The 144,179-nt window shown below is 39.2% G+C and overlaps 4 protein-coding genes across 5 annotated transcripts; 2 read left to right on the top strand and 2 right to left on the bottom strand.

Moving 5' to 3' along the window:
* Positions 1 to 15,460: 15,460 nt before the first annotated feature.
* On the bottom strand, positions 15,461 to 21,471 carry odc1 (ornithine decarboxylase 1). Its single transcript, XM_079852617.1, has 11 exons — positions 21,286 to 21,471; positions 20,298 to 20,431; positions 19,311 to 19,432; positions 18,472 to 18,645; positions 18,152 to 18,324; positions 17,590 to 17,806; positions 17,418 to 17,501; positions 17,164 to 17,326; positions 16,740 to 16,855; positions 16,435 to 16,649; positions 15,461 to 15,975 (listed from the first exon to the last, which is right to left on the bottom strand). The coding sequence occupies exons 3-11, from the start codon at positions 19,410 to 19,412 to the stop codon at positions 15,837 to 15,839; spliced, it is 1,383 nt and encodes a 460-aa protein (XP_079708743.1). The 5' UTR covers positions 19,413 to 19,432; positions 20,298 to 20,431; positions 21,286 to 21,471; the 3' UTR covers positions 15,461 to 15,836.
* A 37,418-nt stretch (positions 21,472 to 58,889) lies between these two features.
* On the top strand, positions 58,890 to 60,374 carry LOC307148208 (zinc finger BED domain-containing protein 5-like; the record flags this gene model as incomplete). The annotated part of the gene is made up of 1 exon (XM_079853563.1): positions 58,890 to 60,374. The coding sequence occupies one exon, from the start codon at positions 58,890 to 58,892 to the stop codon at positions 60,372 to 60,374; it is 1,485 nt and encodes a 494-aa protein (XP_079709689.1).
* An 8,993-nt stretch (positions 60,375 to 69,367) lies between these two features.
* On the bottom strand, positions 69,368 to 112,095 carry nol10 (nucleolar protein 10). The gene is made up of 21 exons (XM_079853697.1): positions 111,895 to 112,095; positions 110,453 to 110,498; positions 109,948 to 110,046; positions 109,564 to 109,641; positions 109,270 to 109,307; positions 108,447 to 108,583; positions 106,922 to 106,987; positions 105,992 to 106,052; positions 105,834 to 105,919; positions 103,320 to 103,398; positions 103,028 to 103,177; positions 102,844 to 102,910; positions 101,281 to 101,333; positions 98,361 to 98,487; positions 82,379 to 82,458; positions 82,160 to 82,258; positions 80,957 to 81,043; positions 80,682 to 80,849; positions 76,684 to 76,994; positions 72,290 to 72,392; positions 69,368 to 69,804 (listed from the first exon to the last, which is right to left on the bottom strand). Exons 1-21 carry the CDS (start codon positions 111,958 to 111,960, stop codon positions 69,622 to 69,624), a joined length of 2,184 nt encoding a protein of 727 aa, XP_079709823.1. The 5' UTR covers positions 111,961 to 112,095; the 3' UTR covers positions 69,368 to 69,621.
* Positions 112,096 to 120,621: 8,526 nt separating this feature from the next.
* On the top strand, positions 120,622 to 142,422 carry atp6v1c2 (ATPase H+ transporting V1 subunit C2; the record flags this gene model as incomplete). 2 transcript variants are annotated; one of them, XM_079852697.1, is made up of 13 exons in its annotated part: positions 120,622 to 120,651; positions 122,449 to 122,512; positions 130,025 to 130,110; positions 130,473 to 130,535; positions 131,057 to 131,169; positions 131,278 to 131,369; positions 134,658 to 134,756; positions 134,841 to 134,909; positions 135,134 to 135,226; positions 138,119 to 138,206; positions 138,756 to 138,853; positions 138,937 to 139,066; positions 142,327 to 142,422. In XM_079852697.1, exons 2-13 carry the CDS (start codon positions 122,460 to 122,462, stop codon positions 142,420 to 142,422), a joined length of 1,080 nt encoding a protein of 359 aa, XP_079708823.1. In that variant the 5' UTR covers positions 120,622 to 120,651; positions 122,449 to 122,459. The 2 variants fall into 2 exon arrangements, with proteins under 2 accessions (XP_079708823.1, XP_079708822.1); XM_079852696.1 differs by having other exon boundaries at positions 138,753 to 138,853.
* Positions 142,423 to 144,179: the final 1,757 nt, after the last annotated feature.

Here is a 144,179-nt window from a genome sequence, read left to right as displayed (position 1 = left end):
CTTTTCAAGACGTATCTGCACCAACGGTTTCCTCAAACTTCAACTTATACACAGCGGCTCCTGCCCAAAATTTTGGTAGGCGTTTTGTTTCACCAGCCGCTGTTACGGTGTCACCTCACCTAAGAAACAACATCATCCAAGGTAAGGATGTTAATTTGCCTACTTTACTGCTTCCTTCACCCGCGGCTGACAGGAAAATGGTTGACTGTGGTGACGTGGCAGTTCTTCTTAAAACCTCTGATCCTCGCCTTCAACGCAATCTTTCATTTGGTGAATTTGTAATCGCTTTCAGCATCTACAGAGACATTTTGTGCCAAAGTAATCCAGAGAGAAGGGAAGAGCTAGATCTATACTTGTCTATGATCGCGGATTTCAGCCAATGATATGGGGGCACGTTGTTTTACGAATATCACAAGTCCTTTTCTGCTAAATCTGCTTCCTTCATCGCACTTTTCAATTCAAGACTAGACTGGTCAGTTACAGACACTGAACTACTCGTCCGGCACTTCGGCGGCCAAAAAATCTTGGCTTGTGCTATTTGCAGCGTGCACGGTCATTCGGCTTCATTCTGCCCCAAAGCATTTGCAAATAATGATCCAGCTACTGTCCGTGGTGCTGAAAACGTAAGACTCCCTTCAAACAGCAGAGGTCGCCATATTTCACTATTCAATGGTGTTCCTGTATGTTCTCGATTTAATGAATCTGTTTGTACATATCCTAATTGTAAATTTGCTCACATTTGTAGTTCTTGCAAGGATCCGCACCCGAAATCTGTCTGTCCACGCCGGTACAGACCTGCATCCAAAGGGAAAGCCCCAATACAGAAAAAATTCTGAATAGTCACCCCTCTACTCCTATCAATATCAATATCCCGAACCTTATCCCGTAACCGAAAGTTACCTTTCTTCTCACCCTGATCCGGTTTTTGTGGATTATTTAATCACCGGCTTGTCCCAAGGGTTTCGGGTGGGAGTTCTTTCACACCTCTCTGCCTCTTTCGTTGCAAAAAATTTGCAATCAGCTAGAAATGAACCCGACGTGGTTTCAGCACTATTAGAGAAAGAAGTTAATAAAAGATATGTGATTGGCCCTTTCGCTTCTCCTCCTTTCTCTCCTTTTCGAATCAATTCTATCGGGATAGCAACGCGTAAATATTCCGGCAAAAAACGGCTCATTTTTGACATGTCTTCTCCTCATTCCTCTAACGTTGCAAGCGTTAATGAATGTATTCCTCTAACTCCTTTCTCTCTACATTATGCCTCAGTTGACAATGCAATTCAGTTAATCAAGTTAGCTGGCCAAGGTGCTTGGTTAGCTAAGGCTGACATTACTGACGCTTTCAAAACCATGCCAATCCACCCTTCAGACTGGCATATTTTTGGAGTTAAATGGGATTCAAAATTATATTTCGCCGTAAGGCTCACATTCGGGTGTAGAAGTAGCTCTCACATATTCAACAGTCTCTCCGAAGCTTTGTGCTGGATCCTGCTGAATGTCTGTAAACTTCCTTTCGTTTTGCATTTACTGGACGATTTTTTGTTGATCGATTTTCCAAACTCTCAATCTCCCATTCTCGACATACTTAAACAGGTATTTAGTGACGTTGGCGTTCCCCTCTCTGCAGAAAAAACACTGGGCCCCTCTACTTCGCTTGAATTTCTAGGCATTTCTCTCGATACGGTCAAAATGCAAGCTTCACTTCCTCATGAAAAACTCCTAAAGATCAGATCCTTTCTGGAACTTTTTTCCTCTTTACGTGTCGTTTCAAAACGTGACATACCGTACTTCCCCTGCTCGGCCACTTAAATTTCGCCATGAGTATAATTCCGCAAGGAAGGGCTTTTATTTCTCGCTTGCTAACCCTGGCTCATTCTACGGAAAACCTAAGTGATTCGATTCATTTAGATGAAGGATGTCTGTCTGATATAAAATTTTGGACTCGATTGATAAATGATTGGAACGGCATTTCTTTTTTCTATAATGATGCTTTCGAATCATCAGCAGATTTACATCTATTTACTGACGCTGCCCCATCCATCGGATTCAGGGGTTTCTTTCAAGGTCACTGGTTCGCAGAGAAATGGCCAATCGCATTTCCCGCATCTACTTCTGGCTCAGTATCTTCCGCGCTCTACGAGCTTTATCCACTTGTGATAGCCAGCTTAATTTGGGGTCCAGCGTGGTCAAGGAAACGTATTATGATGTTCTGCGATAACGAAGCCGTCGTTGCTATCATTAATAAAGGCAGATCATCTTGCCAGACGATAATGCCTTTCGTGAGACGCCTTATCTGTCAATCAGTTGTTTTCAATTTCATCATTAAGGCTGTTCATATACCCGGACACTCCAATGTTATTACTGACGCACTATCTCGTTTTCGTTTTCAGACTTTCAGACGGCTTTGCCCTTCAGCCAATACGGATCCCACTCCTTGCCCTCACCTATCGGCAGCAATGTTAAATCAGATGACTTGGTTACATCAGCTAGACATTATATGTCTAAAGGAGTAGCTCCTTCTACTTTTAAAGCTTATACTTCCGCTTGGTCTTCTTTTTTAATGTTTTGCTTTTCCTTTCAGATTCCTTTATTTCCCATTTTGCTTACGACTGTCTGCTCCTTTCTCGATTTTAATTTCGAAAAACGCAATCTTAAACCTTCTTCCATTCGCAGATTACTCGCAGGCATTCAATTCTATGCAAAATATTTTAATCCCGATTTTCCAAGTCTTTTCTCTGCTACTTCCATTCGGCTATTGCTCAAAGGTTTTAGTAAATCCTCTAGTAATTCTACAGATAAACGATTGCCAATTACTTTGCCCTTATTGCAAAGATTAATCACTTCAATCCGTAACGGCCTATTTTCTATACTAATATTTTATTAGAAGCCGTGTTTCTAACTGCTTTTTACGGATTCATGCGTCCGGGGGAATTTACTTCAGCAACCAATCATTTCAATCCTGCCCATGGTCTTTCTTTTTCTGATTTACGCTTCTCACCTAATTTCTTTACACTTTTTCTCAAACACTCTAAGAGTGATTCTGAAGGTTTTGGTGTTACACTAACAATTTCTAAAATTAACAACAATTTCTGTCCCTTCTCATCTATGCTTAAATTTCTTAAAATTCGCCAGAGATCTTCAGAACATTCCCCTCTATTTATCCTCCTTAACAGAGCACCCCTCTCTAAAGCCTGGTTTAGGAATCACCTAGTTTCCGTCCTTAAAAGCTGCAGCCTATCTCCCTCCCAGTATACCGGGCATTCCTTCAGAATCGGGGCAGCCACTACAGCAGCTGAACGTGGCATCTCTACAGCAGCCATCAAGATCCTGGGCAGATGGTCTTCCTCTGCATTTGAGTCATATATAAGACCTGATTCAAGAATCATCCTCGAAGCTCAGCAAGCTCTCCAGTAATGGTCCAGGTAAATTCCTACGCAATTACTGGTGGTGGTGTTAAAAAAAAAAAAAAAAAAAAAAAGTATGGTCTTGCAGACTGTGTGGCCCTGCGGCCTTGTCTCTGTGGTCTAGCAGACCGTGTGGCCCTGCGGCCTTGTCTCTGTGGTCTATAAGGCCGTGTGGCCCTGCGGCCTTGTCTCTGTGGTCTAGCAGACCGTGTGGCCCTGTGGCCTTGTCTCTGTGGTCTAGCAGACCGTGTGGCCCTGCGGCCTTGTCTCTGTGGTCTATAAGGCTGTGTGGCCCTGCGGCCTTGTCTCTGTGGTCTAGCAGACCGTGTGGCCCTGTGGCCTTGTCTCTGTGGTCTATAAGGCCGTGTGGCCCTGTGGCCTTGTCTCTGTGGTCTAGCAGACCGTGTGGCCCTGCGGCCTTGTCTCTGTGGTCTAGCAGACCGTGTGGCCCTGCGGCCTTGTCTCTGTGGTCTAGCAGACCGTGTGGCCCTGCGGCCTTGTCTCTGTGGTCTATAAGGCCGTGTGGCCCTGCGGCCTTGTCTCTGTGGTCTATAAGGCTGTGTGGCCCTGCGGCCTTGTCTCTGTGGTCTAGCAGACCGTGTGGCCCTGTGGCCTTGTCTCTGTGGTCTAGCAGACCGTGTGGCCCTGCGGCCTTGTCTCTGTGGTTTATAAGGCCGTGTGGCCCTGTGGCCTTGTCTCTGTGGTCTAGCAGACCGTGTGGCCCTGTGGCCTTGTCTCTGTGGTCTAGCAGACCGTGTGGCCCTGCGGCCTTGTCTCTGTGGTCTAAAAGACTGTGTGGCCCTGCGGCCTTGTCTCTGTGGTCTATAAGGCAGTGTGGCCCTGTGGCCTTGTCTCTGTGGTTTAAAAGACTGTGTGGGCCTGCGGCCTTGTCTCTGTGGTCTAGCAGACCGTGTGGCCCTGCGGCCTTGTCTCAGTGGTCTAGCAGACCGTGTGGCCCTGTGGCCTTGTCTCTGTGGTCTAGCAGACCGTGTGGCCCTGCGGCCTTGTCTCTGTGGTCTATAAGGCCGTGTGGCCCTGTGGCCTTGTCTCTGTGGTCTAGCAGACCGTGTGGCCCTGCGGCCTTGTCTCTGTGGTTTATAAGGCCGTGTGGCCCTGTGGCCTTGTCTCTGTGGTCTAGCAGACCGTGTGGCCCTGTGGCCTTGTCTCTGTGGTCTAGCAGACCGTGTGGCCCTGCGGCCTTGTCTCTGTGGTCTAAAAGACTGTGTGGCCCTGCGGCCTTGTCTCTGTGGTCTAGCAGACCGTGTGGCCCTGCGGCCTTGTCTCTGTGGTCTATAAGGCAGTGTGGCCCTGTGGCCTTGTCTCTGTGGTCTAGCAGACCGTGTGGCCCTGCGGCCTTGTCTCTGTGGTCTAAAAGACTGTGTGGGCCTGCGGCCTTGTCTCTGTGGTCTAGCAGACCGTGTGGCCCTGCGGCCTTGTCTCTGTGGTCTAGCAGACCGTGTGGCCCTGCGGTCTTGTCTCTGTGGTCTAAAAGGCCGTGAGGCCCTGCGGCCTTGTCTCTGTTCTAATTTATTACACTAATATAAATAAATTAATAGATAAATATATTATAATTTCGGAAGCGTCAACAATGGTTAAACGTTTGTTATACTGCAGCAGATATTAAATGGTAAACACATTAGATCTCCAGGTTCTGTTCTAATCATAAAGTGGCCATTTATTAATTAGCTATTAGCCATGTGGCTTTCTATGTTCACACTTACTATGTTAACTCTCTCGTTCTTCTACTTTCTAGGACTTCAGGACACAAGAATAGTGGGGGGTTAGGATTCCGTCCTGGCGGAAGCATTCTTCCACCTAATTTTTGGGGGTCGGCTGCGCCCCTGCCTTGGTCTTCAGGCAGGATATGCAGAGTCCGGACCCTCAGATTGCGAGCTACGGACGGGGCCTACGCCAAAGAACTTTATTGCTTGCTGGGTTGTTAATAAATGGATAACTGTCACAGTATTTATTCTCCCGAGTCTTTCTGGTAGAACTACTTTTAAATGGGCTAAAAGTTGGGCTAGACAACCATAGCACTACACTAGCACTACACTTGAACTTTATGCTTTGTCGATGCCATCAAAAAACAGCCCCAGGGCACTAAACCCTCTCAGCCACAGCCTGATGCTACTGACAAAATTACGATGGGTGACTAAACAGCAGGCCTCGGGCTTGAAGAAAAATATATGTTGCTGATGATGGAGAAGATTTTGGATAAGATTATCAGTGCCTTTGACAAGCGATTCGATAAACTAGGAGCGACTCTTCGAGCCATTCAAACGACGCAACGAGAGTTAAATGAGAGAGTCGAGGCGGTAGAGGGGCAGGCCAGTGATCATGAAACCCATATCCTTACTCTGGAAACTTCCCTGGATACTTTAAGTAAAGAGAACAAGATGCTGAAGTCCAAGTTTAGCAATCTCAAAGGCCGATCGCGCTGTAATAACATCAGAATTGACGCTATCCCAGAAGTAGCTGAAAAAGGTAGGCCAACCGAGTTTGTGGTGGAGCATCTTTTCAAAGACTTCTCAGATCACCCAGTCATCGATCGTGCGCACCGAATTCCACAGCCAAAGCCCCCTGAAGGAGCCAGATCTTGTGCAATTAATCCATTATCCACACGGATCCATTACTGCCTTCGGCGGGGACATCAGCTTGAGTCCCAGGGGCGTATGGTGCTGTTTTTCCCAGATTACACGACTGAGGTAATGGAACAACGTTGGGGCTTCGGCGAGGGGATGCAATCAATAAGAGAGCTTAACGTGCTCTTCCCTGCTGAGCTTATAATCACTTATAATGGAAGTTCCTCCCACAGACGCAAAGCTATATATAAACAAAAAACTAAGGCCAGTCGCTATGACAGATCAAGAATAAAATCTGGTTGTGTAGGACAATAGAGTCTGTATAGAGACTGAAAGTGCATAATGCATATTTTCTTTTTTTTTCTTTTTTTTGAAAAGACTTGGTTGTGGAGTTGTATTTTTTGTTTTTCCTATCTTGTTTTAATTAGTTTAATTGGGAGTGCTAGTGTAATTTGATACTCTGCTTCAAGTATCCAGTGCTCTAGTCACTAGGGGGAGCCATAATGCTTCGTTTGGGGAAGTCATTTGAGGCACTGAGGTGGGACGGGGGGCTAAAAGTTCGAGGTTTGGTTTGTTTGTTGGTGTTTTTTGTCGAGGGGGCATGTTATGGTGGGTTTACCTTGTGGTACAAGAGTGAAATGAAAGGGAATGGTCAAACCAATAGAAGAAATCTTAACTTTGGCATCTCGGAATGATAAAGGGCTTGGCCACCCCATTAAAAGAGGCAAAGTGTTTACCTATCTCAAGGCCTTGAAAACAGACATTTTATTTCTTCAGGAAACACATATAGCTGTGGGACAGGAACACAAACTTAGGGCGAATTGGATATCCCAGGTATATCAGGCTCCTTTCAGCTGTAAGGCCAGGGGGGTAGCAATTTTATTTCGAAGGGTATTTCATTTCAGCTTGATTCAGTGACTACTGATTCTCAGGAAGACTTAATTCTTAGCATAATACAATGTTAAATATATATGGTCCAAATACTGATGAACTTCAAGTGTTTTTATTTATTTAATACCATCTGGGTGTGTAAATGTCATTATCGGTGGTGATTTCAATTGTTATTTAGATCTGTTTTTGGACTGATTCTCTTTAAAGCCACCTCCTAATATAACCTCAGTACAGAATATGGTAAATATTTGGAGGTTGCAACACCCAACAGATAGGGAGTACTTATTTTACTCGCATGTTCATAAATCTCATACTAGGATCGACCATTTTTTGGTTACTTCTGAACTGATACACAGAATAACTGGTACACAGTACCATAACATCTTGATATCAGACCATAGTCCAATCTCGCTTCACCTTAATAAAATCCTGCCACGACAAAGTTATTATTGACGATTTAATCCTTACCTACTTAAAGACCCAGCTTTTGAAAAATACAAATTAACGCTAAACTGGATGGGGTTTTTTTTGTGAAAAATGACGATGGCCAAGTCTCAGATAAAATTTTCATGAGTGGCCACATTATTTCTTTTGAAGCTGCTAATAAGAAAAATAGTGATAGTAGGCTTTAAATAATTGGACATTTACTCACAACATTAGAAAAGACATGTAGAAACTCCGGATTACAACAAGATTATAATAAAATACTGAATTTTAAATATGAATATAATTAAAATTTGGGCAAAATAAACGAGATTCTCTTACTTAAACTGAAACAAAAACAATTTGAATTAGGTGATAAGCCAGAAACTTTATTAGCGAGACAATTAAGGGGTGAACAAGCAAAGCAAACAATTCATCAAATTAAGTCAAAAACAGCTGAAATAAATTAAGAATAGACGTAAGCTGGGGTTAGTAAGGTATACTAAAAAGGAGTGAAACACACTGATAATAATTAAGATTATAATGGCATCAACACCTGTAGAGATACCAAGATCAAAATATTAATTTTGCAGAGATACTATAGGACAACCCTCCAAAAATGGGGAAAGAAGCCTAAAAACAAAATGACCAGCTGAGGGAACATTAGATGTGACTATGTGCAGAGACAATGAAACATTCGTAAATAAATAAATAAATAAATAAAAAGATATGGAGGATTGCGCAAACTGGTGGCCATCAAAAACACTGGAGTTTTCTCCTTAGTATAAGTGGTTTGTGTATGAAAATCAAATAATTGATAGAAAGGTTTATAGAAATATCTGACATTTAGAGACAAAATATGTATATATAGAGAGACATGCTAGATGTGGGTATGACTGACCTATAAAGACGTAGCCTACGATGTTTGCATCTTGTTGTCCCTGAGACAGTTTTAAATTTGAGCCATTGCAGAAATTGAGATCTTTGGATTGCGTTACTTAAAATAACTTGTGCATTGTGTTGAATGAGCAGGATTGGGTGACCAAACGAAACAGACATTTTTAACAGCCATACTGTATTATACACATTTCACAGTAATGAGACTCATTGATTTAATCCTAAAATGTTTCAGAGAGTAGGGATCGATAGAATGAGTAATAAAAATACTATATATAATGTGACTGAAAATAAGGCAACTCGGATAGACTGAAAGGCTGCTATTTTCTGCATTCTGCAAAGAAGAACTTGCTTTATTAAAATTGCATGGGGAAACTGCTGTTATCAACCAGATGAAACAATTGAAAGAGATGGTTGAAGAATTTATAAAGGATGAATGTGATTCATGCGGATCTCTGAGTGTTCAATTTCCAGACGACACCAGACAACTTTTGGGACGGCTGCCTCAACATAAACAACAGCAACTGGACTGTGCAACAAGTGAGACCAAGAAACATAAGGACACGGCTGCAGAGAAAATAAGAGGCGTTTGGTTGGTGGGCCTTCATCCCCTCTGAAAGAGGAAGCTGAAAACTTCTGAGGGGCTGGTATGGACAAAGACTGTGTTGAGAAATGACCAAGAAAAAGACGAACATTGAAAAAGGAAAAACGACCTGGTATAAACCCAGTATGGTCTGAGTGTACTATTGTTGAGATATGTTTTCCGAGTCTGTTTGCTAACACCTTTGTTATTACCTTCTGATCAACGTTAAGAAGCGGTAGGTCTTACACAAATATTGGCCTCATATAATTAATTGGGGAGTCTGCCTTTGTTATACGAGTCGTTGATCATTCTCAATAAGTAAGGGGTTAGTTTTAAAGAGAAGGCTTTATAATATTCACATCCAAAGCCATCTGGACCTGGTGCTTTTGTTGTTGTGAGTAAATGTTGTGAGTAAATGTCCAATTATTAAAAGCCTACTATCACTATTTTTCTTATTAGCAGCTTCGAAAGAAATAATGTGGCCACTCATGAAAATTTAATCTGAGACTTGGCCATCGTCATTATTCACTCAAAAAAACCCATCCAGTTTAGCGTTAATGTATTTTTCAAAGGCTGGGTCTGTAAGTAAGGATTAAATCGCCAATAATAACTTTGTCGTGGCAGGATTTTATTAAGGTGAAGCGAGATTGGACTATGGTCTGATATCAAGATGTTATGGTATGTGTACCAGTTATTCTGTGTATCAGTTCAGAAGTATCGTACTTTTTACTCCACTACATTTGTGTCAAGGTCCTTGAGTAGAAAGTAGTAACGTCAGTCGGGGGATGATTTTGGTTGCAGAGGTTGCATTTACATGGAAATGAAAGTCGGGTTGACGTCTGCATCCGACGTTGGATTTTGTTTGGAACGTCTGTCCAACATTGGAGATCAACGTCAATCTGACGTTGGATTCTGACATCAACCTGATTTTCATTTTCAACGTTGGGTTTGGTCTCCTAAATGCGAATTTTGTCATTGTTTTGGAGCACACTAGCTTATAGATAACAGTAAGGCGAACATATTAATACTAAAAGTCAAAAAACTTTAAATAGGGCACTATTTGAGGGAACAGCCATTTGGGTGTCCGAAACCATTGTGGACGTTATCGAGTGCACTCATTGAATCTCATATTCAATCCCACTACTGGAACTGTGTTCTAGAAATAAATTTGATAATGATATGAGGGCAGGCATAGATTCAGAGGCATAAAACTGTAAGTATTACATACAACAATGCAACAATAATAAAACAATGCATTGACATTTACTTTTTACTTTAGATACTTAAGTACTTTTAAAAACAAGTACTTCTGTACTTTTACTTAAGTAAAAATCAGTCTTTATAACTTTTACTTGTAACGGAGTAATATTTGACCAGTAGTATCTGTACTTTCACTCAAGTAACGAAGTTGTGTACTTTGTCCACCTCTGTAAACAAAGACACTAAAATCCAGCCAAATCAGTTCTGCATTTACTTGATTATATTAATGCCTTTGGTAAAATCTCTGGGTATACTATTAACTGGTCCAAAAGCGAGTTTATGTCACTTGCTAGACACACAAATCCCAGTCAGGTTGGTCCCTAGCCTTTCAAAACAGTCGAAGACCCCTTTACATACCTTGGCATTGTGGTTCCAAAGATCCCTACAAGCAAATCTTTAAATAACATTTTTAAGCTAGGATTGACAAATTAAAAGATAACACAGAGCGGAGGCTCCTTCCACTATCTATGATTGGCAAAATTAATGCAATTCAAATGTTCACTTTACCAAAATGTTGCCTTTTTCAAAATGTAACTATTTGTATGCCTGTATCTTTTTTCAAGCTTGTTGATTGAATTATCATATTTTGATTTGACTTTTTTTTTTAATTTTTTTATTCAACTTTCATAAAAGCTTACAGACATTTATCATCAACATAAGACAAACAGATACTGGGGAAAACATATAACAGATCTTACATTGTACAGAGTAAAACATTAAATTCTACAAATAATTTTTTTTCCCAATATAAGAGATGTTTTTATGCACTTCTTATTTCTAGTGATTGAATTCATAGAATATTTTAAGATCTTTACAGAAAAAATTAAAGGAGGGTGTTATAGACATTACTTTAGCTTTATGTATATGAAACTTCCCAAGAAGAATTATTAACTTTAATGTGTTGACGTCTCTGTCCTTACACCCATAACAATCACGTATAACCCTCTCAGCAAGACCGAGGTTTTATTGAATGGAAAAGCAAAGGCCTGATGTCTTTTAGGTATCTTTACATAGATGGTATATTTGCATCTTTTAATTAATTGCAATCTGCATTTAATCTCCCAGGTTGCGACTTTTTTGGGTTTTTCTACAAGTGAGACATTGTTCAAATGGTTATTCCACAATTTATTGACAAACCAAAGTCTAATAAATTTGAGCAATGTTTTTTGGTAAATCCAAGCTCTAGACATTTGGTTTCACGCTGTTTTAATGCTTTCCAACTGCCTGTGAACACAAATGATATAAAAGAAGCCTGGGCTAAGGCCTTTGATGAAGAAGTGTCCAGTGAAACCTGGAATGAAAGTCTCAAGAAGATTCAAGATTGCTCAATAAATGTGAGGCACATGTTGATTGAGTTTAAAGTGGCACATAGACTGTATTGTTCCAAAACTAAATTGAGTAAAATATACAATTCTCCAGTCTGAGACAGATGCAAAACAGAAGGGCTCTTTGTCACGTATGTTTTGGTTGTGTCCCAAACTGTTTCATTTTTGGACTGCCATATTTGATTTGTTTCTCTCTCCAAAAGTAGGTTAAGCATACCATGGTCTTGCAGTTCTCTGATCTTCTGAGACATTAAACACTCTTCCAAAATCTCAGCAACGACCTCTATTGATGGTTATGACTCTTAATACTTTTAAACTGGAAATCTTCAGACTCTCCATGTTTTAAAGCTTGGTTGTGTGAATTGTTTCACGTCAAACAACTGGAGAGGATACGTGTCCAAATCTCATCGCCAATTCCAAACTGTACGGCAGCCCTTCGTGGATTTCCAGTCTGAATAGTGTATTATTATTGTTCTCACTGTAATAATCCATTGAATCTGTGATTAGTGTATTTACTAGTTGCTAAATCAACACTATATAGAGATAAAATAGCACCAAAATTACAAAAATCTTTGCAAGATATCACTGCACATTTATTTAACCATAGCAAAAGTCAATTTCTCACTTGCGTTAATTTTTCATCTCTGTTTTTTGTGTTTATTTAAAATTAGACAAATCTGATATTATTTTAATCTTGTAGGCTAGCTGTTATTTAACAGTTGAGATAGTTATTTAATGCTGATCTAACCAGCAGAAGACACTTTAAATCCCAGTTGTGCAGATGGGACATGTTGTATTGTAACTGTAACTATCCTATTTTATACTTTTATTAATTCTATTGAAAAGCATGAGAAAAAGGGTGAATAAAGACTGAGAGTCAATGTTGAGAAATGATTGATTATTAAGTTGTGAACTATGCTGTATAACTGTGTTTTGCGGAGTGTATAGGTTTATTTTTTGGCAGGGTATGTCAAGAAAAAAGTGTAACGTTACACAGTATTAATGAAACAACTATATATAGACGTGTGTGAAATTAATGTGGGAAGAAAATCAATTCACTGAACCCCAAGTGGATTTACACAAACTGAGAAAGCCCAAAAGTGTTCGGTTGTGCCCTGCTCTCTCCTACACCTTTTCTTTCTTAACCAAAGCTCATTGTAAAAATACTCAACCATAACGGATGGGATGGACGTCAATAATCAGTACACAAACCAGTATACAAGTCTTGTTCAGAACTATTGTTTAAATAATCCGAGCACATAAACCTTCATATGGAGGATTAAATAATGCATTTAAATTCAATTAAATAAGAAATGTATACATATATGTAAGATTTATTTTATTATTATTGTTGTTATTATTTTATATATTATGCAAGATAGCCTATCGTAACTTGCCTATTGAGTTCGCTTGAGTCACAGCCTCGTGATCGGATGTTTCCCCACATTATTTACTGTCACTCGCTGTTTGCGAAATACTGTCGTCACTGATGATGAGGATGTTCCCGGACCCGGAAGCGGTTTTTACAACTTGTGCAAATATTTTAAAGAATGCGTCACTTATTTGTTTATTATTATTTTTCTCTTTTTTTTCCCCTTCCTTTTTAAACTGAGATCAGTTTCCACTCTAAATCGCTAAAATTATCAAAATTGATGTCGACGTGTGCCAAACAAAAAGTAGCCTAATATAATTAAAAAAAAAAAAAACATTTCTAATGTTAACATGATTAGATAACTTTGTGTATGTGTGTTTTCCACGTCTTGTCAGTTAAATGACCAGGTTGGTCAATGTCAAACTAGTCAAATTTCTGAAAATTTTCATTACCTAAATGAGGACTGTAAGGCAACGGTATTATAAACATTAACATTAGCTGCATGTGTTTTGCAGAGTGAAGGAAAATACACAACTGATCAAAGCCAAAATATTAAATGCTATAGATCAATATTTATAATCAGTTATTTATTTTTGTAGAGGGATATCAAACGTAATAAGTTTAGTAAAATATTAGGTAACACTTTTTTTTTATTTTAAGGTGGCGTAGTTACATGTTACAACATGTAGGCCTACTATAGGCTACTTACTACAATGGTATATTATGCATAATTACAAGTAACTAAACCAAACCCTAACCATAACTTTAAGTAGCCTACAAGTAGTTAATTAATATTACTCAGTAGGCTATTTCATGTACAATGTAACTACGAGACCTTAAAATGAAAGTGTAACTAAATATTATGCTGTGTAGGGCTTCAGAAAAACTATGCAATGAATCCAAACCTAATGTGCTTCACTTCGTATTCATTCAAAGAGTAATGTATGAAGAACATGTGCATGCCTTCCTTGGTAAAAACAAATGCATATAACTTTTTTTTTTTTGCCAAAAGTCCACTGACATGATCATTTTGAGGCACATTAAAAGGCTGGTAAATGAATTACCATTTATATTTCAGAGATAACTGAGTAACCGTCTGTTTAATTGAAATGATCCGTTCAAAAGAATTTAGTAAAATGAAGTAAACCTAAACCTGTTGCCTTTAACTGTAAGAAATACTTAAACATCACCAGTAGACGGCGCTACAGTCATTGCAGTTCTGTAGAGTTGCTTACACACTAAAAGCGGAACTTGAGGCCAACCCAGAGAAACCTTTCACTCATTTATCTTATCATCTTCAGACCAAATCTGAAAAACTGCAAGCACATTATCTGTTGTACATCACATTACACAAAACATTTAGCTAAACAGTTCTCTACACTGGACACATTACTCAAAACTAACAGCTCTTGTGCTTCATTTGAAAACACTGGCATTTAAATGACACACATTTACTGATGACCTACAGACAACATTCATGTGTGAAAACACTTACACACAAATCGTTCACTTAGAACTCAAAACTCATTTTACCCCCTTGCATTTCTGTTAATAGTGTAAATATACCTAATTTGTTCACTTAGAAGCCAAAACTCTATGTTCTGAGAAACAAATACATGTTTCACCCTTGCATTTCTGTTTATTTTAATATATACTGAATATGGATGCAAGTCAAGTCACCTTTATTTCTATAGCACTTTTCAAAGCAGCTTCACAATTAATAACATATGCAAATTCTGCTGTAAAGCAGCTCTAGCAAGCCAATCCAGTGTCTTTATTCAGCTCAGTGTTGATTCGGTTCATTTCAATAAAATTCAATTGTGCATATGGACTGTATGCAGTGTATCTGTGCACATACATATATGTGTGAGTGCTATGACAAACTCCTGTACACTCCACAAGCAAGACACAAGAGTAGTGTTTTACATTTTTCACATGTGTAGTTTGACGCGTTTATGGCTAATCATTTGATGCATGCATGTAGTTACCATACAAACACACATTTATTTGAAGAGTTAAAGTAGTCTTAGATTAAGTGTTTGCTTTTGCAAAAGATGTAACACTTTGCAAGCTGTCTGCATGCTATGTGGTTGTGTGGTCTTCCAGGAAGTGGAGCCAGTTTCAGAAATTGTGTGCAAGCAATTTGAAAAAAAGTGTAGTTCCGCATTTCTTGCACACATGCACCATGAATAATAAGAAATCATGAACAGCCATGAAGCTTATTCACTTGACAAGCTTTTCCCATTGTGCTCGTATATAGTGACTCCTGGTTTGTTTCAGTGTTTGTAACCCAGAATCTTTGTGCACGTATTCAGATGTAAAATACTGAAAGGCTACTGGGCACGTAAATGAAAAGCAAGACAATTCATCATTTTACAGCTACCTTTATTTATATAAAAATACAAAAATTAAAAAAAAAAAAAAAAAGTTTCCATAGGAAAGCAATATAAATGCAATCCCATCTCTTTTAGATCCACTTCAAATGCATCAGTGGCATACAGTTCAATCAATAATACATATTTTCAGGTCAATAATCTTAACGTTTAGTTAATCAAGTAAAAAAAGAGAAATGGTCACCGAGGAGGAAATCTGTACGTGTCTTTATGGAGGGCGAGATCGAAAAGCAGCCATATCATGAAATGTTCTCCCAATAAACTCTTAACTCTCCATGGAAAGTAGCGCGTCTGACATTTGGATGTTTGTTAGGTTTGTTAAGAGGGGGAATCAGTTCAGGAATAGGCCTTCCTCCAACACACAGAATATCAGACACATTTACACCTCCCTCGTATCCTCCACCCAAGTATCTGGTCTCAAATTACAAGTATATATGTAAATATATATTTTAAAAAAATGAGTAGAAAAAAACTAAATTAAAAAACAGCCACAGGACTGTCAGACAAAATTGTGCGTCTTCAGGTCTGAGGGTTTGCAACTTTTACAAACAAGAGGCAAAAGAGCTGCATTTAGAATAGTTAATTAAACTTATGTTGTAATTTAAAAGCACACATTTGGAAATGGACCCCGAGACAGTGTTGTGGCGTGAAATGCATGGTCAACGCTGTCTGAATGAGAACTGGCTCTAGCTGTGGTGGTCAGAGAGCGTCACAGCACGTGAGTCGGGCTTGGCTTGGCCGGCACGTCCAGGGTGCTCTCGCGACCGCAGTGAGATGGCATGTTTCCAGTGCTTTGCTCCTCGGCGGGAAGAGGAATCCCCTGCTCACGGATCTGCTGCATGCACTGCCTACAATGAAACATCGGTCCGTCAGAAACAGCTTTTTCCATTAACCATTCTTTTAGTACAATAATCAGTATAAGCTTAATGTATTAACTAACATGAACAAACAATGAGCAATACACTTGTTACAGTATTTATTCGTCTTTGTTAATGTTAGTTAATAAAAATACAGCTGTTCCTTGTTAGTTCACAGTGCATTAACTAATGTTAACAGATACAATCTTTGATTTTAATAATGTATTAGTAAATGTTCAAATTAATATTAACTAAGATTAATAAGTGTTGTAGAAGTATTGTTCATTCTTAGCCCATGTTAACTTTCTTAGTTCATGTTAACTAAGGTATTTAACTGCAGTGTTATTTTAGATACTACTGAGCATTTTAGTAAGGTGTTTGGTCTACATCAAACGAAAGAACTTAAAGAACAGTTAACATCATGAAAATGGATTCCCAAACCCAACTTACCAGGCGGTTCGGGACATGATGTAATAAATGTCGGGTTTCTGGAAGCCATTGAAGGTGGAGGACGCGGCTACAGTGTAGGCACCCATGTTCTCGAACAGCAGCCAGTCGCCCACCTGCATGTCCGGCAGGCTGCACTGCTCCACAATGCGGTCGAGCCCATCACAGGTGGGTCCCCAAATACTGCATGGGTACATGCGCTCATCAGGCTTGGGTTTCTACAAGAGAGTACAGGTTACGGGTTAATTTTAGAGAATAAAAACCATAAAAAAAAAGATAATCTGATAGGCTAAAACTCTTTTCCACACCTTGTGCAGAGTGGGCAAGACATGCGCATGGTCGTACAGAATGCAGTTGAAGGAACCATAAACGCCATCATTCACGTAGTACATCAAGGTTCGGTCATTGGTCCCATCCTCTTCTTCTGAAGTGAGGGAAAAATTGAAACCAAGTCAGTCATCACATTTATTCATGCGGCACTCCAGTGATGATTCAATTCAGGTCAATAACAGTGTCAAAGTTCAACAATTACAAAAAAATAAATAATTCAATTCAGCTAGAAGCATCTCTACAGAAGACTCAATAGTTCAATAATAGTGACGATGCTGCAAATTAGTGTCATAACCCATCTCAGTTCAGTAAAAATTGTATTATCCGATAGTGTCAGTGCAGTTAAATCGATAATATTGCTGAATATTAGAAACAAACATGGTTTTGGATGTTAGCTTTTACCGTCAGAGGCTGATTGCTCCTTCATGATGACCTTTTTGGCAATGATGTTGACCGCCAGCGTGTATGCAGACGCCACGTAAAAGCGGCCGGGTTCAGAAATGATCCTCACGCCGGAGTCAGCAGGGAAGTATTTATCCAGTGCAGGGTTGATCACAGCGGCGATCTGCAAACCACAAACAACAAACAAAAGTTTATCATCTAAACGTCTTTGATCACCCAAAGTTAAGATGGTGATTTAAAAATAATAATAATACCTCTTCAAATTTCAGTTTGGTGTCATCTGAGCCTGGAAAGCCTCCGCCAATATCAAGCAGGGTCATGTTATATCCCAGCTCCGCCTGGTGGACAATGCATTTTTCAGATTAATTATACACCATCGCAGAAATGAGTGTGTTTTTTGAATTTCTCCAGTAAAAGGCCACTCACCCCCATGTCAAAAACACAGCGTGCATCTGAGATGGCCTGCCTGTACGTCTCAGAATCAGTGCATCCGCTTCCCACATGGAAACTGACTCCGATCACATCCAGCCCAAGCTCCTTCGCCCTCTCCAGCAACAGCCGGCTGGTCTTTAACGTGGCACCAAACTTCACACTTAACCTGCACACGGCCTTGGAGTCGTCAGTGGCGATACGGAGAACCAGTCTGCAGACACAGAGAATGGGTTTAATGGTCATGAAAACCTTGTCATAATTCACAAAATCTTCCTTTTTTTTTATTAGTCAACCGATATTTGGGATTTTAATTACACAAGTCTTTCTGTTTGGCCGTTAAGTGTCATGAGTGGGACTTTCATTTTGATTGAGAACACCTGAGCACAGGCTTAGCCTTCATTATTTTACTGTCTTTATTTAACAGTTCATTTCTTAAGTTTAACATTTGTTATATTATTCTAAATATTTACTAAAATAGTGAAGTCAAATATACTTGCAGTATTGTTATAATGTTATTTGTGGTGAAGCGAGATGGTTTTCTGGTGACGTTACTCACTTGGCACTATCATGGCATCGTGCAACCTTCATGAGCTCCACGTCGCTGTCAAACGTCATCATCTGCACGCCGTGAGCCGAGGCGTATTTGATCTGAGACACCTGCTTGCAGGGGTTAGCATAGATGATCCTGCTGGAGTCCACACCCACAGACTGCACGAGCTGGATCTCCGTCTAGCAGAGGAGAGGAGGATTAAAAGTCAGGTTAATACAGGATTAAAGCTGCTAAACATACTTCGCTTTTGCAGCTGAGGTCATTGAGACACATGGAGAAGTCACGTTTGCGATTTAAGGGACTTGAATGAAGAATCTTCCACATACCTTGCTCGCACAGTCGAATCCCGCTCCCAGAGACGCCAGCGTTGTGACAACAGCCCTGCTGTCGTTGCACTTCACTGCGTAGAACGGAGTGATTCTGGGTAAAACGCGCAACCAACGGAGGTGCTTCTTCAGGACGTCACCCAGGTCAGCCACGTAGAAGGCATCTTTGTCATCCTAAAGGAAGAGAAGAGATGTGATCAGAACTCTGGAAGTATCTTAAGATGAATTATAGTGCACGAGTCTCATGAAAACGTGACCGTGTCACATTTCATCACAAAAACCTTTTGCATAAACAAAAGGAGGCATATTTTTATATTAACATTTATTAATTTTTACAGCAATTAAAGCAACCCTATTCACCTGTGGTGTCTTAAAAAACAACAACATCATACTTCCCAGCTGACTGATTATATTAAGAATTGCAAACATTAATTCTATTCCAAGTTTTCTGAAATATTATGTTAAAATACACAAATGAGCATTACCTAATTAAAAATACACTTATATGCATACATTTCCAGAACAGAAATGGGAACATCAGATAAAGCCAGATTCAAAATTTTTGTTTTATTTTGTTGACATATTAAAGTTTATCACTCCATAAATCAGACAACACTGTCAACAACCAGAAGAAAAAAAAAAACCACACACCATGTTTTTAGAAAGAAAATGTTGTATAAAATCAAGCAAAAGATATATATTATATATTATTCAGACAAGTGGCAAGACAACATTCATGTTAAAAAATGCCCCAAACCTCAAAAAAATGACGAAAAACACCATTCCTTGCCTTAAGCGGAGAGGTAGGAATGCAGGTATAAAAGAAAGGGTTAACTCACCGATAAGGACGACTCGTTGATCTTCTGTTCCACGATATCCCGTGCACAGAATCCCTCCTCCAGGAAGGTGAAGTCAAAGTCTGATCCAGTCAGTGTGGTCATCGTGTTTGTTCAAGAATTAACTGCAAAAGAAAACGAAAGGCGCGTTATGAAAGGTGGCCTCTAAGATAACAGCCTTCACTCTGACAGATAGTCTTTCCTTGAACTCAACAGCCACAGTGTCCTCAAACAAGACCTTATCTCTGCACAGTAGCTGTGATAGTCGTCCTGTACAGTTACAGTCTTCACTAACCTCTAGTATTTTAATACCAATGAGATACCATTAGAGTTATCAATAGTTATTTTGTACATTTCCCATTGTCGTTTTAATTTTAAAGTCTCAGTAATTTTATGGTGTCATTTTTATTTAAAACATTTTTTATACTTAGAGTTTTATTTCTGTTTTAGTTATTCTAGCACATCAGGATAAACTAAATGAAAACGTGGAATGTTTCCTTGGCAATTAGCAATCATTTTATTAATATTTAAATTTATTTCGAGAAACTTTTTTGTTAAATGGTTTTAGTTACTAAATAAACACAAAGTTTAAGGAAAGCATCTCATATATGACATTTTTTTTTTACAGCTTTTAGGATGTTCACACTTCAAATGTAACATTTAAAAAAATTCTGAAATCCTTATAAAAACAAAATTGCAGGATGTTATGGATTGTTTCTGCCACATAATAAAAAATTAAAGGTAATTGCGACTTTTTATCTCACGATTGCAAGTTTACATGTCGCAATTCTGACCTTTTTCTCAGAATTGTTAGATATAAACTCACAATTGCGAGTTATAAAGTCCATTTACGAGGAAAAAAAGGCAGACTTTTTTCTCAGAATTGCAAGTTTATATCTCTCAGCAACTCATATTAACCCATTAACAGGGTTTCATAGCTTATTAATTCCCACATTAATTTCCTTTTTTTGGTCACTTATAATGGCTTACCAGATGAATGGAAGAGATGGGATTATAATATGCTAACAGACGTCAGACAGCCAGGGAGGTTCACCAGTGAAGTTGAATCCTTTCAGATAAGCCTCAAGGCCAGGGCCAGTGTGTACTTCTCTCAAGCAAGAATTCTGAAAGGATTAAAATGACAAGAAAAATGAGTACAGTCTATTAAAGCCTAAAGAGAATGTAATAAATCAGCCCAATATACGAAGTTTCTGGTAAGTCACATTGCGTGTGAAACTTTCATTGCATGTATTAAAGTTACAACACGAAATTGGTCGTTTATTGTAACAGACAGATCATATCGTGTAAGATTGGGAAATTGTTTCTCTGAAACTGGAACCCGCACACATTTTTGGACAAGACGCCGGGCATTACGCATTACGCAGAGGCTGAAAATTTAGTCCCTCCCCTTTGAAGAGCGCGACTACACCAGTTACCCAATAAGGAAACGCTCTGTTTGCACAAACTATAACAGGCATTCCAGTCAGCCAATCACTGATCAACTCCAGCCGGCTTCCGATTTCAGCTCAGCCAATAGAATGCAGTCATTCAGGCTAGTCAGGCTTTGCAGCGTGTGAGACTCCTGACTGACTTCATTCATTGATCTTTATCTTGAGAATATCGGTTAGCGTGTACTAACTAATCAAGATATACAAGTAAGTTACTTCGCGCTTGTCAACACAGCTGGTTCCGACTATAACATTTTTCAAAGCCGAAGTTAAAATTACGCAAGAAAGCGTGATACACACATCGGCCACGTTGACTCACAGTCTCACACACACCACAGAAGGCCATTATGTCATAACATACGCCACAACTACACAAGACACGATCTTTTAAAGTCAGAAAAACACTTTTAGCGATGTAACTAGCGGCTAGTTTCTTAATTTATGATTAGACTGTACCATACTGAAAGTGTATCCTTAACATAACGGATATAATGATGCTAAATTTCACTCAATAATTTAATGTAACTCACCTTAAAACGCATTTACAAAGAGTGTTCCCATTAGATCAGACAGTTGAAAATTAATAACGTTGTTCTCCTCGCGCACAAACGGCTATGGTGATGATCAACTGGCGAACTGTCGGAGTAAAAGCCGGCGCTCGCTCTCAGCCCTATATATAGTGACGTGGTTTCCAAGGTGACGCACTAGCTGAAACCGGCTTCCTCCGAAGGAGCGAACCGGTTTGGTCTTGTTAGCGGCTTGAAGCGCGACGCTTCCTTATCTAACAAAGGTTCTTACTCATTTGGTAAATAAATTCATAAATATGATACTAAAACATGTTAATGATACAGAATCCCCTAAAAATGAACAACGTGCTAAAAATACAGTTAAAAAAAAAAGTTTTGTGGTTTACTAAACATAAACTCCTTTCTGAACTGTTGTTGCTAAATGGAAAAGTTTATAGTTGTAGGGAAGTTTGAATATACACACACTTACATTTTAGTGTTCTCTCTATGAGCAGATAAAAGTTTGAATTATAAAATAAGATTGATCTATGCATATAAGTGTTTTTATTGATAAAGTAAAACTACTACAGATTGTCTAGCTAATTGATATGAAGATGAAAGTAAAATACAAAGTGTTATAAATATGAAATATTGGATTAAACAAAAGCACATATTAAAATTGGCGATATAAAGGTAAAAGCTAATTCAAAATGTTAAAATAATAGCCTACTAAAATATATTTTTTTTCTCTTTTGTTGAAATATTTGGCTTAAGTCATTTTGGATAAATCCCTCTGTTAACTGTAAATATAAATGGAAATATATAATAGAATAGAATAGAATAGGTCTTTATTGGTCTATATCATTAAAACAACGTAAGACAACATTTTAAAACAACTAAACTATGTAAACTAGCTAAACTAACAACGTTTAGTAGATTACAAGGATTGGCAAAAATAGAAAAAGTGTAAATTTAAGACAATGTGGTAAAATAAACAATAGTTTTTGTGCAAGTACACAGTATATAGATAGCTATACATACATACATACACACACACACACACAACACATATACATACATACACATAAATACACATACTGTATAGATGTCAACATAAAAAAATAAATCAGTATTTGGAGTACAGTGTATGTGTGTTGGCTGAGGAAGGGTGTTGCACTTCCAGTTCGTGAGACAGGTTTATTGCACCCCAGTGTTTGGAAGTGAAAGGAGGGAAGGGAGAGGAGGAAGATATATTACGCGAAAACAGTTATACAGCTACATTTGCATTTCATTAGTAACACTTTTATTTAGATCGGGCCAGTGCGGATGATGGTGTCATGTGGAGGAGTGTTTCTGTGCCTTTGTAACTTTGTTCCTTTCTCGTAACCAAACCAATCTGGTTCCAGTTAAACCTCGCTTTCATGACAGCAGCTTTCTGTCCACATGCTGCAAGACCTTGCTGAAGATGCCAAAATGGATGTTTCCTCACCTTTTGCACAAACGCCTCCTTCCGTCTTTTATCTTTGTTCTGCAGACTTTGTTGTCATCCTGCCAGATGTTAGAAATTAGCAGTGGACACTAAATATATCAATCCTAAAACTCCCCGTAATCAAAGGAGTAGACTAATCATGGCTATATCCTGTGCACCTGGGCACTGCACAAACAACTTTTTCCTTCTTCTTTTTGAAATACACAATACTTAAGAAGAAAATTAGATCCATTGAGGCTCAGGAGCATCTTAGCATAGATTTGACTGCCTTATTTCATACTGTATTCCCCATATAGGCCCTTAGTTGTCATATCAGTTGCCATCACGTTGAATGATTTTATCTTAACAGCCGGATATCAGACTGCTGGTGTCTTTGAATCGGTCTTTCATATAAGTTATCTTGCATATCATTGCGGTTATTACCATGTTGTCAAAAAACTTTTGATGATTGATATATTATTGTTGCAAACACTGTCCTGAATTACTGGCAGTCACCTCAATTATCAATCAATTAATAATAAAAAAATACACATTTTATTTTGCGAATTCATACAGAATTGTGCTTAAATGTATTCACAAGTGCTTCAAAAATCATCACTACTGGAAAAAGCCATAAGCCTCTGTATTTCACATCCTCGCTGTGGCTTTTGCCCTGCCCCGTTTAACTCTATGATCCATGAAGACTACATTGCTGTGGTCAGGAATACGTTTTCCAGATGCAAATGAGCCCAGACCATTTGTAATTCATCGTCTTGCCGCCAGTCAGTGTGTTTCCAGAATCCACACAGAACCATTAGAGGTCAACTGGAACATGAGGTCATTGTTTATTACTGTCCTCGAACACCACAAACCACATCACTTTCTCGTGAACTCAATAATCTCTAATGCGTAAGAAGGTTCCTATGTAAGTTTTTCCCCCTCCCATAAGGCTACACCAGGCAACACTTTTCATGTGGCAACATTTTCCACCCTTATCAAGGTGCTGAGATCTAAATCGGGTTTCCTAATCTGTCAATCATGCATTTTCCCTGGAAGTTAATACAAAGACATCATGGAGAGAAGGAGATTCTTTTCTCTCGTTCTTTTCCTCTCTATGTACATGGCCTTAGTGGACATTTCAAGGATTCATATTGGATTTACTGCATGTGCAGTTGACAATTATGGAAACGTTTACATAATTACAGCTGTGTGTTGATTTGGAGTGATTTGTGTTGATTTGGCACAATATCATAGTTTCAGAAATATGATATACACAACACACGGGCTGTTCTGTGTACAGTATACACAGTCTTGAACTAACAACCTCAAAACCTCTATTTCTAGCAACACGGATAGTTATGAGTCAAAGCAGTTTGAAGGGTGTGACTTATTTGATCAAACCCAAACACTTGACATAAACACTGAGAACATGCTAGGTAAATAATTGAGTTTTTGTTTCACTTATCAAAATAATCACAGATAGAAACATCCCAAGAGAGCTCAGACAAACAAACAAACAATTACAGTAGTAAGACACTGCTGAAAAGTACATAGATATTTCCATCCACATATGCAAGTTTTGGGATATCGCATTTAAAACATTGCTGGATGGAAACGCCAAGATGCGCTCAAATTCCTAAAATGTGCATATAAAATGCATGCGCTCAGCTGAGGATATTTTTTATATGATAATAAGATGTGCATAAATTACGATTTATGCATTTACCAAATAAATTCTTGGTTGTACAACAATAAACTTGCGTGACTTAGCAGATCAAATGATTGAATCTCAAATGTTGTTTTAGTCATTCTGAAATGCCTGAGCGATTTGATATAAGTAATTTATTATTGCATCATTTCCTTTATTTATTACGTAAAAAAGTCACAGGCAGTGACTTTTTATCTTATTATTGATACTGTATATTGCACCAAGTTCCCTGAAAGTCACTATTTTGTTCTCTTGATCACATGAGGTGGAAATGGTGCTTTATTCCTAAATGTTTATTTCACAGCATTCGAAGGAAACAGATGATCTTTTCTGCCCCTAAAGGTACTATTTTTGTACATTTTCTCTGAGAGTATATAATGTATATTGACAGTGATTACAGGAAGGAGGTTTCTATGTCACATGTAAGCCTGCTGTATTTACCAGGACTGACCAGGTGATTATTTCAGGGCCAGCATCTGTGATGGAAACAGACCTAAGAGCATTAAGACACTTTATGTGTGTCACAAACACAAGTCACGCTCACACACGCACGCGCACGCATACACACACACTCTGAACACAGCTGATCCAGGAGAAGGGTTATTATCGTTTACTAAAACTAAAACCAATCTGTTCATTCAAATAAAGCTAAAATAAAATACAATAAAATAAAACCATTCACTCATGTCACCATTTATACAGCGCTTTTAACAATACCCCCTTGTCATATTGTATGTATGTTTGTATGGACAGGTTGATGGTGGAATTTCGCTGGTACTTGTGACTAGTGACCAATAAAGCTATTCATTCATTCATTCAATATAGATTGTTTCAAAGCAGCTTTACAGTGATAATAGGAAATTATAGTAACAGAGATTGTTTTGGGTTTACAGCAGCTCTAGTATAAAGTTATTGTCCAGCTAAAGTTAGTTTTGATTGACTGATTCACTTCTGTTGCAAAGATCATTAGTTATTAACTTAGGGACCGCTAACACGACACCGTTCTAACAGAAAACACTCAACGCGCTCCGGTCACTCATCCGCACAAAACGGTGCCTGGTGGCTCGAGAACGCAAGGTAATGGGAAGGGAAGGAGGCCTTCACAGGGGAGGGACTGGTTGACATTTCAGGACTGCATTGTCGTCGCGTCCCGGCGCAGGTCCTTCATCAGATCTGGATACAGCCTGTATCCGGCGGACTGCGGTAAACCTCGGGATAAACAGAGAGACTGATATTAGCGTAGACGCCATCCTTCTTATGATATAACAAGTACATCAGGATTTATGGGAAGTGTTCCCGGTTCTGGCTGACCTAATCTATGCAGCCTAACATTGAATTATAGAAGTCTATAATGTATTATGTGAATGCTATGTCAAAGAGATGTGTCTTTAAGCTAGCTTTGAACTGTGAGTGTGTCTGTTTCCTGGACAATGTTAGGAAGATTGTTCCAAAGTTTTGGTGCTAAATAGGAGAAGGATCTACCGCCAGCAGTCGATTTTGATATTCTAGGTATTATCAACTGGCCGGAATTTTGAGATCGCAATAGACGTGAAGGACTATAATGCGTTAAGAGCTCGCTCAAGTACTGCGGAGCTAAACCATTTAGTGCAATCAGCAATATTTGTACGATGTTTAATAGGGAGCCAATGCAGTGTTGACAGAACTGGGCTAATATGGTCATACTTCCTGGTTCTGGTAAGAACTCGAGCTGCTGCGTTTTGGACCAGCTGTAGTTTGTTTATTAAAGTCCGTGTGAACCGGAAGTTGCAAACGACTTTTCTCCAGTTTTGTGACGTATTTCCCAGTGAAAAGGAATATTGAACAGAGGGCAGGGTTTTACTCTAGCGCTCCTCCTCTCCATCTCTGCTCATAACAGACTAATGGTTTGAGGGGAGTGGTTAAGCCTTTCCCAACCCAAGCCGTCAAACCTACATCATCATAGAAGGAACGCCATTCCAGACCGGAAGTAACTTTTCAGACTTTGATTAAAGATTACAACGGCAAACAATTTTTTTCTGTGTATTAACTTGCACGGATTAAATTTTTCACCACAAGACTAGTAATATGTGCTAACAAAGTAAATAGGGTCAATTTTGATTTCAGTTGGACTTTAAGCGTGCAGGGCAACCACCCATAATAGCATTCCAATAATCTAGCCTTGATGTCATGAACGCTTGAACTAATTGTTCCGCATTTGTCAATGAGAGCATATGACATAATTTAGATATATGTTTAAGATGGAAAAGTGCGGTTTTACAGATACAAGACACGTGACTTTCAAATGACAGATTGGTATCTAAGAGCACACCCAGATTCCTAACCGACGACGAAGACTTAACAGAGCAGCCATCGAGTGTTAGACAGTATTCTAGATTATTACTTGAAGAAGTTTTTTGTCCAATAATTATAATCTCTGTTTTTTTTAAGTTGTAGGAAATTACTAGTCATCCATTTTTTTTTTATCAGCTATGCATTCCATCAATTTTGTGAATTGGTCAATTTTGTCAGGGTGTAAAGAAATACAGAGTTGAGTATCATCAGCATAACAGTGAAAACTAATGCCATGCTTCCTAATGATATCTCCTAATGGTAGCATGTACAGAGTGAACAGCAGCGGTCCTAGTACTGAGCCTTGTGGTACGCCATACTGAACTTGTGATCGATAAGACATCTCTTCATTTACTGCTACAAATTGATAATGGTCAGATAAGTATGATTTAAACCATGCTAATGCAATTCCACTAATGCCAACATAATTTTCGAGTCTATTTAAAAGAATGTTGTGGTCAATAGTGTAAAATGCAGCACTAAGATCGAGTAACACTAATAGCGAGATACAACCACGATCGGATGAGAGCAAATCATTTGTGACTCTAATGAGAGCAGTCTCAGTACTATGGTACGGTCTAAATCCTGACTGGAAATCCTCGCATATATCATTTCTTTCTAAAAAGGAACATAGTTGTGAGGATACCGCCTTTTCTAGTATCTTTGACAGAAAAGGTCGATTCAAGATCGGCCTGTAATTGACTAATTCTGTAGGATCAAGTTGCGGTTTTTAAACAAGCGGTTTAATCATAGCCAGCTTAAAAGTTTTGGTACATATCCTAGAGACAAAGATGAATGAATGATATTAAGAAGAGGATCTATGACCTCTGGAAGCAACTCTTTAAGTAGCTTAGACAGTATAGGGTCTAACTTACATGTTGTCGATTTAGATGATTTAACGAGTTTAGAAAATTCTTCCTCTTTTATAGCAATGAATGAATAGAATTTAGCAATTTTGACGGTTGCATAGTTATAATTTTCTCCCTGATATTATCAATCTTGTAAGTAAAGAAGTTCATAAAGTCATTACTGCTGTACTGTTTGGGAACGTCTGGGGTTGAAGCTTTTTTTTTGTTAATTTAGCCACTGTTTCAAATAAATACCTAGGGTTTTGTTTATTTTCTTCTAATAGGTTTAAAAAATAAGCAGATCTAGCAGCTTTTAAGGCCTCTCTGTACGCAATCGTGCTCCATGAAACGCGAAAAAACTCGTTATACCACGCCATTGGACTATTTTCTTTAATCTTCTTTAAGCGCAACGGAGCAACTGTGTCTAAAGTGCTGGAAAAGAGAGAGTTAAAAGTTTCTGTTGCAATATCGAGTTCTTCTAAGCTATCCGGGATGCTGAGATGATGAAACTGATCAGGAATATTGTTAATAAAGTCATCTTTAGTGGCAGAAGTGATAGTTCTAACATATTTGTAACACAGAGTTGGCTTTGCAACCTTGGATGGAGTATACACGAGACTAGATAATGATGTCATCGCTATGCTGTATCGCTCGCATCGACATTGATTCCATGTGATAATATTAGATCTAGAGTATGATTACGACAATGAGTAGGTCCTGACACTTGTCTAACTCCAATAGAGTTCAGAATGTCTTTAAATCCCAATTAGTACTTTATCTGCAGCCAGTACTAACTCTGATAGAAAATCAGCAAATTCTTTGATAAAGTCTGTATGGTGCCCTGGTGGCCTGTATACAGTAGCCAGCACAAATCTCAAACGTGATTTATCATTTACACTAGATAAATAGATAGATAGATAGATACATTAAGCACCAACACTTCAAAAGAATTATATTTGAAACTAGACTTCTCATTTATTCTGAAGATATTGCTATAAATTACAGCAACACCTCCCCCTTTGCCTTTCAGACGAGGCTCATGTTTATAACAGTAATCTTGTGGGGTGGACTCATTTAAAGTAATGTAATTGTCTGGTTTTAGCCAGGTTTCTGTCAAACACAGCACATCTAGGTTATAATCTGTAATCATATCATTAAAAATTTTGAAGTGAATAATAATCTTAGAGAATGTACGATTAGCATTAGCCAGCACTTTTAAATTTGCTTTGATGTCAGGCGTCTGGCTCCCGGCAAACATGTGACTATGGTGGCTGGTGTCTCTATTTTCACGTTCCGTATAATAGAATTGCCAATAACTAGGGCACATTCAACAGGATTCACAGCGTCTCACGGTCACCCAGTCGCCCTGCTGCACGGGCTCTACAGCCGGAACCAAACAATGTACAGAGTTCACTTAGCTAGTCGCATCCAAAGCAGTATCTAGAGACCTTGCACTCTTACTATCCTCGATTAAAGTTTGGATGCGTGTCTCTAGTTCTGAAATCTTCTCCGTCAGCCTGACTATCTCCCTGCATTTTTCACATATAAATCCCTCATTGCTGACAGAGAATGCTATACTATACATGTGACACGAGGTCAAGTGACAATAACAGAAGAAGACATTACTCACAGTGTTTGTTGACTGATCCTACTCACCACAGTTGTTTGATAGACTTGTAAAAGGCGCAAGCGTGTAAGAGAAAAAAAGACGGCAAGCACGGATGGCAGGTTAACAGGCTAGGGAAATACTAGCGTGTTGTGCTAGTGATAACGATTTAGATAAAAGCTAGCAATGTCAGATTAATGTGATATCAACATATATTAGATATTGTCTAATATTGCCTGAGTAAGTAAAATTTAGCAAATAAAAACAACAAGGAATGATAGTAAATAGAGATTCAAACCAGAAAGCTATACGGAGCTTACAGACACAAACCAGCAGCAAGGCAGACAAGCTTACTCATGTACCTAATCTTCAGACAAAGTATGCAAAACTGCAAGCACATTATCTGCTTTACACTCTGTTTGCAATTGTAAAACAAACTTTTTGCAAAACGCTAAACCCAGTTCTCTATACATTAGACATCACTCAAAACTAACAGCTCTCGTGCTTCATTTGGAAAACTGTGCCATTTCGTTTCCCAAAATTTACAGCCAATGATCATGTATGAAAATACTTACACATAAATTGATCACTTAGAACTCAAAACACTCAAATAAATAAATTATTTTTACCCTCTTGGATTTCTGTTGATTGTGTAAATATACCTAATTTGATCGCTTAGAAGCCAAAAATCAATGTTCTGAGAAACAAAACCCTTGCATTTCTTGCATTTCTGTTTATTTTGTAAATATACACTGAATATGCATGCAAGTCAAGTCACCTTTATTTCTACAGCGCTTTATACAATACAGACTGTTTCAAAGCCGCTTCACAATAATAAAATATTAAAATTCTGCTGTAAAGCAGCTTTAGCAAGTCAATAGTGTCATTATTCAGCTCAAGTCAGTTCAATGTTGATTCAGTTCAGTTCAATAACTGTAGGCTACAATTCATTTGTGCATATGGACTGTATGTACTGTGTATTTGTGCACATATACGTGTGACTGCTATGACAAACGCCTGGGGCCGGTTGAATAAACTGCTAAGACTAGTCTTACAAGTTAGTCATCAATTTTATCTTTTAAGCCCTATTCGGACGGGATTAACTTTACAAGGGTAGATGGAGTAGTGTAATTTTACCACAGGACGTCTGTAATAGTAATGGCCAATTCGCACAGGATAAGATATTTCAGTAAAACTAGCAGAAGTGGGAGGAGTAACTCTTTAAGTAAAATTTGCGAATCGCCATCACCCTCCTGTCGTCATGTGTGTATTATGTTGCTTCCTGATATCATGTGCGCAAACAACCTATATTTATATATATAAAACAGTTATGTCCGGTCGAATAATGTATTAATTAACTTCAGATTGGATTGTGTTGGTAATAGGCACTTACCTAACGCTAAAAGATGTTTCGTGCCTCTAACAAGTGCTTTCGATCTTCTTTCTGATCTGAATCGTATGTGGAAAACACTTGTACCAGTGTCTAGAACGCAACTGAATGCTTTTTCAAGCATCTCCATTTATGCAAAGGCCCCTGTAGACTCCATTGCACACTGAACAAGCAAAAGACACAAGATACTAGTGTTTTACATTTTGCACATTTTTCACATCCCTGTGTAGTTGGGTGTGTATGTGGCTAATCATTTGATGTTTGTGTGTAGTTACTACTAGAGTTAAAATAGTTTTGAATAAAGTGTTTGCTTTTGCAAGAGATGTGTGACGTTTTGCATGTTGTATGCATGTTTTGTGTGTAGAGTTTTGAGAAATTGAGCCATAGTTTCAGAAATTGTAAGCAATTTAAAAATAAAAATGTAAGTGGAGGATGGGTTATAAGGATATGAGGATGGGGCCACAGGAGATGGGGTATAAACATGGGGAACACATCCACTTTACAGACAAGACAGGACAAATAACTGAACAAAACAAAAAGTGCTTATATCAGAACTAAACAAGGGAACTAATGATAACTGAAGGACACCTGGTGAACTAAATGACTAATCAGACACACTGGGAAATTGGGTCACAGGGAAACAGGGAAAAAACACAATGAAACATAACATAACTCCAACAGAAGCTCCCCCTCCAGCAAGGCACGACCTCGCGCCATGTAGAGTACATCAGAGGAAGGAGGGAGGGAGCTCTGGTGGAGGACGAGGAACTGGAGAGGGGCAAAACAAAAAGTCCAACACAAAAGTCCAAGGGGGAGTGGAGTGTGGGAGGAGCCAAGGGGGAGCACGGAGCAGGAGGAGCCAGATGTTGGTCCAGAGACCAACCATGACGAGGCCTCAGGGTGGAGTCGAAGGCAGATGGAGCCATGGTGGAGACTTGACAGGCGCCACCCTGGGGAAGGCCGATGGAGATGAAGATCCATTTTGAGGTGGAGCTGCGGCGACAAGCATCCGAGGTGGAACACGGGAACCTGAAGACTGAGGTGGAAACTGTGGGATAGAGGACGAAGGCGGAGCCAGACAGAACCGAAGGTGGAGGCAGGACGATGTCTGATCAAGGCGGAGCCTGTGGGACGAGGAACTGAGCCCGGTGGGGTCGTAAGGCTGAAGGTTTCCGGTGGAGCCGAGGCGGATACGTTGCGTCGACAGGCTGTGGTTGAGTGTTGGATTCATAGGCTGGAGGCGGAGCCAGGGGATCATCTGGACTAGGCGGTGCTGGTGGCCTGAGGAACTGAGGCAGATCCTCACTGGATAGTGTAGGAGTTTCAGAGGGGCTGAAGGGAACCAGCAGAGTTGGGGCTGAGGAACTGGCTGTTAGAGGAGGCGGGAGAGGGAGGCTGGGAGGGAACCAGCAGGGATTGAAAAAAACAGGGGAATTATGTCCACAAACACATCCCATAATCCAAGAAATGTTCTGGAGGCCATAGCAATAACATCCAACATGGTGAGGTTGTGGGTAGGGCTTTCCTCCCAGCCCTCGTACTCCACTAACGCTCCCCTCTGCAGTACACGATGTTGCGGGCTCAAGGGCCGGGCCAATGGTGGACTGGGAGTTGTTGTTCACTCTTTGTTACATATTTTTAGATTTGGCATGCCTAACAAACTATCTGGTCCAAGGCACGCCTTCCAGTGAACAGTCCCTGAGAGGATTTCACAGCATTTGTAGAGTGGGTGAACAATGGAGCTAGATAAGGGTCAACCATCGCTCCGGAGCCAGAGCCCCACAGTGAGTCTGACCAGGTGCATGAGCCGGCAACACTGTGTGTCCCAGTGGGCGAGCTCGTGGAGTTCAGGGGAATGGAAAGTCCCAACATTGAGAGTGAGCTGCAGCTGGCCTCTGCAAATAGTTATGATTTGGAAGAGGATATTTCCCTGATTCTCCCATCCCCGCTGGTCCACGACCATTCACCTTCTACCCGCCTCCTCTTCCTCGGCCCCACCTTCACTGGTTCCCTTCGGCCCCTCAGCTGCTCCTCTGACACCACTCTATTGTGTGGATTTGCCGTTAGGTTATTAAACTTCGGGTGCTTCTCAATATCCCTCATCGTCTCCTTGCTCCTCCGTCCTCCATCCTATGACCTGGAAACCGATCGAGTTCAGCCATCTTGAAGGACATCTCAATTCTCTAATTGCACCACGAGAAGGCGAGGATCGAGGAGTGAGGAGTCATAATGCACGGGTGTATCCTATGCGGAAGAGTTTTATCGACTAAACGTGACGCACATATCAGTTCTCCTCCCCCTTCACTTCAGTCACAATCATTTTAATTTATACTTTACCTTTGCAGTTTATATAAACCACACATCTCACACATTTCAGCAGGGTATCTTGCTTTATTATTATTTATTATGAATTTCTTAAATAACCAAAACTTCAACAACATAAGGGCAGATCCTTTGAGCGCAGCTTATGACGCGGTGAAGTGACGCTCGAGCGATCCAATGTATAAGAAAGCTTTCCTTCGATTCCTCCGTCCTCATTTTCTTTCCTTGCATCCTTCCCCCGCTTCCTACAGGGAGTGGGGCTGAGACACGAGGAAAGGAAACGAGGAAAGGAAGCGAGGAAAGGAAACGAGGATGCACAAAGAAGAATTGAGAAGCACCCTTTGAGTGTTTTGATCTTGAGCTGTCTGTCTTCGTCTTCCTTCCTAAACACGAGTGTGACAATAATGTTCTCAGATTTAAAGTTTTAGCAAGGTTCTCTCGTTATGAATATTGTTCATATTGTTATGAACATACTTTCTTCCAGTAACTTTAATAGAACGTCCATTCAAAGTTAACTGGAACATATTTTTTGGAATATTTTAGTTGGATGTTTATCTAACATTTTTTTAATGTTACTACTTGCTTGATTTTTGAACACTGCAAGTTGTATATTAAACACACAGGCAAGCAGGTATAATACACTGACTTCATTGAACCTAATGCATTACACTAAGCAATCAGGACTTTGAACTTCCCCTTCCGTAACAGCATTTCACCTGAATCTGAACTAAATTCTCTCATCGTCTTGCTATTTTTAAACCAAACATCCAGAGTCTGCAGACAATCGTTAGTAAGCACATTAAAGAGCTGGAATATTTCCTTTATCAAGACGAAAATATGCTTAGAAATGACCTGATAGCAGTATGGTGACATGCAAATACAGTTTTTAATCATTTCATTGCTACTCATATATTAAAATGAACCAAACAGAAGCAACTTAAAAGTGTGCATTGTAAAAGGCCATTTCTTTATATGCCAAATAAAAACAGCCACAGGTCACTAATTCAGCCAAGCACATAAAACGACTCGGAAAATTACAGGGAACTTGATATCAGACGGTTTCTTTGAGTTCAGTTTCATCTTTCCTGCAGATGGGAGAGTGTATAGCTGCGAATACTTTAAAGCTTCAAGTTAAAAGTTAAAATGTTGACATATCTAACTGAAGATGCAGTTTTATATAGTTTATAATCTTTATTATGTACATAAATGGTCCGTGGTGAACATTTTTAGTTGTGAACCCTGTTTTTTTTTGTTTTTTTTCAGACAGTTGAATATGAAAAAAGGCTCATTAAAGGCAGCTGTAACAGTCGCTAGTTGACAAGAAAAATCCTCTGAAGTCTCCGTCCCATTTAACAACGTTCGCTGGTCGATGACCTTTGACATCCACACCCTTCGAAGGGAGCAGCCTCTGAATTGGGACGCAGCTTGTGAGTGTGAAATTACTCTAGACTTACAACCAACGTTATTTTATTTTTATTAATATGTAATATTATTAATATTTTTAATTAACTTTTATTTTTATATTTTTTGTTAATTTTTGTTTAATTGTTTGTAATTTCGTTATGAGCTTTTGTCATTTTTTTTGTTTTCCCCCCAATATGGCTATTTATGTTTTATTGATTTTAATTTCAGTTTAGGTTAGTTTCATTTTTTTTATTTGTTTCCAGTTAATAATTTTAGTTCTACAACGTAAACTGCCATGGCAAATCTGTATTTCAATTCACAGAAATGCTTTTAGTTTTAACAACAAACACATAATTCACATACACGTGTATTACTCATGAAATGACCAACTTTCTCAAGAGGAAACTCTCATCAGCGTCACAAGTTTGCGTAACAGGCGTGCTTGAATGCGCACAAACAGCTCGTATGGTGTAATATTGCCTAACAGATCTCAGTGATATGAATGCATTTATTAGTACCCTCCAGCTAAACAATAAATAACACACGTATACTACCGTTCAAAAGTTTGGGGATCCTAAGATTAAAAATTCTCTCATGCTCACCAGTTCTGCATTAATTTGATTGAAAAAACAGTGATATTGTGAAATATTATCATATTGTGAAATGTATTTTTTTCCTGTGATCAAAGCTGAATTTTCAGCATCATTACTCCAGTCTTCAGTGTCACATGATCCTTCAGAAATCACTCTAATATGATGATTTGATGCTGAAAAAAACATTTATTGAGTATTATCAATGTTGAAAACAGTTGTGCTGCTTGATAGTTTTGTGGAAAGTTTGATAACCTTTTTAAGGATTCTTGTGAAATAAAAAACAGTATTTATTTGAAACAGAAATCTTTTGTAACAATGTTAAAAACAATCTATGAATAATAATAATAATTTTCTGCATTATCATCACATGCTGCCGGTATAGAGATAATATAATCCGATGGGAGCTGACATTGGGATGAATCAGGACAGTGTTGTTTAGGAAACAAGCACAAACTGCTTCTTACTGGTTGAAGGTTGTTCAGACCTCGGCTGGTTACATCACACATCTTTCCTCACAGTCTTTCTTTCTTTCTTTCTTTCTTTCTTTCTTTCTTTCTTTCTTTCTTTCTTTCTTTCTTTCTTTCTTTCTTTCCCTGTATTATTTGGTGCTTCTATTGACTGTGGGAATGTAAATCTGTAAAATATGTCAGGGTCATACAGCACGTGTCCAGGAGGAAGTTGTTATTTGGCTTGATTTTTGCCATCATGTTGTTCTAAAAGTTGCCCTAAATGGATCAGGGCAATTTTTTTTTTTTTTTTTTTTTTTTTTTACAAAACTCTGTTTGTTTGTACTCGTGCATTAAAACGAAAGTCACAAACTGGGATTTCTGACATCAAAACCCAGTTCTTCTTTGGTAAAGGATGAGTCCTGGTATAAAGAGAAACTTGTTTGATAGGATTTAAAGCTCTTCTGGGCCAGTTTCACAAAGACAGACTTTGACTATGGCTTAGATATAGTAGATAGTCAGACTTCAGATAGACATCTAAACCAGACCGTTGCACAAAGCACTTAAGACTCTGACTATCTTAAGTAGGACTACACTGCAATGCATTCTGGGTAAATTAAGACACTTTTCAAAACAAAAAACATGTCAGATCGAGTAAGCGCATTCAACCGCTCAGTGCAGTTTACCCCAGCGGAAAATATGTGTTTGTTGGAGGAGTATAACAGTCACAAGGACATTTTACTTGGGAAATTTAGTGGAGAATGTAGTAACAAGAAGAAATGTTTAAATGACGAGCCATTTTCCCTTTTCTTTTGGCTGTTTGTAATGTAACTGATTGTTACTGCTGGTTGCCAAGGTAACATAGAGTCTTAGACCTAAGTTAGCCTGGGGGTAAGGTGTCTAATTTTTTTGGTCTAAATTAAGTCAGTCTTTATTTTTGTGAAACAGTCTAACTTGCATTAGACTAGTCTACGAGCACATTTATAGACTTGTCTAACACTATAGACCAAAAAAAAAAAAAAAAATACATATCACCACACTTCACCAATTGATTGATTACATTAATAATTGCAAACATTTTTTGTATTACAAGTTTTCTGAAATGTTGTATTTGAATATGCAAATGAAGGGTTATCTAATTAAATATGCACTAATTTGCATACATTTCTAGAGCAAAAATCTGAACATTGGATAGAGTCAGGTTCAAAAATCTAAAACAAACAAATTGTTTTTTTTTTTTTGTTGTTGATATATTTGAGTCAAAGGTTTTTACAGAAGGGATTTTGGATATCTTTTTGTATCACTCCACAAATCAGAAAATACTGTCCAAAGCTAAAAATAAATACATTTTCTCCATTTTTTAGGAATAAAATGTTGTATAAAATCAGAAAGATTATATATGAACAAACCCCTTTGTAAAAACCATCAGAATATAAGAATAAAACTGTAACGTTTGGTGTGTGTTTATGAAGTGGAGATTTCTGGCTCAATGTAGGAGGAAAAACTCATTTTGAGAAAACGGTCTTTAAAGATATAGACTGTAATTGAAATCTACAGACGCAGAAAGATAAAGTGCTCTAAAAGATACAGTTAAAAGTGTATTTTGGATGTTTTCTTTCCACTAGTGTGAAAAAACACTTTATGAAAAGGCCAAAATTTCAAAATTGACAGAAGCCTGAAAAAACACTGTTTTTGCCTCTAGTGTCTCGCCTTAAGAAGTAGAAACAAATAATTTTACACTATCTTGGCTATTCTAAAATAATTCCGTCTTTGATGACTATAGCCTGCTCTGTTTTGGGAACTTGTTTAATAGTTAATGGCGAGACACCCCAGGTGAATAGGGTATAAAAAAAAAAAATCACCATACTTCACCAGCTGATTGATTACATTTATAATTGCACACATTTTTTTGTATTAGAAGTTTTCCGAAATGTTATGTTTAAATATGCAAATGAGGTACTATCTAATTAAATATGCATTAATTTGCATAACTTTCTAGAACAAAAATCTGAACATCGGATGAAGTCAGGTTCAAAATTGTTTCATTTTTTTTTTTAAATATATGTATTAGAGTCAAAGGTTTTTAGGATATCTCTATGTATCACTCCACAAATCAGAAAATACTGTCAACAGCTAAAATTTTTTTTTTTTTTTGAAATAAAATGTTGTATAAAATCAGGAAAATTATATATGAACAAACCCCTCTGTAAAACCCTTTAGAATATAGATAAGAATAAAACTGTAAAGTTTGGTGGAGATTTTTGGCTCAATGTAGGAGGAAAAACTCATTTTGAGAAAACGGCCTTTAAAGATATACTGTAATTGAAATCTAGACGCAAATAGACAAAGTGCTCTAAAAGATACAATTGAAAGGTGTTTTTTTTTCTTTTCACTAGTCTGAAAAAACACTTTATGAAAAGCCAAAAAGCCCAAAATTTCTAAATTGACAGATGCCTGAAAAAAACACTGTTTTTACACTCGCCTTAAGAACTAGAATCAAATAATTTTACACTATCTTGGTTATTCTAAAATAATTCCATCTTTGATGACTATAGCCTGCTCTGTTTTGGCAATAGTTTAATGAGTTAAAAGCATAATGTCTTTAACAATCAGCATTTTTATGAGAATTTGGGATTTGCGTGGCTTTTCTCTCCGTTACGTCATGTCTGAAGAGTTTTGTAACCACACTCTTCTGTGGTCGCATTTAAGCCCCAGCTCTAGACAAAATGCATTAGATTACATATTTCCCTGCTTTTGATCTATCTGGGCTATGGATTTAGCAGGTGAGCGTTGACCCCAAAGCAGGCCATTCATTTCAAAAGCTCCCCGCATTACATTTTGCAACGCAGAGATGGCGATGATCTCAATAAATGTCATTTATGACCGTCAGCTGCTCCTACACTAGACAGACAGACAGCACAGATGCCAAGAGCCAGAGCTGAGGTCAGCACATTTCTCCCGCAGAAAACGAGGGAGACAAAAGAGGGAGATCAGAAGGAAAGCGTAAATGACGGCAGGATCAAAAGAGGATAAATGAGGGCAGACGGAGTGCAAAAAAAGAGACGTCAAAGGGAAGCTCGCCGTGATTGAGACAACTTTTGTACACACATGGATGGACATTTATAGAGAATGACAAAGTGCCAGCCGAGACGGGCTCATGCGCTTGTGAAAAAGAAGTGCACTTAACTCTAGTGAATGTGGACTTCAGATCTTCAGAGTATAATTGAAAAACATTGAAGATAATATATTAATGAAAAAAGGCCATTTAAAGCTGCAGTCCGTAACTTTTTTGGGTTAAAAATTATCCAAAATAGATTTTTGAGCAAGTACATCACCAGCCAGTGTTCAAAACTCTCTGCTTGTGATAATGTTTTTAACTCCAGTGGTACTGGTGGATTTCCGTTGGAAATTCGAGCATGTCTTTGCGTCATTACGTCACATCTGTACACATAAAGAAGAGTCTCAGCTAGTAGGCTATGAGTGTGAGGATGGTGGAGATTTATAGCCTTTTCTCACAGCACTTGATATAATAAACTTATCAATTTGATGGCGGATCCAGAAAGGTTCATACAACAATCACCAGTGACAACTGGAGATTCACCCGTTGTAAAACGCAAAAGACTTCGGACTTCGGAGTGTCTACAGAAAAAGAGACTGCAACCGGCCCATGCGAAAACAAGGATAAATATCGTAAAGGCATTAAATGTCACGCAATGCTGATGTTGTTAACATTAACAATTTGAGGATAAAGTATAATTTGCACGGTTTGACGTGATATGATAAACGATCGTTAGATTTAATCAGCGTGATTTACTGCAATGCTTTTTCCCCTTAGTTGCTCAGAACAAAAGTGGATGTTACTTGTTCAGATTACATTTTCTGGTGAAAATTCTTATGTTGGTCATTCTTCCAAAAAGTAGAATCTGTGATTGCGAATGACAGTATCCACACCGACTGACAGCCGCACAATCTCCTCAAAACACTGGATTCATCCGCGCTGTGCCGTGCCGAGGCACAACTCACGTAAAGTTGATAATTCCGCCAATAACTGCAATGGCAGATTTCGAACAGAGAGGGCGACAAAGAGGAAAAACGACGGACTGCAGCTTTAAGTGTACCAAATGTGTACTTTGTAACAATGTCAGATTAAAAGTTTTACTTCAAAGTACATTTTAAATCAATATGTTTTAATAATCTTTTGTCATCTTCTAAAGAAGTTCACTTATTTTGATGGGTTGACTAACATCCTAAAGTACATGTGAAGCACTTGATAATAATTTTAACTGTAGTGTGTTGTTTGATATTACAATTAAAGTATTTTAAATGTACTAACACGTTACAAATGTTTAATCATAATATTTTAAAATACATAAAATACAAGTTTCAATAGTACAGAACCCCTGAAGGGACATGATGAAGGAAAATATGAGATGGGAGGGAAAATTATGTCAATGCTTTTGCATTAACTATGCAAACTATAAGTGTGATGTTAAGTTCACTTGCAGTAAAAAAAAAAAAAAAAAAAGAAAAGTGTATAATTTAAAGTGTACTTTCATAAACAAAAAAAAATATTTAACTAGTAAACTATCAGATATAAGTTCACTTGTAGTATAGTTGCAGTACAAAAAAACCCAAAGTTTACTACAGTAACACTTAAAGTATACTAAAAAGTATACTTTTATACACTAAAAAGTTGCCCAATTTATTCCCAAGCAGTACTGAAATAGTGCACTTACAAGTATACTTCTAGTACATTGAAATTAGTATACTTATTACATAAAGTTTACTTAAAAATATACTTAAGTGTACTTAATAAAATGTACAGGATCAAGAGTGGACGTAATATACCAGAGTGGATTCGGCTGGGTGAAGACGAGGGGCTGAGATTTGTAATATACTCTGAAAGAGATTTTGATGAAAGATTGGTGAAGAATTTTTTTAACTTTAATGTGCACCATATGTAAGTCAGGAGTGTGCATTGAGGAGGCAAATATGGTCGGCTTGGAATGCATGTTGACTTTAATAAGTGCTAGTGTTCTCTGGCATTGTGTGATCTGTCAGCACACAACCTATACAACATATACAAGATAAAAAAGTGTGATGAAGTGGACAGAAGCGAGTGCACCTCCTTTTCCTAGAAACTCTCCAGCATTCAGCCTGTAAATCCCAACGCGGCCTGCGACGGTCCCGGGCTCAGACAGTGACGTGAAGAGGGGAGGCTTTGAGACCTGGACCGCTGAAGGGGGATTACTCTGAATAAACACACACTCTTTTATCTGGCTGTGTGAAACCCAACCAAAACTCCTCTCTTCATCTCATCTTCTCATCTCATCCGTCCACTATAGACACCAAAGAGAACTTACACTGAGGTAAAACATTTAAAGGGATAGTTCACCCAAAAATCTGAATTTGCTGTTCATTTAGGCTACTCACATAAGGCCATCCGAGATGTGTGTCTTTCTTTCTTTCTTTCTTTCTTTCTTCAGTAGAACAGTATCGAAGATTTTTAGCTGAAACCGTGGTCCTTGCTGAATTATATAATGCAAGTCAACAGCTAACTTTAATTCAATGATATTGGTAAAATTTTAAATGTCCATCTATGCATTTTGGATACACTTTTACATGCGGCAAGAGTTCATTCTAGGAAGAAAATCCAGGTGCATTAGCTCTTTATAAAGGCCATAAAACTCTATTGAGACAGTAGCAGCACAATACCTGAAATGATCGTTTAGTAGGGGTGTTATGAGATCACTGCCTCGTTCTGCTGTTTTTATAATAAAAATAAAAACCAATGTAATCTATTGTAAATGTCTGCTCTGCTCATCCAGTGCGAGCTGCAATCGCACACAGGAATCACAGTTCACTGATCGTGTGACGATGGCGGAGGATTCAGTCTAAGCGTTTGATAAATAGCCTATACGTGCGATCGCGAATTTGAAAGTGAAAGTAAAACACGTGCTCCCTACCTGTCAACACTCCCGTTTTCCCCGGGAGTCTCCCGTATTTCACACCCATCTCCCGCCCCCCTCTCGTTTTGTTATTTCTCCCGTGAAACTTCTGTTATTTATTTGTATAGCCCAAAAGTTGTTATATGAATAATCACATCAATATATTATTCCAAGGTTGTCCAGTTGCCAGATCTTGTATGAAACCCATCCTACTCGCGCAATCAATACATCATACAAATTTCAACCCATTTGTGAACTCAACCTGGCAACCTAGCCTACTACAACCCAGTTGTGCCGTCGATATCTGCGCAGGTAGTAGACGCGGGAAGTTGAATAAGCGTTACTGGTAGAAATAGGAAAAGACTCATTGGTAAGTAAATATTTAACGCAATTAATGCAGCATCCGTTTTTTTCTGTCATCCTTTGGCTGCATGGCGTTACATTATATGATGCGCTTTTATTCTTGCTAATGCTTTTAAACCATTCAAGCCATATCTTAGGATACTTATTTTATAAAACTTTAAAGGGCACCTATTATGCAAAATTCACTTTTACATGGTGTTTGAACATAAATGTGTGTTGGCAGTGTGTGAGCAAAACCACCCTAGAATGATAAAAATCCACCCAGTGGTTTTTTTACAATCTCAATAAATCATAAGCACTGTCTCAGAATGAGCTGTTCTCAGCGCAATGTGACGTAGAATTGAGCAGGCCCCTCCCACGACTGTTGAGTGACACTTCAGTTTGAGCCTAGACCCGCCCTGAGTGAGCTGGACACAGAGTCCGCCATTGTTCGACGCTTGAGCCGCTGTAGACAAGAATGTCTCCTAAGCGATTGAGGTGTGTTGGATGTAAGAATGAACATAGCAGTCTTCATTTACTCCCGTTGTTACTCAAGGATGGATCTGTACTGTTTGTGATCAAGCTTACACTCTCCGGAGCGACAGGCCTAACGTGACTGGACACGGAAGAAATGAAAGCGCGAGCGCGCGCTCTTTATGACAGCTCTTCGAGTCATTTTACGGATATAAGGTTTACCAGTTTATTTAGCACCCACTGAAAAGGTGTGTATATTTGTTTACTGTTAGTTGTAACGAGTGTTTTGTGTACTTCGCTGTGTATGTTGTTGATAATGAAAGGGAGAGAGAGAGAGAGAGAGTTTATGGATAAGACTTTAATGCGCACTTCTTATACTATGTTTATTCAGTTCTTACAGAGATTCTCTTGAGTAAAACTAACGCTCATCTTTTGTGTGATGTACATTATATTTTGGTCATCATTCGGACGGGTTTTGCTACAGCAGGCTTGTATTAGTGGATAAAAGCAGATGACAAATAAGTTATAACCATAATTAAACTAAACTATACCTGTTCTATGTCCATACAGCATATATTCTCTGGCGCTGTGGGCATTATTGTCCGACTCCGAGTCGAAATGAACACCGCAACTGAGAGTTTCTGTTCTGATATTATCAGATGAGATTGTCCTGACTCTGAGCGCGAGCTCGTGAAGCTCCGCCCCCTGTGCCGTGCAGCAGCAGTTAATTTGCATTTAAAGGGCACACACTAAAACAGCGCGTTTTTCTGAGCCCCAAAAAATTACAATTTAAACATGCTGTAAAAAATGATCTGTTGGGTATTTTGAGCTAAAACTTTACATACATACTCTGAGGACATCAGAGACTTATTTTACATCTTGTGAAAAGAGTCATAATAGGTGCCCTTTAAAAGCGGAAAGCGCATCACTCATTCCTGGGAATACGTTATTTTTACTCTTCAAAGTGTACACTTGCAGGTGTTGATTACAATGAATTTACTGTTAGGCCCATAAATAATAATAAGGATAAACAATATTTAAAAGGTGTATAATTATATAACATATGACTAATTAAAAATTAACCACAAAACATCACATGCTACATGGGGGATATCTATAGACCTATCTAGCATAAAAAAATTAATTGTCAGAACGTCGTCTCTCAGTTGCTGAATGTCACGTAGCAACGTTGCGACAGCCCTGTCACGTCTTATAGTCCAGTCATTTTAAGCCAAAATGGGGGTCAACCTTGAACAAATTGCAACAGAAGCAAACTCAACTGATTTTGTATCCTCAATATGTCCTGAGTAAGGAAAAAAAAATCTGGAGATTGTATTGCAGAAATGCAAGCCCGCCGTTCGCTAGAGCGAAGCCGAAGGGCTAGCTGATGTGAGGGCCTGCTACCATTAAAGTAATGATGTTCTCTGGATTTTTGAATTAGAAACTCAGCTTTTTCTCTAAAGAAGTAAAGGAGTACTGTTGTGCTCTTTCCATGGATGCCAACTGTTTCTCCAACTCAATTCTTTGCTGACGAGAGCGATTTTGAAAGGAGGCAAATGATGTAACATTGTCTTTTATAAACCCTTTAGACGCCTCCCAAATAAACCTGAAATCTTCCACTGAGTCCTTATTGAAAGAAAGAAATTCACGTAATTTAGATTTAAATTGAGAGCAAAATTCGTTATTTGATATTAAAGTGGTATTAAACCTCCAACGGGGTGCTTTTTGTTTAGTAAATGGTAGTAGAAAATTTGCTTTAATTGCATGATGATCAGACAGTGAAGCTACAATAATGTCAACTTTTTTGTTTTACTTTTTGGCAAAGTGTCTTAGAAACAAAAATATAATCTATTCTTGAATATGATTTATGTCTGTTACGCTTTATTTGTGCGTAAATTCTGTGTAAAATATCAATATACTTGCCAGGCCAACTTCCCGGTAGATCACTCAATCCCATCCCAATCCCTTTATCTATATTATCGTCCATGATTAGTGGATGCAGAGTTGTGCACCTATTCCCCTTCTTGCAGCCACCAAAACATAAAGGAAAAAAAAAAGAAAAAAAAGAATAACATCAACAATTATGCTTGCTTGTTAAATTAATGAAAGAAAGTAGGCTGTTCATACATTTAGGTCATACATATCCACATCAATCTAAAAATAGTATGGGGTGTGTGTATAGATGACATGAAACCGCATGTGGTTGAACTGAAACCCCCCAGGTCTCCTGTATTTTGGTACCCAAATGTTGACAGGTATGTTGTTGAGGCCGATATAAAACGGATACTCAGCAACTTTATTTCTCATGTCTTCTAAGATAACAATCTCAGACAGGTTGAAGCAGTTTGCTGGGTCTTAAATGGAAAAATCTACTTCAAGAGATTGTTCCGCGTTATTACGCAAGTCACAGTTCTCATGAAACATGAGGAGATAGAAATAACTTTCTGAAGATGAAAAGCATCTTGCTCACTGCAAATACCCGTTTGCTGCTCACCAGTGGCTTTTTTACAGTAGCCCTTTTAATCAAATTAATTTGTTTGACAGAAACTTTTCCTTAATAAGCCTTTATCTGACCGAGTTCTCTTGTGCTGCAAATCACTCCCAAATCTTGTAGTTTGATAATCTCTATTCAGTTTTCACACATTAGTTGTTTTCATGCCTTTTGCATAACTGCACCATTTCATGCTTTTCATCTTCAGAAAGATCTTTCTTCCTCCCCATGTTTCATGAGAACTGTGACTTGCTTAATAATGCGGAACAACCTCTTTAACTATGGGTTCCCATTTATCTAAGTAGACCTGGCAAACTACTCAAACTACTCTACTTCTCTGTCTGAGAATGAAACCAGTTATCTAAAAAGATGTGGAGAAATAAAACAAACACCTTCTTTGAAAAACTAATTTGGGAGTGTATATAGAGACCCATATTAACATTAATTTACATTTCACCATTAGATTTTAAATCTACACTGTATAATTTTTTTAAAAAGTTGTAAACAAAACAAAGATTATTTTTTTCTTAAAAAACTATTTTAGTCTTTTAACTTCAAAATATCACTTTTGATTCAATGTGACTGTCCATTTCTTTTTAATTATTTGCAAGATGTACAAGTCATTTCTGAATGCAAACTATAAATTATGTGCACTGTGCCGTTTGATCAATAAAACAATGATTTAAAGAATCTTTGTGCCCTTAATATTTCCACTCAAGATGCACTTAACAATGGCTTTAGCTGTGACCAAACTCAGAATGTAAATGAATGATTTTATGTTAAAATAATGAAATTAAAACACACTCAGTCAACACATTTGCTGGGCGAGAGTTTTTCGGCTCCTGTAATCATGTGGTTTGTGCAGTGATGATGTCATGCTGCTCCTAAAACAGACATTCAAAGCACTTTCCCAAGAGAAAGCAGAACCAGAGCACACTTTCTAAAGCTCTTCTATTATTGCTTTACAGGATTAAAGTTTTTTTTAAGGACCTGACGAGGAAAAGATGATCTGAATCTGTGTTATTTTATCATTGAGATTTTTATTTTTTTTAGGCTTTATTTGAATAGGCTACATCAAGATAAACTGAATGAAAATTACATTTAAAAATAATTTTTTTAAAAATATTTTTTATTTTATTTAAAGTAATTATTGCAATATTACTGTGAGAGTGGTGAGATGTTTAAATTCCCCCTGTGGTGAAAATCAGGCTTTTAATGTTGTTTATATGTCTATGTGGAGTTTTTAATATGCTTTAAGACAAACCATGTGTAAATTCATAAGTCAACTCCATTGGTGAGTATTTTCCCCTTAAGGGCCAGATTTACTAACAGCTTGCGCCAGCGAAAACCCTCTTTTGGCGTTAAAGCTACACTGTGTAGGATTTTCTCCCATCTAGCGGTGAAATTGTTTATGACTACCAACTGAATATTACTTTCTAGCCCCTCCCACTCCGAGGGCGTTTTAACTCAGGACGGTGGCCGTATTATTTCAAATCTGCCGGCAGTCGCGAGTAATCTCCCCCTCGCATTCGTCACGGTGCCACTGAGTGTAAAAACGCGAAAGGCGAAGCTTGAATTTCCCGGTATGTCCCTCTTTGGCTAATGTATTTTCAAGATGGAGGCGCAACATGGCTTCCGCCATTCGAGCGACTCGCTCGTATGTATTATAAATGGCAGATTCTACACTTACGAGAATACTTGATTAGTTGGTAGAAGTAATTACACATTAATGAGCACATATTTTGAAATAAAGTGTTTTTTGCTAAGAATCAACTTAAAAAATTACACAGTGCAGCTTTAAAAAACTATACTGTCAGGATTTACTAAAGACGCAGTGAAAAATTAGAGATGAAAAGGCGTGAACAGTTATTTCCGCGGCTGACCTTATTGCATATGCATTTGTAGGAGTTTCCCTTTCAGACGCAAAATTTATGGGAGGAGAGTATTTAAATGAATCATGCAAGGTGATTTACTAAGGTTTGCGCTCGTCAATGTACGGGTGTTTGCGCCATGTCTTTAACCAGACGCTACCTGGTAGATTGTGTTGGTCATTATGGAAATTATCTGACTGTGCATGTGTTCTTTAATTTGTGCGTCATCAGTAGATAACATGCAGAACTTTCCACTCCCATCAGCACTTGGAATTGTGCTCTCACGCTAATTTGCTGTTTATTAAATCTGCCCTAAAACTGCAGTGAACCAAAGAGTCTCAAAAACACGGTTTGAAATCGCTGGTGTTTCTGACGTCACAAACTACCTTGTAACCAATCAGATCAACGTGTGATCGTCAACCAGTGGATCTCTGAGCTGTGTGAGTGAGTGGAGGCGGGGCTCATTTGCATATTCATAGAACCATGTATACTAAATGAGGAAAGGGTATAGTTACATTCAAGATATTTTAAGGCAAGTTTAAATAGGCCTATATAATTTTGGTGATCAAAGATGAATGTTAAGGGATAAAATTATTGACTACAGTTAAACTTTAAGTGATCTGGTGGTAAATACTCTGTGTCTGAATGTAAGTCATCAAAGGAAATCTGACACTGAGGGCAGGAGGAAGTGACTAACAGAAATTCACACATCAGATGGGCAATCTGCTACTTTCACTTCTCTATATTACTCTCAATATTCAAATATTAGCAACTGATAGTTTCATATTCCATTAAAGCAGATGTCATTTATTTAGAAAACCTTGTGAATTTGTGATTATTTTGATGTTCTTCAATCAAACAGTGAGGGAGAAATATAGTTTTTACTGAGAGTGATAATTTTTTTTAAAGTAAGGTTAGTTAAGAGGATGGAGCGTATATCTGTTTGGACAGTTACATGTGTGTAAGTCTGTGATGCTCTGTGTCATGAATTTCTGTGTCCCGATTCTTAAATAGTGAGAAATATTAGAACTGAGTCTCCAAAATCATAGTATGTTTGCAAAAATATAACAGGTGTACAGACACACCATTTCTGATGGATTTTCAAAGTATGCATATTTTTGGGGCTTATATTGTGCATGACCCCTAGGCACACCCCAAGAGAATTTTGTTAAAAATTATTTTTTTAAAATAAAAGTGGAGGAATATGAGGCCACGTCACCATTTTTAAATTGCATTAAGAACATCCCTTTACTGCATTTTTTGGACAAAACACATCTGAAAAATATCAGAGGACACAGAGCGAGCTGTTGCGGGAAAAGTGCATAAACCAAGTAGATCTAAACAGAATACAGAATTTTTGAGCAAGTACATCACCAGCCAGTGTTCAAAACTATCTGCTTGCCTTAGCTTGATTCAAAACAGTAAGCTTGTAATAATGTTTTTAATTCCAGTGGTACTGGTGGATGTCCACGGGAAATTCGAGTATGTCTTTGCGTCACATCTGTACACATGAAGGAGGAGTATCGGCTAGTAGGCTATATTGCGTGTGAGGATGTTGGAGGTGGAGATTTATAGCCTTTTCTCACAGCACTTTATATAATTAAACTTATCAATTTGATGGCGGATCCAGAAAGGTTCATACAACAATCACCAGTGACAACTGGAGATTCACCCGTAAAATGCAAAAGACTTCGGACTTCGGAGTGGCTACAGAAAAAAAAGAGACTGCAACCGGCCCATGCGTAAACAAGGATAAATATCGGAAAGGCATTAAATGTAGTCACGCAACGCTGATGTTGTTAACATTAACAATTTGAGAACAAAGTATAATTTGCACGGTTTGACGTGATATAAACGATCGTTCGATTTAATCAGCACGATTTACTGCAATGCTTTTGTCACGGGTGACAATATGAGGTGGCGGAACTATTAATTCGGGCCTTAGTCCCCCGGGGAACACTTCCGGGGTGAGACCCAGGACCTCTCCGGTTCCGGCAACATCACTCCGGTTCCTGGTAGATGCGTATCAGGTGTGCAGTGTAAGCGCGTGGATCGCTGATTGGGGCGCGCGCCACGCCAACACAGTTAAATGGTCATTGTTTGTGGATTCGGGGAAGGACAAACGACGCGCTCGTGCTGGTGGAAATCCTCGGCGAACAAGGGGAGTACAGCAGGGCATAGTAAACTTGGGCCGGCAGCAGCGCGAGGTGAATGAAAGAGGAGAGAGAGACCTGTTGAGCAAACGGAGAGTTAAGTGACATTTTGGGCTGAAGCGAATTATATGGGGAATGCGTATGATCATGTGGGCTGTTGTATTGTGGAGCTAATGATTATCTGAAGTATTGCCGTAGAGGAAGTGTTCTAGGATTGGCTTTATGAGATGCTAAGATTTTACAGATGAAGATGGAGAAGACGCCGCGCTGAAGCCCGACTTGTGAGTGAAGTGATTTATGATCTCTTAAAGAGTGTATTCACGTGTGTTTGCCTGTGTGGATTACAGTGTACACGAGAGTGGGAGTGTAACGCTTAGGCTGCGGTGGTCCGGCCTAATTCATCTTTTAACAACGTCTGAAAAGAGAAGTATCACAGTGCTATTGAATCTGTTTACTGTTATAATTCATCATTGAACACCGTCTCGATAAGGAAGAAATACAGCTCTATTTAAATCTGTTTACCATTATAACGCATCATTGAATAAATGTCTGGATAGAGAAGTAATATAGTTGATTTAACCCCATCATTATCATACTCACCATTTGTATACTGTCTCTGCAAGAGAGTATCACCGCCTTTGGAACTCAATTTCCATTATACTTACCTCCAATTCTCTGTCTGAGCCCCATAGAGAAGCAGTCACGCTGTAACTACGCTGATGAGCGACCAAGTTCCATTCTCTCTGCCTGAGCCCACAGAGAAGCAGTTACGCTGCAGTTACGTTGGTGAGCAATCCTACCTCTAATTCTCTTTGCCTGAGCCCCACAGAGAGGCAGTTACGCTGCAAGCACGCTGATGAGCGACCGAGTTCCATTCTCTTTGTCTGAGCCCCACAGAGAAGCAGTTACGCTGCAGTTACGTTGGTGAGCAACCCTACTTCCAATTCTCTTTGTCTGAGCCCCACTGAGAAACAGTTACGCTGCAAGCACGCTGATGAGCGACCGAGCCCCATTCTCTCTGCCTGAGCCCCATAGAGAAGCAGTTACGCTGCAGCTACGTTGAGAAGCAGCTACGCTGCGAGCACGCTGACGAGCGACCGAGTCCCATTCCCTCTGCTTGAGCCCCACAGAGAAGCAGTCACCCTGAAGAGTGGGCCCCTTGTGTGACCAATTGAGTGTTACGGAGTCCAGTGGCCTCTGAATCCGTCCAAGCCTGCACAACGAAACCACCTGCTCAGCATACTCTTGAACTTTTTAACTTAATAAAAATACTTCCTTTTAAATCTATTCTCTGGTCTCTTTGTCCGTTCATTGGTGTACCTGTGGTGTCGGCTCCTCGCGGTGGGGTGCACGTCCGTCCGGGGTGTGGGCCGGTCCATTCCGGCGCGGTGACACTTTTTTCCCTTTGTTGGTCAGAACAAAAGTGGATGTTACTTGTTCAGATGACATTTTCCGGTGAAAATTCTTATGTTGGTCGTACTTCCAAAATGTAGAATCTGTGATTCCGAATGCCAGTATCTACACCGGCGCAGCGACTGACAGCCGCTCATTTTCCTCAAAAAATTGGATTCATCCGGCTGTGCCGTGCCGAGGCACAACCCACGTAAAGTTGATAATTCCCTGAATAACTGCAATTGCAGATTTCGAACAGAGAGGGCGACAAAGAGGAAAAACTATGGACTGCAGCTTTAAGCGTGTTATACAAACTTGTAAGCATAGTTTAAGCGGCTTGCCATTTCAGCCGCTCTACGAGATTAATTTGTTTTGTCCTGTATTGAATGAGTATTTCCTTGTAAAAAGGTTCGTCCTGACAGCAAAAGTTTAACTTCACAGACTTTACTGAACAAGCGTGTGCGCATCAAATAAATTTTTTGCAATCATTCTGACTAAAAAAATACATTTCACTAAATTGTATTTATGTCCGATTAATTGACTAAATAATAAACAGATTAATGTCAAAACAGTCGTTAGTCGCAACCCGAAAATAACAATGTCAGAAATGATTGACTCGAGTCAACGACTATAAAAGACCAAATCCCATGATAAAGTGCACATAATTTAATACACACTACACAGTAAAAGCATGTGAAACAGTATGGGAATACTATACGCCCCTTCCGCGTATTCCTCAGAAGCCCAATTACATTACGCCAGCCCCAATTGGCTGGCAGACATGACGTAGTGTCTGGGAGTGGCTACCCCACCCCACAGTATAAGAGGAGCAACACAACATCATTACAACATTCAAAAAGTTATTCTCACTTCACACCAGAAGCCTACAAAGTTTTCAACGAACTACTGGCCAGTGGCCACTATGCCGTTTTTCACCTGGCTCCTTCGATTCGCATAGCAAGGATTGTTCGATACAACGATGGCTGCAGCAATGCAGACTATCCCGGCTAGTGAGGGAGATTCTGTGCGACTTTGTTAATGCGGGAACAAAATTTCTGCCCTGCATGTCTTAGGCTGAAACATGCTCAATTGGCGATTGAGAATCCCGGTTCATATGAACACTGCGCACAATTCACCATGAAGAGCCTTCGTCGCAGGCTAGCACGCCAAGCTAGCCTGTCGGCCCAGGATTCTCTCATGACACCTAGCCCTGCCACTCCGCAGGTATCCATTCCTGTAGAGCTGCTCACCACGGCAGCTCTATCCTGGGGTGAGTAGCTCGATGTGTGCGTGCCTCTGTCCAGTCTGCTTAGCATGGACAAGGAAGAGGATGTGCTTGATTTCGAGGAAGAGGGGCAATCGGACTTTCTTCTCAATGAAGAAGAGGAAGACTTCGAGGACTCCCCATTCCTCCCCCCTGCGCACCTGGCACAACTCCTCGCTGCGGCGGGATCCACGGAAGAGGCGGGCGGGGCAAAATCCTCCCCGCTTCTCAGTGTTGAGCTGCAAGATGTGTGCAAACACGCTGCAGAGAAGCTAAATATTCAGTGGCTGACTGTGGTAGCAGAGACTGCAAAGTCTCGCTATGAGGGTAAGAGGCTTCCGAGTGTGAAACGGGCAGCACGACAGCTCCTTCCTGTTTTTCCAAAACTCCTGGATGAGCTTGCAGTTACCTGGAAGGACAAGCCGTTTACCAGCAAGATGTCCATGCAGGGAGGATCCGCTCTTGATGTGGAGGGGATGGAGAAGGAAGACCTTCTCCGAATGCCCCCCATGGAGCCATTAGTTGCCGAGCACTTGCACCCAAAGCGCACGGCGGATGCAAATCCGTCGTTGCCATCTAAAGCTGAACGATTCCAGTCGAGCATGACGGAACGTGCTTGTGAAGCAGTCGCTCTCTCTGTCAGGGATATGAGTGCGATCTCTCTGCTGACCGCATCCCAAGCGGAGTTGCAGGACAAAGTGTCTACCACGCCAGGTCAGACACATTGGGAAGAGATCTGTGTTACGGATCTCTCTCTGCATCTTCAGAGATGCACGGATCTCTCTCTGCATCTTCAGAGATGCGCGGATCAAGCCGCGGGGAAAGCCATGGCCACAATGGTTATCCAAGAGAGAGAACGATGGCTTAATCTGGCTTAATCTCTCTGACAGGGAAAAATAAGCCATCCCGGTCATTGCAGAGGGCATTTTTGGCTCAGCTCTGACACTGATGCAAAAGAGATGTGAAGAAAAGAGGAATGATGAGGCCTTGCAACTCTGTATGCCAAGAAAGACACAGACTGCACCCCCTCCGCCACCCAACAGACCTTCGCACAAGCTACGGCGGAAACCGAACGTGAATGCAGCGGGTCAGAGCGGAGTACCGGAACAGAGAACTGCCTGGCATAGGAAGAACTATCCACCAGCAGCAGCTCAGACAGTCCAGCCAGCTCAACCTCATCCTCAAGGAGCGAGGAGGAAGGCGGCGGCAGTCAACAGCCCCTAGTTCGCTAGCTCCCGACCCTCAGTCTTTTAGCGTTCGACAAGACACGAGTTTCAAAGTTCTCAGATGTTCTGTGGGGAAAACAGAGCCTGGTTGGGCCAGGGGAAGCAGAGCGGTGAAAAAGAAGAGACGGTGCAGTGGTACACACCCACCCACTAGTCACAAGCACGTGACTACTATTAAGACATTTAATAGTATATTAAGACAACACAATATTATTATTATAGTATTTAAGACAACACAATTCGGGTACAGACTGCAGTTTGCCACTTCTCCCTCGCATTTCAGAGGGATAATTCATTCTCAGGTGCGGGGAGAGTTAAAGCATGTTCTTCATGAAGAAATTTACTCTCTGTTGAACAAAAGAGTGATAAGAGTGGTCCCACCTGAGCAAAGCCACAGTGGGTTTTACTCAAGATACTTTCTCATCCCAAAGAAAGGGACTCGTGCCCTTCTTCCCATATTAGTTCTGCGTGCACTGAAGGAAATAAAAGTTCAGAGTGCTCACTCATTCTACACTCCTAAAACTGGTGCGCCCGGGTGTTTGGTTAACATCGATCGACCTGAAAGACGCATATTTTCACATAAAGATATATCCACCCCACAGAAAATTCCTGAGGTTTGCTTTCCTCGGAGAGGCATACAAATATTTTGGCATGTCCGTCAGCCCGAGAGTGTTTATAAAATGTACAGAACTGACTCCGCTCAGGGAAAAAGGCATTCATCTCGCTACTTACATAGACGACTGGTTGGTGACAGCTCAATCAGAGTGAGAAGCGAGAGATCACACAGTTATGCTTCTGGAACATATACAGAAACTGGGCTTAAAATTAAACACAGAAAAGAGTGTTTTAATTCCCGCACAGTCTATAACATATCTGGGGTTGTCACTGGACTTGGTGACCTTCAGAGCACAACTGTCAGAGGAGAAAGTGGGAAAATTCACCCAATGCCTGATTTTAAAGGGGGAAAAGTGTCTCTTTCCGCACATGCCTCAGGCTATTGGGACTGATGGCCTCAGCCCTGATAGGTATTCCCTTTGACAGACTGTTCATGAGAGATTTTCAGCGCTGGGTTGCGTCTCTGAGCCTGAACCCATTACGGCACTCCCGGAGGAGAGTGAGAGTGCTGTCAGCGGCAGTCTTGGCACTGCGCCAAACTTTCTGGTTCAAGGGGTACCCATGGACGTGGTTCAAGCCAGAAAAGTCATAACGACGGACGCGTCATTGTCAGGTTGGGGGGGCATTCACAAGGGCAGGATAGGGAATGGAAGACGGGATCATCATCTGACCAATGTGGTAGATTTTTAATAGATAAAATAGTAAACTATATTAAACTAACCATGTCTCTAACATCTAACCTTACTTCTCTTTTCAGGCCACTTTGAAACACAATGTACTAAAACATTCTGTCCTGTGTTTTTGGATGTTGTACTTTTACCATACCCCTTTGACTTTGGTTGTGTATAAATAACACATTTGGGAATTGAATCTAGACAGATGACTAAATTTTAACCTTGTGATTAACAATGAAGTAATCATTAAAACAAAGTTTCAGAAAGAACCAGAGGGTTCTGGGAGAGTGATCAGCTGTTTGTATCTTGGGCGAAACCAGGTACAGGGAAGCCGATTACTAAGCAGTGTTTGTTGCACTGGATAGTGGAGGCGATTTCATTGGCATATTCCAGTAAGGGTCATGTGTCCCCATCTGTTTTTTTGTGCACACTCAACAAGGGGAATGTCTACTCTGTGGGCTCTTTTTAAAGGAGTCAAGATACAGGATATTTGTAAAGCGGTGAGTTGGTCCTCACCGCATACATTTGCAAGGTTTTATAAATTGGATGTTACAGCTCAAACTTTAGCACATGCAGTATTGAGTGTAGGAGTTTGAGTCATGACTCATGACTCGTCCAGCCCTGGAGCCGGTGCTTCCAATACAGGCAATACGGGAGTTAGGATATCCCATAGTGAGACACCGAAACGTATGCTTGAAAGAGAACAATAGGTTACTTGTGTAACATCGGCTCTCTTATAGCATTAAGTGAGGTGTCTCACCAGATCACCCTCCTTGCTGCGTGAAGCGAGGAAAAGGTGTGGTTGTTTTAAATGTCGTAATTACGTTGTGTTGCTCCTCTTATACTGAGGGGTGTGGTAGCCACTCCCAGACACTACGTCACATCTGCAAGCCAATTGGGCTGGTGTAATGTAATTGGGCTTCTGAAAGATTTTACTGGTGGATTTCCACAGGAAATTCGAGCATGTCTTTGCGTCACATCTGTACACATGAAGAAGGAGTCTCGGCTAGTAGGCTATATTGCGTGTGAGGATGTTGGAGGTGGAGATTTATAGCCTTTTCTCACAGCACTTTATATAATTAAACTTATCAATTTGATGGCGGATCCAGAAAGGTTAATACGGCAATATCCTAAACAAGGATAAATATCGGATTTATCCTAAACAAGGATAAATATCGGAAAGGCATTAAATGTAGTCACGCAACGCTGATGTTGTTAACATTAAAGGGTAAGTTCGGTATTTTACACTTAAAGCCCCGTTTACAGATCGTTTCTGATGAAATAGAACGGTTAAGATTAAAATTTGGACACATGCTGCTGTCCCGAGAATTTTAGGTTTCTTTCGCTTTCCCCAAAACCTCTAGAATGGGTGTATAGGTGCACTGGAACAATCCTTCATAAAACGCATTAAACTTTCGTTTACAAAGACGTGAAACTCACCGTGTGGTCAGGGGTGTTCACTGATATGCTCACACAAAAATCGCTGCAAAAGATGCTTTCCAACAGGTGTTTTACCATTCGTTGTAAAACTGTGGATCTATTTTTCCAAACGTCTCACACCCGTAGATTCTTCCGTTGAGAGCTTGAATAATAGACACTCCAGCCCAGTTGGTGGCGTTAATGCACCTTTGCCAATTGCAAGCAAACCGCTGGCATTTCATTGAATACACAGAAGAAGCAGAAGAAGCGGCGGAGTAATACCGTACCTCACACAGCACATTCAATACAAGTCAATGGAGTTGGACAAAAACTACGATAAAACCTGTTGGAAAGCATCTTTTGCAGCGATTTTTGTGTGAGCATATCAGTGAACACCCCTGACCACTCGGTGAGTTTCACGTCTTTGTAAACGAAAGTTTAATGCATTTTAGGAAGGATTGTTCCAGTGCCCATAGGCTGCCATTGTGTAAGTGGGGGGGGGGGTGGGGGGGGTGGGGGGGGAAAGCGAAATAAACCTAAAATTCTCGGGACAGCAGCATGTGTCCAAATTTTAATCTTAACCGTTCTATTTCATCAGAAACGATCTGTAAACAGGGCTTTAAGTGTAAAATACCGAACTTGTCCTTTAACAATTTGAGAACAAAGTATAATTTGCACGGTTTGACGCTATATATAAACGATCGTTAGATTTAATCAGCGCGATTTACTGCAATGCTTTTTTTCCCTTTCTTGGTCAGAACAAAAGTGGATGTTACTTGTTCAGATGACATTTTCCGGTGAAAATTCTTATGTTGGTCGTACTTCCAAAATGTAGAATCTGTGATTCCGAATGCCAGTATCTACACCGGCGCAGCGACTGACAGCCGCACATTTTCCTCAAAAAATTGGATTCATCCACGCTGTGCAGTGCCGAGGCACAACCCACATAAAGTTGATAATTCCCAGAATAACTGCAATTGCAGATTTCGAACAGAGAGGGCGACAAAGAGGAAAAACTATGGACTGCAGCTTTAAGCGTGTTATACAAACTCGTAAGCATAGTTTAAGTGGCTTGCCTTTTCAGCCGCTCTATGAGATTAATTTGTTTTCTCCTGTATTGAATGAGTATTTCCTTGCAAAAAGGTTCGTCCTGACAGCAAAAGTTTAACTTCACAGACTTCACTGAACAAGCGTGTGTGCATCAAATAAACGTTTTGCAATCATTCTGACTAAAAAATAAATTTCGCTAAATTGTATTTATGTCCTGACAACTGACAACTATCAGCAGTCAGTTCTCAGCTCCACACACACAGGAACCCAGTCTGACCCCTTCCACAGCCAATATCCCTCTGTCCTCCTTTTCTCTGCTAACCGAGGAAGAAGTATCTACACTTCTCCGCTCCAGTCATCCTACCACCTGCCCTCTAGACCCCATCCCCTCACACCTTCTACAAGCCATTTCTACCAGCACTCACACACATCATCAACTCATCCCTACATACTGGCACTTTCCCTACAGCCACGATTGTCAAACTGGGGTACGCGTACCCCCAGGGGTACGTGGACTGATTTCAGGGGGTACGCGAAAAAAGATCTAAGTCATATGCCTTTCCAAACGTTTTCTCTGTCCCACGGTGGTAACTTAACTTCCGCATTTGCACTGCACGTTAAAAACGTATTTTCTCCGCATTAACAAAATATTCGAGAGTGGAGACAGAGAGGGTAAAAGTAGAGCTTTTATGATGATCTTTGCAATGATCTTTGCAGCCTGCGGCAGCAGGCGCGGAAAGAGGTTTTAGGTTGGGGGTGCTGATTTTTTTTGGGGGGATAGGGGCGTCACCACTTTTGAATAAGAACCAATATCAAGACTATAAAACTTGTCAAAACTCCGCGAATCACAACAAGCGTATCAGTGAGAACACTCCTTAAAATAGCGCACACACTCAACCTGACTGCACATCACATTTTTGACTTTATTGATTCTGCTTTTATTCGTAATGCAATGGACCGGTCAACGGGACATAAATTAATCCTTAAAGGATGGGACTTCATGGGACATTTGCACAAAAAGAATTCACTTACCGTAGCCTATTTTATAAGTCGCTCCGGAGTCGCATATCAGTCAAAAAATACGCCACGAAGAAGAAAAAACATATATAGCCTAAGTCGCACTGGACTAAGTCGCATTTATTTAGAAATTTATTTCACAAAAAAAAAAAAAAAATGCTACAGACGGGACAGTCCTCCGTTATGGACGTGAGCGCTCTAAAGCGGCACTAAAAGACTGCTTTAAAACTTTCACAGACCTCAAACTGAAAGCACAAAGCCTTTCTTTAAATTAAATTAAATTTCGTTTGTATTAATTGTATCTTAATTTTAATCAATGTTTCATCAACCAATGGATTTAATAAATAAGTAAATATAGCCTATTAGAAAATAGATAAGGACACGGAGGCGCTGGCGAACCTGGAGCTCGTCTCATAAATGAACCGAAACTAAGCCTACTTGCCTCACAGACCTGAGACATATAGATAGCTTGAAATGTCTACTTTTAAACAGAACAATTCAAAACGAAAGAAAACAGACTGCGCGGATTTTATTTTATTTTATTTTATTTTGTTGTAGGCTATTTATCCGCCACACCTTAAAGGCCGGTCCGTGAAAATATTGTCTAATATTAAACCGATAATATAAATATAGAAATGAACTAAAAAAAAACTGCCTAGTGCCATCCTTACAAAACACTGACAGTGGGGTTTTTGACTGTTTTTTTTTTTTTTTGAGCAGCTGCAGACAAATTCTTTCGACGCACACACAATATTACGTAGGCTAACACTCTGCGCTTATGTTTTAAAAACATAATTTAACATATAAATAACAATTTTTAAATAGCCCACTTAAAGTGTTTATTACAAATAAATGACTAAATGCTAAAAAATAATAAATTTGAATGAACAAACATATGCGTTGCATTTTCAATTCTGTGAAAACCGCGGCCCTGTGCTGCAGTGCTGATTACAGCTCTGCGTCATAATAAACGTTGCTATGACGACAGATATTATGTGTCGCGCGCAAATGAAAAAAAAAAATCCTGTTAGAAATCATCCCAGTTACGTCTATTTGACAAAAAAATAATTTCAATCGATGGATAAATGGCTGAAACGGGTTCAGGCCATACCCAGAACGACAACAGAAACTTCAAAGGAGTCACCTGCTGTCGGGACAAGCTTTTCAGGTCAAGACACTATCATAGCAAATCCTAACTCTGACGAGAGGCCTGATGCTAGCCAAACCATTAACATGGACAGTGATGGAGACGGGGAGACACAGACTCTTCCCTCGAGACAACAAGACGATGGTAGGGAGGCACACTCAAAGATAAGAAGATATAACGAAGATTATATAACTCTGGGCTTCACATACACAGGCAATGTGAATTTCCCGCAGCCACAGTGTGTCATATGTGCGCAGGTTCTGTCTAATAACTCGCTGAAGCCTTCACTCTTACAAAGACATTTAGAAACGAAACAATTTGAAAAATAAGCCACGGGAGTTTTTTGAGCGACAATTGAGACTGCTTTCTAACACCAAGAAATGTCTGATCGCGCCAGATGCTGTAAATAAGGCAGGAGTAGAAGCGTCTTACATGGTCAGTTACAGAGTGGCTAAGGCAGGCAAGCCTCATACTATTGTGGAGGAACTGATTGTCCCTGCTGCTATGGACATGGCTGAGAAAATGTTGGGGGAAAAGGCTAAACATACTTTCCAGAAAATGCCTTCATCAGACAATACCGTGTCCCGACGGATCAGTGATATGTCAGCAGACGTTTTGAGACAGTTACTATGTCGCATACATGCCAGTGAATTCTATGCATTACAGCTAGATGAGTCAACAGATGTAGCAGGCCTGGCTCAGTTGTTGGTGTACGTCAGGTACATATATGGAGGGTCAATCCATGAGGACATCCTCTTTTGCAAACCGTTACCGACGAGGACAATGGGGCAGGACATTTTTGGACTCATAGACAGTTTCATACGATCACACGGAATAACCTGGACTAAATGTTTTGGTATATGCACAGATGGTGCCAAAGCAATGACGGGGAGGCACAGCGGAGTGGTCACCCGTGTACAAGCAGTGGCTCCAGATGCCACTTGGGTCCACTGTAGCATACATAGGGAAGCGCTTGCCGCCAAAGGAATGTCAGACAGTCTGGCACAGGTGTTGGACGACACAGTAAAGATGGTTAACTTTGTCAAATCAAGACCCCTAAACTCGCGCATTTTTTCCACCTTATGCAGTGAGATGGGCAGTGACCATTTGACGCTTTTGCTCCACACTGAAGTGCGATGGTTGTCCAGAGGGAAGGTTTTAGCACGCTTTTTTGAACTGAAAGACGAGCTGAAACTGTTTTTCATCGACAATCCTTTTCACTTGTCAGATAGGTTGCATGACGATGAGTGGCTCACAAGACTGGCCTATTTGGGAGATATCTTTGGTCGTCTAAATGAGCTCAATCTCGGGCTGCAAGGTCGCTCTGTGACAATATTCAATGTGCGAGACAAGGTAGAGGGCACGATTAAAAAGCTGAACCTCTGGTCTGACTGTGTCAAAGACAACGACATTGGAGCATTCCCATCACTGCAGGATTTTCTGTGTGAAAACGAACTACGGCTTGCCGACAGTGTCAGATGTGACATACGGAAACACCTTGGCAACTTAGCAGCGCAATTACGCAAATACTTCCCCGAAACAGACGACCACGACACATGGATTCGTAATCCTTTTTCGTCACCCAACACATGCCAGCTTCCTATGCTCGAGAGAGAGAGCCTCATTGAAATATCCACGAACGGGTCGGTCAGAATCGAGTTCGGTCAGAAGACACTGACAGATTTCTGGATTAGTTTGCGGGCAGAGTATCCGGACCTGGCAAACCGAGCGATTAAGACGTTGATGCCATTTGCTACAACGTATTTATGTGAGACTGGATTCTCAGCTTTGGTCTGCCTTAAGACCAAGTATAGGTACAGACTGTTTGTGGAAAATGATCTAAGACTGAAACTGTCCCCAATTCGGCCTAACATCGCTGCATTATGTAAGAACATCCAGGCACATCCCTCACATTGATTAAACTGGTGATGTGGATGGAGAGGTGGTAGGCATATTCTGTGTGGTTTACTACAATTTAGTTTACTGTTTACTATTTAGTTTACTATTGTTAATGTGTTCTCTTTTTTATTATTATTTTACAGCAGAGAAGTTAAGAAAATATACAATGTTATCATATGTGAAAAGCAATACTTATCAGTATGTGAAAAGTTAACAATAGCTTTAATGAGATGTTGGATATGTGTTGTAGGCCTATTGTGTGTGAGATTGGGTGCATATCTGTTTAAAATCATTATATTCAGCACATTTGTATCATATGTTGACTTTTGATGAGATTTGTATCATATGTTTATGATTCTATTCACTATTCTCGACAAAATTGATAAAAATAAATATTAATATTAATAAATATATTTTTTTTAAAAACTAAAAAAAAACCTTGTTGTTAACAATTGGTGGCGTTGGGGGTACTCCGGAAGATCTATAATGTCTCAGGGGGTACATGCCTGTTTAAAGTTTGGGAACCACTGCCCTACAGCATTCAAGCCGGCTCGGGTTACTCCACTGCTTAAAAAAACCTACACTAAACACATCATTTGTAGAGAATTACAGACCTATCTCTCTCCTACCATTCATTGCGAAAACACTTGAAAGAGCTGTTTTCAACCAAGTAACATCCTTCTTGTCTCTAAACAACCAGCTGGATGTCAACCAATCTGGCTTCAAGAAAGGGCATTCAACTGAGAATGCATTACTGTCGGTCACAGAAGCCCTACGGATCGCAAAAGCTGCTTCCAAATCTTCAGTCCTCATTCTCCTGGATCTGTCTGCTGCCTTCGACACTGTGAATCATCAGATCCTTGTGTCCAGCCTCTCATCACTGGGCATCACAGGAACTTCACTCCACTGGTTCGAGTCCTATCTCACAGGTAGGTCCTTCAGGGTCGCATGGAGAGGCGAGGTATCCAGAGCACATCAACTGACCACAGGGGTTCCCCAGGGTTCAGTTCTTGGTCCCCTCCTCTTCTCCATCTACACCACATCACTGGGACACATCATACAGGCACACGGTTTCTCCTACCACTGCTATGCTGATGACACACAGCTCTTCCTCTCATTTCAACCAGATGATCCCACAGTAGCTGCACAGATCTCAAGCTGTCTGGCGGACATCTCGACATGGATGAAGGAACATCACCTGTAGCTCAACCTGGCAAAGACTGAGCTTCTCGTCTTCCCTGCCAATCCGTCTCTACAGCACGACTTCACTATCCAGCTAGATTCAACATCAATCACCCCATCAAGGTCTGTCAGAAATCTTGGAGTAACGTATGATGACCAGCTGACCTTCACAGATCACATTTCAAAGACAGCTCGATCATGCAGGTTTGCACTGCACAACATCAGGAGGATCAGGCCTTTCCTTACTGAGCATGCAACACAACTTCTCGTCCAGGCCCTGGTCATTTCTAGGCTTGACTACTGCAATGCTCTTCTGGCTGGACTTCCATCATGTGCAACTAAACCTCTACAAATGATTCAGAATGCTTCAGCTCGTCTTGTCTTCAACGAGCCCAAGAGGGTCCACGTCACTCCTCTGTTCATCTCTCTGCACTGGCTACCTCTCGCTGCTCGCATCAAGTTCAAGGCATTGACGCTTGCTTACAGATCTATCACAGGTTCAGCTCCCTCCTACTTTCACTCACTTCTACGAGTCTACATCCCTACCAGAAGCCTACGATCGGTCAACGAGCGACGGCTCGTGGTTCCATCACAGAGAGCCACAAAATCACTTTCCAGAACATTCTCATTCACAGTTCCATGCTGGTGGAACGCTCTCCCCACCCTCATCCGGAATGCAGAATCCCTGACAACATTCAAAAGACAGCTGAAAACCCATCTCTTCCGTGAGCACTTAACCTCATAAAAACTGAACTTCGTATTTTGAGCACTTTCTTGCGTTGTTTTTGCCTCTTCACGATGACTCGCTTAATTTAGTCCTAATTTGTAAGTCGCTTTGGATAAAAGCATCTGCTAAATGACTAAATGTAAATGTAAATGTGTCCGATTAATTTACTAAATAATAAACAGATTAATGTCAAAACAATCGTTAGTTGCAACCCGAATATAACAATGTCAGAAATGATTGACTCGAGTCAACGACTATAAAAGACCAAATCCCATGATAAAGTGCACATAATTTAATACACACTACACAGTAAAAGCACGTGAAACAGCACTTTCAAGCATTCTCTTTCAAGCATTCGTTTCGGTGTCTCACTAAGTCACTATGGGAATACTATACACCCCTTCCAATTGGCTGGCAGACATGACGTAATGTCTGGGAGTGGCTACCCCACCCCACAGTATAAGAGGAGCAACACAACATCATTACAACATTCAAAAAGTTATTCTCACTTCACACCAGAAGCCTACAAAGTTTTCAACGAACTACTGGCCAGTGGCCACTATGCCGTTTTTCACCTGGCTCCTTCGATTCGCATAGCAAGGATTGTTCGATACAACGATGGCTGCAGCAATGCAGACTATCCCGGCTAGTGAGGGAGATTCTGTGCGACTTTGTTAATGCGGGAACAAAATTTCTGCCCTGCATGTCTTAGGCTGAAACATGCTCAATTGGCGATTGAGAATCCCGGTTCATATGAACACTGTGCACAATTCACCATGAAGAGCCTTCGTCGCAGGCTAGCACGCCAAGCTAGCCTGTCTGCCCAGGATTCTCTCATGACACCTAGCCCTGCCACTCCGCAGGTATCCATTCCTGTAGAGCTGCTCACCACGGCAGCTCTATCCTGGGGTGAGTAGCTCGATGTGTGCGTGCCTCTGTCCAGTCTGCTTAGCATGGACAAGGAAGAGGATGTGCTTGATTTCGAGGAAGAGGGGCAATCGGACTTTCTTCTCAATGAAGAAGAGGAAGACTTCGAGGACTCCCCATTCCTCCCCCCTGCGCACCTGGCACAACTCCTCGCTGCGGCGGGATCCACGGAAGAGGCGGGCGGGGCAAAATCCTCCCCGCTTCTCAGTGTTGAGCTGCAAGATGTGTGCAAACACGCTGCAGAGAAGCTAAATATTCAGTGGCTGACTGTGGTAGCAGAGACTGCAAAGTCTCGCTATGAGGGTAAGAGGCTTCCGAGTGCGAAACGGGCAGCATGACAGCTCCTTCCTGTTTTTCCAAAACTCCTGGATGAGCTTGCAGTTACCTGGAAGGACAAGCCGTTTACCAGCAAGATGTCCATGCAAGGAGGATCCGCTCTTGATGTGGAGGGGATGGAAGGCCTTCTCCGAATGCCCCCCATGGAGCCATAAGTTGCCGAGCACTTGCACCCAAAGCGCACGGCGGATGCAAATCCGTCATTGCCATCTAAAGCTGAACGATTCCAGTCGAGCATGAAGGAACGTGCTTGTGAAGCAGTCGCTCTCTCTGTCAGGGCTATGAGTGCGATCTCTCTGCTGACCGCATACCAAGCAGAGTTGCAGGACAAAGCGTCTACCACGCCAGGTCAGACACATTGGGAAGAGATCTGTGTTACGGATCTCTCTCTGCATCTTCAGAGATGCGCGGATCAAGCCGTGGGGAAAGCCATGGCCACAATGGTTATCCAAGAGAGAGGACGATGGCTTAATCTCTCTGACAGGGAAAAATAAGCCATCCCAGTCATTGCAGAGGGCATTTTTGGCTCAGCTCTGACACTGATGCAAAAGAGATGTGAAGAAAAAAAGAGGAATGATGAGGCCTTGCAACTCTGTATGCCGAGAAAGACACTGCACCCCCTCCGCCACCCAACAGACCTTCGCACAAGCTACGGCGGAAACGGCAGAGACCAAACGTGAATGCAGCGGGTCAGAGCGGAGTACCAGAACAGAGAACTGCCTGGCATAGGAAGAACTATCCACCTGCAGCAGCTCAGACAGTCCAGCCAGCTCAACCTCATCCTCAGGGAGCGAGGAGGAAGAAGGCGGCAGTCAACAGCCCCCTAGTTCGCTAGCTCCCGACCCTCAGTCTTTTAGCGTTCGACAAGACACGAGTTTCAAAGTTCTCAGATGTTCCGTGGGGAAACCAGAGCCTGGTTGGGCCAGGGGAAGCAGAGCGGTGAAAAAGAAGAGACGGTGCAGTGGTACACACCCACCCACTAGTCACAAGCACGTGACTACTATTAAGACATTTAATAGTATATTAAGACAACACAATATTATTATTATAGTATTTAAGACAACACAATTCGGGTACAGACTGCAGTTTGCCACTTCTCCCTCGCATTTCAGAGGGATAATTCATTCTCAGGTGCGGGGAGAGTTAAAGCATGTTCTTCATGAAGAAATTTACTCTCTGTTGAACAAAAGAGTGATAAGAGTGGTCCCACCTGAGCAAAGCCACAGTGGGTTTTACTCAAGATACTTTCTCATCCCAAAGAAAGGGACTCGTGCCCTTCTTCCCATATTAGATCTGCATGCACTGAAGGAAATATAAAGTTCAGAGTGCTCACTCATTCTACACTCCTAAAACTGGTGCGCCCGGGTGTTTGGTTAACATCGATCGACCTGAAAGACGCATATTTTCACAAAGATATATCCACCCCACAGAAAATTCCTGAGGTTTGCTTTCCTCGGAGAGGCATATGAATATCTGGTTCTACCTTTTGGCATGTCCGTCAGCCCGAGAGTGTTTATAAAATGTACAGAACTGACTCTGCTCAGGGAAAAAGGCATTCATCTCGCTACTTACATAGACCAGTGGTTCCCAACCCTGCTCCTGGAGTACCACCAACACTGCACGTTTTCTTTGTCTCCCTAATCAAACACACCTGATTCAACTCATCAGCTCATTAACCCATGTGATAATGAGCTGATGAGTTGAATCAGGTGTGTTTGATTATAGGGAGACAAAGAAAACGTGCAGTGTTGGGGGTACTCCAGGAGCAGGGTTGGGAACCACTGACATAGGCTACGTCTACATTAATCCGGATACATTTGAAAACGGCGTTTTCGTTTATAAATGCTCTCCGTCCACACTAGCGTTTTCGGACGTTTCAGTGTAGATGAGAAACTTTTTAAAAACGCCTGAAAACGCTAAATTCACCTTTACTGCGCAAGCGTAAAACCCCACAAAAGATCACTGACATGATTCAGATGGAAAAATTAAATAATGAAGTTATCGCGCAATTCTTCTGACAGGATCATTTTATTTAGTAAAATATCTTAGCATTCACTGATGCGGTCCAGGTCGCACGCAGTCACCATAGGTTTGGTCTAAAACGCTAAAACTGCTCTCCTGTATTGCCGCAGGATAGCAAATGTGAGTAAATTTCTGTCATCTTTGCAGGACGTGTGCAATGTAGATTATTTTTAGCAACAGTGTGAAAGTGAATAGCACATAACAGGCACAATACTGGTATGAACATGAATATCTATTGGTACAATATGCGTCACATGACTAAATTTACGTCATCGTTTTTAAACACCACCGGTTTCTCAGTCCACATTACAACGCGAAAACGGTGTTTTCAAATGTATCCGCTTTGGAGTGCGTTTTCAAAAAGCTTCATTTTCATTCATAAAAACGCTGTCTCAGTGTGGACGGAAGGCCAAAACGGAGAGAAAAATATACGTTTTCAAACGAAAACGTATTAGTGTGGACATGGCCATAGACGACTGGTTGTGACAGCTCAATCAGAGTGAGAAGCGAGAGATCACACAGTTATGCTTCTGGAACATATACAGAAACTGGGGTTAAATTAAACACAGAAAAGAGTGTTTTAATTCCTGCACAGTCTATAACATATCTTGGGTTGTCACTGGACTCAGTGACCTTCAGAGCACAACTGTCAGAGGAGAAAGTGGGAAAATTCACCCAATGCCTGATCGAATTTTAGAGGGGGAAAAGTGTCTCTTTCCGCACATGCCTCAGGCTATTGGGACTGACGGCCTCAGCCCTGATAGGTATTCCCTTTGACAGACTGTTCATGAGAGATTTTCAGCGCTGGGTTGCGTCTCTGAGCCTGAACCCATTACGGTACTCCTGGAGGAGAGTGAGAGTGCTGTCAGCGGCAGTCTTGGCACTGCGCCAAACTTTCTGGTTCAAGGGGTACCCATGGACGTGGTTCAAGCCAGAAAAGTCATAACGACGGACGCGTCATTGTCAGGTTGGGGGGGCATTCACAAGGGCAGGATAGGGAATGGAAGACGGGATCATCATCTGACCAATGTGGTAGATTTTTAATAGATAAAATAGTAAACTATATTAACTAACCATGTCTCTAACATCTAACCTTACTTCTCTTTTCAGGCCTAACATGATAACACTTTGAAACACAATGTACTAAAACATTCTGTCCTGTGTTTTTGGATGTTGTATTTTTACTATACCCCTTTGACTTTGGTTGTGTGAGTGTATAAATAACACATTTGGGAATTGAAACTAGACAGATGACTACATTTTAACCTTGTGATTAACAATGAAGTAATCATTAAAACAAAGTTTCAGAAAGAACCAGAGGGTTCTGGGAGAGTGATCAGCTGTTTGTATTCTGGGGCGAAACCAGGTACAGGGAAGCCGATTACTAAGCAGTGTTTGTTGCACTGGATAGTGGAGGCGATTTCATTGGCATATTCCAGTAAGGGTCATGTGTCCCCATCTGGTTTTTCGTGCACACTCAACAAGGGGAATGTCTACTCTGTGGGCTCTTTTTAAAGGAGTCAAGATACAGGATATTTGTAAAGCGGTGAGTTGGTCCTCACCGCATACATTTGCAAGGTTTTATAAATTGGATGTTACAGCTCAAACTTTAGCACATGCAGTATTGAGCGTAGGAGTTTGAGTCATGACTCATGACTCGTCCAGCCCTGGAGCCGGTGCTTCCAATACAGGCAATACGGGAGTTAGGATATCCCATAGTGAGACACCGAAACGTATGCTTGAAAGAGAACAATAGGTTACTTGTGTAACATCGGCTCTCTTATAGAATTAAGTGAGGTGTCTCACCAGATCACCCTCCTTGCTGCGTGAAGCGAGGAAAAGGTGTGGTTGTTTTAAATGTCGTAATGACGTTGTGTTGCTCCTCTTATACTGAGGGATGGGGTAGCCACTCCCAGACACTACGTCACGTCTGCAAGCCAATTGGGCTGGCGTAATGTAATTGGGCTTCTGAAGAATTCGCGGAAGGGGCGTTTCCCATAGTGAGACACCGAAACGTATGCTATCAGAGAACCGGGGTTACGCAAGTAACCTATTGTTTTGGTCTGTCTCTCTCTGCATTGGTTAATAATAATAATAATATAATAATAATAATAATAATAATAATAATAATAATGCAATTATTTGTAATGCCCTTTTCTTTAACCTAAAGCACTACAGTGAAATAAAAACTAACACAACAAGTAAAGAACAAAATTTTAAAACAACCTTAAATAAATGCATCTTAGTCAACTTTTTAAAATGTTCCAAAGTTGAAGCATTTCTGATATTGAAGGGAAGCGCGTTCCATAAATTGGGGGCTGTAAATGAAAAAGCTCTTTCTCCCATGGTCTTAAGTTTACATGAAGGCTGATGAAGTAAAAGAGTTTTGGCAGAACAGAGAAAACGCGAAGGAGTGTATGGACCAATAAGATCACAATGATACACTGGTGCTGTTCCATGTAATGCTTTATCCGTTAAAATTAGACTTTTGAAATCAATTCTAGCATTAATGGGAAGCCAGTGCAACTGTGAAAGCACCGGTGTAATTGTGTTCCCGAGGAGAGGTACACGAGAGTTAGCAGACAAGCAAAAGAATTTTAAATATACTGTAGCCTGCTTAAAGATTTAGCTGGAAGGCCAGAGATCAAGGCATTACAGTAATCTAACCTGGACGTAATGAAGGCATGTATGAGCCTTTTTGCATCGGCAAAAGAGAGAAAAGGTCGAAGTCGTGCAATGTTCCTAAGATGACAGAAGGCTATTTCTGAGATGCGTTTTATATGTGCATCAAATGTTTGTTGAGGATAAAAAAGAACACCAAGATTGCACACCTGTGAAGTGGGAAGTACCATATAAGAGTCAACAACCAAGTTAATATGATTAGCCTTACGAGTAGCCGCCTTCATACCAATAAGCACCAAGCTTAGCTTGAGCCGTTCAATTTCAGGAAGTTATTCTGCATTCAGGTTCTGATCTCTTCTAGACACTTAAAATAGTTAACGTACGGTGGACATCAGGGCTAGTAGTGATGTAGATTTGAGTATCATCCTCATAGCAGTGATACTAGGCCATGTTTCCTGATAATCTACCCAAGTGGAAGCATGTATATACTTAATAAAGTTGGGCCCAACACTGAACCCTGAGGAACTCCCTGTCGAACAGGTACGGTGTCAGATTTGTGATTTCCCAGGCTAACGAACTTGGCACAATAAGATAAGATAAAATAAGATTTAAAACTGTCCCAGAGAGTCTCAGCCAACTATGCAGCCTATCCAACAAAACAGAATGGCATAAGGTGTCAAAAGCAGCACTGAGGTCTAGCAAAACCAGGATACGCATACACCAGAGTCAGCTGCAATAAGGAGATCATTTACGACCCTCACTAAAGCGGTCTCAGTACTATGCCCTTTTTCTGAAACCAGATTGAAAAGGTTCAGACTGTTTAGTGCTAAGTGATTATTTAACTGAGTAACCACATCACACTCCATGACCTTAGTCAGAAATGGGAGGTTTGAGATAGGCCTATAGTTAGACGAGTCAGAAACACCACAACCAGGCTTCTTAAGGACTGGTGTAATGACAATTATTTTTAATTCTGTAGGAACAGTTCCAGAACCCGATGAATTCACAACTGAAGTTATAGGAGGACAAATTGATGCAAATTGACTAGTTTTGTAGAGTAAAACCATGACTTAGTTGTAAACTAGTATAAAAGATTCAAAAGCATTTAAAAAATGATCAGCAGTAAAAGTGAATTGATGCTGAATGGGAATTAATTTGTGTGTAAATGTAAGAGAACAGAACAGGACAGAGCAGATGTTGATAAAAATGTTTTATGGTTCTTCACAAAACACAAGGTTCTGTTTGCTGTACTGAGAGACATTGTGGAAAAAGAGAGGTCTGACAAACACACACACACAGATATACAGTCTCTTAATGTGAATCAGTGACGGCATAATGGAACGGTGTCTTGAACACAAAAGTGATTCCTGCAGATGTCTGATCAGACACAGTTTAAGGCAGTATTAAAAGTCCTGTGTCAACGTCTAGTGACCACGATCAGTCCAGAGTTTAAAAGGGTCTCCTTCCTCTTCCTCTCCCGCCGCCTCTTCCTCTCCCACCGCCTCTTCCTCTCCCACCGCCTCTTCCTCTTCCTCCCCTGTGAGAATGTAAGTGTCCAGCGGCCCGTCTGATCTTCCTCCTCTCCTCATGATGGTCACGTTCAGCCTGCTGTTGAAATCGCTGCTTCTCCGTCTGTGCAAGTATAAGATGGAGTTAGTGGCGAAGCCAAAATGGTCCACAACTCAAAGGGATTTTTAATAATTGGTTCCAAAAGGTTACTCCTCTGATGAATCTTAGCAGTGTTGGGTTGTGATGAACTAAAAGCAGCGACACAATAGACGTATCTCCACTGTCTGTTCAGTAGCACAATACGTCAGCTATTTTAAAAATAGTCCCTTTTCCACTAACTGGCGACCTTTTCCAAAAAAGATCAGACTAGCGTGACAACTCACCCCGGCTGTAATCAGATGCTTTTTTTTTTTTGTGCTTTCTCTCCTAAGAGGCACTGGGAAGCTTGATTCATTTTAGTGATTCATCAGCTTTCTTTAGTCATTCATTGGTTTGTTCAGACAGTTCATGGAAAGAAACGGTTCAAAGAAATGTCCCAGCATGGCATTTATAGTAAAATACAGTCTTTAAATAAGTGCTGTGGTCCATCAGTATATTCAGAGTCTTTTCTAGTTTTGTAAGTTGTGTTTAGTGTTTAGTATTCAGTTATCTGTTCAAGTTTAAAGGGTAAACCTTAAATGGATTGGAAAACAACTACTGCTTACACTTGTCAGAGAGGTCCAAACAAATCTATCATCACAGTCTAGTGTTTTAACTCTCCCTTACTGTCGTTTGGTTGAGACGGTCAAGAACAAATTATGTTTTATAGACTATCATGCAAAAGTTTGTACGATTTTTTAAGTTTCTGAGAAGTCTCTTAAACAGGTATTGTGGAGTATTATTACATTTTAAAATAACCGTTTTCTAAAATACATTTTAAAATATATTGTAGTAATTTATTTTTTATTTATATTATTTATAACTTTTAGAAAAAAATAATTTATTCCTGTGATCAAAGCTGAATTTCCAGCATCATTACTCCAGTCTTCAGTGTCACATGACCCTTCAGAAATCACACTAATATGAGGATTTGATGCTCAAAAAACATTTCTGATTATTATCAATGTAGAACAGATTTTGCAGAAACCATGATATATTTTTCTCAAGATTATCCAAAGAATAGAAAGTTTAAAATAAATCTTTTCTAACATATTTTTTACTGTCACATTTAATGTGAATTAATCTCTTTAAAAAAATCTTTCTGACCTCAAACTTTGAACGATAACTGTGTCATATTAATTTGAGAGCAACAGCAGAAGGTGTAGATAATCACTGAACAATTACAGAAGGTTATTACATGACTTTAGTAGAGATGGATGAGTCAGAGTGCATGAGTCAGAGTATTTTAATTGGTGCTTGACAGTTTGTTGTCGTTCTATGGAAAATATCTCTGTGAAGATACTTTTGTTCGGTGTTCCATTGAAAAATCTATTAGCATGTGAGTGAACAGTTAAAAAATAATTCATTTATTAATTCTAGGGATGCACCGACATGAAAATTTTGGCCGATACGATAATTCTTTATATTTGAAAGCCGATAACCGATATATCGGCCGATAAATCTAAATCCAAATTTTGATATAATTTTGAGAGCTTGATTACAAAAACAAAAGTCTCACCATTAAAATCCACATCCCAAACACACAATTATAATGTTCTCACTATAATTTTAAGTAGCCTATATGACAGACTTGCGCTGCACGTGTTGCACTTTACTGTATTTTCCTTTTTTGAAGTGATTTCTATCATATTTCAAGATATTCAAAACCATCATGGCGAACAGTGCGCATCTGAAGTGTCTCAGCTGAAGGAAATAATCCATTATTTATCATTTTTTAACATATCGACCAAATAAGAAAATGTAATAATGGATTATTTCCGATAACATTAAAACTGAACATATATCGGCTGATACCGATAAGGTGGCCGATATTTTGTGCATCCCTAATTCATTCCTTTAATGCAAAGAACAATCATGTATGTTTAGATTTTGTAAGGGTCAGATGACCTCAGATTACTGACCGATTACAAAAATATTTCCAGGAACATCCAACAAAGTGACTTGACTGAATACTGTGTCTGACAGAGAGGAGGAGAATGGGAATTAAATGGGCGTGCGAGCGGTCAAAGGACAGAAAACAAAGGTGAGAATTTCAGGGCATACTGAAGCCATTCTTCTGTCTATGGTGTGAGTCAGCAGGAATCTGAGCTGGGAATGTGTCTGACCCAATTTTACCACACCATCATCTTCATTTAACAAAAGAGGGAGGAAGAGCGAGAAACAAACATATGACTAGGTCCGGGTTAAATGAAAAGGTTTTCAGCAAACCTGTAAGTAATGGTTTATGTAATTGTTTGAATAAATCTGTCATCTGTTTTTACTCGTTCAGAAATTTCTAGGATTACAACATCACAACTGTTCATTAAAGAAAATTCACCCATATTAACACACTTTCAGTGCTCTGCAACTCAGCTGATCTGGATGATGCATCAGTTGAGTTCAAACACGTGATATAAAGCGTTAGTCTGCACAGGTGGCAGCTGGGATAGGTTGTCATCATCATGCTTACCTTCTTGAGAGTGAAAGTGAGCTGTTTGCTTCCAACCGCTGCGTCGCTGAGGTTTAGCATCCCTGATCTCTCCTCCCGCTGCAGTCGCTCCTCCAGAGATGTCCTGTGTGACGGCAAACATAGTGTTCAACTTTCATCTAACAGCGATTGAGCAAAAGACATAAAAATTGCCAACAAACAAAGAACGTCTCAAGTAATGGGGCACAACGGCACAAAATCGCACCGGAGCGCAGCAACACAAAGTTGATTCTGTACCAATTTGATCTTATACCTTATATGTAATGTAGGGCTGTCACTAGCGATACTTTTGGTAATCGAGTAATCAGTCAATTATTTTGACGATTAAAAGAGTAATCGGGTTGTTTTGTGGTAAGTAAATTGACAAAAGCAAAGACCTAAGAGCGAGTGTGTGTATGTGTGTATGTGTGAGTGTTATTGTAACACTACTTGACAGTCTCATGCGCTTTAAAGGGATACTTCACCTCTGGAAAGATGAATGTGTATTTAAAATAGGTCATTTAAGTAGAAGAAATGTGAAGAAATTTTTGAATTTGGAGCTTTCTAGACTGAGAAAAGCCAGAAAATGTATTTTTGGCTTATGTGGATGAAAGACAACAACTCCCAGAATGCACTTGCTTCGCTGCCTTAGGAGGCCACGCCTACCGGTAAGAGTGCTCAGTTGAAAACATCAAGGCTTACTTAGCCTACGTGATGAGTTTGCCAGGGATCTCTAGAGATCGCCCAAAATGTCCGGGATTCGGCTTTTGCGTTCTACAGTCGCCATTCATCATGTTTACTGTGGCGATCAGGACGAGGCTGACGGCCGGAAGAACGGCGCGAGGCCGGTGGCGTCATTACTGAGACGCGCCGGGTCTCGCATCTCTCACGGAGGAGCGGGAATTTTCTTAGCAAGGGTAAAACGCACATCAACCGATCACTTGTTTAGCGTTCATGTAAACACTACATTCAGATTCACCAATCGGAATGAATTCAGTTAGATTGAAACGAGAGGTGTGCATGTAAACAGTGAATGGCGACCGCAGAAAGCAAAAGCCGAATCCCGGACATTTTTAACAGTCTCGCTCGCCGGACAAGTCCGGGAAAAGGAAGATGGTAACCCCTACTTACTCAGCTTTCTCCTATTATTCAGCTTTCTCCACAGAACAAGAGCATGCTAGCTTAGCTTCCAAAGAAAGACGGCTGATACTGTGTACATTCTGTAAGTGAGATCCCACCCTGTATGGGCGGGCTGAAAACATGCGGAACAACGCCTTCTACTGGCTGTAGTCTTTAGCCTCTGGACAGAAAATCCTCCGATGACGCAAAATGACGATTTTTGCGTCATCGGAGGATTTTTTCCAGACAAAAAATACATAAATCTCTCCTCTCAGGGGGATATGAGGGGGGAAAGCATGGTAATTCGAAAATACTACAGGTTTTCTACTAATACAAAGCTTAATGCTAAATCCTGAAGTAACCCTTTAAGTATTTACTAGTGTTTGTTAGTTCTAAATGCTTCTGTTGTCTGCTGTGTTCAGACTTAAGTTTTGTTCGACTACATTCAGGAAGTGTACTGAGCCACTTCCGGTATTTTGCCGGTTACTCGACACGGGTTAATTGTTTTAAATCGAGTACTCAAATTTAATCAAGGAATTGTGACAGCCCTAATTTAATGTTTATTTTTAATATTTTTATTTAAATGTATATTTTTGGTACAATATCCACATATATTTTGAATCAAAGGTCTCAATGATTTTCATGCGTGTTCAAGGTAATTAAATCAACAGTTTTTCAATAACTGAAGAAAGTGTGAAAGTATTAACGTTAGCATGACCCTAAGCGGCCTAGGTGACGTTATCTAGTCTTTTTCTTTATAATAATGTACATTTAAGAATCATTCACAATAAGACTATGAATATGTATAATGCAAATAGATTGAATTTTGATGTCATGTTGACTTTAATATGTCAAAAACGTGCTAGGGTAGGTGCAAATGGTTAATCATGTAAAAACCAAGTCTGGGAGCATCAGACAATTGGGTAACACTTTACTTGAAGTGTTGTGAATAAGACTGACATGACACCTTCATAATCATGACATGACACGTCATTATTAAAATGTCATTAAGTGTTAATACTGTCAAATTATTTTAGAACTAAAAAAAAAACAAAAAAACAAAGTGGTTAGAAATATATTCATGACAGTTATAATGGCCTCCTCCTTCAAAACCACCTTCATATTCATGACGTGTCATGTCATTATTATGAAGGTGTAGGGTTGCAAAGGGGCGGAAAATTTCCGGTAAATTTCCGGAAAGTTTCCGGTAAATTTCCGGAAAGTTTCCGGTAAATTTCCATGGGAAGTTAAGCTGGGGAATTTTGGAAATATTCATTACCACGGCAACCACTCTGAAAGTAACTGTACACATAAGAGACGGATAGATACATTATTTAAGGTTATTTCTATTCGTTAGAATATTGATAAATGAACTTGTTGTCAAGTAAGCCCCGTTGCGAGCATGTGCGTCTCTCTAAACTTTCAGTGTGCTGCACTGCTCTAGTTGACTTCTGCGCCTTCCCCCCCGAAAATATCACCTTAATTTTGAAAACGTAATTCCTTTTGTGGATCCTCTTGGTCTTTCTTCATGTTTCTTTGACAAATATCAGTGTCTCAGTCTCACGCACGCTGCACGCAAGTTAACCACGCCTACTTATTTACATGTTGCGGTATACACGGAATAAAAAAATCTGTTACGGTTGACATTTTCTTCCGCGGTAACGATATATACCGTCATAGCGCCCAGCCCTACTTATGTGGTAAATAAAGTTATACTAGCTTATTTAGCATCTAACTTATCAGCTTGCTATCTACTAGATGAATACATTTGCATGTGATATTTGCAATTTAAACATTTAATAAATATATTTCCCCATAATATCATCAAAACTTACTTCACTTTGTTTAGTCCACAGGCTCAAATGTGTGCCTTCAATAGTCTTGTGCTTTGGGCTTCTGTACGTGTGATGGAGGCATGCACAGTGCCAGTAGGGGGTTTGGTCTCAATAGCCATGCAGTAAGCAGTGTGCTAAGTGCATGTGATTGAGGAATGGCATGGATATTCAAGTGTATTTGAATGGCATCTGTTTGTTTTAGTCAAGATTATGCTAAAATATACTTTCCTCAACTATATTTAAGTTCCCTATGAAGAGCCAACCCTCAACTTTGAAAATTCCCAGTTTATTCCCGTTTATTCCCATAAATTCCTGTTAATTCCCTTAAATTCCCATTAATTCCCATGGAAAGTTTCCATCTTTGAAAATTCCCATAATTTTGCAACCCTATGAAGGTGTCATGTCAGTCTTATGCACACCCCTTCAAGTAAAGTGTTACCCAATTGTCTAGCACTTTAAAGGCCATTAGGAGGTTCAGAAGGACATGCTCTCTATATTTGGCACGCTCATTTATATGTGGCCCTGAGTCAACATGTGTTACCTGTCAATAAACCACCCACTGAGTGTCAAATGAGGGTAGGACAGGAGTGCGAGTATAGTTGTTTTAATAGTTTCATTACAGCATGTACACATTGATCCTATGTCTTAGAAGAAATAATAAAAAAAGCACCATTTTAACTCTATTTTGGCTTTGTTAGAAGAATTGTGAATCGAATCAAATCGTGATATTAGCATATTGTTACACCCCTAATAAATAAAAGCGTTTCAAATATTCAGAATCTATATGCATCAAACTGATATTTTTGACAACACTAGTCCCTTCCCTTTAAGCAATCCGTCTTTAAAAACAACCTATTATGCCCTTTTTTAAAGTCTTGACTTTGTTTATGTGCTCTACTAGAACTCAAAAAACACATTATTTTTCTCATATTCTCCATTGTTGCAGCTCCTCTCTTCCCAGTCTGTCAGTAACGCTCTGTTTAGTTCCTGTCTCTATGAAGCTCCTCCTCTTGAAAAGCACACTGTGCTCTGATTGGTTGGCTGGATCAGTGTGTTGTGATTGGTCAAGTGCTTCAAGTGTGACTAACTAACACATTACTAACTAACTCAACAAGGCCCCGCCCCTTTATTCTGTGTATTAATTATTTAAATGGGGAATATTGTGACGTGTTCCCGGAAGAAACTCAAGACTACAATGGAGGCGTTTCAGGAGTTCAGAAACACTGACACTGATGTAGAGAAGAACTCCCGCTGGAGGGACTTTGTGCTTTGAAACTATGCAGAGATTTTTCATGCTCAAACAACAACATTAAACACTCTAAAGAAAGATGAACATGTGAAAAAAGCATAATAGGTCTTCTTTAAGCTGAAGGTGGACTTAATTTTCCAAAATGTGGTGCTATAAATGTTTTTAAAATGTATCTATGAGAACAGGTGACTTACTTCTGCATCTTCTGCTTGTGGGAAACGTCACTGAAGCTGCGAAACTCCTCTCCTGCTTTGATCTGGTAGAATCGAGGCTGGCTCTGGTTCTGCCGCTCCCGCTGGTTGTTCCCGGCTGGATCTGAACTCTGTAAGTTGGTGTCTCGGTCCTGTTGCCTCTTCTCTTTCCTCTGAATGAAGTTGCGCTCTCGCTCCTCGGCCCGTAAGAGACGCCGCTGAACCCTCACCTCCTCCACCCAACTCTTATCGTCATCATCAGAGCTCTCCTCCTCCTCTGAGCCTCGGCCTTCCACCTCCTCCTCCTCGCCATCCTGCAAGTGAGACCACGGGTTTGAGAGAGGGTTTATGCTCTACTTGTTATATTATTATATTTACAGTTATTATTTATTATTATTATTATAGTAGTGTTATATGTATCTCCCACAAATCAGAAGACGTTATCTCTGTTCCTTGTGACCTGCATTTTCAACACCAGTGTTATTTTATTATCACTGAGATACTACTGTAGTTTTTATTCAGTAGTGATACTAAAATCACAAATAACTGGTGTAGTTTTTATTCATATTTTTAATTATTTTTATTTAATATTATGCGTTTCCTTTTTCATTTTTAGCTTTAGAAACGCTGTTGTTTTTCAGGGTTATTATGGCTAACTAATACAAAAAAAAAAGTATACATTAAAAACATTTCTGTAAATTGAAATTGTTCATTTCATTAAAAAAATTATGAAACACAAAATTTGGTTGACGACCTTTTTTTCCATTATGATACTGATAAATGTCAGTGACCAAACAATTGATGGTTCCCATTAACTTCCATAGTATTTTTTATTTCCTACTATGGAAGTCAACGGCTACCTTCAACTGTTTGCTTACTGACATTCTTCAAAATATCTTCTTTTGTGTTCAGCAGGAGAAAGAAACTCATACAGGTTTGGATCAACATGAGGGTGAGTAAATGATGACAACATTTTCATTTTTGGGTGAACTATCCCTTTAAGTGCATAAATGCAATGATAAATCAGAGGTCATAAGCCTTGTTGTGTCTACAAAACAGTCCCAATGAGGAAAGTTTAAGCAGCCTGCCACAAACATGCATGTTTTACTTGATAAGAAACGTCAGTGTTTTGTTCAGCGCCAGCTCACCCACTGACTGTCATTGAGCACCATTATAATCATGCAGGGTAGACACGGTCTAAATCAGAGGTTTATTGTGCAGCACTGACAGCTTCCCTCATCACAACGAGAGAGTTTGTGAGGGTGCAGTGACAGTCAGAGAGCTCGCGCTGAACCATTCAATCAATCTGATCATTCACAACAATACAGCCGGAGCTTTGGTGTGCTGTCACTCAGCGCTCATCTCGTTTTGCATGGATATCCTACATAAATAATATGGCCTGCAACACTACACTACCGTTCAAAAGTTTGGAGTCATTAAGAAATTAATACTTTTACTCAGCAAGAATGCATTGAATTAAATTACATTGTTATCAAAAAATGTCAAATAAAAGCTGTTCATTTGAACCTTTTTTTTTATTATTATTATTCAAAGAATCATAAAAAAGATGATTTCCACTAAAATATTAAGCAGAAATGATTAGAAATCAGCACTGATTTTTTAAGGATCATGTGACACTGAAGACTGGAGTAATGATGCTGAAAATTCAGCTTTGATCTCAGGAATGAATTACATTTTACAATATATTCACAAAGAAAACAACCGTTATTATAAATTCTAATAATATTTTACACCATATTGTGGTGTTTACTGTATTTTGGATTAAATAAATGCAGCCTTGCGGAGCAAAAGAGATCAACTCCAAACTTCTAAACAGTAGTGCGTTTGGCACGCACTTGCACCGCTGTTCATCTCAAATCTGATGACGCATCTATAATATAGGTTTGTTGAAAATAACGCATAAAACAGACAGATCGTTCCACTAATGTATGTTTCTGTCGATGGATGCGTATTCTGGCTTCCCAATACATTACAATAAAAAACGGGGACAAAACAGTCACTCTTTGTAAACTTTGTTTGCGAGTGTCATATGAGCAGTCATTTACGCCGTCATCACCCGCGAGCGCAGGTAAGACCTGAACAGCACACGCTGCTGTCTGTGTTTAAACTTAACTCCTTTAAGCCTTGCCCATTTAAGCATGAGAAGGTTTGTGTGTGAAAACAGAAAAAACTGAGCCCTGGTATATTGAAGGGCAGGTAAATGTGACATGGGTTTATGTGAAGATTGTTTGAAGTTCACAAATTAAAAGTTGTTGTATTTTGTAAAGCCTACTTTTTTTTTTTTAAATTGATAGCTTTCATAGCTCTCATACAGTAATGCTGAATAGCTAAAATTGAGAAAAAAGAGACATAGCAGTGTTGGTATCAGTGATACCATTGATACCAAAAGATGCCAGTAAACAAGTATTTAAAATATACAGTCTTTATGTTGTTTCTACATTAATTTGGAGATTCAGTGTGAAATTATGACAATAAAATATGAGAAATTTTAATGTTAGGTGCAGTTAATCGCGATTAATTACAGAAAAATGCGCGATTAATTAGTTAATTTTTTTAAATCAATTGACAGCACTAATTAGGGGCCAAGCACCGAAGGTGCGGAGGCACCTATTGTATCTGTTCCCGTTCTTATTATTATTCTTCATTTTTCTGACTGGGCTTCTATGGCAGCCCATAGAACCACTTGCGGGAAAGTTGTGCAATTTGGCACACTGATAGAGGACAGTCTGACCTGTCACCATAGCAAATTTGGAGTCTCCAACTCAATCCCTCTAGCGCCACCAACTGTCCAAAGTTGCACTCATGTTTATGCTAATAACTTTTGAACCACATGGCCTATCAACAAAATTCAAGACGAAAAAAAAAAAGCTCAAGACGATACGCTTGCACCCTATGACGTCATTTTCCGTCATGGAAATTTTTCCGCCATTTTGAATTTTCTGAAAAACCTACTTTTTCGAACTCCTCCTAGGCCGTTACTCCGATTTTCACGAAATTAAATCAGATCATCTACAGACCATGCCGACAAAAAGTTATGGAATTCAAGTTGATTCGTCAAACCTTTTTCGATAAACCCACGAACAAATTTTACGTAGCGCTCGCGAAAACAGACGCAAGGCTGTATCTCCGCAACGCTTTATCGGATTCAGACCAAACTTGGTACAGGTCATCACAAGCATGACCTGAGGCTACATGCAGCGTTTCGGAGCAGAGACACCTACTGGTCCGGAGATATGAAAAATTTATGTTTTTGCTGAAACAAAAAGTGGTCTCGTTAGATTCAGGGCGTCATGCTGAATTTTCCCAGATCAGCCATTTTGGCTGGCGGCCATTTTGAATTATGTGCTAAAATGCTGTATTTTATGAAAGCATGAACGTATCGTTACGAAACTCAGTATTTTCCTTATTTGGCCGAACTTCCTGTCCGCCATCTTGATTTTCATTCAAAACCTACTTTTTCGAACTCCTCCTACACCGTATATCTGATTTTCACCAAAATCGAATCGCATCATCTCCAGACGGTGCCGACTAAAAGTTATGGATTTCGTGTCGATAGACGAAACCGTTTTCGTATAGCGCAGCAGCAAAGTTGAGGCATGTGGCCAAAAAGACTATTCAGGCTTTATCTCTGCAATGCCTTGACATATTGACGCCAAACTTTTCTCATTGTTGCAGTTGGTCTGACACGTGTTGTCATCTTGTTCTGCTTGGCCCCGATAATTGCTGCTTGCAGCTATATTTTATAATTGTCATTTTTTATTTAAATTTTATTCATGTATTTTTTTCCCCACTGTAATTGTCTTCTCTAAGCTGGATGCATGCGATACTGCCTAAGAATCTGGCCAAAATGACCTTATATGTTATTAGGCAGCATAATGACGCCTATCTTTTCAAACAGATTTTGGGACACATTAAAATAGTCCTTGGGTTTTGGAACAGAGCTGTAAAAAGTGCTGGATTAAAGTGATGCTGTTGTGTACCTGCTCCTCTTGCTGAACCAGCTGGCTGAGTTTCTTCCTCCGCTTCTCTCCCACTTTAGACACGATGGGGTTCAGCAGACGATACTCCTCGCTCCGCTCATCCACCTGGTAATCCGGGTTCTCGAACATCACCTTGAAGCGGTCGTCCATCAGGAGATTGTCTACGGCCTTGGAAAGACAAAAAGATGATAGCAAATTTAGAAAAAGAGACAAAAGATTTAAAAGATGACTAAAATATTTCTATAGTAAACCAGTGTGAAAGAGACATTGCCCACATTGGCCTTTTTCTTCCTCTTCTTGCTTGGAAGCTCACTCTCCTCCATGAGTTTCAAGGCCAGTTCCTTATTGACCTTAGGCAGCTTCTGTTTAGAGATAAGAGCGAGAGAATGACAGTCAAAGCATTGACGATAACAGACTCTGAGGAATTAGAAACATTCACTCAGCCTAGGGCTCTATGATCTCAGCCATGAGGAATCCAGTCATAAGAATGGATCACGGAATGCCACGGGTTTGGCTCATTTTGGATGAATAAATAAAAAGTAAGGCTGTACACAATCAGATCGAGTGTCTGTGAATATATAAAAATGCAGAAAGACTATTGATATTAAAATCTGCACATCTCTGTTGTGTGAATGAGCGCCACAGTTTCGTCAACTACATATCCTCAAGCTTGTTAAAGGAATAATCACACAAATTTCAAAAGGAATCGTTTAATTTTTGTTTAATTATAAAAAAATAATTAAATTGTTTATGTTTTATGCCTAAATTTGATTACAACTGTTTTAGCTAATACATTTGCATTAAATCATAAATCCAGAAAAAGACAACAACAGGTTTTCTGAAAATTCAAAAACATTTTATAGGGCTCTATTATTGTAAAAATAAAAAAAAATAAAAATGTAGTGAAATCTTAAATTGTAAAAGTTCTATGATTTTTTTCAAATTTAATTAAACCATTAAAACGGTATTAAAAAAATAAAATGTATTTTATAGGGTCCTAAAAATGCAATTTTTTGTTCCAGTTTTGATAAATTGTTAAATTGTTTAACTTTCATGTTTTTAATTAATTGGGTAAGCTTATTGATTACTAAAATTATTTTAACCATTCAGGGGTCAGAAGTTGCAAAAAAAAAAAATTCTGGATTACACTTTATCTGGGTAACACTTTATTTTACAGTGTCCTTGTTACATATGTAACATGTACTTACCATAGTAATAACAGTAAATTATGCATAATTAAATGCAACTAACCCTCAACCTAACCCTAATCCTACCCTAACCCTATAGTAAGTCCATGTAGTTAATTAATATCACTAAGTACTTAAATATATAATTACACTGTAACAATGACACTAAAATAAAGCGTTAACTTTTCTGTAACAAGCTTTCTTTCAGTCATCCTTCATCTGCCACGTTTACTCACAGCTGAGATAAGCAGTCAGACATGCAGACAGCGTGAATGTGGCAACAAGCGTTACCTTGAGCTGGACTCTCTGAGCTCTGGACTCATCGATCTTCTGTCGGATTCGGTCCTTACGGTACTCCTCATAGGCGAACGGGTTCGCCATGGTCTTTACCTACAGAACAGCAATCAAACATGTATCACAGCAATCAAAGAAGCACAGCAATCAAACATGTATCATCATTTAACCATTTAAAAGATGTCTTTTAGAGAACATGCACAAATGCCACTGCACCTTGTGGTAGAGCCTGATGTCCATGAAGAAGCCGTGCATGTAGGCCCTGAGAAGAGCCGAACCAATCAGATGCGTCAGACCTTAGAGGGGGGAAACAAGCTCAATTACAGGAATTCATTCATTTTTGGGGGGTTTGGACACTTTTAATGCACAGATTTAATGCACTAATATCAAAGTAATACAAACTATAAAGACATTGTTCAAAATGAAGACTAGTATTGTGCCACTTTGCGTGTGTTTGTGGTTAGTGGAACATTAATAGTTAATGTGATGAACTCCACTTGTGGTTCCTCTGCTTTCTGTGTAAAGTTCAGCAGAACTGACTTACGTCCATTAAAAATCACCTTGACATCAGTTAATTAAAGGTCAGTCAGCAAAAATTATGAAGTATTAGTTGAGCAAAATTGGTTTAATACTTTAATGCACTGACATTCAGACAAGTTACATAGTGCTTTGAACAATACATTGTTCCGAAAATCGGTTAATTTTCGAAAATTTCGCAGTTAATGTTAAAGTTCATCAATTCTAAAAAAAATTCAATTTCATCTGTAAAGCAGCTCTACAGAAAACAAGTGACATTATTCAGCTCGTTGATTAAATTCAGTTCAACAAGTGTCGACGTAGAAAAGTTAGTGTTATCTCAGTTCAGTTCAAATTTTGTTCTCATCCGACAGTGTCAGTGCAGTAAAATTGATAATGTTACTGAATATTAAAGGGCACCTATTATGCAAAATTCACTTTTACATGGTGTTTGAACACAAATGTGTGTTGGCAGTGTGTGAGCAAAACCACCCTAGAATGATAAAAATCCACCCAGTGTTTTTTTTTACAATCTCAATAAATCATAAGCACTGTCTCAGAACGAGCTGTTCTAAGATTGCTCTCACTGTGACGTAGAATTGCGCAAGCCCCACCGACGTGGTTTGATTGACACTGTGGTTACCCCGCCCTCGGTGATCTGTACACCATCGCCATTGTTTCAACGACAGCCGGTGTTCTGTTGTGGCATGTAAGAATGGACATAGTAGTCTTCACTGACATCAGAGCCACTGAAAACACAGCGGATGGATTTTATTTATGAAGAAAAGGAGCCACTTAAACTTCCTAAATACGTTTATGTTTGCGCGAATCATTTTCTGACTGACTGTTTAGTGAACGAGGGTCAAAGTTAATCCTCAAGTGTGGATCGTTGCCTACTGTTCGCGATCCAACGTCACCTCCAGAAGAAGTAAGTGTATTTTATGATTTTTGAGCAAATAGTCATTTCAATCGATGTCAGCCAGTTCAACAACAAATGCGTCTAAAGCTATTTATTGTCGTCGTCATAGGATGTCTCAACAAACAACGTCAGACAGTTTTATGTCACGAATCATTTTTTGCAGCAATTACAAATGTAAATAAATTAATACCTCTTTCTCCATAGACAGTATATAAACGTCTATCTCCCTGCAGCATATGTTTTCTGGTTCTGTTAGTCCATGAGCCAGGGCCCCAAATTTGGTCCATCGGTATCAACGGGGGGGCAAATGCTATCATTGTTATTTGGCAAGGTATACACCCCTAGTATTAGAAAAATCACTATAGCAGTGCAGGGGTGGTAGCGAAATCACTTTTTTCAGCTCATGAAGTTACTAACCCCCTAAAATAAATTCCGTTTTTGAAATCTGGTGTATATCTGGTTTAGGCTCATGCTAAGGATATTATCAATATTCTATAATATGGTGCTTGGTATCGTTGGAAAGGGGACCTTTTAGGCTTTCATTTAAGCCCAGTACTGAATCTGTCTGACAAACACAGAGGTCACAAGACTTCTTTAAACCAGAAATAACACACATTTTTTCACAATTTCCGCCTAAACTGTATGCTTTCTTTTATCCCTGTGGCATGAAAGAACAACATGGACACAAAACTCAACAACTTCAATACTCAAGGCACTCTGATGACTCAGAAAATGTATAATATACCCATACTATTTATTTGTGAGAGCCTTAAATTAGACTTGTGCAGCCAGCACAAGTCTTCAAAATAGAATAGAGCCAATAGAATGGACAAATAGAATACCCTATTAGTCCAGGGCCAAATGGCCTATTTATTCATGTACAGTTGTAATAAAAAGTAATTGTTTCAATAGTGTAGTCAATGGTGTTGTAAACATAACACTTGTAAGTGGTTTAACAAAATGTTTCTATCATGTATTTTGATATTCAGATATGATGTCAGAAAGTAGCTCATGCACGGAATGTTGATGGATTTTGACAGTTTGACGAGGTTTTGTCAGTTTTGTGAAAAGATTGTTGGTTCAGTTGACTGGTTATGACAACACTACCAACTATGATCTTCAAACAACTTCCATTGAGTTCCAGGGGTATTAAATGTAAGTACAAAATACTTTTTCTCTTGTGCTTGTGAATTGGTGGGGAATAGTAGAAGTAGCTAATGTAAGCTTGGTGTTTTTCACACTTAGTATACTTCTTTTAAACTTAAAATAAGAAAGTATACTTTCAGTCTACTTTTTATGTACTTGATTTATACTGAGAGAAAAGTCCAGGGCCCGTATTCATAAAGATTCTAAGAATCCTCTCAGAAAACTCTTAAAGGACAAGTTCGGTATTTTACACTTAAAGCCCTGTTTACAGATCGTTTCTGATGAAATAGAATGGTTAAGATTGAAATTTGGACACATGTTGCTGTCCCGAGAATTTTCGGTTTCTATGGTAGCACCCCCCCACCTCCACAATGGCTGCATAGGTGCACTATGCATCTTTTGCTGCAATTTTTGTTTAATGCGTTTTAGGAAGGATTGTTCCAGTGAACCTATGCAGCCATTGTGGAGGTGGGGGGGTGCTACCCCAGAAACCGAAAATTTTAAATTTTAAAATTTTAAACCGAAATCTTAACTGTTCTATTTCATCAGAAACGATCTGAAAACAGGGCTTTAAGTGTAAAATACCGAACTTGTCCTTTAATTTAGCTTAAAAACTTTTACATAAGAGTCTTAGCTTAAGAGCGATTCGGGGCCAATCTGAGAGCAACTCTGAGCAAGGAAAAGACAAAAACTTTCATCTTAGTGAGGAGGCGGGGCTGACCCCGTTGCTATGTATGACACAATCTTTTGAAGACTGTGATTGGCTGGTTGTCCAAGAAGGAAAAAAAGAGTGAAAAGTATAGGGTCTATTCTAAGCCTTCACTTTGAAATGACATGTGACTGTGTACATTACACACTGCTGCATTGTTGCATTTTCCCAGTTGCCAAATATCGTAATGTAGTGATTACTTTCATTTCTGGCGCTATGGCATTTCTGCACTGTGTCGGAGATGTTAGCGCGTCTCTAAGATCAGTCACAAACATGATCCCTGCACGATCTAATCTATAGCGTCTTATTAACTCACTGTCATCCATTGTCTGCAACACATTTTTTCTCCCTCTTCGTCTTTCTGCCATGTTCTCCTCTGCTAAAGAATCTCTTCAGCCTCTGAAAAGTCCTCGTCCGTACTCCTTACAATTTTGACCTTAAGACTTCTTTTAAGGGTTAAGATGCTTTCTGAATTACTTTTTTCTTTACTGGGATTTTTTCTTTAATTTTAAGAGTAAACGCCCACATTTCTAAGAATTTTCTTAGAATTTTGTCACTAGGAGCTACTCTTTGCATTAGATTATTTATGAATACGGGCCCAGGTATATTTGGCCTGTACTTGAACTCAATCTTTTGATCCAGATATACTTAAAAGAATAATTAAGAATTCAAAGTATACTTGTCTTGTAGTTGTGTTAACTCTTTTGATTGAGTAGTCAATTAAATATACTTTTTTTACATAGTTTTTCATATACAGTCTTATGAAACTTACATTGTTTGAAAATATTGATTAGAATATTGATATAAAACAGATATGTTTCTAATTCTGCATATCTGAATTTTTGTGTAGGCTAGTCCACTGGTAGTGTATAGCAATTTACTCTAATTCTACTTTTTTGTTTAAAATGTTGCCTTTCTTTATGAAACTTACTGACATTCAAGTGTTGATTAAAAAAGGATGCATGAAGCTAATAAAATGTTTTTAAAATTAAAGAACAGTTAAAGGTATTTTTCAAGTGCAAAAATAATATATAAATAGTAAACTATAAGTATAACGTTATGTTCAATTAAAGAAAACTTACAAGTATACTTGTAGTATAAACTACGAAACTAGTAGTTTACTGAGAGCACACATCAGTTTGTACTTTCATAAACTAAAAAATGTACTACTTGTATTAAAATAGTAAACTACTAGTATACTTATAAGTTCACTTGTAGTACAGATGCATTACAAATGAGAAAACTAGTTGTGTACTTAGTTTACTCTTACAAATACTAAAAATACTAAAAGTGGGCCTATTTAGTCCCAAGCAGTATTGAAATAGTACACACGTTTACTACAAGTACACATTATTAGTATACTTACAACATAAAGTATACTTTAAAAATATACTTGAAAATTACTTAAATATACTTCATAAAATGAACATGAAGACATGCACTTTTATGATGGATAGATGCACTTATGATGGATAGATGCACTTTTATGATGGATAGATGCACATTTATGATGGACAGATGTACTTTTATGATGGACAGATGCACTTTTATAATGGATAGATGCACTGTTATGATGGATAGATGCCCTTTTTTGATGGATAGATGCTCTTTTATAATAGATAGATGCACTTTTATGATGGATAGATGCCTTTTTTGACGGATAGATGCTCTTTTATAATGGATAGATGCACTTTTATGATGGACAGATGCTCTTTTATAATGGATAGATACACTTATGATGGATAGATGCACTTTTATAATGGATAGATGCACTTTTATAATGGATAGATGGACTTTTATAATGATAGATGCACTTTTATAATGGATAGATGGACTTTTATAATGGATAGATGCACTTTTATAATGGACAGATGGACTTTTCTAATGGATAGATGCACTTTTATGATGGACAGATGCACTTTTATGATGGACAGATGCTCTTTTATAATGGACAGATGCACTTTTATAATGGACAGATGGACTTTTATAATGGACAGATGCACTTTTATAATGGATAGATGCACTTTTATAATGGATACATGCACTTTTATAATGGATAGATGGACTTTTATAATGGATAGATGCACTTTTATAATGGATAGATGGACTTTTATAATGGATAGATGCACTTTTATAATGGATAGATGGACTTTTATAATGGACAGATGCACTTTTATAATGGATAGATGCACTTTTATGATGGACAGATGCACTTTTATGATGGACAGATGCTCTTTTATAATGGACAGATGCACTTTTATAATGGACAGATGCACTTTTATAATGGATAGATGCACTTTTATAATGGATACATGCACTTTTATAATGAATAGATGGACTTTTATAATGGATAGATGCACTTTTATGATGGACAGATGCCCTTTTATGATGGATAGATGTACTTTTATGATGGATAGATGTACTTTTTTGATGGATAGATGCACTTTTATAATGGATAGATGGACTTTTATAATGATAGATGCACTTTTATAATGGATAGATGGACTTTTATAATGGATAGATGCACTTTTATAATGGACAGATGGACTTTTCTAATGGATAGATGCACTTTTATGATGGACAGATGCACTTTTATGATGGACAGATGCTCTTTTATAATGGACAGATGCACTTTTATAATGGACAGATGGACTTTTATAATGGACAGATGCACTTTTATAATGGATAGATGCACTTTTATAATGGATACATGCACTTTTATAATGGATAGATGGACTTTTATAATGGATAGATGCACTTTTATAATGGATAGATGGACTTTTATAATGGATAGATGCACTTTTATAATGGATAGATGGACTTTTATAATGGACAGATGCACTTTTATAATGGATAGATGCACTTTTATGATGGACAGATGCACTTTTATGATGGACAGATGCTCTTTTATAATGGACAGATGCACTTTTATAATGGACAGATGCACTTTTATAATGGATAGATGCACTTTTATAATGGATACATGCACTTTTATAATGAATAGATGGACTTTTATAATGGATAGATGCACTTTTATGATGGACAGATGCCCTTTTATGATGGATAGATGTACTTTTATGATGGATAGATGTACTTTTTTGATGGATAGATGCACTTTTATAATGGATAGATGGACTTTTATAATGATAGATGCACTTTTATAATGGATAGATGGACTTTTATAATGGATAGATGCACTTTTATAATGGACAGATGGACTTTTCTAATGGATAGATGCACTTTTATGATGGACAGATGCACTTTTATGATGGACAGATGCTCTTTTATAATGGACAGATGCACTTTTATAATGGACAGATGGACTTTTATAATGGACAGATGCACTTTTATAATGGATAGATGCACTTTTATAATGGATACATGCACTTTTATAATGGATAGATGGACTTTTATAATGGATAGATGCACTTTTATAATGGATAGATGGACTTTTATAATGGATAGATGCACTTTTATAATGGATAGATGGACTTTTATAATGGACAGATGCACTTTTATAATGGATAGATGCACTTTTATGATGGACAGATGCACTTTTATGATGGACAGATGCTCTTTTATAATGGACAGATGCACTTTTATAATGGACAGATGCACTTTTATAATGGATAGATGCACTTTTATAATGGATACATGCACTTTTATAATGAATAGATGGACTTTTATAATGGATAGATGCACTTTTATGATGGACAGATGCCCTTTTATGATGGATAGATGTACTTTTATGATGGATAGATGTACTTTTTTGATGGATAGATGCACTTTTATAATGGATAGATGGACTTTTATAATGATAGATGCACTTTTATAATGGATAGATGGACTTTTATAATGGATAGATGCACTTTTATAATGGACAGATGGACTTTTCTAATGGATAGATGCACTTTTATGATGGACAGATGCACTTTTATGATGGACAGATGCTCTTTTATAATGGACAGATGCACTTTTATAATGGACAGATGGACTTTTATAATGGACAGATGCACTTTTATAATGGATAGATGCACTTTTATAATGGATACATGCACTTTTATAATGGATAGATGGACTTTTATAATGGATAGATGCACTTTTATAATGGATAGATGGACTTTTATAATGGATAGATGCACTTTTATAATGGATAGATGGACTTTTATAATGGACAGATGCACTTTTATAATGGATAGATGCACTTTTATGATGGACAGATGCACTTTTATGATGGACAGATGCTCTTTTATAATGGACAGATGCACTTTTATAATGGACAGATGCACTTTTATAATGGATAGATGCACTTTTATAATGGATACATGCACTTTTATAATGAATAGATGGACTTTTATAATGGATAGATGCACTTTTATGATGGACAGATGCCCTTTTATGATGGATAGATGTACTTTTATGATGGATAGATGTACTTTTTTGATGGATAGATGCTCTTTTATAATGGATAGATGGACTTTTATAATGGACAGATGCACTTTTATAATGGATAGATGCACTTTTATGATGGATAGATGCCCTTTTTTGATGGGTAGATGCTCTTTTATGATGGATAGATGCACTTTTATGATGGACAGATGCTCTTTTATAATGGATAGATGCTCTTTTATGATGGATAGATGCACTTTTATGATTGATAGATGCTCTTTTATAATGGATAGATGCACTTTTATAATGGATAGATGCACTTTTATAGTGGATAGATGCACTTTTATAATGGATAATGGATAGATGCACTTTTATAATGGATAGACAATAATAGATTTTTACAGCGATTGATTCCTGCCGGTTCCATAATGAGACTGGCGTGGCCAGAGACATTTTGGGCACTGCGGCATATTAAATATATTATAAATAGTTTTTCCGCGTTAGAAATACAATGTGTGGCGAGAGGGCGTGACAAAAGACCGAAATGAGTGACTGTCACGTGACACTTGAGAGCCCTGACTGCACTGTAGCAGTTACTGTTACACTGTTTAACCTGCAAGCTAGCTAGCCTGCTAGATAGCTAGCCTGCTAAAAACACCAAGCTTACATTAGCTACTGCTACTATTCCCCACCAATTCACAAGCACAAGAGAAAAAGTATTTTGTACTTACATTTAATACCCCTGGAACTCAATGGAAGTTGTTTGAAGATGACATAGTTGGTAGTGTTGTTATAACCAGTCAACTGAACCAACAATCTTTTCACAAAACTGACAAAACCTCGTCAAACTGTCAAAATCCATCAACATTCCGTGCATGAGCTACTTTCTGACATCATATCTGAATATCAAAATACATGATAGAAACATTTTGTTAAACCACTTACAAGTGTTATGTTTACAACACCATTGACTACACTATTGAAACAATTACTTTTTATTACAACTGTACATGAATAAATAGGCCATTTGGCCCTGGACTAATAGGGTATTCTATTTGTCCATTCTATTGGCTCTATTCTATTTTGAAGACTTGTGCTGGCTGCACAAGTCTAATTTAAGGCTCTCACAAATAAATAGTATGGGTATATTATACATTTTCTGAGTCATCAGAGTGCCTTGAGTATTGAAGTTGTTGAGTTTTGTGTCCATGTTGTTCTTTCATGCCACAGGGATAAAAGAAAGCATACAGTTTAGGCGGAAATTGTGAAAAAATGTGTGTTATTTCTGGTTTAAAGAAGTCTTGTGACCTCTGTGTTTGTCAGACAGATTCAGTACTGGGCTTAAATGAAAGCCTAAAAGGTCCCCTTTCCAACGATACCAAGCACCATATTATAGAATATTGATAATATCCCTAGCATGAGCCTAAACCAGATATACACCAGATTTCAAAAACGGAATTTATTTTAGGGGGTTAGTAACTTCATGAGCTCAAAAAAGTGATTTCGCTACCACCGCTGCACTGCTATCGTGATTTTTCTAATACTAGGGGTGTATACCTTGCCAAAAAACAATGATAGCATTTGCCCCCCCGTTGATACCGATGGACCCCCCTGGCTCATGGACTATGTAGCCATCTTCTCACATTTGCCACATAAGCACCTGTACAAGTAATGTCAACATGACGCAACAGCACCCCTCGCATAAATATAATTTAGTTTCTACTTAGCAAACGTTATCACAGTATTTGTGTGTGTGTAGTTTAAAAAAATTGCGCGAAAGTTATCGTAATGTGTGTGTGTGTTGCACATCCATAATTACAAAGGGGACGCGATTAAAACTCTACATTAAGTACTTAAATGTATCAAATAACCATTCCGAGACGTCTTGGTCCATTCTCATTCGCGTTTCTTCTGCCGGACTCTCTTCATCATCTGGGTCCAGCAGGGCGGGGATATGCAGCTCATTTACATTTAAGGTGGTACACACCAAAACAGCTCTTTTTAAAACAGGCCCCAAAAATGACATTTTCAAATGGTTATAATAAATTAATTGTGGGGTATTTTGTGCTGAAACTTCACAAATACATTCTGGGGACACCCAAGACCAATATTACATCTTGTAAAAAGGGGCATAATAGGTGCCCTTTAAGTAAGGAATAATTGACGACAGGCCGTTGAATTATTTGAAAAATAATGCACACCCGAGGTGGTAATGCGGTCACGACGCGAAGCGGAGGATTGAGCCACTGATAGCAGACTAATGCTGGGGACACACGACTAGCTGACACATTCTCTGACTGTTTTCATCGACTGCAGCATATTTTAAACACCGACTTTGAACACAGACTGAACGCGCTGAACACGCGTTTGGGCATGAATGATCAGTCATCAAATTACATTCATAACCGGCCTTAAAGTGTGTCTTCGGCTCGGCTTTATGCAGTTATTAGAGAGAGAGATGTTGCAATAATGAGACAGAAAAGCATGTTATGCAGAAAAGCAATATTATTATTTATTTATTAATTCAATTCGTTTTAATTAATTCGTTCATTCTTTTTTTTCTATTATTGACAGATGACAGTAGACTAGCCAAATAAATGAAAAAAAAAGCCTTTTAACAAGTAAGGCCTATCAATAATTATTTATTTGTTATATTATCTGCAATAAAAATCCGTGCTGCAGGACTATCCATTTATTTAGCCTATATTCAGTTTAATTTTCTATTGATTATAGATAGGAATATACTTTATTTATTAAAATTAAACTGCATGTTTCCATTGATTGTGAAGCTAGACATTGAAAATTGCAGATCAAGCGCATGGGGCTAAATGTTTTTTCTTGTTATGAATTGTATCCTATTTTCCGTTATTATCGTTAACTACGCGAAGTGATATGGAACTGTAATGTGGTCAAGACCTGCCTGGAACTACTTTAGCCGTGCGTTTCCCTGAAAATAATGCACACCTTAGAACGTTCGTCAACCAATCAGATTCAAGCATTCAACGGCCCTGTAGTATAAGTATCTTTTAAACCCCAACTCAGCAAAGCCAAAAACGACAGTGGCAAGGAACCCAAACTCATCAGGTGATGGAAGGGGAGGTTCTGGAAGATACATTTTGGAGCCACTGCAGTCCGTAAGCATGCACAAGTTTAACCTCCTGCACTATGATCACCGCCTAAACACTCGAGACACTCCTGAACTCTGAGCCTCCTGAACCAACATCTGTCCTGCTTATATGGCATTTTCATTGTTTTCATTTATCTAAAATGACAAGCTTCAAAGAAGACACTCAAAGCATTTTGAGAATTCAGCTTTGTCTGTATGAGCAGGGATGAGCTATTCTATAGATTACAAGAGGCTGATGCTCAGCAATTACACTACTGATAACACACACATCAGAACATTTAAACACATCAGAACATTTAAACAATCACAACATGTTAAATCCCTTCAAAGTCCACCCTCTTTTGATTTTACTTCTATGCAACTCAAGGGAAGTATTGAGCAGATCAGCTGAGCTACTTTCCCCATTCATCAAAAGAGATTCCTCTGAAGCCACAGAACAGCTTTGTGTGAGAAACAAACCGAAAGTCAAGACCCTTGCCTTCCATCCAATCAAATCATGATGCAACACTTCACATTACATAAAATATCCTGTATAATATACTCTTCATGCATTAGGCACCTTGAACTCACAATAAAAATTAATAGCATTTTTTAATTTAGAATTTATTAATCTAACATTTACTAAACATTTACTAATACTTTATTAAAATCAAAAGCTGTATCTGTTAATATTATTTAAAGGACATGAACTGACAATAACCAGTTGTATTTAGAAGATTGATAAATTATAAATACTGTAATAATAAATGTATTGCCCATTGTTCGTTAATGCATTTCTGAATGTTAACTAATGGGACATTTATTGTACATGGTTACCTAAAATATATTTTTTGTGAACTAAATCTTTAATAAATGCTGCTCTTACTTTGCATTAACTAATAATAATAATGTATACAGCCTTACTGAATTACCATCTTATTTGTTCAGGAGGAGGCAGAACCAACTTTATCGTGTCTCATGTGGATCTCAATGTGTAAGATTCTTGTATTTTATCGGTCAGACTGATAAACAGCATTCGACTTGCTTCATCAATGCTTTCAAAAAATTTGGTAAATGAGGGAAAGTTTCAGTTCCCATAACTTTTGCTTATGCTAGTGCACGAGAAATACGCTCACTAGACTTTCTCTCCTGTTACATAATCCAGCCATTGCACCTGGCCCCCCCCCCACACCCCCCACCCCCCCCACACCACACACACGATCCGATCCGCTTTCTGCTGACTGCAGCATTCCTGAGCGGTTTTCCCATCTCCGACCCACTGAACTGGATCTTATCACCGCGGTAGGTCTGACTCCATCCAGTGTGGCGACTAACATATCTGTGATACTTGCCTCCGTTTGAAGTTTAGCAGATTGACGTTTTGAGGGTCAAAGCTTGTAATCACAGCTCTGCCTGTCTTTCGCAATTACTGGAATGTTCTCATAGTAAATACTTGGTATGCAGACTCACCCCAAACTCTGCATATAGCGTGTCATAACGTGCTCCTGATAAAACTGTAACTATGTCTATGAATCTGAAGCTGCAGAATTCCAGATGTCCTCTTCATCTGAATACACACAGGCTACCACTCACTTACAGTCATGGTCAAAATTGATGGCACCCCTGATAAATATGATAAAAAATGGCTGTAAAAAATAAATCTGCATTGTTTATCCTTTTGATCTTTCATTCAAAAAAATTCACAAAAATCAAACCTTTCATTGAAGTAAAATAATTGAAAGTGGGGGGGAAATCACATTATGAAATAAATGTTTTTCTCCAAAACACACTGGCCACAATTGTTGGCACCCTGTTATTAAATACTTTCTGCAACCTCCTTTTGCCAAGATAACTGCTCTGAGTTTTCTCCTATAATGCCTGATGAGTTTGGAGAATAACTGACAAGAGATCAGAGACCATTCCTGCATACAGAATCTCTCCAGATCCTTCAGATTCCCAGATCCATGTTGGCTCTTCTTCTCCTCAGTTCACTCCACTCATCAGGTCAGGGAACTGGGACGGTCATGGCAGAAGCTTCATTTTGTGCTCAGTTACCCATTTTTGTGTTGATTTTGATGTTTGTTTTGGACCGTTGTCCTGATGGAAGATCCAACCACGGCCCATTATAAGATTTCTAGCAGAGGCCGTCAGGTTTAGATTTTTTATCTGTTGGTATTTGCTAGAATCCATAATACCATGTATCTGAACAAGATGTCCAGGACCTCCAGCAAATAAATAGGCCCACAACATATAAGATCCAGCAGTGTATTTAACCGTAGGCATGGGGGACTCTTCATCCCTGTTTGCACCAAACACGTCTGCTGGGTTTGCTGCCAAAAAGCCCTTTTTTTGGTTTCATCTGACCACAGAATCTGGTCCCTTTTGAAGATCCAGTCGTGTCTGACAACTGAATATGCTGGAGTTTATTTTTGGAGGAGCGAGGAGGATTTTTCTTGAAACCCTCCCAAACAACATGTGGGGATGTAGGGGTTGTTTGATAATTTTTTTTTAGGCTTTCTGACCCCCAAGACTCAACTAATCTCTACAATTCTCCATCTATGATCCTTGGAGAGTCTTTGGCCACTCAAACTTTCCTCCTCACCCTCCATTAATACAATATAGACACATGTCCTCTTCCTGGCAGATTCGTAACATCTTTAGTTGATTATAACTTCTTAATTATTGCCCTGATGGTCAAAATGGGGATTTTCAATTCTTCAGCTATTTTCTTACAGCCACTTTCTATTTTGTGATGCTCAACAATCTTTTGCTGCACATCAGAACTATATTCTGTGGTTTTACTCATTGTGATGGATGATTAAGGGAATTTGACCTTTGTGTTTCCTCATACTTAAAATCCTGTGAAACAAGAAGTCATAGCTGGACAATTTCATGTTCCTAGTCACCCTGGTGTACTTAAAAATGTAAATATTAATGGGAATATACTTCAGAGATATTTTTCTCATAAAAAATTCTAGGGGTGCCAACAATTATGGCCGACGTGTTTTGGAGAAAAACATTTATTTCATAATGTGATTTACCCCCCAATTTCAATTCTTTTACTTCAATGAAAGGTTAGATTTTTGTGAATTTTTTGAATGAAAGATCAAAAGGATAAACAATGCAGATTTATTTTTTACAGCCATTTTTATCATATTTACCAGGGGTGCCATCAATTTTGACCATGACTGTATATTACACAGTGCAAAACACTAAAAACAAAACACTAGAAAAACAGAGCAGGGGGAATGAAGAATAAAGGCATTATTTGCCTATTTTTTTGGTCTACTTTATTGCTTTCCGTGTATCAGAATAATTCATCATGTCATCGGGTTCATGATCAGACGTACCGCTGTATCAGTGTCCTTATTTGCACATATCCATTTCATTTGTTGAAGACATGATGAAATATCTGGTTCGTGTTTGGAGTAGGAGAGTATGTGAAATATGTCTTTATTCTCTTGTATAATATGGAGAAACTGATGACGTAGAAACATACTCTCTAGGGCTGCACAATATATCGAATTTGTAATCGTGATTACAATTACGGATGCCACAATTATGTAATCGTTTAAAGGCGCAATTACAAAAAAATTTTTTTGTTTTTCTTTCTACAGCTTATCGTAAGGTTCTTTTCCCCCATTGTTTTAATTTTAGTTTTAATATAACATTATAATACCATGCATATATTTACTTTGATTTGGTTTCTTGAAATATTTATATTTATATAGATTTTTTCAGGAAGACTGTTTTCAGTTGGTTTATTTTGATATAACAATATAGCATGCAGTGGCTTCAAACAATGGCATAAAGCTATTCAAAACATCATTCAATGTAAATTGTGATAATCGTAATATACACTCACCTAAAGGATTATTAGGAACACCATACTAATACTGTGTTTGACCCCCTTTCGCCTTCAGAACTGCCTTAATTCTACGTGGCATTGATTCAACAAGGTGCTGAAAGCATTCTTTAGAAATGTTGGCCCATATTGATAGGATAGCATCTTGCAGTTGATGGAGATTTGTGGGATGCACATCCAGGGCACGAAGCTCCCGTTCCACCACATCCCAAAGATGCTCTATTGGGTTGAGATCTGGTGACTGTGGGGGCCATTTTAGTACAGTGAACTCATTGTCATGTTCAAGAAACCAATTTGAAATGATTCGAGCTTTGTGACATGGTGCATTATCCTGCTGGAAGTAGCCATCAGAGGATGGGTACATGGTGGTCATAAAGGGATGGACATGGTCAGAAACAATGCTCAGGTAGGCCGTGGCATTTAAACGATGCCCAATTGGCACTAAGGGGCCTAAAGTGTGCCAAGAAAACATCCCCCACACCATTACACCACCACCACCAGCCTGCACAGTGGTAACAAGGCATGATGGATCCATGTTCTCATTCTGTTTACGCCAAATTCTGACTCTACCATCTGAATGTCTCAACAGAAATCGAGACTCATCAGACCAGGCAACATTTTTCCAGTCTTCAACTGTCCAATTTTGGTGAGCTTGTGCAAATTGTAGCCTCTTTTTCCTATTTGTAGTGGAGATGAGTGGTACCCGGTGGGGTCTTCTGCTGTTGTAGCCCATCCGCCTCAAGGTTGTGCGTGTTGTGGCTTCACAAATGCTTTGCTGCATACCTCGGTTGTAACGAGTGGTTATTTCAGTCAAAGTTGCTCTTCTATCAGCTTGAATCAGTCGGCCCATTTTCCTCTGACCTCTAGCATCAATCTAGCGCCCACAGGACTTCCGCATACTGGATGTTTTTCCCTTTTCACACCATTCTTTGTAAACCCTAGAAATGGTTGTGCGTGAAAATCCCAGTAACTGAGCAGATTGTGAAATACTCAGACTGGCCCGTCTGGCACCAATAACCATGCCACGCTCAAAATTGCTTAAATCACCTTTCTTTCCCATTCTGACATTCAGTTTGGAGTTCAGGAGATTGTCTTGACCAGGACCACACCCCTAAATGCATTGAAGCAACTGCCATGTGATTGGTTGATTAGATAATTGCATTAATGAGAAATTGAACAGGTGTTCCTAATAATCCTTTAGGTGAGTGTATAATTACAATTTCAAGGGAATAATCGACAATTATGATTTTTGTCATAATCGTGCAGCCCTAATACTCTCCAGTCACAGCTGCCAATCACCACTCCGAATTACCATATATACCTCACTGATTCAACTTCGCTTTTTAAAGCGGGAGGGAGATCAAAATAGCGAAGAAAAGCGGAAAAAAAAAATCACTTTTCCCTTAATAATAAACATATTGAGTGTTATTGTGGTTTTCATTGATGTGCAACCTGCACATATTTGTTAACATCCCAAAAAATGTGACGCTTTAATGCAAGTATCGTATGGGTGATCTTAGGACAAGGATCTTAGATTCTCCAACTTACCCAGGTTCTCCAGGTCTTGGCGGGTGACAAACTTGTAGTCGTCATAGATGGTGCTCTCCGGGTTCTCCTCAAGCTCCTCGGTGAGGTTATCCAGGAAGGAGCACCAGCGTGGAGCCGGACCGAGAGCCTGAAACACAGCGACACACAACAGAGAAAACGCGAGTCAATGGCAAATAAGAAGTGGAAAAAAGGGTACATTATGGCAATATTATTTGTAAATGCCAATAATTTATGCTGAAAGAAACAACAACCCTCTGATCTTTACTACAAACCACCAGATAAAATGGTGGTTCACTTGAATAAATGATGACAGAATTCTATTAATATTGTACAGTAAAATGTACTTCTCAAAGTAATAATACCAACGTATAAAAACATTAGATTGATTTATTATTATTAGGAATATCAAAAAACCAAGATAGTTTAAAAGATGCTTTTACTTGTACAGTATACAAGTTCTGTTGTGCAGCCCCTTTTAAATTGTTAAAGTTATGATTTTTTTTTTCATTAGACATTTTTATTTGATTACATTTTAAATTATTTATTTAATTTTTGTTTTTAAGTTTTATGAATTTATTTTTTAGACTCCATTTTTGAGATCAAATTTTAATTAAATCCCGAAACATAATCCCGAAAAAAATACAATGGAGAAAACACAATCAGGCAACAAATAAAAAGGTTTTCATGTGTAAAAGAAGTAGCTTACTCTGAGGAGTTTACGCTGCAATTACATTCATTCTTGAAGTCTAACAAACACGTGGAATGCATACAGCCCAACCCTAATTGTGTGTTTGGAGGAAATGTGATGAAAATAACATAAAACAGGCTTCATTTTCTTTATGCAAATATGAAATGTTATTTAATTGTATCGGGTTTTTTTTAGTTTAGTGTGAAATGTGATCCAGACATTGATATAAGATTCACTGTTAGAAGTTCTGAACCATGTTCTGTTTGGCAGAAATGTCAGTGCTTTCATGAAGGGCTGATAAACTGAAATGATTTTATTGAGATCTCGAGTTTGTAGCTCTTATTTCTGTAATTGTGTGTACTCAACTCGGGTCCTGCCCTGACAGTCATTTGTGTCTCTCTTGTCTCTCTAAATTCTAGTCAAGTTTAATGTTTCTTTGTTTGTCTTGTGTCTGACCACATGACTCTGTCTTTGTTAATGTTGGTCATGTGCTCTTCTAGTCCCGCCTCCTTGTTTCCCGTCACCACGCCCCATTGTTTAGTCCTTTTCTTGTCCTCATTTGCTTTTGATTGTGTTCACCTGATCCTCATGTGCTCTGCTCTCTTTATATTGTACTCTTTTCCCTCTTGTCTTTGCAATTGTTGTGTGTGTGCGTTTCTCACAGATCTTGTAAGTCAATGCTAGATTTAGTTTTCTCTGTCAGTTCTAGCTTTGTATTTATTTCATTTAGGTTTTTTCAGTTTTTTCTTTGTTCCCAATTTTTATTCTAGTCAAGTTCCAGTATTCATTTTGCTCTAGTTCTATTGTTGTACGTGATTCGTCCAAAGACTAGCATAATCCCCCTGTAGTCAATCATTTTATCCAAATGAATATGCAAATGAGCCCCACCTCCACTCACTCACTCAGCTCAGAGATCCACTGGTTGACGATCACACGTTGATCTGATTGGTTACAAGGTAGTTTGTGACGTCAGAAACACCAGCGATTTCAAAGCGTGTTTTTGAGACTGTCTTTGGTTCACTGCAGTTTTAAAGGGATACTCAAATGAAAATTCTGTCATCATATACTCACCCTCATGTTGTTTCAAACCTGTATGAATTTCTTTCTTCTGCTGAACAGAAAGGAAGATATTTAGAAGAATATCAGTAACCAGGCAGTTTCTGGTCTCATTGACTTCCATAGTATATTTTTTTCCTACTATGGAAGTCAATGAGACCAGAAACTGTCTGGTTACTGATATTCTTCTAAATATCTTCCTTTCTGTTCAGCAGAAGAAAGAAATTCATACAGGTTTGAAACAACATGAGGGTGAGTATATGATGACAGAATTTTCATTTAAAGTGGAGTATCCCTTTAAGGAGAAAATACTCAGCAATGGTGTCGACTTATGAATTTGCACATGATTTGTCTTAAAGCATATTAAAAACTATAACTTTAACTATATAACTATATATAAGAGACTTATGCTATACAAAATAAACTTGCCTTGCCTTAACTAATATTTTATTTCTTTCCTCTCTTGTTCCCTGCAAGGTTGCAGTCTTGTTTCATTTCCTTTTTTCCAGTTTCCAGTTATTTATTTCTAGACGACTTTTGTTTGTTTCCTTATTTATTTGCTAGATCCTGTTATTACAATATTTAGTTTCTTTATTAGATTTTCTCTAGTCTTTACTCAGTTTAATTTGCTTTTATATCTTAAGTCTTGTCTTGTGTGTTGCGTTGACTCTCCTGGTCTGGCTAGTCCGGTGTTCCCTGAGCCGCTGTCTTGCGTCACATCTTTGCGGTCTCATCCCCGACCAACCTGTCCTCCAGTTGTGTGCCCTGTATTCCCTGTATTTCCACCTCAACTATCTTGTGCTGTTACTTTGTTGTCAATTAATAACAACCCTTGGTTATTCTGCATCTGGGTCCTCCCTCTCAGAATTCCTGACACAGACAGAATAAATGCTCTCTTACTGCCAAACACACAGCGTTATATAATGTGCAGGTCTGGATCAGAAGGCAGTTTCTCAGAAATGTTTCGGTTGCCCTTAACTACCACTGCTCTGTTAACTATAAACACTATAAAACCACTGGGAGGTTTGCATTCACTTAGAAAGACATGAAAAGGAGTAATTGGTAGAAGGCGTTCACGGACGTGCCGTGACTAATCAAGGTACAAAGGAAAAAAATGTGCTCAAAGCATCTGCTCGTTTTCACGTCATACTTCATTTCACGCCATCTGGTACTTACAGGAATGTAAAAGGTGTTCATTTTGGGATCTTCATTGGCAGTGAAGAGCATACCTGTAAATTGAGGCATACAGAAGCAATTAGAAAACAGAAACACCACACAAAACCCCTATATACGCGAGTCACCTTCAACAGCACGTGTCAGATGATGGTCTGATGGTCACAAGACGTGTGTGTGTGTGTGCAGGCCTTATCATTCTAGCTGTGTAAATATAATGCACTCACAATAAAGCAAAGCACAATGAACCGGTCACCATCGTTCATGTTTGAGATCAGTAAGATTTGGGTCAGCAAATCTCTTATGCTCACCATATTTTTGATCAAATGAATTGGACAGTAAAAAAACAGTAAAAAAAGAGTCACTATTATTACAATTATTATAATGAAAGATTTTATATAGAGTTACTGAGAACAAGAGTTACCGTATTGTTGTAAGATGTTTAATTGTATATTGTGTTATACTTTATATGAATGTATTTTTATATATATTTTAGTCATATATAAAAAAAAGTTTGCCATATATATATATGATTATATAATTATTATTTTGTCATATATAAAATGGCAATACAAATGTTTAATCATTAACAGAATATGCACTACCGTTCAAAAGTTTTTGAAAGAAGTCTCTTCTGCTCACCAAAGCTGCATTTATTTGATCAAAAATTATTGTGGAACATTATTAAAACAATTTAAAATATGAATATAATTTGAATATGTTTTAAAATGTAATTTATCCCTGAATTTTCAGCATCATTATTTATTATTTAATCAATGTTAAATCATCAATGTTAAAAACAGTTGTGCTGCTTCATTTTTATTTCTGGAAACCGTGGTATCTTTGAAAAGAGCAGCATTTATTTGTAATCGAAATCATTTGTAACATTATAAATGTCTTTACTGTGACTTTTGATAATTTAATGCGTCCTAGATGAATAAAAGTATTATTTTGGTTCAAAAAACAAAACTCTTGAACATTAGTGTGGGTGTGCTGGTTTTATGTATCACGGTCTTTCTTCTCACATTCAAAAAATATTTATTAAAACTGAAAACCCAAATCAGTACTTCACATCTATGTATTACTTTGGCATGTTGGCATTAATGCTAAATAAATCCTTCAGGACGATACAAGATCCTCTTTTGGTCCAGATCACCCTGCCGTGATAATGACTGGCAGATTGCCTTTTAAAAGGGGAGGGACACATTAAAAGCTCTTTATGGGGTTTTAAAAATCTAACAGTGTTTCGTTTAAGACAAGCAGAGACATTCTCATTCTAGAGAGCATCTGATTGGACAAAAAAATAAAAGTTTGTACACACCCCTGTGAGCAAGTTGAGATCCATCATTTTGCTCTGCTTTCCAGTAAGAGAAAAACTGTAACTTTTAAATATATATTTCGTCTACAAAGTTTATGTTGGCAACCTCCAGCAGTGTATAAATGACCTTAAAGCTCACACACAAGGGCGAAATGCCACAAAATTCAAATTTAGGTTTCATGGGGTCAGATAGAAATGAACTAGTATCTTATTGTGGTTAAACTTCAGTTCTATTTGTGTGAACTAACCAGAGCCGGGGTAGAGACACACATCATTGATGTTGGCCTGCGGTTCGATGGAGGAAAATACTCTTCCCTGAAATCAAAAAAAAAAAAAAAAAGAAAAAAAGTAGTTATGCTTTTGATGTTTTTCCAATAAAGGATCCATGCTGAACGTCTGGATAAAGAAATACACCAGCGAAGCCGGTCTTACATTGTCTTTGTGCCACATCTTGATGATTTTGGAGTCGGCGGACAGCACCAGGTCCAGCGGCTCGTGGAAGTGAAGGGATTTGATGGGAAGACCATAGTAATGATCTTTAACTAGCAGAGGATGTGAAGAACGAAGATCATAGACGAGGATCTGAGAAGAAATCACAACTCCAAGTCAAAACAAGCACTGATGGCATGAATCTGAGTTCACGTTTGCTCTCTCCTTTGAGCGGTGTCGTCTCTATTTTACCAGGACTTTACACTTTAAATGTGAGGGTTAAATCAGTAGTGACCTGTCCGGTGCTGGTGCCCACCGCCATTCCCAGAGAGCCGTTGAACTTCAGAGCGCTGACGGACGGCAGACCTTCCACCCTTCAAACACAGGACGTCAGACGGTTATTATAGAGTTGTCGAAAGTACCGACTTCGGTACCAAGTCGGCACAGAAATTAAAAAAATGTGACGCTTTGAGCGCTATCATAAACGCCTCTGATTGGCCGTTGTGTTCATGCGCTCATCAAATATGTCTGTGATTGGCTACAATGATTAGCGCTTCAAAAACATGTTGTAAATATACATCAATGCCGCTCTTCACCGAGCGTTTGAAAGCCGTCTATCAGCGGACCGGTCCTGCTTGTGCTTTCAATCTCTCTCGCTTTTTAAAACACTTAGCGTCACATTTTTAAATTTCAGTACCGACTCGGTACCGAAGTCGGAACTTTTGACAACACTACATTATTACTTAAGTCAGTGTGCTTTACAATAGGGCTGCACGATATTGAAGAAAAGTGCGATATGCAATAACTCATTAAATAATGTGATATTCGATATGCGATATGATAATGCTTAAAGTGTGTAAAATAATCTTAAATTATCTTTAAAATATATTTTAATATATAAAAGTTTGAAACATGGAAGATTTTATTTAATGTTTTTGAAAGAAGTCTATTATGCTGATCAAGGCTGCATTTAAAGGTAACACTTTACCATTAATTAGTTAACATTAGATAACATGAACTAACAAATGTACAAGACTTCTACAGCATTTACAGCAATCTTAGTTCAATATTTACTAATACATTATTCAAATCAAAAGTTGTATCTGTTAACACTAGTTAATGCACAGTGAACTAACATGAACATTCAACATTTCATCAAGCTTTTTTATCAACATTTACAAAGGTTAATAAATGCTGAATATTGCTCAGTGTAAGTTCATGTTACCTAACTAATGCATTAATGCTAACAAATGACACTAGTGTAAAGTGTATGCCATATATTTGATCACAGTAAAAACAGTAATGTTGTGAAATACTATTACAAATTTAAAATAACTATTGTGAATATTTATATAAAGTGTAATTTATTCCTGTGATCAAAGCTGTATTTTCAGCATCATTACTCCAGTCTTCAGTGTCACATGATCCTTCAGAAATCACTCTAATATGCCACTTAATATTTTTGAAGAAACCATGATCATTTTCAGGAATCTTTGTTGAACAGAAAGTTCAAAAGAAAATACATTTCTATTTTAACAGAAATTTTTTATAGAAATATTTTGTAACATTATAAATGTCTTTACAATCACTTTTGATCAATTTAATGCATCCTTGCTGAAGAAAAAGTTTTTTTTTTCAAATCTTATAATAATAATAATAATAAAATATTTATTGAGCATCAAATCAGCATATTAGAATGATATCTGAAGTATCAAGACTGGAGTAATGATGCTGAAAATTCAGCTTTGATCACAGGAATACACTGCATTTTTACATATGGGTCATTGACGAATAAGGTTTTTAAAAGTGTAAAAAAATAGAATGGAGATATAACTATATTTGAAACCATTTTTTTTAGTTCACTTAGTTTTTTTAGTTTAAGATTTTGTGGTTTGTACAATCAATTAACACTGTTTTTTGTCATTTTTTACAAGATGGAAAAAATGTCACCAAAAAAGTCATTCGGTTTAACCACTGATTTGAAAGTTAAAAACTAATTTGACATTGATGTTGAGAGAGTATATAGTGTGTACCACAGAAGAAATATTAAAACAAATTATTACTGATCTCATAAATGTAATCATTTATTGGACTACTCTAAACACTCCAACATATTCAAGTAAAACATTGCACAGGGAAAGGAGAAAAAAGAGCCTTATCTGCTTTATATTTGTATTATTGTAGTTCATTTAGTTATTAAAAACAATATTATTCCATTTAAATATTTACTATATCGGTTTTACCGAATGACATTTTGACACTTCAAAATCTTTAAAATACCTTTATATGTAGTAAAATATAATTAAAACCTTTTGGATTCAGTAAAAGAGATCAAGTTGTACTACCTTACATACTTTGGATGGATGTTATATATTTGTTTTTTTATTATTATTAAGGCCTTTGGACAAAAAAAAAAAAGACCCGTCACGTCATTGACCCATATATAGAAATCAGTTCTTTAAATTGTAATAGCATTTCAAAATATTACTGATTTTCTGGTATTTTTGATCAAATAAATGCAGCCTAGCAGGAGAGACATCTTTCAAAAACATAAAACCCTGTAATTTTTCCACACTTCTGACCAGCAGAGTATATTTACTGCGATATCTCAGGTCTTCTGAAGCCATATGATAAACAGAGAAAATCTAGTTTAACAGTCGACATTTCCATTGCACAACACTTGTTGACATGAGTCGCCAGAAAAACATAATCATGCGAGTATTGATAGGACGAGATGGAGAGTAAACAATGACAAATGGCTCATTCTTGGCTGAACACTGAACTATTTCTGTTCATGAATGAAACTTACTCAGTGGCGTCAGTGATGCTGCTGAGAGCGCAGTCCAGAACGCCCACTCGACCCCGGACACGAGGATCCCAGCAGTCCACTCTGCCCTTCACAAACACACACGCTCATTGATACACAGCGGCACAAACATCAGTCAGTCTCCTGATATCAACACATACCTCTAATGTTCCCGCAGCAAACAAGTTATGGACGGGGTTGATGTCGCACACGTTGATTTCCCTGCGGAAATATGAGAATTAATGTTTGGCAGTTTATCATCATGCAGTGAAACATCTCAAACTATCATAAACAGCATTTTCTGTTCCTCTCTTATATCTTATTGTAGCAGTCGCTCTTTAATTGAGAGAATATATGTGTCATTTTAAATGTGTACGTCACACAGCTAGACTATGCATTAAAAACGTAAAGAAATAGTGATCATCTAACTAAAAATAAACATTTCTAATATTAGGGGTGTAACGATGCCCTCATGTCACGATTCGATACACGATACTGAACACACGATACCATATTATTGTGATACTACAAGACATATGATAAAAGGTTAACAAAAAATGTACTGTTGATTAAAATGCTAAATTTGGTATTACATTGTGTGTGTAAATGAATAGTCTTGGACTTGCTGCTGGAAACCCAAAGCACAGGACAATAGAGACACCAGAATAACAATGAAGCTGAAAATACACAATTATTTTAAACTAACATACAGGCACTCCTTCACTGACTAGATATACAGTATTTAAAATAACATAGGCCACTTTTTACTGGCAACATCAGATATTTGGCATCATCAGGACACACAAATATTCCCCCATTGCATTATTATACATTATATTCAACATTATATATAGTAGTTTAATGTAGTACTGACACTAAAACTCTGAAAACTTGAATTTGTTCTCAAACAGAAATTGTAATTTTGGGTGAATTATACACGATACATATTGATGCATTTTTTTACTGCGATATATTGTGACACGAAATATTGTTACACCCCTATTCCTTATAGAATCGAATCATTGGAAATGCTCCTGAAGTGTTGGTGTTTGTGACTGTAGAAGTGCGCCCTCTGGTGGAGAGATACTTACGCCGCATCGGTCTGTAAGGAGTTCAGGAATCGTCCCTGTTCAAGATTCAGCCTGAAGATCTCTGAGCTACACGTGCATTTCATTCCGAAGAACAAAAGAGAGGACACAAAGTTAGGAGTTAACAGGGATTTGCACAGAGTCCCGTGTATGTCTATCATATGTAATGGTCCTAAAGGTCGTTTAATAAAAAAAAAAAATCGAAGCCAATCGTAGATAAAAGGTCCATTCACGTCGGGAGTGAACTGAAAAAGCACACTGGGTGTTCACTTGCGTGTCAGATGGACAGACGTCAGCCCACATTTTTCAACCATCATCTGATTATAAATATTTCACTTGCTTTAATGCATTTATATACTGATAGCATCATAGCTTATGCATTACTGATAGCTAATGACACAGATACGCAAATAAATGGATGTGAAATATTACGCTACTGGTCAAAAGCTTGGGATCAGTAAGATGTTTTATGTTTCGGAGAGAAGTCTCTTCTGCTCACCAAGGCTGCATTTATTTGATCAAAAATATAATAAAAACAGTAATATTGTGAAAAACAGCATCAAAAGAATTTATTTGAAATCGAAATCGTTTGTAATATTATAAATGTCTTCACTGTCACTTCTGATCAATCAAAAGCATTCTTGCTCAATAAAAGTGGTCTTAAAAAAATAAAAGAAATAGTGACACTTTACAATAAGGTTTCGTTCTATAACATTTATTAATCTTAGTTAATGTTAATTTTAGCATTTACCTATACATTCAAATCAAAAGTTGTGTTAACATTAGTTAATGCAGTGTGAACTAACATGAACAAGCAATGAACAGGTGGATTTTATTAACTAACATTAACAAAGATTAATAAATACAGTAACAAATGTATTACTCATGTTACAGTTCATGTTAGTTTGTACATTGATAATGTTAGCAAAAGAAATGTTAGCACGAGTATTACCAATTATCTTACTGATCCCTTACTAAAAGCAGAAAAAGAAAAGAAAAGAAAAAGTGAGCAGAATGAAATGTAAAGATATTAAAATTAGGGCTGTCAAACGATTAATCGCATCCAAAATAAAAGTCTGTTTTTACATAATATATGTGTGTGTACGGTGTATAATTATTTTCTATATATAAATACACACACATGCATGTAAGAAATATTTGCATGTATATACTGTGTATATATATTTATATTATATATAATTTATATTATATATAAATATTTTATATATAAATAACAAATTTTTCTTAAATATATACATGCATGTGTGTGTATTTATATATAGAAAATAATTATACACTGTACACAGACATATATTATGTAAAAACAAACTTTTATTTTGGATGCATCGTTTGACAGCCCTAATTAAAATATAAAATTGGAAATAAAAAAACTAGCAGTTTAAGGATGATTATACAAATACAAGCATACGTTTGACCAATCATACAGTCCAGACAACCATAAAAGGAATATATTCAGTATAATGACAACAGTATGTTTGCTCTTGGTGTGAACAGTCTCTGTTTTTACCTGGCACCAACAAAGTAGAGATCGCAGGACGGGTAGTGGTAGGAGAAGTCCCGGCCAAACTTGGGGATGCGTGTCTTATAGTAGTGTCCGTGCTGAGAGTGGAACGACACACTGCGGTCGATGTGCAGAAACACCAGCTGGGACACACAAAAACACACTAAATGGATCCTTCTGAAATCACATCACATTTGTTTTTCTATTCAAGTCATGGCTCTAAAAATCCATTTTAAAGCATGAAAAAGGCGTTGGGAAGAAAAGGCTATTGCAAATTTCTTTTTCATGCAGACTTTAAAACAATTTAAAGACCCCCTGTGGTGAAAATCCAGCTTTTAATGTTGTTTATATGTCTATGTGTTGTTTTTAATAAGACAAACCATGTGTAAGTTCATAAGTTGACAGCATTGCTGAGTATTTTCTCCTTAAAACTGCAGTGAACCAAAGACAGTCTCAAAAACACACTTTGTTTGGTGTTTCTGACGTCACAAACTACCTTGTAACCAATCAGATCAACGTGTGATCGTCAACCAGTGGATCTCTGAGCTGAGTGAGTGAGTGGAGGCGGGGCTCATTTACATATTCATAGAACCGCGCATACTAAATGAGGCAAGGGTGTCGAGTTACATTCAAGGTATTTTAAGGCATGACAAAAAAAAATTTCCGAGGAAAAATATTTTAAATATGTAATTTTGGTGATCAAAGATGAGTTTTAAGGGATAAAATGATTGACTACAGGGGGATTATGCTAGTCTTTGGACGAATCACGTACAACAATAACATAAACACCAGACAAACAGAAAGAGACACACAGGCCGTTTGGGTTTACCTTCGAGTAGTCGTCTGATAGGATGTCAAACGCCACCACTGTGAGGGGAATAAACCAATGTCATCATCAAGCAGCTTTAACCATCATCTGTCGTGTTATTCGTAATCAGCGGCACATTAATGACAGCTCAGGTTGTTTTTGTGTGGACAGTCTCATTAAATATTCAGTGCTCTGGGCTTTTATTACAGAGACCACTAACACTAGCACACATAACATGAAGGCGTTCAGACCCTGCATGCTGATTGGCCGATAACATCACATTAGCATGCATTATACAGTTGTTATAACACTTACCATCAGAGTCCAGGCACCTCTCAAACTTCAGAGACAACTGGTAAGTGTCATAGCATCGGACTCTAGGTTTGTACGTGCCTGAAAGCATTCAAAAAGATGTCAGTGTTCACCATCATCTGTCCCCGCTCTATATTCAGCAGAGGTGGAAAGTCCAGGGGTCATAAAGTAAAAGTCCTGCCATATGTTTACTCCACCCATGAACTTAGCCAGCTGATTTCACTTATTAGTTCTACTTAGCTAGTATCTAGTATAAAAACTGTGCTAATTAGCAAATCCAGGTGATTGGAACAGAATACTGAGGAGGACTTTTACTTTCTGAACCTGGACTTTCCACCTGATATTCAGCTTATACACAGCACAGGTAAAGCTGGTAAAGACACAGACCTGCCGCTAAAACGAACTGGCCATCTCGTGACACTTTGATGGAGGTGCAGACTGTGGGCATCTCAAAATCCTGGATGAGCTCGATCCTCCTCTGGATGTCTATTACACACACACACACACAGAAATACATAACCACGTTTCTTTATTTAAAAGCTCTACAGAAGAAAGTGTGGAAAGCTGTGCTAAAGACGGTATAACTAATACATCAAATTATGATTTAAGAAGTCTGCTTTTAGCTGAAATTAATAGAAAAAGATCATACTATATAGGCCATAGAAATATGCAAATATTATTATTATTAATAATAAAGGTAATATTGCCAAGGTATAAACTGAATCACTGGGGAACAAACACACACACACACACAAGTTTCACAAAAAAATGATATGCATTTCACTAAATTAAAGGGTGCCGTACATTTTAATCACATTCAAGTCGGTTTTAACACATTTCAAAAAAATGATTATTAGAGCATTATTTAACATAAAATGTTGAACTAACTCACCAACATCCTTATTCTGTAAAACTCTCTTCTTTCGATCAGACAGCCACTGAAATAAACATATGCAATTAAGGCTGCAACTAATGATTGTTTTGATAATTTATTAATCATACAAGATTGTATGATTAAAAAAAAAAAAATATATATATATATATATATATATATATATATATATATATATATATATATGATTAGATGTTCAAAAAACATTTCTGATTATTATCAATGTTAAAAACTGCATTTTGCTGCTTAATATTTTTTTATAACCTGTGATGCTTTTTTCAGGAATAATTGATTAATAAAAAATGTATTTAATCAAAATAGAAGTCTTTTCTAACAATAAAATCTTTAATATCACTTTTTATTCATTTAACACATCCTTGCTGAATAAAAGTATTAATTTCTTACAAAAAAAAAAAGATAAAACAATTACTGACTCCAAACTTTTGAACGGTAGTGTATATTATTAGAAAACATTGTTTATTTTGAATAATTGCAGTTCTTTTGAACATTTTATTCATCAAAGACTCCTGGAAAAAGTATCAAAGGTTATAATAAATATTAAGCAGCACAACCGTTTCCAACACCGATCATAAATCATCATATTAGAGTGATTTCTGAAGGATCATGTGACGCTGAAGACTGGAGTAAGGATGCTGAAAATACAGCTTTGATCACAGGAATAAATTACAAAATATATCCAACAACAACATCATTATTTTAAATTGTAATAATGTTTCACAATATTACTTTTTTCTGTATTTTTGTTCAAATAAACTGCCTTGATGAGCAGAAGAGACTTCTTTTAAAAACATTAAAAATAGTAAAACTTTTTGTAATAGTAATATCAGTAACAAACTTTTGACAGACAGACAGACAGATAGATAGAGATTTAACATTAAATTTAAAATGATAAAAGCAAAAGCACAGATGTGTTCTAGTTCTACAAGTAAACATTACATGAGGTGCATTCATAATTGTTAAAAACTAGAGTTGAATATAAACATATAAACATGTATATTAGCATTATCATATCATAAAAAAACTGTTAGTGGCATCACTGACACACCATAATGTAATATATAACATTCCTGTAATAGTATATATGTCCAAAGCATTAGTATTTATACTCATTTACTAAAAGAGTCTTGAATGTAAACTCACACTAGCTGTGTACATACAAATAACGTGGAAACAATATAATTATTTTACATGCATTGAAAACAGGCTTATTTTATTCATAATTACTGAAACACATTTGTTGAAGAGGGGTCTGTAATTGACAGGTAAAATTAGTAACACTACTAAGCTATGCGGGTTAGACTTGTGATGTGTGATTTAGAGGTAAATGATGAGGTTTTACACTACAATGTTTACTGTCACTGTATTTACCCGGCTAACTACCAACACGCTTCAGACTAACACAAACAGAAGAAGAGTTTTACCTCCGGAAGAGATTTCCCGTGACTCAGATTATATATCTTCACGTTATTCACACTAGACACCTGCATCTCTAAAGCGCTCAGACAGAGCTTTCAAACATATCACATAAAGTCATGTAAAAGCTGAAGAACTGATGTTAGCTGGGATGAACATCAGCACAAAACCCACGTGGATCCACAACAGGAAGTGAAGAAAAAATGGATGAAGTCCGTGTGGAAACACATCCGGCGACAATAGTTCCGAGCGTTCACCGATCGCTGAGAATAGAGAGGCTTTTATTTTTATTTTTAAAAATGTAGCAATTTATTGGTAACATTAACATTTAATAATAATAATAATAATAATAAAATACAGTCAAAAATAGCCACTACTAATTCTTCGGTGCTCTAATTTGAAATAAATGTTCCTGTTATGGCAAAGCCCCATTTTTAGAACAAAATAATCCAGCAACATTAAAATCTGCCATTAAGATTATTTTGGTAAGAGATGTTAAGTGTTAATGATAGATGTTAAGAGATTCTTACACAGTGACAGAACGCAAACCTGTAACATAGTAACATAGTTGACTGGAAACATTGTCAACTGTTGTGTCTCACAGATGTTAAATCATGAGTATAGTTGACAGGGAAATTTAATTGTAAATTTCACCATTTTGATTTATAATTTCAATGGGTGGCCTTACTTGTCCAACAGGATAACCTCAAATTTTAATATATATTTTAACTGAAATCATAAAAAATAACATAAATACATCAAATAACATTAAAATAAAAATCAATAAAGATGTTTTTTCCTCTTCTTTTTGTGGTTCCGCTGTGACCACTAGACTTGCCATGGCCGGAGAATTAAAAAATATTTTACAGTGGGGAAAATAATTATTTGATCTCCGGATTTTGTAAGTTTGCCCACTTACAAAGAAATTGAGGGTCTATAATTTTTATAGTAGGTTTATTTTAACGGAGAGAGACAGAATATAAACCAAAAAATCCAGAAAAACACATTATTTAAAGTGTGTAAATAAGTTTTTGATCCCCTACCAACCAGCAAGAAATCTGCCTCCCACAGATTGGTTATGTGCCCATGTGGAACACAAATTAGTCCTGTCACTTTAAGAAAGTACTCCTAATATCAGCTCGTTATGTGTATAAAAGACACCTGTCCACAGAATCTGTATCTTCCATTCCAACCTCTCCACCACAGCAAGACCAAAGAGCTGTCAAAGGACATCAGGGACCTGCTCAAAGACTGTAGACGTGCACAAGGCTGGGATGGGCTGCAAGACCATCAGCAAGAAGCTTGGTGAGAAGGAGACTTGTTAGTGTGATCATTCGGAAATGGAAGAAATACAAAATAACCATCAATCGCCCTCGGTCTGGAGCTCCATGCAAGATCTGGCCTCATGGGGTACGGATGATCATGAGAAAGGTGAGGGATCAGAACTACATTGTTAATGATCTCAAGGCAAGGTTGGGACTACGGTCACCCTTCATTTCTTTGTAAGTGGGCGAACTTACAAAGTCAGCAGGGGATCAAATAATTATTTTCCCCACTGTACTTGTCCAACAGGATAACTTCAAATTTGAATATATATTTTAATTGAAATCATTGAAATCATAAAAATAACATAAATACATCAAATAACAGTTCAATAAGGTTTTTTTTTTTTTTTTTTTGTGTGGTTCCGCTGTGACCATTAGACTTGCCATGGCCGGAGAAATAATATATTTTTAATATATTAAAAATATTTGTAATTAAAGTCCCGATGAAATTAAAATGGACCATTCTTATTTTTTATTTAATATTTTTTTATTTAATATTTAATTTGTGTTTAATATTATTTAATATTTATAATATATGATTTATCAGTGCTCATCATTATTGTTTTAAATTCATGTGGCTGGTAATCTTAAATCAGAATATTATCTTGCCCTCCCTCTTGCAGAAACTCTTCTCTTCTCTGATGACGAGGGCGGGGCAACCTGTCACTCACATGAGATCAGCCAATAGCAAACCACAACCATCCAATCACATTTGTTCTCGTTCCATAAGCCGTTTCAATCGGATATACGGCACAATAGGGAAGAAAAAACTATTGAAACTTCTGTTAATTGATGACTTTAAATACATTTTTAAAATATATACTCACTCAACCGGTGGTGCTTGAGGTTTTGAGAGCCTGACCCCAATATTGGCAATGAATAGACAATGCCCTCGCATGATAAACATTTCTAGACCCCCAGCCAGAAGAAAAAGAAAATGAGATGAGAACAATAGCTGCCTACACAGCCAAAATAAGCAGACAGTCATGCTTTTAAAAAACGTGATGGGAAACGAATTGTACTGTATGCAACGTGAGAAGAGCGTGTGTCTCTCATTATGGTGTGTTTGCACACAACACCTGTTCTCTCTCAACGATCAATTTACATAACAGTGCACTGTCTGCCTTACCTCACATACCTCAGACCACAACACAGAACACAGAACACAGGCCTAAACTTCATTCATTTAATTGAATTCATATTTATACAGGAAACATGACAAAATAGGTAAGTCAGAATCCATGTGAATCGTGAATTGCTTATTATTTGTTCTAAAAGTCAGGATAAACTTGTAGGCCTTGTCTAACAGTTTAATTAAATATTATATAAACAAACAAATAAATTAGTAATTGGTGTGCTGAATGTGCTGTATTTTACGTTTAAGTGATGGGATTTGTTCGTCTACCAATGTATCCAACATTCCTCACAACAAGTGACTGGAATATTAAATACTTGACCTTGTGACATTTGCGTTTTGCACACGACTGAGTTTTGTAAAAACTAAAGATGGATCTCACAGAGCGTTCTTGATGAGCGATTACCTCATTCACTCTCATCATAAAACTTTAGTGTCTTTAGAACATGAGAATTGTGCTCGTCTGTCTGAGAAACCTAATCTTCTCTGACACTGTAATCAGCAAACCAATGATACAGTCAGCGAGCGGTCAAGGTACGTCCACTAGAGTTCCTCGTTTGCCTCAGTGTAAGTCTCAGACTCCTGTCACAGGTGAGAAGGACGAGCATGATGGAGTTCTGGTTGATTTCGGTTCCTCTGGATAAAATCAGCTGTCAGTCCTTAGAGAAACTCAAACGAGTCGCAGCTAAATCAGGTCTGGCCACGAGCACCAGATTCAGTGTCCCAGAGCTGAAGGTAAGGAAACACTCTTCTTCTTCCACTTCTCTCTGGAGAATCTCAGATGATTCACTGTACGCCAGTTTACGGGTCATGGTTGAATCCCTGCTAACAAAGAACATTTTGCTAACGTTCACATTGAGTTCTAAAAATGTTATTTATGAATGTACTCTGAACGTTCAAAACGTCCAGTTCTTTAAATGTTATGTGAACGTTAAGGAAACCTTATTATTTATAATTTTGCACAAATTATGGGAACATTACTTTTGAATTTTTTATAATCATTCTAAAACAACTAGTAACATTTAAAAAAAACCAACTAAAACGTTTAAGGAAAAACAGTTCCCCTAGCGGAGGACAATGAAAACAATGAAAAAACAAACTAAACTTTCATTCTTAGAGATTTTCCATGAATACAGTACAGAATAGGGCTTGAAGGAGATGCTTAAGCTTCAGAAAAAAAGCTATATTTTCATGAGGAAAATGGCATGAGATCCCTAGTGATAAAAGTATACTTTATTGTAATTGAAATATATTCCCTTTTTCAATAGTACATTGCAAATATACTAACAAAAATTTTACTATCTTTAAATATATTAAAAGTACATTAGCATCATGCTTTTACCTATTTTCACAATACAACCTTTAACACACTTTAAAATAATTGTACTTTAGTATATTTTCTAAAAAATATATATAATATATAAATATAAATATATATTTTAGAAAAATATACTTGGAAGTGAAAATTCAGTTTTAAAAGTGTATTTATTTGCACTTTATTAAAAATGTGTGCTGGAAATGATCATTGTAACAATGCATGGAAAGTACACTACACTTTCAAAATACATTATAGTATACAATAGTATTTGTATGTACAAAGTATAGCTAAGTATTATTTGTCTATTAATGTGCATTAAGACAAAGTGAAGACAAAGTGTGCAATTTGTAGTAAAACTTATGATCAGCTCCGATAGCCTTGTGGGCAAGTATATTAACATATAGTGCCGCTGTGCTTTCAGGAGACCCGAGTTTTGAGTCCCGGCTCGTGGACCTTTCCCGATCCCGCCCCCCCCCCCCCTCTCTCTCTCTCTCTCTCTTCCACCTCACTTCCTGTCTAGCCACTGTCCTATCCTAATTAAAGGCCGAAACTTAACAAAACAAAACAAAAAATATATATATAAATACACTTATGGTATATTGCTTGTATGTTTTGGAGACACTTGTAATAAATTTGTAATGTACTTGTAACACAAATAAAGTTCACTTTAATATCACTAATCCATCCATGCATCTTCTTCCGCTTATCCGGGGCCGGGTTGCGGGGGCAGCAGTCTAAGAAGAGATGCCCAGACTTCCCTCTCCCTAGACACTTCCTCTAGCTCATCCGGGGGGACACCGAGGCGTTCCCAGGCCAGACGGGAGACATAGTCCCTCCAGCGTATCCTAGGTCTTCCCCGGGGTCTCCTCCCGGATGGACGTGCCCGGAACACCTTCCCGGGAAGGCGTCCAGGAGGCATCCGGAACAGATGCCCGAGCCACCTCAGCTGACCCTTCTCGATGTGGAGGAGCAGCGGCTCTACTCTGAGCTCCTCCCGAGTGACCGAGCTTCTCACCCTATCTCTAAGGGATCGCCCAGCCACCCTGCGGAGAAAGCTCATTTCGGCCGCCTGTATCTGGGATCTTGTCCTTTCGGTCATGACCCACAGCTCATGACCATAGGTGAGAGTAGGAACATAGATTGACCGGTAAATCAAGAGCTTTGCCTTGCGGCTCAGCCCTTTCTTCACCACGACAGACCAGTACATCGACCACATTACTGCAGAAGCTGCACTGATCCATCTGTCAATCTCCCGTTCCATCCTTCCCTCACTCGTGAACAAGACCCCAAGATACTTAAACTCCTCCACTTGAGGCAGGAACTCTCCACCAACCTGAAGTGGGCAAGCCACCCTTTTCTGACTGAGAACCATGGCCTCGGATTTGGAGGCACTGATTCTCATCCCAGCCGCTTCACACTCGGCTGCAAACCGCCCCAGTGCATGCTGAAGGTCCTGGTCTGATGGGGCCAGCACGACAACATCATCCGCAAAAAGCAGAGACGAAATTGTGTGGTCCCCAAACCTGACACACTCCGGCCCCTGGCTGCGTCTAGAAATTCTGTCCATAAAAATGATGAACAGAAATGGCGACAAAGGGCAGCCCTGCCGGAGTCCAACATGCACCGGGAACAAGTCTGACTTACTGCCGGCAAAGCGAACCAACCTCCTGCTCCGGGCGTACAGGGACCGGACAGCCCTAGGCAAAGGGCCCCGGATCCCATACTCCCAGAGCACCCTCCACAGGATGCTGCGAGGGACACAGTCAAATGCCTTCTTTAAATCCAAAAAGCACATGTGGATTGGTTGGGCAAACCCCTCCAGCACCCTGGAGAGGGTATAGAGCTGGTCCAGTGTTCCACGACCGGGACTAAAAACCGCAGTGTTCCTCCTGAATCCGAGGTTCTACTATCGGCCGTATTCTCCTCTCCAGTACCCTGGCATAGTCTTTCCCGGGGAGGCTGAGAAGTGTGATTTTCCCCCTGTAGTTGGAACACACTCTCCGGTCCCCCTTCTTAAAAAGAGGGACCACCACCCCGATCTGCCAGTCCAAAGGTACTGTCCCCGACTGCCAAGTGATGTTGCAGAAGCATGTCAGCCAAGACAGCCCCACAACATCCAGAGACTTGAGGTATTCATGGCAGAATTCATCCACCCCCGGTGCCTTGCCACTGAGGAGCTTCTTGACTACCTTGGTGACTTCAGCTTGGTTGATGGACGAGTCCACCTCCAAGTCCTCAGCCTCTGCTTCCTCAATGGAAGACGTGTCGGTGGGATCGAGGAGATCCTCGAAGTATTCCTTCCACCATCCGACGACATCCCCAGTCGAGGTCAACAGCTGCCCACCTCCACTGTAAACAGTGTTGGTAGGGCACTGCTTCCCTCTCCTGAGGCAGTGGACGGTTTGCCAGAATCTCTTCAAGGCCAACCGGTAGTCCTTTTCCACGGCCTCACCGAACTCCTCCCAAGCCCAGTTTTGCCTCCACAACCACCCGGGCTGCAGTCCGCTTGGCCTGCCGGTACCCGTCAGCTGCCTCAGGAGTCCCACAAGCCAGCCAGGCCCGATAGGACTCCTTCAGCTTGACAGCATCCCTTACTTCCGGTGTCCACCACCGGGTTCGGGAATTGCCTCCTCGACAGGCACCGGAGACCTTACGGCCACAGCTCCGAGTGGCCACATCGACAATGGAGGTGGAGAACATGGTCCACTCAGACTCAATATCTCCAGACTCCCTCGGCATCCGGTCGAAGCTCCGCCGAAGATGTTGATCATCGACCTCTGGCCTAGGGTGTCCTGGTGCCACGTGCACTGATGGACACCCTTATGCTTGAACATAGTGTTCGTTATGGACAAGCTGTAACTAGCACAGAAGTCCAATAACAAAACAGTGCTCTGGTTCAGATCAGGGGGGCCGTTCCTCCCAATCATGAACCTCCAGGTGTCACTGTCGCTGCCCACGTGGGCGTTGAAGTCCCCCAGTAGAATCCTCAATCAGAGTCCCCAGTCGGAGCACTTTCCAGCACCCCTCCCAGAGACCCCAAGAGGGCCGGGTACTCTGCACTGGCGTTCGGCCCGTAGGCATACACGACAGTGAGAGACCTATCCCCGACCCGAAGGCGCAGGAAAGCGACCCTCTCGTTCACCGGGGTGAACTCCAACACATGTCGGCTGAGCTGGGGGCTATAAGCAAACCCACACCAGCCCGCCGCCTCTCACCATGGGCAACTCCAGAGTGGTAAAGAGTCCATCCTCTCTCAAGGAGTGTGGTTCCAGAGGCCAAGCCGTGCGTGGAGGTGATCCCGACTATCTTTAGTCGGTACCTCTCAACCTCACGCACAATCTCAGGCTCGTTCCCTGCCAGCGAGGTGACGTTCCACGTCCCTAGAGCTAGTTTCCGTGTCCAGGGATCGGGTTGTCGAGGCCCCCGCCTTCGACCGCCGCCCGATCCACTAAGCACCGGCCCCTTACGGTCCCTCCTGCAGGTGGTGAGCCCACGGGAAGGCGGCCCCATGCCGCTCCTTCGGGCTGAGCCCAGCCGGACCCCATGGCGGGAGGCCCGGCCACCAGGCGCTCGCATATGAGCCCCAACCCCCGGCCTGGCTCCAGGGTAGGGCCCCGGCTGTGCCATGCCGGGCGACGTCAAGGTCCTCGTTTTTAAATCCATCATAAAGGGTTTTTGAACTGCTCTTAGTCTGACCCGTCACCTAGGACCTGTTTGCCTTGGGAGACCCTACCAGGGGCATATAGCCCTGGATAACATAGCTCCTAGGGTCGTTCGGTATGGTGACCTGGAGGGGACATGTTCGGTTCACTTAGTTTTGTCGTGGCCACAACATATAAACTCAAGGAGGGGCAATATCACTAATCAAGCATGTAATTAGTCCCTAGTAAAGTATGGTCCAATTTAGTAAACAAAAGTACACACTAAATACACTTAAAATTATGCTTTACTACAATTTAATTACAACTAAAATACTTAGTACAAACTTAGTTGTTTCAAAATAGCACACTTTAAGTTAACTAATCATTGACACACTTAAAGTATACTAAATTAGTCTGGCTGCAAATATACTTAGCATATTTTTTACCTGTCTGTCAGAGAGCGTTCCATTTTTAAAATATCAATTTAACAACTTGAAATGATTTTAAATAGGTCTTATTATGCTTTTTTACATGTTTTCAAATGCCTCCATTGTAGTCTTGAATTTTCTTCAGGGAACGAACGCGTCATAGTATTCCTCATTTAAATAATTCCCACCCAAGTAATAGCTGCGTTCCAGTCCACTTTTAGACACGCACTTGCGAACTTCCCTAAGCACTTCCCCTTGGGGGAATCCCTGCCGCCATTTTGAAGTGCATTCCACTTCGTGAAGTGAACGAGGGAAGTTTATGGACAGACCCTCGTTCCCTCGATTTTGACCGAGTCTACTTCACGTCCCTCAATGCAGTATGATTGTGACGTCACCACAGATCTCATCTAATCACCACCACAACAAACAACTCTATGATATATTAATTATAATTTTTTTTTATTTAAAACAACCCAAACACACCTATATACATTTGGATGCTGCATTAAACAAAGTCTTAAAGGGAAAAAACATTTAAATAATAAATCAACTCCACAGCTGATTCCAGGTGATCAAGGGCTTAGGACGATCCAATTCAGCCCATTGCAGTTTCCGCCAGTAGTGGGCACTCGTAAGCAATGACGTACATCTGAGTGAACGAGACGGAGGGAAGTTAGAGAGTGAAGGGCATGACAATTTTGGACTGGAACATAGCCCTAGTATTTACAGCCCCTCAGTATTAGGTGCTATTATATATGGTAAGGGGCGTTGCTTTTCCGAAACATGTTTAAAGCGGTAGACCAATCACAACAGACTGGGACCAGTTGACCAATCAGCGCAGACTGCACTTTTCAGAAGATGGGTTTTTAAAGAAACCGAGACTAAGACAGCGTCCCAAATCGCATACTCTCTGGGTAGGTACTTATTTTGAATAAGTAATTACTTCGCGACTACTAAAATAAGTATGTTCTAATACGTCACTGCCATTCACAAATCATCTCCCGCAGTCTCATGGTATAGTAAAGTGTCCATTGTATGCGCATTACTCTATTATGAGTACTGTGAGTTCAGACATACTGTTTTTCACCTACTATATAGTAGGGAAGTAAGCGATTTCAGATGCAGCCTAAAACAGAGCGTTCAGACAGACGTTGAAAACGGGTAAAAATAATGAGTTTTTTGCACATTGACTGTTATAAAAATATTCTAATAGACCCCATAACAAACTCATGAACCCCTAAATTAGCATAATAGGACCTTTAGCCTTTGTATTATTTCACCTAAAAAGTTAAAAATGAAAAATCTTTCATCATTTTCTCACCCTCATGTCATTCCAAACCTGTATGACTTCGGTTCTTCTGTGGAACAGCCCAGTGTATTTTTGGTGCCTAGTGACTTCTATTGTATGAAAATCACTGACTGAGACATTTCTCAGAATATCTTCTCTTATTAATACAAATATACAAATATAAAATATACAAATATAATACGAGGGTGAGCAAACAATGACAGAATTTTATTTTTAGGTTGAAGTATCAATTTTATTGGTGAAGTGTGTAATTTCTGTTTCACTGGAACAAAAATTAATTTAGAAAATATTGATTGTTTCTAAGCAGGTTTCCCAAACACTTAGACTGTACAACAGTGTCTCCCATTCTTAGGATTTTGAAAGGCATTATCTCCTCAAACTCAATACTGATGAGCCAGAATCACATGTCAGGCTGCTCAAACTATGTTATCAAGGCACCAAAGCACCAAAGAGTGTTACACTTTTTAGGAAATGCAGGAGAAAGAAGTTTATCATAAATAATACACACTTGTATGTAGGCTATATAACTTTCTTTCTTCAGTCAAAGAGAAATTAAGGTTTTTGAGTAAAACATTTCAGGATTTTTCTCCATTTAATGCAAGTAAATGGGGCTCACTTCACTGTAGTCAATTTTTTGACGGACAAAAACCCACATTTAGGCAGCTTTAAAGAGCTCCACACAACTCCAACTGACGATCATCTCTAGTGAAACGATCAGTCATTTACAAAATTATTTTTCTTCTCTGAAAATATCTGATTGTTTTGCAAGAGAAGACCCTTATTTGTTTGGCTGGGGACCTGTGAAGCCATTTGAAGCTGTCTAAATATGGATTTTGGACTGTCGCAAATAGACTATAGCTGAAAAAAAAAGAGAAAAGAAGTAATATACATCCTGGATGGCCTGAAGTAAATAATCAGGAAATGTTAGTTTTTGGTTGAATTAATCCGTTAACAGAAGTTGATAGAATATGATAATGGAAAGCACAAGTTCTGCTTACCAATAATTGCAGCACGACTCTAGATAATGACCTGTTTGTTACATATAAATTTACGGAAACAAAAAGAGCTTACCGGTGTGTCAGCTGCTATCTGTCAGTCAATGAATCATTACAGGTGTTAGATTCCCTGCTTCAGTGAAATGTCTCGTTCAGAAGCACGCTTCTCAAAATCAGTTTCAGAATGGTAATTTCAGCTTCAGATTGTAAAAGTATATATGGGCTAAATATTTGACCTCTTAAAGGTTTAAGTCATATACATTTCTGGGGGACCAAGCAGTTAAATGGGCCCTCAGGGTTAAAAGCCTCAACATATGAGAGGCAGATAAAACAAATACTTTATGGTTAAATTGTCTATAATTCCGTTGGTGTAGGTTGTGTAACTCTTTGTTATGATGATTATGAAGGTAGGTACACTGGATATGCTGCTTGGAGTTTCTGATGACCTGTCCCGACTGGACACCTATACAGAGGGGTAAGTACTGTTGCTTTAAAAATATATTTATCTCAGTATGAATGCATCATGTGTTCTTTACTGATCTATCACATTCTTCTATATTATAATGCATTCTAAGTATAATAATAGGATTACCTTTGACTCAGCTAGCATAGGTTTCTAGTTTACAACTAGTAACTTACTGTAAATTTACAGTAATATTTAACGTTTGATTCAAATAATGAAATGTTTAGTTAATGTGTCTGCCATCACCAAATGTTATTTTACCTTGTAAAACCTGATATATGAAATTATTAGATTTTTTTAAATGGAACAGTTTATTGAACCTTTAAATAAAATATATTAAAAAATATATATTTTTAAATTGCATGTTTTTTTTTAGTTTTTTTTTTAAGTATCATATTTGAGCCTTAATAGCTCATATAGAATATAGTGAGAATATGGAGCTCAAACTCTAGGGGGGAAAAACACCTCAAAATGATTTAGATTCCCAAATTTAGCAAAAATATGCAATTTGGTGTAGTTGTGGATATTTATATAGCCAAAAAATTAAGATGAAATTCTGATCATATAAAACAATGACATCTTTATACCAGTATAGCAGACTACTTTCATAAAATGCATATAAATATCAGTCGTCACTCTATATCTGTTATGGTGCAGCTGAGGCAAGGAAGGAGAAGGGAGAGGTGGATCCAGTTGCAGCACTAAAAACATAATAGCCAAGCAAACAGCAAAAATACATGGTAGAAAAAAACTGAGGCCTAAAATACACAGGCTAAAAGAAGAACCAAAAAAGACACAGGTGAACGTAATCAATTAACCAATGAGTGGCCTTAGAAACAACATGGTGTGGTTTAATTCCAGGCTGTATCACAAGTAAGAATTTCAGATTGATATAATTCAGAATATTTCATCCAGTTTATTCTTCCAGTTTATTAGTATTCCAGTTTATTTATCAGGGTCCATTACACTGACATTTGGAGGGAGGAGGAGTTGAGCTGGCCATAGGGTCTTTGCAGAGGACTAGTCTTGTTCTTGTGGCCATAATGGTTTGCTCCAAACCAAATTTAGAGTGGCATCATCTAGGTTTGGCCAACTCACAGAACTGGGCAGAGTATAACAACAAGGGAAGACCTTCTCGGGCAAAATCAATGAAGGCTGCTGCTAGATCCATGTTAGTGGTCCTGTATTCTGTTACGGTGTAGCCGAGGCAAGGAAGGAGAAGTGAGAGAGGTGGATCCAGTTGCAGCTGTACTCTTAAACTTTTATCAAACAAACTAAACAAGCATGGTATTCCGTAACACGGCGAGGCAGAAACATAATAGCTAAGCAAATAGCAGACAAAACAGGACAAAGGGTAGAACAAAACTGAGGGCTTAAATACACAGGCTAAAATAAGACACCAAACAAGGCACAGATGAACATAATCAATTAACCAATGAGTAGCCATAATAAAAAAGGAAATAATCAGGGTCATTCTTCAATTACGGTGGCAAATGTTTTTCCCCTAATTTGCGAAAGTTAAATTAACTTTAAAAAACAATGAATGATTAAATATTTGCATATTCTAGGGTGAAAACAATTTATGCACTGTTAAAAGTGTTTTTTAAAAATGCATATTTAATCGAGTTTGAGAGATTTAATTTGTAACAAAATCTCTATGTACCCGCCACAAATCTGGTATCGTGGGATGTAATTACTAAAATATAATCATTTTAAAACAAATAAAATGGTTATATTGTAATTTAGATTTAATTTAATTTAATTTAATTTAATTTAACAAAAACTATTTATTAAAGTGCCCCGATTATGCTATTTAAAGGTTCCTAATTTTGTTTTGGAGGTCTCCTACAACAGGTTTACATGCATCAAAAGTCAAAAAACGCTTTCATTTTCTCATAATCATCAATGTATGAACATCACCACATTTTTGATTCTCAAACAACTCATCGGATAAATCAGTTTCTCTAAATCCCTCCTTTCCGTGAACTTACTCTGCTCTGATTGGCCAGATGGCCCAATCTGTTATATTTGTGTTGCTTACATCGCGTGTTTCGGAAGCTAAACGCCCATTAACATAACTGAACTTCAGTTCCGTCCGGAGGCTTTCTAAAGCTCAGCGATTGTACACATTGTAAAGACAGTAATGATGACTTAGATTTTACCATATCAATCCTAGCGCGAGTCCGATGATGAAACATTGAAAGAACTAGTTATTCAACCCGAACCTCCATCGCAAGGACAACTTGAGCAGGACGTTCTCAGTGATACGCTACTCAGTTTGCTGTACATTATGAGATGTTTCAACTGTAATTCCTCACCATCAGCATTGACAAGAGTATGTCCATCAACAAACCAATGTGTATATTATTGCGGTGCACATGTGGGAACTGTCAATAATGGTGCATACGTTAGCCCTGCACTAATGTGAATGGCTGATAACATAAACGATAACATAAACAAATCTTGCTCCATCCTTTATCATTAGTATTAGTAAGAATGACAGACAATCTGTATTAATATACAGTTTTAGGTAATAGTGGCCCAAAGTTGCTTAGCAGAAGTATTTTAAGTAAGACAAAGACAGTAATAACGTGAGTTAGCTGGTTAACAGGAAACTTACATAATATAAAATACAAAACTACTTATTTTGAACACCCAGTAGAAAATATTTACTCATACTTACAGGTTGTGATTCTGAGAAGCAAGCAGGTCCAAATAAACTGGGTACTGACCCACCTTTCAAGAGCAAGCATTTTGCGAATCTTGCGTTCCGAGATTTGAGAAGCAGTCGTCAGTAAAATGACGTGTTGTGGGCAGGTCAAGTTGCTCGCTGGCGGACATCGCACAACATAGACAGGCATTATGAAAATATATCTTCTAGTGACGTAGAACCGTCACTGTCACACTCACACACCGTTTTTGACTTTGTTTTCAGTTTGCACTGTTTCCCTCATTTGTTGTCATGGTTATTAAAGGGATAGTTCACACAAAAATAAAAATTAGGGCATGATTTACTCACCCTCAAGTCATCCTTGGTGTATATGACATTCTTCTCTCATCGTAAATCGATGCGTACGGCCGTCTGTGTCACAGATCACCCTAGCCACCATCCTTTTCACTTCATTTCCCAGCACTCTCCTCGGTTCCCACCTGCACATCATTCCCAAACAATCACACCAATCCCTTTTCCTCACTATAAAGACACACGCCTCACCACAGTTCCTTGTCCGACCTTGATTGTTCATGTTCGTGTGTGTTATGTGGACTCATCTCCCTGTCTTCTGTCTCCTGTCCCCTGTCTCCTGTCTCCAGCACCTTCCTCTATCACCCTTTGGACTCCACTACCCTACTCACCTCATCACATCCTTTGTTTATCAATAGTCCATATATCTGTGTCCATATATCGTAACAGTCTGCCTGAAGCGAGTTATTTTAGTCGATAAAGTTAAATATGGATCATTTTCTTACACAAACGCATCGCTTCTCTTCAGAATGCCTTTATTAACCCCCCAGAGCTGTGTTGAGCACTTTTATCATGGATGGATGCACTTTGATGGACTTAAAAAAATATACAGCCGATCACTGCCATTATAAAGCTTGGAAGAGCTAGGCCATATAACTCCGATTGTATTCGTCTGAAAGAAGAATGTCATATACACCTAGGATGGCTTGAGGGTGAGTAAATCATGGGCTTATTTAAATTTTTTGGTGAACTATCACTTTGATTTTTTTTTTTTTCATTTGGTTCAGCTGTGTTCACCTTATTACCACCAGTACTTTTCAGTTTCTGTTCAGTTTGTCCTGCTTCGTAAATGGTATATAGTTGCTTTCAGTGTTCCTGTTGCCTGAGACTTATTTTAAAATACTCTTGTTCCTTCATCATCTTCGTGTTCGTATTTGCTACATACCGTGACAGAAGACAGGACAAAGAAAATATTTGTGGCCTTTTTTTGAAACGTTTATTTTTATCGTTTTAAGTTTGTGTTTGTTTTTCTGTTCCCGATCACCATTCATACTGGCAGTAATACAGCTGTTGTGCTTTGAACAAAAGGACAGCTCAATCAAAGTACATTATTATTAAGGAATTATATAATATTAATATTTTATATATGTATAATAAAATATAAATATTAAGGAATTTCTCAAAATCGGCAATGAAACATAATTCCTGGACGACTGCTTCTGTACTTGTCAGCCTGAACACCGATACCAGAGCACAGGTGTACTGGGAAGCACTTCGAGTGAGCTTCATAAACTTCGTTGAGTGGGTGTCGATGACGACACCAGCCCCACTGATTATCCAGTGCCCAGCCAAAACCACTCCGACTGCGAGGATCGGCAGCATGAGCCCACCACGGGGAGCAAGAGGGACTTCACCATTATGTTCGAGCCAGGGCCATCGAGAACGGCCGAGCAGAAACCGCAGCCTGAGCACCGCTAAGTGTGCGAGCCGGCTGCACCATCTGTTGCCGAGGGAATGCTAGTGGAATACGAGGGTAAGGAAGTGAGCCCCGTCCACCCTCCCGCCACTGAGAGTGAGTTCCTGGGAAGCACTTTGGAGAACTGTTTTGATTTTGTAGAGTTTATTTTTTGGCCCCATTTGCTAACATCTGAATCTGTCTGTTACTTCTCTAATTCTCTGGTCCTTCCAAACCCCCTTCTCCTACCACCTCTCCAGAATATTTCTGAGACTGCTTTATTTTTGTATTTTTTTGTATTTGTAAGCCTCTCTCCAATCCCCAGCCATGCCTGCCACCCAATCATCGCTGCCTGTCATCAGCCCTTCAGTTTCACCTCAGCCTTCTCTCAGTGGAACGGTTACACTGCTGGACAGCTGGGAGTCATCTCCTCTTGACTGTGGGGAGATCGTTGCTTCGGCCTCTGTGCGCTCCACTCCACCATGACCTGACGCCCTGACACCTACGCCTACACTCCTTCCACCCTCGACGTCAGCAGTGACCCTCGGGCATTTGGCCTCGCTTGGCTCCCTCAGTACGTCGGCTTCGCCACGGACTTGCAGGCCCTTTGCTGCCCTCCGGCCCTTCACCCCTGACCCTCCACCCCTATGGCTGTGGCTACCTCCTTCACCTCTGTCCTCGGTTGCTCCAGCTCCACCTCTGCCCTATGGATCCCTGCTTTTACCTCGGGGGGTTGTCGCTGCGGCTCCGTCGCGGTTGCCAAGGCCATCGGGGTCCCTTTGCCACCGTGGGGCGCAGTCTCAGCTGTGTCCTGGATCAGTTATCAGTTACAGTCAGTAGAATTCGAAATACAAACAAATTCAAATTTAGCTAAATTCATGACAATTTCATGTGTCACACTTTATTAGAGTCTGTAGTGTTACACTTACAGATTTTAATCACAATTTTGATACAGTTTTATTAATATTTCAAAAATCACCCCAGACGTTGAAACCATCATGATGGCAGCCAACACTTTAGAAAAGTCTAGATTTGTGCTAATTTAGTCTCAGCCTCAGATGTCACGCCCACAGACCACTGGCTAAATGTCTGATGCATATGGCATACTTAAAGGGTTAGTTCACCCAAAAATTTAAATTCTGTCAGTAATTACTCACCCTCATGTTGTTACCTCGGGGGGTTGTCGCTGCGGCTCCGTCGCGGTTGCCAAGGCCATCGGTGTCTCTTTGCCACCGTGGGACGCAGTCTCAGCTGTGGCCTGGATCAGTTATCAACAGATCAGACATTCTGAATTTAGATTTTTAAAATACATTATGGGGTTTACATTACTGGGATTTAAACCCTGCTAGTGTCTTCTGCTGGTTAGATCAGCATTAAAGAATCATATCAACTTCAAATAATATCAGATTTAAAATAAACACCAAAAATAGAGATGAAAAATGAACATAAGTAAGAAATTTACTTTTGCTATGGTTAAATAAATGTTCAGTGATATCTTCCAAAGATTTCAGAATTTTGGCGCAATTTTTTCTCTATATAGTGTTGATATGGCAACTAGTATATACATCATGCTAGCATGTGTGGAAGTATTTAAAACTAGGATGTTACAACTTGCCCCGCTCTCCCCTACTCTGAGCAGAGTTAATTTAACTCTGGGGATTTTGCTGTGTACTGCCTCAGATAGACCTAAGTGGAGACAGGCTGCATTGAAAGGCCTCTCCGACTTTGAGGAGACATTCAATCTGAGGAAAAGCGCTACAGAGGCCAAGCTATCCAAACTGCCTCAAAGTTCTTCTGCAGGTTTTGCAGCAGAGACTGCCAGAGACAGAGCGTCACAACCGACACTGCACTATTGATCCTCATCTGGCCTGATCCATGGTCTCCTGAGACTGGAGGATGCCTATTTAGGGTTTATAACCTTTTTAATAGAATATAGGTCTTGTTCTGTTAGCGCCATGTATTTAATGCAAACACAAATTCAATTAATTAATGTTTTTTATTTGCTGATTAACTAAATAATTGTCAATAATGAACTCTTGTACAAATCATCTCAACATGGAGGAAACTCTCATTCTGTGTGCTCACCTAATGTGCACCACTTTTTATTTTTTTTTTTATCTCATGCTTCACAGCCAACACAAGCAATGTCTGAAGTCTACTCTAACAAAGTTAACACTATTCAAATAATTTGCTTAAAGAAGCTTACACAAAAGTGATAATACACAACTGTTAGTTTGAGGGTTTTGTGGGCCCCCCTTCGTAACATCATCATATCTTGTTCCTACATCACAAATAAAGACTGTCTTACAAGATCAGACAGTTGTGTCCTATAGCACGTGTACCTCTGAGTGTTTGTGGGGAAATACTCAAGCTGCTGTAATACAATTATCACTGAGTCACCCAATCCAGTCGATTCCAGTTTCAGGTGCCAGCTGACATGAATCTTCCTGTCTCAGCTGCAATGTTTATGTGTTGTGGAAACTGCCCTCTCTTTTTCTCCTTTCTCTCTTACAGTCTACAATATCCATTCAAATGACTTCCAGACAAGGTTAAACTGGGTTCAGGTGCTGGGTTGAATTTTTTTGGTCATAGTTCTAAGTGTGAATAGCGGCATGATTTTAATGCTTCATTATTATCCTGACTGAGAGATATTTTTTGCCACTGCAAGATGAATGGAAATTCAATGCTAAAGGTTACAAACCGTATTGTTACATGTCCTCGTTATGATTTATGCTATATTTTTTATCTTATTTTTTTTAAAGTACACTTTATAATACTTTTAAAACATAGTACTTATTTCATATTCTTTAAAACGAATATAAGTGCAAACTGAATGTAATGTTTGCATTCAGTAAATATTTATGTTGAAAATATTATAGTTTAATTTTAATACATTTTATTTAATTAAATGCAATAAGTTGAACTTTAGATTTACTTTAGATCACACTTCACACATCACAACGGTTTATAAATTAACAATACTGATAAATGCTGTAAAACATGCTAATTCATGATACCTTGTGCCTTAACTAATGTTAAAGTATGGACCCTTATTACAAAGTGTAACCAACAATTCACTCTTAATTTCTCTTGCACCATAACACAGTGTGATGCGTCAGACGTCTCAGTGTTTGGGTGAGGTGATGGAAGAGTTCAGTGGAAAACTCCTGGAGAGCATGCTGGCCAATGGAGGTGAGTGAATGCGGAGAACACAGGCTCTGTAACGGCTAAACCTGTTCCATAAGAAAGCAGAGAAGAGCTCATTAGCACAAGGCCACCCCCTCTGAGCCAGGCCATGTTCACCAGTAGATCAAGTTACATATTACATAAACATGGCCTGATGGAAGGGTTTCGATCTGCCTTGCAATATTATTAAATTTTTGGACAGTTAATCAAAATTCTCTGTAGTACTTCACTGTTAAAAAACTGAAAATAATTATATTTTGTTTATTTTTTGCATGGGCTTTGAGTTTTACTTATATTCCAAAAGTTGAGATAATCTTTTTTTTATTTTGTGAATTTAAAAAATTATGTTTTTTCTATATTCTCACCAGAGCACAAGACTAACCAGAAAAGTCGACGGTCACCATTGAAATCGTACTGCCAGGCCATACAAGGTACGCTAACATTTGCGAGTTAACTTTCTGTGCTAATATTATATACTTATTATTAGTATACTAACCTTGTCTGTGTAAAGTTATAAGCATATTTTTCAGCCCTTGTGAAAGACGTTTGCTTAATTATATTGAATATGCACTTGTATAGTCATAAAAGTATAGTTTTTTTAAAAGTCTGTCCCATATAATAATAATAATGAAATCAAAGGCAACTTATGTGTACTGAAAGGCAGTGCATGAGGATTTAACCAGTTCATAGCTATATACACTTTGTGGATTATAGCTACACTGTGTAGATTAATGACCAGTTGTGTGTAAATGTTATTCAACAAAAATTATTAAAGGGACATATTCGGTATAGTAAGTCAAAAATCACTTTGTCTGCCTGCTTGTTGTAATTATGCTGCTGATTTGCTTACACATTGCTAGAGTGTGTAGTGTGAAACAGGCCTTCGTTTCAGATGCACTTATCCAAGAATATTCCTTTAATATATTTTGTGGTTTACTGCTTTCTGATTCAGTGTTTCCTGATGTTTCAATGGACTTGGCAACATATGTGACCAGATTTCAGTGGGACAGAGCCAAATACCCCACTGCACAGCCTATAAAGACCCTAACTGAGATCATCTCCAAAGTATACACCTTATATAAAGCATTTTGTAAAAAATAACAACTATTTGTTTCTATATTTATGTCCTGTCGGATAAATGTTTGTCTGTGTGGGTGGTTGTGTGTGTGTTAGCAAGTTTCGCAGGTGGACACTGAGTTGAAATCACGCAGGGCTGCTTACAGTCACCTTAAAGCCAGCATTCAAAGCTTTGAGCGGAAAAATGAGTGAGTTTTCATATATAGAAATAGGGCAATTTATATGGGGAGATACATAATATTGTTTAATAATGTCTATTATTATGACCTTTTTTTGCATTGTTTTCATGATTCATTACGTTTATTTTAACTAACAGGACATAGTGATAGGAAAAATGAGATTGGAGGAATATTTGGTTATGGTATTGGTATAGGTTATTGGGTTATGTATTTTGTGTTGAAGCCGTGGGAACGCTTCTGTGTGAGCCGCAGAGGCTTATTAATGTCACTTTTGGTTTGAAAGGGCCTTCGTATTTGCCAAAAATAAAAATTAGTTTTCTTAAAAAACAAACAAGCAAGCCCAGTCCAGATGAGGAAAAGTAACACAAAAGTAACGTAATACATTAAAACATTTCCATAAAAAGTAACTAAATAATGCAATTAGTTACTTTTTAGGGAGTAACACAATATTGTAATGCCTTACTTTTAAAAGTATCTTCCCCAACACTGGTCATGAAGTAGCATAGCGGGTCAATAAGTCCATAGATAGACAGCAAAAATGTGTGTCGACAAATTCTAATTGTCAAACTTAGATGAGGCAACGCAATGCCGCATCTCGTTCCCTTCTTGGGGAACTGGGTTACATAAACGTAACCTGAGACATTCCCTTCGAAGTCAAACTTCGATGCTGCGCCATGGTGTTGCCGCTATGGGAACTTAAATACAAATGTTACCACGCCCAAGTTAACAGAGACTCCCAACAATGCTGTGTATGAGGACAGACGATTGTTAAGCCCAGACTGGACTTGGGTCAACCCTGAATGACTAAAGATCCTGGGGTTAAATCTGCATCCAAACTGAAGAACCTGATGAATGTGTGCGGAGAGGACCAGCCTGCCCTAGCACAAACATCCTGTAAAGGTGCACCCCAGCAAGAGCTTTCAAGGACGCTATACTCCTAGTGGGCCCTAACCCTTAGAGGCAAAGCCATTATGCATGCCTCATAGGAGAGGGTGATGGCTTCAGTAATCCAGTGGGGGAGGGAACTTGCTACCGGCAGATATGCCTCAACTGTCTGGCAACGCACAAGAACAGAGACACCATGGTGTCCCTCCCAACCAAAGGCATGTGGATTGCGGGAATAGTGGCCACATATAAATTTAATGTAGCCAGATCCAACCCTGCTGAGAGACGTTTGTGAAACTCCAGCACTGGACCAATCAGGCAGTTAACCGGATTAACCTCACGTTGTTCACACAATGTTACAAATAGTTGCCATTTCAGGGCATACAACTTCCTAGTAGAAGGAGCTCTAGAATTGAGGATTGTCTCAGTGACCTTAGCCAAAAGACCATAATCTATTAGCTGGTACTCCTCAGGGGCCAGACCCAAAGCTTCAAGATCTCTGGCTGGGGATTAAAAATATTGTCCCCTGCACTTGAGAGAGAAGATCTATTCAGATCAGGATCTCCAAGAGGATGCTGTCCAGGAGAGACACTAGGTCCGCAAACTGGCCAGAACAGCGCAACTAGAAGGAGGTGAACTCAGTCCTGGCTGTGAACGAAGCCCGCCCTAGTGATTGATGCAGTAGACTGCCAAAGTGTTGTCTGTATGAACCAAAACATGGTAGTCCCTCAGCTTTGGAAGGAAGTGTTTCAGAGCTAGGAACTCTGCCCTCATCTCAAGGCAGTTCATGTGCCAGGAAAGATGAGGGTCCCCCCATAGACCAGGGGCTGGCTGGCCATCAAGAACCGCACCCCAGCCTGCAACAGCAACATGGTCCTAGTGTCAGGCCCCTGTTGAGGCACCCAGGCTTCTTCCAAAGTTGAAGAGCACATAGCCTGCGACACATGACTCTTAAGACTCTGCAAGGATGATTCAGAGGATGAAAACCTATGCTCTTGAGCCAGAACTGAAAATGTCTCGTGCAGCAGACCCAAATTAATAACGTTGGCTGCTGCTGCCATGAGACCTAACAGCCTGTGAATTTCTATAACAGAAAGCTCCTGACCTAGCTTGATGTCACTTACAGTGTTTAGAATCGAAACCACACGTGCAGGAGACAGATGTGGCTGCATTGTGGTCGAGTCCCACACTACCCCCAGAAAAGTAGTTCTCTGTTTGGGAGAAAGTACACTCTTTATACTGAGTGTCGCAGACTCCTCTGATTGAGCTAGTATCAGCTAAACATCTATATAGATGATTCACAGAGGAGCCAGAGCAGCATCCATGCACTAGATGAATATGCGTGGGGACAAGGCTAGGCCTAAAAGAAGAACTCTATATTGGTATGCTTCACCCCTGAAAGCAAACCAGAGAAACGTCCTGTATTCTGACCGAATCTCAATGTGAAAGTAAGCATCCCTTTAGATCTGTTATCACAAACCAATCCTCGAATTGGATTTCTGACAATATGAGTTTGAGGGTTAGCATCTTGAACCTGTATGTCAGAAGAGTATGGTTCAGGAACCTCAGATCTAAATTTGGATGCAGCCCCCCATTCTTTTTGGGCACTGCCTCTCTCTCTCTGGGAGGGGTACATATTCTATGGCCCCTTTCACCAGGAGAGAATGCAGCTCTTTTTTGAGAATTTTTTCATCTGCCATCTGGCACACCTTCATTGCTACCACACCTCTGAAACGGGGTGGATGGGAAGCAAACTGAATCTTTTAACCTTTTTTTATAGTGTTCAGGACCCACTGATAGATGTTGGGCAGAAGTTGCACTGCTGCCGCAAAGTCTGACAGATAGCATCTGTCTGTTTGAGGTGAACTGGCAGGGACCGTCTGAACTAACTGAAGGGAGGGTTCACTCATGAGAGAAGATGGGGTGAATGGCCCATCAGACGCCTCCACCTCCTGAATCACCAAAGGTGGCGGGAAAAGTAGAGACGCACCTTGAAAACCTGGAAAAAATCTGGCACACAATGTTGTCCTTGCAATGTGGTCTTTGAAGGTCAGCTAGTCATCAAAGATATTTACTGTACTGTATTTACTGCATTGCCGAACAGGCCAGAGGGCAAGATCAGGGCGTCAAGGAGAAATGGCTTGTCTTTTCTTTTCTTTCCATAAGGTTGAGCCACAGATGCTGCTTTTGATCGCAAAACGTAAAGTTTCTTAGGAGGTGGCAAAACACAAAATGCAAGGGCATTGACTTATAAATTTTCCTTCCATCTCATATTTTTATATGTCCTTTTTCAGTGTTCCGTACAATTCCCTACCTTAATGTCAAAGAGTAAAATAAGGTTCTTAGTTTTTAAATGTGACCTAGAGATTCAAAGAAAGTTTAATAACCATTGCTACTGCTGTACCTAACCAGGGGAAGCTTGCAGACCCGTTCATTGACCAGTATTGTGAAGAAGGAGGACTTGGTTTTGAATTCAGAGTACCTCACAACACTACTAGTTGTGGTGCCCAGGTCAGTGTGAACTCTGAGAGTAGATAGCTCATGTATTACCCATCAAGAATTTTTCTGAATGTATTTGTAAATGTATCTCTATAGGACGGCATATGCACTATGGGAGAAGACATATGAGTCGATGTCTAAGTTTGTTGTTCCTCGTTCCAGCCGGTTCGTCCCATGCATGTTTGTGAAGAATTTATATTTAATGGAAAACCTGAAAATATAAATTAATTGTTTTAATATATTAATTACGATGATTGGTATATTACAAATTGATGTCTGCCACAGTAAACTCTATAAGATGTTATTTAGCATTCATGAATGATTGAAAAAGTTGTTGAAAAGTCATGAGAATTCATTGCTCAAAACTGCTACCCCTGTTGTTTTGACAGGAAGTTGGTTGAGGATGCAGATGCAGGGATTTTCACAGTAACACTGTTTAAGAGTGTCATCAGTGAATTCAAAGCCCATGCCAAAATTCACAAGTAAGCATACTTTCAAAGTGTTACTACACTCCCTTGTGAAAAATTTGGCAAAAAAGAGTGCTTATTACCTAATAAAATAATTTAATAAATAGTGTTTTCGGGCACTTAACTGCATGACCATTACATTTAAATGAAAATGTATTACAGTTTAAAGGTAACACTTTATTTTAGTGTCCTTAGGGCCAGATGTACTGACAGCTTGAGCCAGCGCAATCCCTCTTTTGGCGTTAAACAACTGATAAATAAAATAAGCGCTGAAAAGACGTGGACATGGTTATGTTTGCAGCTGACCTTATTGCATATATGCATTTGTAGGAGTTTCCTTTCAGGAATCAAAATTTATGGGAGGAGAATATTTAAATGAATCATGCAAGCTGATTTACTAAGGTTGCGCTAGTAAATTTTCTGGCATTTGCACCATTATTTAATGACCAAAAAAGCATGTCTCAAACCAGACAGTTGTTCTCCTTTATAGGTTCACTTGACGCTGCGTAGCGATGACGCAATGGGAACGCCCTTAGGGCGGTGCAGATTGTCTGAACCCGTATAGAATCACGCCAATTCATTGGCCTGATGGCACGGGCGCCTCCTCAGCGGCGCTACGTCACTCATCCTTTAAATAGTGAACGCGCCATCTGCTCCTCAGATTTTCTTCTTCAGAAGAAGCGATTCTTCTGGCCCGTGAACTAGTTCACTTTTTGGATTCTGCATTTGGATTTTTGGATTTGGATTCTGTCTTGTGCTTCAGCGACCGCACTCTGTGGAACTTCGTTCTCCTCTCGGTGAAGCACTATGGATTTGCGTTGTTGCCAGCCTCCGTGCTCTTGCTTCATTACAAGCGACGACCCGCACGGTAAGTGTGTGAAATGTCTTGGCATAGCACATGCTCGCAAGGCTATCTTTGGCCCTTCTAGCTGCAAGTCTTGTGAGAAGTTTAGACTAAAAACTCTCCGCGCTAGACTTGCCTGCTTTGATAAAGATATCCAGTCCGCTCTCCCCCACCGTGCTGCTGTTAATGACGAGGCCCACGCCCTTCATGAAGCCAAGGCCTGGGGATCGAACGTCGAGCTCGAGGCGTTAGAAAGTGAGCAGGCCTGCTATTTCCTCTCTCACTCTCTCTCGCCCGGGTGTGTGCGCCGTGCCGATTCTCTGGTGGAGTTTATTCACGACTATTTATGCCCCAATCCATTCCAGTGGTTGAGGGCACGTTGGCCATACACCTTTGGCCTTCGTCCACTCCTTCCTGGAAGTCTCGCCCTCTTCTTCCGTCGAAGCCCTGCAGGACCATGTCCGCCCTCGTGGGAAAATCTTACACGACGGCTGGCCAGGCAGGTATGGCGCTCCATACCATGGCGATTCTCCAGGCCTACCAAGTGGAAGTCCATAAGGAAATGGTTGAGGACTGGGTCCTCACGTCACAAGCGGTCAAAGAGCTCCGCAGAGCTACCGACCTCGGTTGGATGCACCATGGCGGGTTTGGTGGCTGTCGAGCGCCACCTATGGCTGAATCTCACTGAGATTCATGAGAAAGAAAGGTCTTCATATTGGACGCCCCATCTCCCAGTCAGGCTTGTTTGGAGAGGCGGTTAATTCAGTGGTTGACAAATTCCGAACTGCTAGGACTGCTAGCTTCCCCCATCTCAGAAGGGAGGGACAGACCACTGAAGCGTATCTGTTACCCCTCAAGATGCTCTCCGGATCAAAATCTGTCATACCCCCCGTCATGCGCGCTTGGGGATGCAGAGTCAGCCTACCAAAACCATCTTCCTGTATTGAAGGATGGAGACGCTCAAGGCTATCTCCCCTCAAAGCATCTTCTCGCTCGAGCTGTTTCACCCACGGAAGGAGAAGCATCTGGCTTTCTCCTCGTGTTGAATGCTCCAGGCCCCCCTATGCTAGACCCCAGAATGAGAGAGACCTCGATGACCCCTGTGGGCCAATCTTCACAGACAAAGGACGCCTCAGGCCCTCCTTCGGCTGTTTTAGCTCTGTGCCCACCACCTCTCGCTGGCAGTCACTTACAGAGTCTGGTGGTGAGGCCCCTCCTAGGGCCCATTCCCGTGCAGCACTTGTCTCACCACCTAGCAGCGTGGAGACTTCTGCCAGATGTGTCTTTAACTCCCTGGGAGTTCCTTTGGAGGATATTTGTGTGGCGACAGGTTGGTCCTCTCCGCACACTTGTATTAGGTTTTATAACTTGGATTTAGATGCGGCCCCTGGTTCCCGGGTTCTTTCTGTATGAACTGGAACCGCCTAGGTCCTGGTTGAGTCTGGTCTGGCAAAAAAAAAAAAAAGTTATAGGTATGTTCCTTGTTGGGCCTGATCCGGCAGCGCTTAGCTTGGCGTGTGTAGTATATCGTTCCCATTGTGTCATCGCTACACAGCGTTGAGTGAGCCTATATGAAAGAGAACCTCTCAGGTTACTTGCGTAACCCATGTTCTCTGAAATAGGGAACGAGACGCTGCGTTCGCTGCCAAGCTCCTCTTGCTGCCTAGGGGCTTCTTCTTCATTGTTGGAAAATCTGAGGAGCAGATGGCGCGTTCACTATATAAAGGGTGAGTGACGTGGCACCGTTGAGGAGGCGCCCGCACCATCAGGTGTGATTCTATACGGGTTCAGACAATCTGCAACGCCCTGAGGGCGTTCCCATTGCGTCATCGCTATGCAGCGTCTCGATCCCTATTCAGAGAACAGTAGACGTTTGCGTTGCTCTTGGTAGATTGCGTTGGTCATTATGGAAATTATCTGGCTTTGTTCTTTAATTTGCACGTCATCAGTAGATCAGCAGCAGAACTTTCCACTCCCATTGGCACTTATTTGGAATTGCACTCTCATGATAATTTGCCCTGTTTAGTCAATCTGGTCCTTATTGTTTCTCTGTTGGCCAACAGGTTTACAGTGCGGGAATACAATTCGGATGAGGCTGAGAAGCAAAAGCAGGAGATAAGCCGTCTTGCAGTGGATAAGAAGGAACTGTATGTAAGTAAAACAAGAACAAATGTAGGGTGGGCCATGCTTTTGTCCATGGGAATTGATTGGATGGCTGGATGACTGTGGTTTGCTATTGGTTGATCTCATGTGAGTGACAGGTTGCCCAACCTTGCGCCAGTTAACAGGTCATCAAAGAAGAGAAGAGCTGTTGCTGCAAGAGGAAGTTATTTTGATTTAAGATCATTCATGATATGAATTTAAAAAATATGTGCATGGATAAATCATACTGCAATACTGCAATATTCCATAAAAAACAAGAAGAGTCAAATTTTAAGCACTGATTATTAAGACAAAACAGACCACTGAATTGACCACTGCATCAGTGATCTTGATTAATATCTTCAACTTGTTCACCTGTGTTTGGCAACCTCAGTTGATTTTGGGATAGTGAGAGATTTAATTTGATAAAATACAGATAAAGAAGAGGAAAACAATTGAAATGCTATGATTATTTTCAAGACTAATGGCAGGTAAAAGATTTATCACATGTCTCAAAAATCAATGCAACAATAATAGGGTGCTTATTTGTCCCAGCAGAGAACATTTGTGTGTTGGCTGAAGGTGAACTTTAGTGAGATCTTTGTGGCCTGGATTCATGTCAAGGTCCTTCGGATATTTGTTGAGTCAGTTCTCAGGTAAAAGAACCTCTTGAACAAGCAATGAATCAAAAATATAAACCGATCAACACACTCATTACAGTTTCTCTGCTGTTGGTTAGGTACGGTCTGCCGGTCAGTTTCCAGGCTGTTTTGCTACAGCCCAGGAAGAATAGTATGAAGCAGCTTAGGCAGCAACTCAACTCTATATTCAAACACCTCGACCCAACGGCTGTGACTGGTAAACAAGATGTAAGATTTTTCTCTCTCTCATTCTGTACCTGAATTTCCACAGCCACTCATAGTTAAAAGATTAGTTCACACAAAAATTGATATAAGGCAATATTTGCGATTATAATTGCGTTTGTTGCTTGACAAAAAAACAACAACAACACATTACATTTTTTTTTTTGGCAGAATACACAGACATTTTAGAATGACCATCAAAATATCACAATCTGTCAGCTGTATTGAGTGCTTGACGCAGGAGAAAATAACAAAAACAATTTAATTTAAGTCTTTAATTAATAATCTGGTTTCACTTTATTTTGATGGTCCCTTTAATACATTCTGCTGACTGTAAGTAACATTAACATTAGAGTGTTAGTAGAGTATTAGTAGACTGTGGACATGTAGTTGCAAAGTTACTTGTAGTCAACAGAATGTTCAAAAGGGACCATAAAAAAAAACAGTGCAGGCGAAAGGCAGGAACTGAGTGGCACTGGTGGCAGGAGAGACCAGGGCAGTGATGACAGAGGGAGGAGTCAAGAAGGAGACAGAAGCAGGAGGACCCAGGCAGGGATCCAAAGTGCAGCCAGGATGATGGCCCATCGGAATCGAGGGAGGGAGGAACCACGGAAGAGATTTGGCTGATGACACCAGGGGGACGTCTGATGTAGATAGAGCCACTGGAAGAGGAGACCAGGGTGCAGATGGAGAGCTGACAAAACCGGGCGACACCGATAGTCCTGGAGGTCTAGGCAGGGCTGCAGTGACAAGCATCTGAGGTGAAGCCAGGGTGCCAGAGGACTGAAGTGCCGGTCTGACCGAGGACCAAAACGGAGCCGGAGCCCCAGTGGAGGGTGGAAATGGTGAAGTGGTGGAGGGACGAAGCGTTGCTGATGGCCTGTAAGTCCATGGTGCAGGCAGAGCAACATCTGACCAAGGTGGAGCCGGAGGAACGAGGGGGCCCAGTGGAGTCGTAAGGACGATGGTCCCAGGTGGAGCTGAGGGAGAGAGGAGCCAAGACGGAGCCAACAGGTTGACGGGGTGAAATGGAGTGACGGGATTGACGGCTGGAGGCAGAGCCAGGGGATCTTCTTGACTGGGCTGGAGACAGGAAGAACCGAGGCAAATCAACACAATAGAGTGGTGTCAGAGAAGGAGCTTAGGAACTGAAGGGAACCAGCGGAGGCTTGGCAGAGGAACTGCCTGACCTTGGAAGAGGAGGTGGGAGAGGAAGGCTGGATGGGAACTCTGGAGACACAGGAGATTTTGAGATGGGCGGAACCAGCAGAGACACAGGAGATTAATATAAATATTCTCTTCCAAATCCAACAAATGTCGAGAGGTCAGCAGCAGCTCATCCTCAGAAGTGCAAGTGTGGGTGGGGTCTTCCTTCATTCCCTCGCACTCCACTAATACTCCCACGGTGGCACATGTTGTTGCCAGCTCACACACCTGGTCAGGCATTTCGGAATGCTTGGGCTCCGGCTGAATCCTCTTACCTGCCACTAGCTTGTGCATCATGGCAGGCTCAAGCTCACTGTCTGCGGTGGGCTCTGGTGTCATGTCCGTGCAGCGAGGTGAATGACTAGCTGGGCTCTGGGTCCGGAGTGGGGCTGATGAAGTCCTGCCCTTGGCTGATGGTGAAGGCAGATCCAATATTCATCAGCACATACTCCAGCACAGCACAAGTCAAGTCAAGTCACCTTTATTTATGAAGTCACCTTCAACCTTTGCGCAAACCTCTGTGCAAACACAGACATTGCGCACATGCGTATCATGTGTTCAGTCCATAGGTATGCGCGTTTGAATATATAAATGTGCGCAGGCGTGTAGTCCTTCTTTACAAATCAACCCTCAACAAACTACTTGTCTGGCCTTAAAAATGTATAATACAGAATTATTTATCGCGTCCACGTAGCCACTTGGTGACTCTGTACAGATAAAATAACGTTTTATCTGTACAGAGGTAAAGGGAAGGGAAGGAGGCCTTCAGAGGGGAGAGCCTAGTTGACACTTCAGGACTGCGTTGTCGTCATGTCCAGGCGCTGGCCCTTCATCAGATCTGGAGTGTGTGTTTGAGTGTGTGTGTGAGAGCACAAAGAGGAACATACACATTGCACTGAGAAAGATGCTCTTTATGGCCAGATGATGTAGTTACCCATGTGACTTTTTATTTCTTCTGTGGAGCACTAAAGGAGAAATTCAGAAGAATTATAGGCCTTTTACTTGCTTTTACAATGAAAGGGAAATAAAATGTTCAAGCTTCAAAAATGACACAGTGACACCTTACTCAATAATATAACTTTAGTCCACATGGCTTTATTCCAAGTGTTCTAAATCCATACATTATATTTGTGTGAAGAACAGACTGAAATTTAAGTTATTTTGGTTTTAACAATTTCTTGAACTGCCCACTAACATTTAGCTATGTTTCCATCCAAGGATTTGTTTGCGATTTTTGGGATATGGCGGCAAGGAATACAATCTTAAATTGTGCTTGAAAATCATATGCACTCAAATGAGGTGGATCTTTTTTTTTTTTTTTTTTTTTTTGGTAAGAAATCATGCGCACAAATAAATGTTTTTTAAAATTTGTGGCAGTGCAAAGTGACAGTGCATTCACGCTATGTCAGAATTAGCGTAATTACACTTACAGAATTCATAATTACAACTTGTAAACACTTTAAACTCTTTTCTGAGAGATCCAACTTGTACTATGTATTCAGTGTACCATCTGACCACTGCAGATTCATTTTGGTGTTGTTAGTATTGCCATAATAATGCATAATTCCAAATCTGAGGTCCAGGTCCAGCTCTGTAGAATGTCACATGTTGTCATCTCGTTATTGCGGTAATTACAACATGGTGTGAATGCAGCATTTGACTCAACAGATGTATTTGAATAACTGAACTGGTCAGCGGACCAGTCTCATTTTACACCATCTCAAATGTTGTTTTAGTCATTCTGAAATGCCTGAGCCAAAGTTTGTCATTAAAATTATTTTCTGTAATCACCTAGAACTCTCACATGATTGCATTCCCAAACATCAGGCATCCAAACGCAAGATAACATGACATGTCAGTTACCTAGGAAGTGAAGATTTTGTTCTCTAGAACACATGGGATGATGGGATGAAACACGTCTGCTTTATTCGCAGCTGTTTTAGTGCAGTTTCATTTGCAACTTCGGATGGAAACATAGCTAGTGTGTAATTAAATGAGGACTTTAAAGATGAATAATGTTTTGCATTCTGTTGTGATGGTTTTGCTGTCACTCTTCTTAGGTGGGGCTTGAAATCCCAGACGGAAGCACCGGTCAGCAGGAATATTACACCTTCATTTGTTATCCTATCAAAATTAATTTGGTGGATCCAAGTTAGTACTAAATCATGAAATGAACTCAGGAATTTTTGAAGTTATTTGGCACTCATGTTTCTGTTTCTGTTTTGCATCTTGCATATTAAAATAAACCCTGACAAACTGATGAAATACATGTCTACTGAGTTTTTGTACTTTTTTATTTTAAACAGGAGGACTGTGTGAAGTTTTGAAATTAATTTAAGGAACCTTCAACCAACTGCAAGTTCCCATGTTATCCGTAAAGAGTTTAGTATTCTTATGATTGGTGCGTGTGTAGCAGAGGAAAGCTAGTTAGACCTGTGCTGTAAAACTCACTCCCTTGGCCTCAAGAGGTGCGCTTGAGACACAGTTTCGAATCCTGCTTGGTACAAAATTACCGACAGGCTCACTGGAAAACCGTCCCTCGACCTACATTTTTGCAAAACTTAAAAAATGTACATATACCAGTCCCACAAGGATTTGTTGATTTTTTTTCTTTGGTGATTTTTTGTGATCAAAATGACTGATTTTGTGCCGGCAATTTCCATAAATGTGCAAAAATTTACTTTTTTATTTATAACCAGGATACCACATTTACCATATTGTGTATTATATTAAAAGATGCGCAACAGTCATAATACATGACACAAATGACAAACAAAATGCATAAATCTTCTTTTTGTTTTGTTTTTCACACAGACCACTCACTGACATAACATGAGTGTGAAAATAATTATTTGTTTGTTTTTTGTTTGTTTACTTTTATTGTCCCCCTTGGGGGAAACTAGTTTTGCAGCAAACGGGTAACAGACATACAGACAATACATAAAAAAAAAACACTATACATAATACACATTGCACACATCATAGTTAATATATATATATAAAAAACACAAAATCACCTCCTATGAAGAGTTCAATAGACCAATAGCTGAAAAAAAAAACCCCAAAAAAACCCACATAATTCGTTTTGTTCTGCCACCCGGCATCCTAAACCGACACTCAGAAGGCAACAATTGAAATTCTTTAAATATGGGATGATCAAAATTTTGTCAAATTGAATGTGCGTTATTCAAAACCTGTCTATGATAAATATCAATAGGCTGGATTTGACTTTCCCCTGTAACTTTTCCTGCAACCTTAACCGGACTATTTAGCCTATTTTCTGTAATGTGTTACAATTTTAATTCAATTAGGGATAATTCAATTAGATAATTATAATTATTATTATTTTTTTTTCTCTCGATTATTTTGTTGTGAAATGGCGAATTATGCAGGATTGCAAAAATGTAGTTTATTTTGAATTGTATTCAGCGTTTGGGGAATCGTGGAAAACTGGAGGGACTGATAGACATACAAATCAAAGCAGTTTACAGATGAAATTAACACGTGTGGCAATGGCAGTGCAACACCAACAACTTTTATTTCTTTTCACACTAATTATAATCACAGGGGCAGGTTATTGATTAATAAAGACAACATGGCTATTTGCACATTACTATATGTCATGAGCTCAAAACACTTTTACCATAGTACATGATTTGTAAATATGTGTCCTAATCCCAACACTAACCCTTATCCTACCATCAGCCTACTATACTTATACGGTCACATAATTCGATGGGTCACAGAATTTGGTCTGACACCGAAAACACGAGTCACAATAAAAGAGCTCAAACACTTGTAGAAGTAAGTTGAGTGAGAAGTAATGGTATGGTTGCTTCAACAAATGTGTTTTATCTCACGTTTGCTTTTGTCAAAACTATCTATCGGTTAGGTTTAGTGTGGGGTATGCATA

This window comes from Squalius cephalus, assembly GCF_949319135.1.
Source record: "Squalius cephalus genome assembly, chromosome: 20".
NCBI classification, from domain to species: Eukaryota; Metazoa; Chordata; class Actinopteri; order Cypriniformes; family Leuciscidae; genus Squalius; species Squalius cephalus.
The sequence above is the reverse complement of the archived record's forward strand: the minus strand, read 5'-3'. Positions and strand labels throughout refer to the sequence as shown.

What these genes read in the sequence shown, in the direction of transcription:
- odc1 (XM_079852617.1), bottom strand. Translation starts at nt 19,412, where the DNA reads ATGACCACACTGACTGGATCAGACTTTGACTTCACCTTCCTGGAGGAG. An exon ending in GCTGTGTTTTTGACATGGGG is followed by an intron (nt 17,502 to 17,589) that starts GTGAGTGGCCTT and finishes ATTGTCCACCAG; the next exon opens with GCGGAGCTGGGATATAACAT. An exon ending in CCAAACTGAAATTTGAAGAG is followed by an intron (nt 17,327 to 17,417) that starts GTATTATTATTA and finishes TGTGGTTTGCAG; the next exon opens with ATCGCCGCTGTGATCAACCC.
- nol10 (XM_079853697.1), bottom strand. Translation starts at nt 111,960, where the DNA reads ATGCAGGTGTCTAGTGTGAATAACGTGAAGATATATAATCTGAGTCAC. An exon ending in CCAGTTCGTTTTAGCGGCAG is followed by an intron (nt 109,642 to 109,947) that starts GTCTGTGTCTTT and finishes GAATGCTTTCAG; the next exon opens with GCACGTACAAACCTAGAGTC. An exon ending in GTGTCTCTACCCCGGCTCTG is followed by an intron (nt 101,334 to 102,843) that starts GTTAGTTCACAC and finishes CTCAATTTACAG; the next exon opens with GTATGCTCTTCACTGCCAAT.